The sequence below is a fragment of the Hylaeus anthracinus genome, unplaced genomic scaffold (assembly GCF_026225885.1).
Source record: "Hylaeus anthracinus isolate JK02 unplaced genomic scaffold, UHH_iyHylAnth1.0_haploid 0, whole genome shotgun sequence".
In the NCBI taxonomy this organism is placed as follows: Eukaryota; Metazoa; Arthropoda; class Insecta; order Hymenoptera; family Colletidae; genus Hylaeus; species Hylaeus anthracinus.
In genome coordinates this window covers 9113280-9249943 of record NW_026533254.1, presented here as the reverse complement: position 1 = coordinate 9249943, position 136664 = coordinate 9113280, and the positions used below count along the sequence as shown (strand labels likewise).

General features: G+C 37.2%; 19 protein-coding genes and 1 long non-coding RNA gene across 36 annotated transcripts in view; 12 read left to right on the top strand and 8 right to left on the bottom strand.

Annotated features, from left to right (window-relative positions):
- LOC128890019 (protein unc-80 homolog) overlaps positions 1-22412 on the bottom strand; it is a 25421-nt gene extending 3009 nt beyond the window's left edge. Inside the window, exons 1-47 of the mRNA XM_054148164.1 lie at positions 21710-22412; positions 21098-21146; positions 20384-20410; positions 19606-19626; positions 18842-18987; positions 18609-18756; positions 18109-18340; positions 17913-18001; positions 17726-17809; positions 17610-17660; positions 17376-17512; positions 17045-17302; positions 16798-16973; positions 16561-16721; positions 16332-16474; positions 14917-14946; positions 13820-13949; positions 13461-13652; positions 13246-13387; positions 12763-13137; positions 12057-12507; positions 11857-11980; positions 11571-11748; positions 11316-11460; positions 11119-11228; positions 10869-11059; positions 10539-10754; positions 10335-10470; positions 9972-10241; positions 9466-9720; positions 8805-9294; positions 8027-8651; positions 7762-7942; positions 7424-7602; positions 7108-7356; positions 6766-7039; positions 6301-6608; positions 5656-6081; positions 5287-5505; positions 4801-4946; positions 4417-4744; positions 3913-4233; positions 3524-3782; positions 3249-3458; positions 2782-3132; positions 2373-2654; positions 2168-2260 (exon numbers count right to left, since the gene is read on the bottom strand). Coding sequence (XP_054004139.1) covers positions 2168-2260; positions 2373-2654; positions 2782-3132; positions 3249-3458; positions 3524-3782; positions 3913-4233; positions 4417-4744; positions 4801-4946; positions 5287-5505; positions 5656-6081; positions 6301-6608; positions 6766-7039; positions 7108-7356; positions 7424-7602; positions 7762-7942; positions 8027-8651; positions 8805-9294; positions 9466-9720; positions 9972-10241; positions 10335-10470; positions 10539-10754; positions 10869-11059; positions 11119-11228; positions 11316-11460; positions 11571-11748; positions 11857-11980; positions 12057-12507; positions 12763-13137; positions 13246-13387; positions 13461-13652; positions 13820-13949; positions 14917-14946; positions 16332-16474; positions 16561-16721; positions 16798-16973; positions 17045-17302; positions 17376-17512; positions 17610-17660; positions 17726-17809; positions 17913-18001; positions 18109-18340; positions 18609-18756; positions 18842-18987; positions 19606-19626; positions 20384-20410; positions 21098-21146; positions 21710-21822 — 9721 coding nt within the window. The 5' untranslated portion in view covers positions 21823-22412. The remainder of the gene's footprint in view (positions 1-2167; positions 2261-2372; positions 2655-2781; positions 3133-3248; positions 3459-3523; positions 3783-3912; positions 4234-4416; positions 4745-4800; positions 4947-5286; positions 5506-5655; positions 6082-6300; positions 6609-6765; positions 7040-7107; positions 7357-7423; positions 7603-7761; positions 7943-8026; positions 8652-8804; positions 9295-9465; positions 9721-9971; positions 10242-10334; positions 10471-10538; positions 10755-10868; positions 11060-11118; positions 11229-11315; positions 11461-11570; positions 11749-11856; positions 11981-12056; positions 12508-12762; positions 13138-13245; positions 13388-13460; positions 13653-13819; positions 13950-14916; positions 14947-16331; positions 16475-16560; positions 16722-16797; positions 16974-17044; positions 17303-17375; positions 17513-17609; positions 17661-17725; positions 17810-17912; positions 18002-18108; positions 18341-18608; positions 18757-18841; positions 18988-19605; positions 19627-20383; positions 20411-21097; positions 21147-21709) is intronic.
- Positions 22413-23254: 842 nt separating this feature from the next.
- LOC128891805 (uncharacterized) lies at positions 23255-26128 on the bottom strand. Its single transcript, XM_054151626.1, has 2 exons — positions 25777-26128; positions 23255-25740 (listed from the first exon to the last, which is right to left on the bottom strand). The coding sequence occupies exons 1-2, from the start codon at positions 26126-26128 to the stop codon at positions 23255-23257; spliced, it is 2838 nt and encodes a 945-aa protein (XP_054007601.1).
- Positions 26129-26733: 605 nt separating this feature from the next.
- LOC128890046 (uncharacterized) lies at positions 26734-28456 on the top strand. Its single transcript, XM_054148211.1, has 3 exons — positions 26734-26830; positions 27013-27212; positions 27453-28456. The coding sequence occupies exons 1-3, from the start codon at positions 26737-26739 to the stop codon at positions 28083-28085; spliced, it is 927 nt and encodes a 308-aa protein (XP_054004186.1). The 5' UTR covers positions 26734-26736; the 3' UTR covers positions 28086-28456.
- Positions 28457-29281: 825 nt separating this feature from the next.
- LOC128890068 (myosin light chain alkali) lies at positions 29282-34904 on the top strand. Of its 3 annotated transcripts, XM_054148264.1 has the most exons (6): positions 29282-29345; positions 29601-29628; positions 31142-31450; positions 32006-32092; positions 33085-33152; positions 34026-34904. In XM_054148264.1, the coding sequence occupies exons 1-5, from the start codon at positions 29343-29345 to the stop codon at positions 33114-33116; spliced, it is 459 nt and encodes a 152-aa protein (XP_054004239.1). In that variant the 5' UTR covers positions 29282-29342; the 3' UTR covers positions 33117-33152; positions 34026-34904. The 3 variants fall into 3 exon arrangements, with proteins under 3 accessions (XP_054004239.1, XP_054004234.1, XP_054004248.1); XM_054148259.1 differs by lacking the exon at positions 33085-33152; XM_054148273.1 differs by lacking the exons at positions 33085-33152; positions 34026-34904 and adding an exon at positions 32946-32974.
- Positions 34905-60633: 25729 nt separating this feature from the next.
- Positions 60634-75279, top strand: LOC128890026 (microtubule-associated protein tau). Of its 2 annotated transcripts, XM_054148176.1 has the most exons (9): positions 60634-62003; positions 63818-66179; positions 66446-66492; positions 66665-66839; positions 67005-67213; positions 67683-67868; positions 69116-69160; positions 70011-70172; positions 71821-75279. In XM_054148176.1, the coding sequence occupies exons 1-9, from the start codon at positions 61941-61943 to the stop codon at positions 71899-71901; spliced, it is 3330 nt and encodes a 1109-aa protein (XP_054004151.1). In that variant the 5' UTR covers positions 60634-61940; the 3' UTR covers positions 71902-75279. The 2 variants fall into 2 exon arrangements, with proteins under 2 accessions (XP_054004151.1, XP_054004159.1); XM_054148184.1 differs by lacking the exon at positions 69116-69160 and having other exon boundaries at positions 60959-62003.
- A 154-nt stretch (positions 75280-75433) lies between these two features.
- On the top strand, positions 75434-77460 carry LOC128890058 (uncharacterized). Its single transcript, XM_054148247.1, has 2 exons — positions 75434-76180; positions 76650-77460. Exons 1-2 carry the CDS (start codon positions 76097-76099, stop codon positions 77142-77144), a joined length of 579 nt encoding a protein of 192 aa, XP_054004222.1. The 5' UTR covers positions 75434-76096; the 3' UTR covers positions 77145-77460.
- Positions 77461-77613: 153 nt separating this feature from the next.
- LOC128890049 (cyclin-dependent kinase 2-like) lies at positions 77614-80507 on the bottom strand. Of its 2 annotated transcripts, none has more exons than XM_054148226.1 (5): positions 80152-80507; positions 78745-78940; positions 78397-78669; positions 78073-78276; positions 77614-77998 (listed from the first exon to the last, which is right to left on the bottom strand). In XM_054148226.1, the coding sequence occupies exons 1-5, from the start codon at positions 80265-80267 to the stop codon at positions 77888-77890; spliced, it is 900 nt and encodes a 299-aa protein (XP_054004201.1). In that variant the 5' UTR covers positions 80268-80507; the 3' UTR covers positions 77614-77887. The 2 variants fall into 2 exon arrangements, with proteins under 2 accessions (XP_054004201.1, XP_054004210.1); XM_054148235.1 differs by lacking the exon at positions 80152-80507 and adding an exon at positions 79182-80086.
- A 1652-nt stretch (positions 80508-82159) lies between these two features.
- On the top strand, positions 82160-86622 carry LOC128889038 (DNA-directed RNA polymerase II subunit RPB2). Of its 2 annotated transcripts, XR_008460357.1 has the most exons (6): positions 82160-82327; positions 82427-85047; positions 85127-85469; positions 85539-85797; positions 85865-86234; positions 86277-86622. XR_008460357.1 is itself a non-coding variant. In XM_054146341.1 (5 exons), exons 1-5 carry the CDS (start codon positions 82309-82311, stop codon positions 86148-86150), a joined length of 3528 nt encoding a protein of 1175 aa, XP_054002316.1. In that variant the 5' UTR covers positions 82160-82308; the 3' UTR covers positions 86151-86622. The 2 variants fall into 2 exon arrangements, 1 of the variants encoding a protein (XP_054002316.1); XM_054146341.1 differs by having other exon boundaries at positions 85865-86622.
- A 2-nt stretch (positions 86623-86624) lies between these two features.
- LOC128889106 (E3 ubiquitin-protein ligase TM129) lies at positions 86625-88671 on the bottom strand. 3 transcript variants are annotated; one of them, XM_054146483.1, is made up of 7 exons: positions 88322-88671; positions 87975-88245; positions 87708-87897; positions 87278-87472; positions 87052-87200; positions 86888-86981; positions 86625-86744 (listed from the first exon to the last, which is right to left on the bottom strand). In XM_054146483.1, exons 1-7 carry the CDS (start codon positions 88521-88523, stop codon positions 86727-86729), a joined length of 1119 nt encoding a protein of 372 aa, XP_054002458.1. In that variant the 5' UTR covers positions 88524-88671; the 3' UTR covers positions 86625-86726. The 3 variants fall into 3 exon arrangements, with proteins under 3 accessions (XP_054002458.1, XP_054002467.1, XP_054002448.1); XM_054146492.1 differs by lacking the exon at positions 86625-86744 and having other exon boundaries at positions 86816-86981; positions 87708-87813; XM_054146473.1 differs by lacking the exon at positions 86625-86744 and having other exon boundaries at positions 86816-86981; positions 88322-88670.
- A 1288-nt stretch (positions 88672-89959) lies between these two features.
- Positions 89960-97263, top strand: LOC128889004 (adhesion G protein-coupled receptor A3). 5 transcript variants are annotated; one of them, XM_054146287.1, is made up of 14 exons: positions 89960-90144; positions 90440-90647; positions 90755-90898; positions 90971-91042; positions 91116-91187; positions 91302-91373; positions 91449-91532; positions 91624-91953; positions 92037-92173; positions 92235-93083; positions 93162-93408; positions 93470-93763; positions 93849-95014; positions 95123-97263. In XM_054146287.1, exons 2-14 carry the CDS (start codon positions 90460-90462, stop codon positions 96181-96183), a joined length of 4716 nt encoding a protein of 1571 aa, XP_054002262.1. In that variant the 5' UTR covers positions 89960-90144; positions 90440-90459; the 3' UTR covers positions 96184-97263. The 5 variants fall into 5 exon arrangements, with proteins under 5 accessions (XP_054002262.1, XP_054002272.1, XP_054002281.1 ...); XM_054146297.1 differs by having other exon boundaries at positions 93849-95238; positions 95330-95472; XM_054146306.1 differs by lacking the exon at positions 95123-97263 and having other exon boundaries at positions 93849-94638; positions 94718-94846.
- Positions 96248-99277, bottom strand: LOC128889094 (oxygen-dependent coproporphyrinogen-III oxidase). 3 transcript variants are annotated; one of them, XM_054146459.1, is made up of 3 exons: positions 99138-99277; positions 98895-98989; positions 96248-98685 (listed from the first exon to the last, which is right to left on the bottom strand). In XM_054146459.1, the coding sequence occupies exon 3, from the start codon at positions 98677-98679 to the stop codon at positions 97519-97521; it is 1161 nt and encodes a 386-aa protein (XP_054002434.1). In that variant the 5' UTR covers positions 98680-98685; positions 98895-98989; positions 99138-99277; the 3' UTR covers positions 96248-97518. The 3 variants fall into 3 exon arrangements, with proteins under 3 accessions (XP_054002434.1, XP_054002415.1, XP_054002425.1); XM_054146440.1 differs by having other exon boundaries at positions 99074-99165; XM_054146450.1 differs by lacking the exon at positions 98895-98989 and having other exon boundaries at positions 99138-99272.
- Positions 99278-99289: 12 nt separating this feature from the next.
- On the top strand, positions 99290-101500 carry LOC128889091 (serine--tRNA ligase, mitochondrial). The gene is made up of 5 exons (XM_054146426.1): positions 99290-99435; positions 99539-100269; positions 100394-100561; positions 100643-100965; positions 101151-101500. The coding sequence occupies exons 1-4, from the start codon at positions 99385-99387 to the stop codon at positions 100962-100964; spliced, it is 1272 nt and encodes a 423-aa protein (XP_054002401.1). The 5' UTR covers positions 99290-99384; the 3' UTR covers position 100965; positions 101151-101500.
- LOC128889085 (protein krasavietz) lies at positions 101178-104136 on the bottom strand. The gene is made up of 8 exons (XM_054146411.1): positions 103977-104136; positions 103334-103405; positions 102970-103250; positions 102583-102887; positions 102243-102486; positions 101955-102174; positions 101686-101863; positions 101178-101622 (listed from the first exon to the last, which is right to left on the bottom strand). The coding sequence occupies exons 2-8, from the start codon at positions 103392-103394 to the stop codon at positions 101613-101615; spliced, it is 1299 nt and encodes a 432-aa protein (XP_054002386.1). The 5' UTR covers positions 103395-103405; positions 103977-104136; the 3' UTR covers positions 101178-101612.
- Positions 104137-105519: 1383 nt separating this feature from the next.
- Positions 105520-110564, top strand: LOC128889026 (uncharacterized). Of its 2 annotated transcripts, none has more exons than XM_054146319.1 (8): positions 105520-105628; positions 105717-105870; positions 106126-106180; positions 106265-106536; positions 106680-106865; positions 106939-107071; positions 107150-107316; positions 107404-110564. In XM_054146319.1, exons 2-8 carry the CDS (start codon positions 105833-105835, stop codon positions 110234-110236), a joined length of 3684 nt encoding a protein of 1227 aa, XP_054002294.1. In that variant the 5' UTR covers positions 105520-105628; positions 105717-105832; the 3' UTR covers positions 110237-110564. The 2 variants fall into 2 exon arrangements, with proteins under 2 accessions (XP_054002294.1, XP_054002303.1); XM_054146328.1 differs by having other exon boundaries at positions 105614-105628; positions 105769-105870.
- LOC128889287 (uncharacterized) lies at positions 105877-107546 on the bottom strand. Its single transcript, XR_008460410.1, has 3 exons — positions 107230-107546; positions 106762-107024; positions 105877-106163 (listed from the first exon to the last, which is right to left on the bottom strand). It is a non-coding gene; the product is annotated as an uncharacterized LOC128889287 (long non-coding RNA).
- A 206-nt stretch (positions 110565-110770) lies between the features above and the next one.
- On the top strand, positions 110771-112788 carry LOC128889268 (oxysterol-binding protein-related protein 11). The gene is made up of 2 exons (XM_054146731.1): positions 110771-111104; positions 111398-112788. The coding sequence occupies exons 1-2, from the start codon at positions 110873-110875 to the stop codon at positions 111748-111750; spliced, it is 585 nt and encodes a 194-aa protein (XP_054002706.1). The 5' UTR covers positions 110771-110872; the 3' UTR covers positions 111751-112788.
- Positions 112789-112900: 112 nt separating this feature from the next.
- On the top strand, positions 112901-114998 carry LOC128889063 (uncharacterized). Of its 2 annotated transcripts, XM_054146390.1 has the most exons (5): positions 112901-113162; positions 113236-113446; positions 113567-114421; positions 114498-114743; positions 114829-114998. In XM_054146390.1, exons 1-4 carry the CDS (start codon positions 112906-112908, stop codon positions 114735-114737), a joined length of 1563 nt encoding a protein of 520 aa, XP_054002365.1. In that variant the 5' UTR covers positions 112901-112905; the 3' UTR covers positions 114738-114743; positions 114829-114998. The 2 variants fall into 2 exon arrangements, with proteins under 2 accessions (XP_054002365.1, XP_054002356.1); XM_054146381.1 differs by having other exon boundaries at positions 114498-114998.
- On the bottom strand, positions 114780-116556 carry LOC128889118 (cellular tumor antigen p53). Of its 2 annotated transcripts, XM_054146515.1 has the most exons (4): positions 116385-116556; positions 115927-116170; positions 115589-115826; positions 115323-115479 (listed from the first exon to the last, which is right to left on the bottom strand). In XM_054146515.1, the coding sequence occupies exons 1-4, from the start codon at positions 116465-116467 to the stop codon at positions 115463-115465; spliced, it is 582 nt and encodes a 193-aa protein (XP_054002490.1). In that variant the 5' UTR covers positions 116468-116556; the 3' UTR covers positions 115323-115462. The 2 variants fall into 2 exon arrangements, with proteins under 2 accessions (XP_054002481.1, XP_054002490.1); XM_054146506.1 differs by having other exon boundaries at positions 114780-115826.
- Positions 116557-116909: 353 nt separating this feature from the next.
- LOC128889054 (negative elongation factor A) lies at positions 116910-120052 on the top strand. Its single transcript, XM_054146369.1, has 6 exons — positions 116910-117146; positions 117729-118161; positions 118247-118660; positions 118732-118931; positions 119024-119123; positions 119199-120052. Exons 1-6 carry the CDS (start codon positions 116937-116939, stop codon positions 119429-119431), a joined length of 1590 nt encoding a protein of 529 aa, XP_054002344.1. The 5' UTR covers positions 116910-116936; the 3' UTR covers positions 119432-120052.
- Positions 120053-120219: 167 nt separating this feature from the next.
- On the top strand, positions 120220-121621 carry LOC128889235 (peroxiredoxin-like). The gene is made up of 3 exons (XM_054146691.1): positions 120220-120557; positions 120734-120957; positions 121031-121621. The coding sequence occupies exons 1-3, from the start codon at positions 120513-120515 to the stop codon at positions 121485-121487; spliced, it is 726 nt and encodes a 241-aa protein (XP_054002666.1). The 5' UTR covers positions 120220-120512; the 3' UTR covers positions 121488-121621.
- The last annotated feature ends 15043 nt before the right edge of the window (positions 121622-136664 follow it).

Here is a 136664-nt window from a genome sequence, read left to right as displayed (position 1 = left end):
GTCTAGAATGAAAGGAAAGACGAGAAATGAGACAGACCATGTGACGGCGTCATTGATATGTCGATATATCATTCACGGTAATTGCATTGAACGTTCATTAATCGTTCTGTGCAATTACAACCGATATAGCGTTTAATGCAAACAACATAATTATTATTTTACGATATTTTCATATCGTCAAATTCGAATTCACCGTGACATATAAAACACTTCACCAATATCAAATCTGAAATGATTGAAAGAATTAAATATGAATAGAACATAGCACAATGTACAAAGTTGTTCGTAACTCGTGACATAATCGAAAGATGACTCATTTTTCATGTAAACAGAAATCAACTTTCAAGTTTTATGTACCTTTTTTTAATTTTCAAATTATGCGCTTCATTTACCAACTTCAAATGTTCAAGAAACGAAGCTTCGGGTAAAAAAAAAATTGTATTCCACATTGTCCACTTATCTTTATACGAAGTTAATTCTTTATTCGGTTGTGCCGTGAATTATGCTCCACTCTGTATAAAATCGACAGGATTTCGACACATACACTGTGCAGTTCTTAATTAATGGGGGCATGGGCAGGGGGCCAGGGGGAAGGGTGGGGGGTGTAATAGTACGGGGTTGCTTCGATTATGGAAGTTTTGTGACAAAAAACATCTGAAAATTTAGGTGACCAAGGACCTCATCGAGAACCAAAACGGAAACACTGACACAATGCGAACATGAAAATTGTATAGAGTATATCTGAGGCACGCATGGGATGTATGCATGTTTTCATTGTTAAGTAAAGGTTACTCTGTTCGTCTGTATGAAAGAAATGAACTTTCGAGTACAGAAATTATCAGTGTGGTTAGGCACGTAATGGAAAAGCATTAAAAAGTCGAAGCAACTACGTGTGGTGTAGTATATATATATATATATATATACATGTATATATATCTACGTTAACGACGAACTGGATACCAGCTGTTGGACATTACCATTGTCTAAATACTGCTATATAAATTTATTACGATCGTGTACTACACGTGACGGGAAATATCACAACTATAATAGAATATAATAATCTAATAAAGATGCCGTGAAAATCAGATTCGTGTACTCTCTACAGCAGAGGTTCCCGATCTTCTTCGATAGCGTACCAGTCTGCGTTACTTCGCTCGCATTGTCGTGAGCTCGATTAGCACAGATGATTCGTGTATCATATTTAGGGAAACGCTGCTCTACGATAATTGTTAGAGTTAATTAGGTCCCAAAGCTAAACTTAAACAGCGGATGAAAGAAATGTTAATAATAAGTAGAAAAAAGCGATAAAATCGTTTTCTTTATCGGTGCTGGTATATTAAAATCTCTATGGCAGATTTGGGCGCCCAGGTAATTCTGGCGCATGACGACCATTAGTTCGCGTACTCGCCGCGCGCTGAATCAACTGTGATGCCCAGCCCTGCTGTATATTAATATAAATCGTGTAATATCATAAAAACGTGTGTAAGTGTGCAAAGGATCCGTCGAATCTCTGTTCACGGAAACAATAAGAAAACACCAGCAAGAAATGTGATCGAGAGGAACACTGAAAGGAGGGTAAAGTGTACAAAATATGACAAGAAGTTACGAGATACGGAGAAGCGTGACAAGGGAACACACCAGCAGGACGTTTATCATAGATTCGGTGAAGACTTTACTATTAGAATCCGCTTACCTCCGTTCCCTAGCTAGCAATGAAAGCAACGCAATGATCAATGTGTCAATATACGATCAAACAGAAAGGCCCGAACGATGGAACGTGGTGAACACAACATAAGCAGTGCGAACCGAGTTAACGCAACATCTAAGAACAATTTCGATTCGAGAAAAGAAAATATTTCCATCGGAATACTAATTTAGACGCTTGATCGCAAGCCTCGACGACGGCGGGATAGAAACGAAACTATAACGTCTTCGTTTTCACGCAACACGTTGCATATAAAGAAAAGAAAAAGAGGGTGACGCAAGAACATTGAAAATTTTGTCGCAGTGTCTTGTAGACAATGGCTCGATCCAACTGTGGTAAACGTCTCGCAATCGCTTAGAAAAGTAACGAAACATTTATGAGAGGCTTGCACTCGCACCGGTAATATGTACTTAAAGTTCGGGACCGTTTCTTAAAGGTTTCTCGAAAGTAATCGAATACCTGTGGGCGTTTGTTCCATGTGCGTCTCTGGAACACCGAGGTCACTGGACTCGCGAAGAGTAGAGGAACCCACGCTTGTACTCGAAACTGATCCTGAAATAACAGTAATAATAATATTATTGAATAATTAATAATGAATGAATACGACATAGGCTTGAAGGGTATTCTGTTTATGCATGAAATAATATTCCAATTAGGAACGTACCACGTGCTGTATGTATACCGTTTAGCGGCGCCGATGCTTGACTCGGTTGCATCGCCTTGACAGTGCCACTGGAATTTGACTGATGAGTCGAATGAGGGGCGGATTGAGGGGCTGTGGAATGCGAAATTGGAGTTTCCGCAGGTGTACGATTTATATGAGCTCTGGATCCAAGATCTCCGGTCAGAAGATCTATCAACAACGATGGTCTCTGCGTACGAGGCTGTCCTTCGTTCGCGGAATGCATGTCTGCGACACTTCTCTTTGGCTCTGGCTGCATTTCGTCTAAAGGTAACGATAAAAATATGTTGTGTCAGGGATGGGCAACTCGTAGACTTTTGGTCCTCCTCGTTTTATAATTAAAAACTTTTTGTATCTTTTTCGTGATGTAGAGAATACTGAATTTACTAACCGAATCTTCTGTCCTCAATTTCGTCCTTCAAGTCTTTCAGTTCGCGTATAAGATCGGTCAACAGAGTGCTGCGAGATTTCGGTATCGTTTTAGTGTCACCGTTAATTTTCGTACGTATGATACTCTGCATGTTTCTCTCGTGTTCCGAAATCGGTGCCTGGCCGATCTTGTGAACGATGAACGGAAGCATTTGAATGTACAAAGCGGTGCGATGAGTGACCACGAATTCTATAAAATTCCAAAGGTAAGTGGAAGCTTCGTTTCGTTTATTTAATAAACGCATTGTGCGTAGAATTTTTGTCCACTCGGTCTTCAATTCCGTTTCGAAGCATATCGTCATTATTTTCAAAGCTGCAAAATACCAGATAGTGATTAGAATTAGTAATACGGATGCTTCGAAGTAATTTTTACTACAGTTTTATTTATACAGTTCTTCGTTTGGTCGAATAAGTCATTTAATTGCTCACCCAAAAAAGCAACTTGGTACAACGTCAACGATGTTTTCGTTGAAGTCTTTGAATCTCTCGCTACAAATGTCAAACTACCAGTTCTCATGTCCGTTGTGGTTTTTAAGTTCTGAGTAGTTATTGGCACTGTCTTCGTACTCGGTGGCCACAGAGTAATCAGCACCGCGGTTAGAGCAAAGTTTATGTCCGATTGCCTTAGTTTCGTCACATCTGAAAATTATTATCGATTCGATTGAATATTACATGTTTTTCTAAGTATCACCAGTATGCTTTACCTTTCCTTCCAGTCCCTACACGCAGGAACAGCGGTATTAATAAGTTAAGGAGTATGTTCTCCGTTCGAGTTTGACTAGCAAACATAGCGTGACCGCCGCATACATTCTCAAGAGAATATCCTTCACTGAGCGATATCACGTGAAGAGCTATCAATCGAAGCACCGTCGAGCAGAAATGTTGCGGTGGTATTTTGCTCATTAAAGCCGCCGAGGAAGCTGAAGTCACATCTTCCGGCGGAGTATCTCCAATAATTAATGACTACGTACAAATTAATGCTTAGAATTCACACAAAAAAGAATCAGAGAAATTTAGAAAATTCAAATCGTTCACATTTATTAGGTTATTGCAACCTTCAGCATTACTGTATCCATGATAAATTAATCTATACCTGACAGGTGCTCAGCAATGTTTTCAAATATTGAAAGTGTGCAATGTAAGGGCATCTGGACAACGTTTCGTAAACTCCTTTCAAAAGATCACTAGCCGCGGTCCAATCAGTATTTCTTCTAATGGAGGCTTTCTTGTGTATCTTACTGAAGGTTTTATCGAGTCTTCTTAAAATAATTGTCAACGCGGGTCTCATATCGTCGTTTGACCATTCGGTTGAGGGTAAAATATCATTCATGTATCTTCTCAAACCACGACAACCCATTGTTGTCGCATCATACGGAGATATTTTCAACAGAGTGTGAGCAATATCTGCTAATCGCTAAAGATAATACGTAACATTTATAGGGCTACACACGCTTAACAATTGCAAAATTCGATCAAGATCAAAAAGCACTCGTAACTTAAAAAGGAAGTATTTTTTGAACGAGTGCGATAGCTTCTAAAATTTTAATAACGAGTTTCTAAATAATTCCACATATTAGGAAAAAAGATTTGTACTTACTATATGACATTTCGAATCCAATAGTTCGATCATTTTCCCATCCTGAGATTTTTTGTTCAATTCTATCAAACGAGCCGAGCATCGAGCTACAAAGTCCCCTACCATGTTTAATAAAGTGTCACGTGGTCGTCGAAACTCATTTTTGTGACATCTTTCAGTATCGTCGTTATCTCGTTCATAAAAAGTTCGCACTTTAGAGTGCTCTATATACTTAGTGGTGTGAGTTTCGTCCTCGAAATCAAAACCAGGCGAATACGGACCTTTCCCGTAATTTTTTTGACTGGATCCTTTGTGTTCCGGGCTCGATTTTTGTGGGCCATTATAATATCTGAGAAAAGTTATTATCAGAACTTATGATTGCATATAACAGAAAGTGAAACTTACTTTGTGAGCGCCTCTGAGTTGTTAACCAAAGTCTTCACTGCTATAGCTAATTGATTTATTATTTCTTTCTCAGTTCTTCCGTCCCTGTTGTAAGTGGGAGATTGAATTTGTTGAACGTAGCACGGTAGAATCGCTTCCAGTATAATCTGCAAAGATGAGAACATGAGCAGAAAAAATAGTTTGGAGATTTGAGACCCGACTAAGAACGAGAAGAAAATATTAGCGATTAATTTAAAACATTCCTTTACAAAATGTGTAGTGTCCGCGCCTCCCATACCCAACAATAAGGAGTCAAATAAGAACACGAAACGTAGGGTACGGGATTGGTCGCGTAGGTAAAGCGGTCGACTGTGGATCCGAGGATCGTAGGTTCGAATCCCCCCCCATGCCTTATTTTTCGGTTATACTACAAATGTTTATATCTCAAACGTATTTTGAGGTTCAATTGCAATTACTTTCAAATCTTATTATACAAAGCTGCCTTACCAACATTTGTTGTCCCCTGACAGAGTCAGGTGCGTAAGCTATCACCATTACGCACAATGCTATACAATCTAATACATTAACCATTTCGTTCTCATCGTGGTAACAGAAGTCGATAGCTTTCAATGGCTTTTCTTCTTTTACCAATTCGTCTATGTGTAAAGGGTCCGGCGATGGAGTCTCCAAACTTAACAACAAATTGAAAAGACACGTAGCAGGGACCTGGAGACAATGTACAATTATTTCTATTAAAATTTATGAAAACACACGCTAAAACTTTTCATGTCACTTGATATTTAACCGCATGATAAATGTTTTAAGTAATGTTCGATTACAATGATTAATGAAGCGATGTATTATTTAACATAATACCTTGTGCGCTTCTCCGTGAACACTCGCCTCATCCGTGTCCAATATGGTGGACACACTTCCGAACATCTGAAGGATAAATGGCTTCCGATTCATCAAGTAGAATTGTTTGACGGCGTATTCCACTGTAGTTGTCACTAATTTATTCGTTTGGTGAGTCGAGTATAATTGCAATAGCGTTGGCATAATTAGCAGGTAGCCGTTCGTCGAGAAAATATTTTTGAAATTGTGCGCTGCGTTAATATACGTGGCGACCACGTAACGTAAAATACAGGAGTCTTCACTGTGAATGATGATTGCGCCGTTCAAAACATTTAGGAAAAGGTGGATGTCCCCTGAATAAGCGAAGTTGCCTGCCATCGCCTCGAACATCCTCGCAATTAGTTTTACCCACATAAATTTGTGCATCACGTCCAGACCAAGGAGTTCCTAAATAGACAAATACGCATAATTATACAGTGAAAACAAAGATATTTCCATACCCATTTTTCTAGTGACAACTCTATGTACAGAAGTAATATGATCGTATTCCTTCATTGCTTCCTTCTAATTTACTTTTAGTTTTTAATTTACTTCGAACTAACTTTGCTCGATAAGATTACTGCTCTATGCATCGTATCTTTCATTTTTCATTCCACTGTTACTTACTCTGCCTATTTCACCACCTTTGTACAAATCCAAGTCGGCTTCCAGCGCTCTTCTTGGAAATGACGGTAGCTTCATTAGTTCTTCGTGGAGGAAGACTACCCTCTGCACCACCATGTCGACGTTTTTTAAAATCGCCCAGGTCAACAGGACCTTTCCAATTTCGACGAACTTGTGAACCAGTTCCTGGCGTTGCAGTGCATTGAACGCGTCTTCCGGTTTCATGTGAACTAATTCGATCTCAGAGAACTGAGACCTGCCTTTGAAGAAGTAGTAATCGCGAACGTACGACGACGGATTGCGGATTTGATCTGGAACGTGAAAGTGAAGTGTTATTGGTGAAATTTTATTAATTCTTTCCAGATATTTGGAAGACGGTGCAAGGGATTTGCGATACAATGATTTTGTAAAAAAAGAAAAACTTTGAGCAAAATTTAATCTGAAATAAATATGAGTTTAAATACAAACGTGTTTTGTAGTCAACGAGAAAGTATTCTCGATGTTTCGATTCTTCTATGCCAAAAAAGTCCAATGATTCTCGAAGTATCTGGCAAAACTGTGTGTCTTCCTGTACTGGAAACTGAGAAGGAATTCCTCCTGCATCCGGGTCTTGTGGCCCGTGTACTACGATTCTTTTTGCGGATGGCACGTTTGCAGTTAACAAAATTGAAGCATCACACTGCTCCTTTCTTAAAATTTGTTTCAAATCTTTGAACATTATCCCGTGCACACTGTGCACCACCTATGGAAATGAAAATTGCCGCGAATAACACACAACGAGTCACCTTAAATCGCCTTAAATTCACTTACCATCCATAAGATAGAAAGCGCTGTTCCAATTAGTTTTTGTCCTTCCTCGTGTGGAGAACGTACATAGAACATAACGTACCCGATTATATAATTGTACAAGGCAAACGCAGCCTGTTGGGGTAGCTTTGGCACAAAACGAATGAGGTGTCTTAAAATTTTAAACATCAACTCTTGCTTCTCTCTAGTTAGCCGTTCCAAAACGTAGCGAAGGAATAATGCACTGTCTTCCACAAGACAGTTCCAAATCACCTGATATAAAGGATAACGTTACTTGAATGCTTCCTTTCGTTAATTTAATCTTCAATTAATTTCTTACTTGGTAAGCTACTTCGTAAACGGCGCTTCCATCATCGGAGACAGCAGCATCGTCGAGCAAGTCAATAATTTGCACGATTGCGGAACATAAAGAAGAAGGAAACAAAGAAGGCGCGGATTGGCCGTGATGAGACGTGTTTCTTGGCATTGTTTCGCCTCCATCTTCGTCTCCAACGTTTCCTGTATGAAACGATATTATTTCTATTTTAATATATGCACGTATTCCTCGTGTTACGCTCCGTAGAATGACCAAAAACTATGCCTTGTCTCAATTTCGAAAAAAAAGAGACCCCTACTATAAAAGCTATCATTCCTAATCATCGAATCATCGAAGTCTACCTTCGTCGTGATCGTCTCCAACAGGGCTGGGTTCGTACGCAGCCTGTACGGTAATCGGTATAGTCGTGATCAAAAAATTTTCCCTCTCTTCTCGTTTCTTATCATCCTGCGCCTGTAAAGCCTTTTTTATGAGTTCAGTTTGCTGCTTCTTACGAGTTTTCGTTGCCGTCACCAGAGACCTCTAAGTAATAGTCATAATAAACTCTACGTAATCGTCGAACAATCTACGATACACTCACCAATGTAGGATTTCATTCAGACTTACATGATGCTCCTGATTGATAGTCACTTCTTCCACCTTCGTTTTCACCTGAGGCATCCAAGGCGGATCGACGACAGGCAACGATTCGATACCGATTTTTGGCGAGGGTAACGTGAACTCTATCCCAGGTGGCGGAACCTTGAAGGTGAGGTGAGCATTCTCTTCCATTCGTGGCCAAACTTGATACCGCAGTTTCCACAGAACTTGAAACCTCAGTATCGCATTTATTCGCACGCTGGTGCTGCTGTGTTGAAGACCGTGATGCATCAGTTCGCTCGCTTGATTAGGAGCTCGTACTGCAGCAACTATGAAGAGAGAGGCAGCCGAAGCTGCGACTTCTTGATTCGATTCTAGCAAGAGTTCCCAAGCGACAGGTAGAACGTCGATAAATAATTCCTCCGTCATCACTACAGCTCCTTTTACTAAAGTGACCAATGGTGCATGGAATATGTCTTTCACTTGAGTCTTGATGTACTTCAAAATCGCCGGACTCTCTTTCTCAGATTCCTCTCCAGCAGATTTTTTGGAGGACTCCTTTCCCTTCTCCGAATCTTGATCAGCTAAGTCCTTTGAGGAGTCTCGTTGCGTTAGGCGGCCAGACTGGGATCCGTCTATATTTTTGTCGATTCTGCGAAAAAGAATACACTAATTTACTTTCGAAAGACTGTGATTTGTACTGGGCATGGTTCTAAGTAGTTTTTTTAAACGGTCCTGGTTCTAATTTGCACATCTAGGACGTCTTTCCTTTTTAATCATTTTTAATAATTTATGTAAAAATTACTTGAATTTCTTTCCTACGCTGTCCTTCCTTCGCACAGGAGACACTTGGGTGCTGGTTTGCTCAGAGACTTTGCGGCCACGTTTGTCCTTCTTATTCGCTTCTTTCTTCTCGGCGTCGAAATCGAACATTCCTGCGCCGTTCAGAATCCCAAACTTTTCTCCATAAATTTTTCTTACGGACTTGATTAACCTGCTACTGGCTCGCATTTGACGTCTGTGGCAGTAGGGATGACAAAAGTTCTGATGGGAGCAGTAGATGTTGAACGAATTGGCGAACTGTACCAAGACCTTCATCCAAGGAAAATTTTTGTTGGTTTCGTCTGTTTCGTTACTGTCACTGGGACTCTCCGGCGGTTGATCGTCTATTAATATTCCAGGTGATTCTTCGCCGCTAATTTCACCTCCGTAACCAGGCTCAGAAGTGTCACTTCTGTCTGACAGTGAGCTTACTTTTCTCTTCGATTGAATGGAATCCGCTCGTCTCACTGTATCTAATTGTTAATCGTTAATCATATAAATTATACAATTATATTTAGAATGATAACTTTTAGCTAAGGTGTAGAAATAACTCTTGTTAAATTTTTAAACTAAAATCAGCTGTTAGTATTCTATTATATTATGAGTATCATTTTCTTCGAAAATGTATTTCCTTTGATACTTACAAGCCTCGCATTCAGTGTCCTTGCCTTCTTTGGTACCACGTCGAAGTTTTAAACTTCTTTTCTTGAATGAACCCGTTGCATTTTCCGCGGTACCACGGCGAAGAAGAAATGGCCGCCCTTGCGGTGGTTGTATGCGTTTGGCCTTCTCTTTTTCAGCGTTTTGGGATTCCTCCCCTTGAATTGTAACAGTTGATTTGCTACTACCTTCCGATTCGTTGTCAGGCTCGTAAAGAACAAAGCTAATTTTTCGTTCCGCTGAAAATTCGATCCAAAGTATTTCGATTAGGTACATTAAAATAAAATAACATTTATTCATTAATACATATGAATACGTGTTAAATCTTAGAGCCACAGCAATATATGTAAGTAGATTCTGTGTTAGCTGACGCTGCGCGCTGGCAGTAGTATAAGTCCTACGTGTCAGACATCTCTGACTCTCATTTAACTCGTACAGAAAGCCTCAAATACAATTCAAATGTTTTATTACTTTAAAAAATTATACTTACGTGCGACCTCGCGATCACCTACAATCGATTGAAGACTTTGAGCTGATGTTTGAGAATGGCCCATCGAGGAGAGTGCCATACTCCATCGTCGATTCGCTTCTCTACTGTACATTCTTTCCCAAGGGGGTGGGCGTTCTTTCGTTAAAAGTTTATTAAATTTTGGCAACGTTTGATAAGTCTCTCTTAAAAACGCTGTTACCTCCAATAGGAGAATACAGGCTGCGAGACGCAACGCAATGGGACACTGAGAACCATAACCGTTTATGCTAGCTGGAATACAATGGCTCTTTTAACTTCTAATGAAATGAATAAAAAATCAAGCACTGACAAAAATTTTCTATTTATTGTTACGTTGTAGCTTACCTTCATCCAGAAAATCTTCTTCTTCGTCTTCAATGATTAAATCTCTTTGCTTGCTTTCGTCAGAAACCATTGCTATCATTTGATCAACATTCTGCTTGTCTTCGTGCAATAATTCTTCTAATCGTGCGCCAATGGCCTGTCGAATATAAATTGTTGGTAAAGTTAATTTTAAGATAAAATATATATAAAATTTTAAATAATAACCTCTGCCCATTGATAAAACAACTTTCCAGCCGTGCGTTGCATCACGTGAATTCTGCTAAGCACAGTCGTCGTATTTCGACTGTTGATAGGCACCGACGGACGAAATATTGGAAAATTCGTTTTCATGCAGGTCGGCCACTGTCCTTTGTTACACATGTGAACGAAATGGGCACACTCTAACAGCAAACACGCTCGTGCGACCACTGGTGCATAGGGCTAGATAGGAGGAAACGTATACAGCAATATTATAAATTCTTAGAAAATTAATGACATCTGTAATAGGAGCTTATGGCATCGATTGAACATTGTATAGAAATAAACAATTTTTACAAGGTCTAGGATTGCAGCCATTAGATAGTGATCGGGTACCGAACCCGGTTGGCAAGTCTCCAGTAAGAATGAGAATCTCAGCATTCCATCGCGGACAGCGTTACGAGGCACCAGTCTTCTTTCTTTTAAGACCACGAATTCAGATTCCCTCGAAGCTTCGCCGAATTCCATGGAATTTCGTCTGCTGAAATCTAATATGAAGCAGATTAAGATATTATGAAACGACTTGTATAATTTATTATTCACTTACAACTTCCAGCCACCTCCTCTAGGCTTTCCTTTTTCTTACTCTTTCCAAAGCCAATTTTAATTAGTTGATCTTCCATTCGACGCTTTGCCTTCTGCAGGGTTATACCGACCCTTGTATAATAAATATTTATGATTATTACTGCGAATGAAATTCATAATTTTGAATAAAAAGTACCTTAAAACAACGATGAAGCTTACCCACGTCCTGACCTAGATGCGCTACGACAATAATAACCATAATGAAAACTGGATTGCCTAACGAAACTACCGTCCGTCGGTGATTCGCTGCTCTCATGACTGTCGGTAGAATCGGTTCTTCCATACTCCTTTCGAAACCAATTAACTGAAATTAGTTTAGAAAATATAGCCAAACATTCACATTTCTATTTTACATACCTACTCTTCCATTTCTTAGCCATTGTTAACATAATTATTAGTTGCCAGTAAACATACCTATGCCACCAATTTGAAATCGAGTAGACTTTCGAATTTTCCCAGAACCCAAGGACTCTATTCCCAAATTGCGTTCACTCTGCCTTGGCGTGAGTATGTGATGTTTCTTCCGTATGTTCCCTAACGGACTTTGGCTAATTTTTGCATTTTCTTCGCTTAGTTCTGTTTCAAGAAGACTCTGGAAACATACAAGAAAGCGGTCGACTGTGGATCCGACAGTCGTGGGTTCGAATCTCCGTGTCTTATTTTTCGTAGAGACTCTTACAGTATTTTTAATAATACGTACAGCGCAAGTGGAAGATGTGCTCCTTTTCTTGAAAAGGAATTTCCGCGTTCCTCTGTCATCCACAGTGTAACAAGTATCGCCTCCGATATCCGCGTGTTCCTCCAAATCTGATTGGTGTATATGCCTGAAAACATTAAAATTTTACCTGAGAAACTACCTTCTCCTACTTGCAGTAAATAATAACTTATGAATTTCTTTACCTGATAACGCGCGTCGTCTGAATGTTACTGTTACACCTTTTGTTAGGTCGATCGGCAGAGTCCAAGATTCCGCTCAAAATGACGCGACGGAAGACACCCCCGTGGACTTCCTTAACGTAAGCCATGAACTGCTGGAGGTCGCAGTACAAGCTTGTGTTTTCTTGAGGTTTTATCTCTTTGAGGGACTTGACGAAACGCGTCACGAGTGCCTTGAAGACACAGTTGAATATCTGTCCCTCTATACCACGCGAACTATGGCTACCCAGGCCATACATAGAGGCTGCAGTCGCGGAAGCGTTCGTGGTCATGTTCCCAGCAGCACCGGTTACATTCGAGCTGCCAAGTGTCCCTCCAGATACCATGGTGCTGCCCATCAAGTTGCCACCGTAGTTCGCCGGGTAGCCTCCCTGTGATCCGATTTCCGGCGATTTGCTCGATCCTCGTTTCTGATCTGTCGCGAAACAACCAAACAAAAGTTGTCGAACAATATAGTGACTGGAATTCAAGGGCAACGAAGCATCTGCGATGTAAATGTTACTCAACGTTTGGATGCAATCGGCAACTGCTGGTTTTTTTTTTTTTTTTAGAAAGCGCAATTCACATTCATAATCAGCCGCTGACCAAAGGTAGCATGTTAACAGAATTGAGTAGCTTTGAAGCGAACAAATACACACGTAGTCTTTTTCGTTTCCCTCGATTTACTCACTAAGTGGAGATAACAACGAACTTGGATCCAAGCAGAATCCAATGTATGCGTGAAAGAAATCCAGAATCTCTGGTATTGGTTGGTCCCGCACCATTGATCTCAGGAATCGCGAGAACTGCTTCGAGCTGGCGCGATGCAACTTGCCGAGGATCGTTTGCGATTGGGAACGACAAAAATCGGCCTGGGGCCCGCGTATCCCTTCTGAACAGCTGTGAGGGCAGCCTAGATGTCTCAACACTCTGATCACGCAATTCAGTAGGAGATTGTGCGACGAAGATTTAGTCTTTTCCGATGGATTCTGACGGTAGTCGTGCTCGTCGTCGGGGGCTTCTTTTTTCTTTCCAGTGTCTGTCTTCTCTACACCTGTCGCTGACTCTGAAAGAGTTAAATAAAAATTCAATACAATAATGACTTGCAGTCAGTCTCAAAAGTACTTATATCCTCTATGTAACTTGGGATTACTCTGCACTTTACATTATTTACCTGTTAAACTACCCGTCATTTCATCACGAAGACACTGCTTCATCACTCCCATATCCATCAGGAGTTCCACCAAATTCAAAATATTTTCGCACACCCGTAAGGTACAGCAGTTGGTATCTCGCAACGCAACTGAATGGACGGCCTGGTGATAATTCAAAATAACGAAAATGAGCCAATTAAAAAATTAAATATTACTCGAGGGAGTGTAAGCTCACCTTTAAAACTACTTGCAAGTCGATGTCACCTTCTTTGGTGATGTAGCAAGACGACCCAGGAGCTTCCGGTACTTCGTCGCTAGCATACGTGATGTTGGAGTCTGTTTGCGACCGTGTGAGACTTGGTTTTCTTTCAGAATCTAAACGATTACCGCGCATACTAATAACGTCTAATTGACTGTCGATCGAAGCCTGGAAGAAAAATTAAAAAAAAAAAATTATACGTGAAACTTCTAGTATCGAAGATATCTGAGGTGCTAATATGTGTACATTGTTATTAGCACATCGTATTCAATGGGTCAGGTTTTTCGAAAACAATGTTGTTATGTCTGCAGCCCTTATTAGAGTTGTTTTCCTACCTGTCGCTTCATGTAATCAGGGGATGGCGAAGGCGTGTGCTCCGTGACGGTGATGATAGGATTCGGGGCAGTGTACGATTGGCTATAGAATCGACTTTGCTTCCTCTCGATACGAGTATCGCCGACGTACCTGCGAGTTAGAATCGGTCAATAGCTCGGCGCGATGCAAAGTGTCGCGTGGACTCTCCCATGCCATTTTTCAATGTAAATCCTAGCTAAGCACTACTGTCTGATCACTAATGTTCCTTATCTACTTTGGTGCGTTTGGCATTCCACGTAACATGCTCGATGCGTCCCTCATTGTGTCTCACTACGTACAGTGTTCCAAACCTAGAGAATGGGAATTCTCTCAATAAACGTAAACGATATTCCGAGGATCACTTTACACTTCGATATATTACAAGTATCAGATTTAGGTACGACGGTCTTTCTAGGAACAAGTGGAAGGTCTTTTAAGAAATTTATTTCTTTACTGTGTGTGCGTGAATGTATGGCTATTGGAACAAAGTATAGCTATACTAATCGGGGAGTATTATGCAGAATGGGCCATGTGAGTGGAAATACTTAATTATCTCTGTTACTTAGTGATAATACTGATAAGAAAAACTCTATGGTCAGTTTACTACTGGGGTATCTTGACTTTTCATAATTACTTAGAAATTGATCATCAAATATGACTTAAGAGTCACGTGTTTCACTGATAATGTCCTATGGTATGCATAACAGTATTTTACTGTATTACTTCGTGTACTGTGCATATTTCCGAGAGAATATTAACTCGTGATATTACAAACTTCGTTCTTCGTGAAGGACTCTCGTGTCAGAAATTTTTACCTTTGCGGAAAATTACCCTCACGAAGCACAAGAAGTACGTTGCAACAGAGGTGATTGGTGGTCAGTTCCCTGATATAGTGAGAGGAAAAGCACAAAGAGTGACGTGTTTTACGTTGTTTCTTGCCAACGTGTCGTGGCGACTAGGGCGTGGTTGTGTGTTTTAAGGATAATTGTGCGCCCTACCGGAAGCAGGAAGCTCGTAAAAGAAGCGTGTAAACCGAGCTGCAGTACGGAACTTCCTCCGAGTGACGTTGATGACTTACCCTCCCGCGGTCAGCTCGTTAATCAAGCAGCTGAGCACGAGTTCAGGTGTGAAAAGGCGAACGAGAGATAGAAAAGACACACATAGAGAAACACATTACGCATAAATTTTAACGAAGGGCTTATCAAATTATGCAATGTTCCAAAAGTTATGTTGCTAACGAAAGTAAGCAAATTCTTTACAGAGAAAAAGATCAAAATTCTGTAAACGTTTTTTTCGTTAATTCAAGGAAGTCAATTCGGTCGCTTGGTCGGTTTCGGTTAAAGTTCAAAGTGACCGTCAGTGTTGGGTGAAAGTAGACGAATATTTCTCAAATATCTACAAGGTTTGAAACAGTAATATAAATTTTTAAAAATGCACTTACAATTTTCTAAAAGAAGCTCAGTTACTAGAAATTACAGAAAAAGATATTTGATAATATAATTTTTAAAAGAGAAGGTATAAGGAGAATTGAATAAGAATGATAAATTCGATGTACTGCTAATTCAATTTCATTAGATTACGCAATTTTGGCCGTCGTGCTGATATGATTAATTTTAGAAAATAATTAAAAAAAAGCAGATGTTACTTTTTTTTAGAAATATACCATGAAACAAATATTACAATAATAAAAGTGGCATTCATCTGTTCGTAAAAAGTTTATATTTAATATTCTTAACTATCATCTCAATGAAGATAATCAAATATTGATCTAACTCTCGTCAATACTTCACAACAAATGCCATTTTTATAGAAAGATATATGGATGTCGCTACCCAACACTGATTATAAACTACGTTTAAAAAGAAATGTTATCGGTCTAACGAAACGTTTGTTCGTTATCACATTCAGCTTAAGCATAACTACGTCCTTCTGTAAGAGGAATTATTTCAACTTTATTCCTTAAACCATTTACTATGCTACCAAAGATCTATGCGCGCGTACGTACACACGAATTCTCAACACTATTCTGGTTGTTAAAATGTCACAAACATCGTACACATAACAAGCTGAAGTGACGTTAACAATCGTAAATGAAAAAATAGAATACAGTGAATCCGGTTAAAGTCGCGCTAGCTCTGGTCTGGCCATGCCACTTAGAAGAGAAGGTAAGTGAACTTTGATTGCCATTTAATTAATGAGGCTCTGAGACGCAACTCAAAAGTTCATTAAGAAGGTCAAAAATCTTTGACCTTCGTTGAGACTGACTTCATGTCGGTACTTTCCAGAAATGGTGGAGATAACCACGCGACACTTAGAAAGAATTCACTGTATAACTATCGTAATGAATGAAGTATAACCAAGCTATGTGAGAAAACGCGTGTATGTAATTACGATGAATGAAAAAAAAAAATAATATCGAAGAGAGAAAAGTTCTATAAAGTAAGAAAATATCTCGATATATGTTTCGCTCTATCTAAAAACTACGGTGCGTACCTTAAACTTGGCATGCTCTTTCCTTTGATCAAATTCGTAGGGTGTTTCATGCGATCGACATCCTTCGCTTCAAAGATTTTCGACGTGGTCGAAGTTCGTCTCGATAAGTGATCGTCTCCAGTGTCGAGGCTTCTATGGCTGTCCTGAGAACGTAAGTTGTGTCCTGAATTATTCTCAATCGCGTATTAAAAAATATCTTTTTGACACAAGCAGACATCTAATGATTTACCTGTTCGAACAGCATTTTCGGATCATCTTGACCAATTTTCTCGAGTGCCTTTTCCGACTTCGATAATAATTTCGTCTCGACAAATGCCTTGAGATCAGCCATTTTCATTCTCTTCTTCTTCTCACTGCCTCGTCTTGTATGGTTTGTTTCGCTTTCGTTACCTACAAAGGTAATATGCAAAATGGAGAAGAAGTACTAACTTAGAAATTTCAAAGAAAAAAAAATATATACAACTACCACTTATCACAGAAACGTCTCTAATATCCGGCACTTCCATAAAATCCTTTGCCACGTCCTTCTTCTTACTTTCAGGACTTTGATAAATCGATACTTCGATCTTTGGTATGGGCAACGAGTTGCTGCGACGACGTGGCATCTGCTGCACTGATGTTTCTTCGTTGATCGTGCGTAATCTGTGAATAATTTATAACGAACATTAATAATATTATTGTAATTTTTGTACTTAGACCAAAGAAATAATCACCGGTGATATAAAAATTGTAGAGCCCAGTGAATGCCTTCCTCCTGCCACTGAAGAACGAAAAGGCACCTAAGAACAGCCACGTCCAGAAAGGTGGCAGCTCGGACGTCTGCTTCGATACCAGCATGGCCACTCAACAGCCCTGTAGGACCAGAATCACCTGGAGATAATTGTTGCGTCAACGAAGTTTTCGTTTTCGTCGAATCCTGCGCTTCCTTTTCCGTTTTCTGGCTTTTATCCGCTTTTTCCTTCTCCGCAGTTCTATCAAACGAATGACACTAAGTTGTATTAAAATCTTTATAATCAGGATAGTACGTAGGAGTACTCAACTGACCCTGTGCTTTGAGACTTCTCTTGGTACTGTCTACAAGTGTCAAGCCCTGAAATCGCTGTGACCTTTTCTATCGTCAGGGTAGATTTTGAGAAATCATTTGTTCGACCCATGGCTACGTGAAAGATGCTAGCTTCGCCCTACAAAGATAATTTAATTATACGTTTAAACGAACGTTATGTTCGCGAAGTCCCAATCTCTAACCATAACCGTATAAATCTTAGGAATATTGTTTACCCCATCGAGCGCCTTTTCTGATTCGCTGAGGGACGGTAACCTGAAGATAACCTAGTAGAAATATTCAATTAGTGTCTGAAATTCATTAGAAGCTGTATTAATTTGGAAATACTCACAACATGCTCGTCTTCAGCGCCGGAACTTTCTTCGGGGATGGTTTCAGGGAATACTGTGTCCTTTGGCGACGATACCCAAGAATTCTGGGAAGAAGATTAATCATGCCCACAGTTGTTAACCATTGTTGGTCATTCCACCAGACAAGAAATCATTTATGCAATTATCATGCAAGTATTATGTACCTACATCGTCATCCAGCTGTTTCGTGGAGAAAGGTTTGTCAGCACTCTGGTCTGAAAAAGCACTGGCTGATTGACTGGGTGGACTTTCGACATCTGAAAATTGTATAATAAATTTGTTTACTACGGGTAAAGTTTGAAGCAAAAAATATTTAACATTATCCTGTTACAAGAAAAGAAAGAAAGTTTAGATGAAAACTTACTTTCTCCTACAAAAACATCGTCAGACATTTGTTGCTGTTTGGAAGTCTTGAAGGATCGATTCCACAGAGCTTGAGGCTTGATCCGACAATGAGTGGTGAAACAAGGCGTATCTGGATGACGACATTCACACATAGCCGACCATATTTTCAAGCCGTTCTCCAAACGTAAATTGGTTTTGAAGTCGATGTCTTTCAAGTGGTTGCACAATGGCGCGAACAGGTAGACGAATAGCTGTCAAAAATTAATACATTATTAGCTATTTATAATCGCTAAATAAACCGTTCAGAACACAAATCGATTAACCCCATAAAACAAAAAGTTGAGAAATTCAATCAAAATGACCTCTGAAATTAATTATTTATTAAAAGTTATAAATATAAGAAGTTATGACTAAACCAAATGCTTTGACACTTAAACTTAAGATTTTTCAAAAAGTGGAGTTAATCGATTTGTCCAGTGAACGGCTCAAGTATCAGCGAAAGAAACAGAAACTACTTACGCTCATAGTGGGCACAGAAAATAAATAATAAAAAGGATTTCCAGGGTCGGTTTCAGATTCGGAGCATTCTTCGGCGGAGTCGAGTAGTATCCAATGAAGAATGTAAAGTAGCGTCGTTTCCATAGCTCCGAGTGTTTGAAAATCCTTCCTTAAAGATTAAGGGAAGCGATTCTCGCGCGAAAGAGAAAATAGACAAATTTCATAGAAAAGAGGTACAAAAGCGGGCAACTCACCTATTGTGCAGAAGATTGGCCGCGGCATGGAGAACGTAGGGAAGAGCGGTTTGGATCAAATGCCATCGTGGCACATTGCCCAGTATTACGCTCAAAGAGGGTGTCAAATCGTTGTGAAGATTCTGAACCAACACCTTCTCGAGCGACTGCGAGCAAAAGTGCCAAGGTTACTTAAACTGTTCGTCTTTTGTTAGAGTTAATTGTTTCAGCCTCGAGTTAATATGATAACGATTAAAGCATGAAATCTCTAAAGGAAAATTTTATTTCTTATACTATAAATTTTAGGTTAAAATATCATTTACTATACCGTTATTTTATTTATTGCATTACATTTGAGCGTTAAAAAATATTTTTCAACTATTTAAAATAATGACAACAATTTACATGTATCGTATAAATATACATGTACGCTTCTGAATAATTTGTTAAACTGAATATTCTATATTGATTCGTTAAAGAACTGTCCATTCACTCAGCTAAATTGTGGAGGTGGTCAGTTATGCACAAATTATCGTACACGTGACGTACGATATCAAGTAGGACATCTTTCAATAGGTCGTTCAATTGATTACTCGAGAAACTGACATAAGATCAACCAGCTAATTAGATCAATAGGTTTAATTAGATTATAACCAATTATTCCTCCCGATACATTTATACTGAATTGTTGCTGGTGCCATTAGTTACCGCACTCGCCGTACGCTGAAACAATCATGGTGTCTAGCCCCTGTAGAATGATATACTTGTATTGCTCGAATACTAACCGTGCAAGCTTCCTTCGTCTCCTGCGTATGCATTGAAATACAGTAAATTGAAATTAATATTTAGTAGTGTAAAGAATAGTAGAAGGAATATTTCGAAGTAGTAAGAAAGTTAGAAAAAGGAGTAAAAGAAGTACTTGCGACAATACTACGATGCAAAGCTATAGTCATAGTCATAGTCAGTTAATGCTGAAATTGTTTTACAATTTTCTAGAATATCAAAATTGCTTATGGTTACTATATACAGGATTACCTACTCAATGTAGCTCGTGAAAAGGAATACTTCACGAGGTACAAAACTCCTGTACAAAACTAGATGAAAGAACCATGAATATTACTTGTTACTAAAAACAATTATAATTAAACGATGTAAGAATTATTTGTAACGAATATGCTACATTAGAGCTCAAAGATAGATTATTATAAAACTTGCAGACAGATATAGAACGGAAGAGCAGATGCTAAAAGGGTTTCGTAGTTTTCTACATAGATTCACTGGTTTAGACAGTCAAAGTGGTTCAAAATAAAATCTTCTTTAAAATTTTATTCTGAGGAATGATCACAATTAATATTGCAAAGTTTCACTGTTACGAAGCAATTTGACTGCCTTGTGTCTTCATATTTGGTATCGATAACATGCAAAGCAGTAATAGGTAATATTTTCTGTAAATGGCAAGCTGTTTCTAGAATTTTTATTAGAATAATCAGGAAGTGAATGTACAATTGTGCAAGTAGGGTTGCAAGCACCAGGGCAAGCAGACATCAGGCTTAGCGAACTTACATGATGGCCTGGGGCGTGTTGACAGAACTGCAGGTGACACGTGGAGGCAGCAGCGTACAGGAGGTCACTTTGTTAGTGCAGGTCGGGTAGGTATTGGAAAACGAAGGACTGATAGGATATGGTTGATAAGGATCTTTGCAATACATGAAATCCCAAGAAATCGAATTCTATGTTTCACATTTCACTTTTGAATGTATTCGCCATGTTTCGATCTTTAAACTATATCTTTAGATTCCATGAGTGACTTCTAATAAGATTTCTAATAAAAAGGACAACAAACTTGTCACGGACAACCACGAAAGCAAATAGACCGGACAGGAGGATACATGATCCGCCCATTTCTTAATGGAGCAGGAAGTATGCCTATAATTTGGTAGGTTTTCGATCAAGTTACTGACACAACATGGTACCGGGGTCACCATTGTATCGTGAGGAAAATAATACCTTGAAATAAGTGAATATAAAAAAAGTAAAATAATATAATTGCTTCAGAAAGTTGTATCTTAATTTTAATTTGCATTTTCCAAATCGGACGAGGAAGCGTTAATATCAAATTACTTATGAGCGTCAGTGTCTCAGATTTTCACACTATGACACTAATCTTTCGTATCCCGTACACATTCACACACACACACACACACATACACATGTCCATCTTTTGCTTTTTCTCCCAACTCAAGGAATATTCGTGAAACTCTAAGTGTCAATTTTTACCGTGCATGATGCCTCGTGTAGCCTTCCCAATTTCGCACGAATGAATGGTCTGCGAACACAAATTTCATCATTATGTAAAGTCAGACTGAATTGATTAAGTAAATTGTGAAATGTCATGGGCAAAGATCAATAGGATGAAATTTACGATATTATCGTCTAAAATATTTCCTCTACGTTTAGTTTAGTTTTCCTGGTCTAATATACTTCTAAAATGACTTTAATCATCTACGAATCAAGGCCAGCTTTGTTTCTTTCACCTTGTCAGTTTCAATCAGTATAGTATTCGATTGTAATATTGTCGAAATAATCGGAATGAAGTGCATTAACGAAGAAAACGTTGAAATGATTTTAAAACGTGGAGACTGCAACCGAAATGCTGCACAAGCAAGATTATTTTGAAATATAAGAATCAACCACCCGTTTTGAAATTATTGGAAGTAGATTCGAAAAATGGGAAGATACCATCGAAAACTCGAGTTCAAAACAAAACGAATATTGCTTGAAAATCGTTTACGCATCATCATCGTTGACCTTGAATCGCCTTCAATTGTAGATCAATCAATTTCACTAACAGCTAAAGAGTCAGATGCCTCATTCCGAGGAATATTGTACCTCAATTGTCGCCAAAGGAACATCTGAACCGGAATGGGCAAAGCATGCTCCTGGAGGTTCCCGTCAACGGACCGTCGTTTATCCATGTTCTTGGCGTAATCGTCTAAAACCATTTTCAACGCTCACACCATCCGCTCGAAGCTCGAATTATAGGAATGAGAAATAAACGGGAGAATCCTACCATACGATCGACGGAAAAACGATTTATTGTTTAGAACGTCGCCACGTGTTTCACCTGCCAGTGAAAAATGTACTTCCCTTCAGGTCCCAGCGACATCAGCCGGTTTTTCCGCGTTGCGATGAGCACACATCGACGGCCTGACCCTGACACCCGATAAATCAATTTCCCCTCAATGTTGTAACAGGATGTCTCCGATTCGATCGGAAATGGAACGTTCGCTCCGTACCAAAACACCCATATCCCCGCTCGGCCAGCTCGATTATTTAGATACAATGCTAAGGGTTTGCAGTCAACGATACTGATTCCCCTCGAACGAAGCTGTTCACGCACTGTCGGGGTTCCTTGGGAAATTCGAGGCACGCATATTTCGATAGGATCTGCAGCGTCGCCACGGATGCAACGAGAAGCAGCACCGTGCAAGGACAGGATCACGTGCCACTCGGCCTAGTGACACAGTTGCATCGTTCTCGTTGGGGATGAACACGCCGGAATGGTGGATGCACCACCGCTGTAGGATCGTGAGTAACTGAAAGACACGGCGGACGTAACGCTGTTGGAAAGGATGGGAATGCGCGCGCTACTCTCGGAAAATCCAATGCGCCGGTCGTTCCATCGATCAGCCCCAGGAATCTGCTCGCTGGACCACCCCCACCTTGCCAGGAGAGACCCACCCTTCCAACGGCACGTCCCTACCAACCCACTTTGCCGACGAGCCCACCCTGATTCCGCGAAATGCACCCAAACACGATGAACCGATGTTACAGGCCATTGTGCGAAACAATGCTTCTGGTAATTCACGCGATCATTGGTGGGGGAAATAAAATGCAGCCGGGGGTGGATAATTCAAGCATCCATGGGTCGAAGGCCTTTGTAAATGGAAGCTTGTAGTTACCTCCTTTTGTACAGGTTTAGTGATACGAATAGTGAGCAGATTTTAGCGCAAAGTTGCGCAATATATAGTCAGTCCCATAAATATTCGTACCTTCTATGTTTATTGAAGAAATTTGTCTAAATTAAATGATAGACGTCATTTTTCCAAATAAATTTTTCGTTATAAATATATATATATATACATATCTAAAGTTTATTCGTGTACGTACTTATAATGAAACATTGATTTGGAAGCATCAAAACTATCATTTAATTTAGACTTTCTTCGATACACATAGAAGGTATGAATACTTATGGGACTGTTTGTATACTTGACTTGCACGATTTCATTATTCTCGCAATGGAAGTTATTCAAACAAGTGTATCAAAATCAATAACATTACCTTTTCCCGTCAATAACAGCTACTATGGTAAGGTAACGAGGAAGAAAATAAAATTTACCTACTGAAAAAATGGATCCCACCAACGACTGTCTACTCAGCACACTCGGAGACCACTTCAGTATTACAAACGTCATCATTTCGAACTCTAATAACTTGGCTGGCTCTCTTCAGGTTGTCAAGCTGGCCTTTCTCGGTGGAAACCAGCTGGCTATCGAGAAAGCCCTCGACGTCCCTGAGCGTCATGTCCATCTCGAACACGATCTCGTCGCTGCGCGTTCTTCCCTCGCTCTTTGTTCCGTCGCGGGGAACGGAACTGATCTCTATACACACCTCCGTGACGCCGTCGCCCTTATCGGTTATCCTTTTCGCTTCTCTGTTAATAGCGTTGCAAATATCCCGCCACAGATCTCTCTGACTCTCGTGCAAGTTCTCCACAAAACGCTGGAAAGTCTCCCAGTCCATTCCTTCGGTGTTCTCGAGAATTCGACGATAAAGCGATAACGTGTTCGCTGTTTTCTCGCACCTACTATCCATTATAGTTTTGAAGGAACTCTCGTTGTAATTGATTCTTCTGGTGATATTTCTGAAAGAATCGTTCGAATTATTGCTGGACATGTTCGACAGCTTGGCGCTCGAGTCGTTAGACTTGACGGACTTCGTCGATTTCATCGACGTCAAAGATTTAAAAAGCTGTTTCATCCTAAACTTCTTCCATCTGACGCTTTCAAGTTTCTTGGAAATCTTTGACTTCGTCCCATCGTCGAGGAACTTCTGGTTCGTAAGCTTCGAATTCTCGCTAGGGACATTCGACGTAGTCTGTCCAATTGGAAAAATAAATTTCTCCTGATTCTCTTGACGCCGCGTTTTGTAAGAATTCTCGTTTCGCAAATTACGTTGCTCGTTGAACATCTGCCTAGAGTGTATGGACTTTTCGTCCGACTTGGATGGTCGAGACTCAACGTTTAACCCAAACATGAGATGCTTCGATGCATCTGATCTTTTACGTATCTCCTCGTGAACACTGCTTTCTTTATTCATTCTTTGCGGGGGATTCACCCATTCGCGTATCAGATTCTCTGCAGAGGAGGAACTGAAGGCTGTGGTGTCGCTTTGGCCAGACCGCGCCATGGAGCTCGACGCTTTGGTTAAATTCTCCAGCGAGTCGTTCTCCATTAAACACGAGATGCTTCCAAGTTTTCCACTGTTTTTCGATCCTGTTTTGTATTCGATCCATCGCCAACGCTCTGCGTAATTTTTGGGTAGAGTTTCTCGACCTTCGTGTTTATCCTTGTTGGTCTCTTCTCGTTTGTGCATCCTGTACGGTGACTCTAATTGCGGATTGTAATCTCGACTAGCGTGCAGAGCGAAGGTGTCCATATCGTTGGAGTATTTAGATTGCACCCAAGCTCTATCGTCAAATTGCGAAACGAATTCCTTTTTCTTCGCCTCTGACGGTTCGACGCAGCCGCGTGCCAAATATGCCATTCTATCAATGATCGAAGCCGTGTTAACAGGGCTCGATGATTGATTTTGTTTGATCCCAATTTTTTGCATTGCGTCTAGACATATGTTCGTTCTAGAGTCGTTCAGCCCTGACTTTGATTTTACGTACGAGATGTCGTTTATCACTTTTTCGTCGAATTCGTCGCCACTTTGGCGACTGGTTCGTGGCATTTTATGCTCTTTTTGTTTGTTGGACGACTGAGATGAATTCTTCGTCTGTTCTTGATCGAAGGCTCTCGCACGCAAGATACTGCTTGGAAAATCGACAGTACTACAATTGGAATTAGTTTTCAGTCGTCCAGTCGTTCCAGAGTTCGATTTTCTTTTATCATTTTTTTTTATTTCCAATTGTTCTTCCTCTGAACGGGATAGCTTTGTAATTTGCGAGACGTCGACGCGGTCCTGTGATTCCATTTTAGACGATTTTGCGCTGTCAAGTGCTCGAGTTTTATCTCCTTTCGCATTTCTTTCGCTAGCTGTGCTTTGCATAGTGGGTATTTTTTCTTGCGTTTCGTCACCATTTTCACGCTCGGCAATCATAATCTCAACTTGCTGAAGAATATTTGAACGTGGCTGGTCCCTCTGTTTAAAAGTTAAACTCCCTTCTCTCGAGCTACGGTCTTTGTTGATATTTTTGTGTCGTTTAGAAATAGGACTGAAATTTCTTTGCGTATCGAAACATTTTCTAATTTCTTCCGTTTCTCGTTTCTTTCTGAGACTATTCCTTTCAAATTCTCTGTACATTTTTGCGTCATTGTTCGATATTGCTTGCGTGTTCAGAAAGTAAGAAGTTCTGGGCGGTGATTGTCGCTGCTCGATGGAAACGTTTCTAGACTTCGAGCAACTGATCACTCCACAGTATTTACAGATTTTCATCGATGGATCGCTCGAGAGAATCTGTTCCAATTCTTTGCTGTTGTAGCGACCTATCAAAGCCTGTAATTTAATTAAAGTTTCCTGAAATCGATACGCGAACAGCCAAGCGTTTTCAGAGGACGATCGTTGAAGTAATTCAATAATTTTGTAAACTGCTCCTAATTCAACTAAAGGACCTCGCTCAATGTCCTTGCTAACTAGATTGACGAGAGAGTCGTCCGAATAATTGAAACATTTTTCATCAGTTTTTTCAAACACTTTCCTAATCGATTTTTCCATATCAGAATTGTACGCGTAGTATCTCAAAAGCAGATCGATATCGAATGGTTGATTCACGCTTCGAAGTGAATCTATTTTTTGCTTCGAAGATGGAAAGCACTCGTTTTTAATATTCGATTTCAAGGTTTCAGAATTTTCAATGCTCCTTCGAATGCCATTTCTAACGCGCGAATTGGAATCCTTAAAGCTGTCGCATTCGTGAATAGTACTTAAGGTGTTTGCAGAACGCGCACATTCAATGTCAGAAGTGGGCATTTTTGCAGGGGAATCGATAATTGTCACTTCGACGTACTTGTTTTCATTCATTTTTTGAATATTTTTTCTATTAAACTCTCGAAGTGATTTGAAAAAATATTCTCTTCATAGACTCCATTCTAAATGATTTTTGTTACAATTTAGACTGTAATTATATTTCATTAAACATGTTTGGTAAACGTGGTTTTAATAAATAACCTGTTCAGATGTGAGAGCTCTTTTTTATAACCTGAATATATCAAATATGCGCAGGTTATGTTCGTTGATTGAATACCAGAATTTGATATTCAACTATGTCACAGAATTATTCAGAATTGCACTGCAATGTTTTCAATTAAATTCCACGAAGTATGGAGATAACCCATTTCAAGCAACGTGTTAACGAACCGTCTCTGACAATGTCTCCGACTCTGACGAAAAATCAACATTATTTTAAAAATTCACTTTAGAGTATCAATTATTCGGTGTAAATATTTTACTGGATCCATGTTTGAGTACACTTATAATTTTTTCGTGATAGAAATTGATCGATGATAATAACAAACATGTGTATGCAAGTACGTGACAAATGTCAAGTCTCCGCGTATTTGCCATGCACGTATAAAATATGACAATCGCTTTATGCATACTGACAGCTGCGATTTCACGTTCTTGCCGAGATGAGAATGCCTCAAATAATGGTCGAGGCATTCGCAAAAGGTCTGATTGATAAGATCATGCTGGAAGCTTTCGACACCATGGATCCCAACGACGGTAAATTATTATTATTTTAAATAAACGATGTACACAATTTTTCAAGTATTTAGAAAGTATGCTTTGAGGATTCGTAGAATGCTAACATATGCTTTTAATGTAAGGTCGGTGTGTTTAACACGAGGGTGACTTGTACATTTATTGCCAAAGATATTAATTTTCAATAATTGCAATCAATAAAGAACCGCTGTCAAAGAAATTACGAATGCTGGGTGATAGAGAAGAACCAGCCGATACCCAATCGCAGTCGACGCATGCATCGTTACAAATTCAAGACTCTGAAACCACGGAACTCATAGAGAAGATGGTATGCGGATTGCGTAACTTGCAAATTGGCGATTCAACTTGCGTGCCGTCGCTCTTGTCTAACCTAGAAAAACAGGTAAATCATGAAAAATCATGTTACCTATTTGCAATAAAGAGGAAGTGATAATCGAAATAAATAATAATGTAAAGTAAGTCACAATATCTAAGCTCATAGACCATGTGTGATTTAAGTCACAGAAAAAAAGGATCTTCACCCAGAAATAAACACAATAAAGTTAGAATAAAAATTAGGCGTAACAAAATTCATAAAATCACATCCCAAAGACTAATTCTAGATATTTAACACGTCGAACAGGTGAAGCACGTCGTGTGCACCATCGACAGCGTTTCGACAGCAGAAGCACCCAAGGCAGCAGAGATGACCGTCACTCAGGGTCAAGGCGACGTGCACCAGATAATACATAACGCGGTTATCGAGACGCCAACGGATCCGTCGTATGCTCGCAAGGAAAAGGAGATCCACGACTCGAACGAGATAACCAGAGTGTCGGTCAGCCTGCTCCATCGAATGATAGAGGAACTGGAAACGAAAGGGGACGAAGCCATCGACTTGGATCAAAACGAGTCCGACTCTGTTCGCCAAGAAGGGATCGCAGCTTGGGAGGAAACGGAGGAGCAGTTCATAAGAACCATCGAGAGCGTCGACGAGGAGGGTAACGTTGCTTTCCCATCCGAAAGTAGCTCTAACGATAATGACCACGACGAGCAATTATCAACTTTGTGCCTCGTACACGACAACTGCCTGGAGGAAGTAGTCGTCGAAGAAATAACGTCCTCGCCGCTTCCTGGCCTCTCCTCGTCGGAAATCGAACTCGACGAACGCAACAGCTTCTGCTCTGTCATGAACTCGCAACATCGGAAGAAGAAAGGAATGTTCCATAGAATACGAAAAATGTGGCGAAGAGCTTTCGGCTGCCGAAGGAATTGACGCAACGTCGAATCGTGGTTCCTGTCATCCTTCGACGGGGTTCAGGGACGCATGAGGACTCATCGAGAACGCAGCGTTTCAATGACCAGATGCAGACCTACATTTCGAGAAAGAAATGTCTCGTTAGCCCGCGACAACACGATGAAAATAACTTAGGCAGCTTAGTCATCGGCGGGTCACGGATAAAACGCGCAGCTCGCGTACGCCAAGTCCTCAGGAAGTTATACGAGACATGAAATAGATTCCCCGCGTTCCCGGAGACACCATGCTCCTAAACTAGCAGCCCACATCGGCAAACAATTGTATCTGAAAAATTCCATATAATACAATAACTTTTCTGAGTTGTGCGAACGTCTCTAGTCTCTCGAACGGCGATGTTGCTTAACACATAGACTGATGCTTTTTGATACGCCTCGGGGGGGGGGGGGGCCGGCAATAACTATGCTTTATATAAAATAACATAACTCTGAAAGAAGAATTTTAGAAAATTGTTTTCGTACTACGTAGATACGTAGTTCTAAGTATTTCTAGATAGCCTTCAGGAGGGGTTAAAGTAAGTGATCGAGAAAGAATCAGCGCGAAGTGAGAGACGAGGAAGAGTAATCGTAGCGTGTTTTGTATAGATATAATTTATTATTTAAAACTAAGTAAGGAGCTTTTATTTTTTTTTTTTTTTTTTTTATTATATTTTCTCATTAATTATGATTTTATGATTCGATAGTACTCGTGAATTACTTTAACTTGTTTCGATTTAATGAATCGCTAGTCGTATATATCCTGCAAAATAGATATGACGTAGCATTCGCTTCCAAAGAAATTTATAAAAATTGCAGAATTTTTCAACTTTCACAGAAGATTGACCCTTTAAGGTAGACACGGGAGTAGGGCGAATATCGAAGACATAACAGGCTATAACCGACGTCGAAGGCCGCTTGAAGTATATTTTCGTTTAACGCGTTCAGCCGACGATGCAGATCTGGCAGCCCCGGCATACGAACGCTATCGTTGGAAGCCATTTATCGTAGTAGGAAGCGCAGCTTAACCCGCGATTACCCCTCGAACTGTTTTTGGACCGCGACGTTGCCGATACCCATTTCCTCCGAGCTAAACCTTTCGAGCTGGACCTCCTTGTAATTCTCGTGTGTCGTGACCGAAGCGCCATCTGCAGAAATAAAATGAATAAATTTGGTAACACCCGGTAGCACTTCTGGTTCACGCTTCGTTCCGTTAACACCTAGTCGCACTAGATAGACCACAATGGTAAGTTCGCCACTTTCTTCTCGAATCCTCTATTCCTTTCATTTATTAATATAATTTCATCGTTGCTTTGTTCTTTTTTTATTATTATTGTTTCAAAGTCCTCGGCTCTATCTTGTCTTAAATTTAAATTCCGCGCATTTCTCGAATTAAATACTACATGGTAAATTCAAACTGGAATTTCGAATTTTTAATGGCCGAATTGGCGAGAAATTTTTAACTTACAAAAAATTGATGAAAAATTGTTTTCCTTTACAGGCAGATCTCAGCGCCAAGGATGTCGAAAGTGAGTAAAATATACGGCAAATATCTGACTTGTGCGTACGTGTTTGATCTTGCTTGTGCGACGGAAGTAGGAAATAAAGAACGAGTTAAAAAAAAAATAAACGCCAGTTTTGAGACGATAGTGAAGTATCGTGTGGATCCTGCGAACGATTGTACGCGATAGGAATGATCGATAGTGGAAATTATCCGTGAAGAGTTAAATGTCGCGAGGGTAGTAGCTTAAAGATGGAAGGAAAATGTGAGACCGACGCGTCCCCAGTAAGAAAGTAAAATATCATCGTAGATTAAATTAAATCGTGTGACACTTTCTGTGCGACGACTTAGACGACCTTTCCTAAAAATGAATTTTGTTCAGAATTCGCTAAGTATCCAAGGACAAACACGAAACGTTGAGTACATCAACGTTCCTGTAGTTACGAATTCTATTAAAACGAATCTTGTTCGAAACGCATTGAATATGGTCAATGGACGATAGGAAACATTGATACCTAGACTCAATTTTATTTAGAACGCGTTTAAGGAGTATCGATAAGCGACACAAAATGTTGAATACACTCAATGTTCCTCTACTTCTGACTTTCAGTAAAATCTTATTTGAAATGCATTGAATCTATAGTTACAAGGGACATTCAGTACATCGACATTTCTCTGGTTGTAACTTCCATTAAACCAAATTTAATTTGAAACGCATTGTATATACATCAATAGACATCAAACATTTAATTCTCAGCATTCCTCTAACTGTAACTTCTGTTAAAATGAATTTTGTTTATAAATGTATTAAATGCATACCGGTAGACGTCACGAAACCTTGAATACCTCAACGTTTCTTAAATTGTCACTTCCATTTATTATCGTTGTCAAACTTTCGCCTGTATGAAACACAATCTTCGCGTGTCACGTGACAAACGTATTACGCAATTGCCAGTAACCGGTAAAGCAATGAGGTGTAATCGCCCCGAATGGTTAGCACCATTTCAAAAATAGTTGGTACTCTGTTCTTATATGGCTCGGCGGGGGTAATCTGACCCACTACTTCCACCGGCGAGTTCTTGAATCGGTTGCTGGGTGGGAGCCGCTGCGCCTTAAAATAGAACAATATTTTTGAACCAGGTACGCACGAAGAGCCACGCTTCAGCTGATATCAACCTAGATTTCACGTTTAACATTCTTCGTTTAAAACGACCGTGGAATTCTATGATAATTCGCTTAGTTTCTCGCGATTTCTCAACATCGGAAATTCGTGTAACGTCTTCAAAATAAACGACGAAGAAAATGGTGGCGCCTGATAGATGATATACAACTTCTTATAGCTTAGACGTTACTTAGCACGATCTACACATAAACGACCATCTCTAAATTTATATTATTGGTTTACTAAATCTTGCTGATTCCTGAAATTCGTCTTAATGTTCTGGCTAGTGCACAATAACGACAAAATTATACTTTTTCATTTACGATGCCGATGACCCCATAATAAACTTCAACGTTTTCTTTCCTTTTTTGCTAAATAGAGGCAGAATTCGCCTTTTCCATTTACGATGCCGACGGTTCCAACCAGATCGACGCCGTCGACCTTGGAAACGTCCTTCGAGCCCTCAACCTGAACCCCACGAATGCCACCATAGAGAAACTTGGAGGAACGAAGAAGAAGGGCGAAAAGCTGATGAAACTCGACGAATTCTTACCAATTTATTCCCAGTGCAAAAAGGACAAGGAACAGGGATGCTACGAGGACTTCATCGAGTGTTTGAAACTGTACGACAAACAGGAAAATGGAATGATGCTGGGAGCTGAACTGTCGCACACACTACTTGCGCTGGGTATTAACGTTTTTCATATTTTTATATACAGTTTAGATATACGTGGTCGTTTCAGATTTTTCAAATATCTTTTTTATCGTGACCTGAAAAACATTATCACACCGGGAAACAGCAAACCTCGCTGGTGTAATATAAATTGTCGCGGAGAAGTTTGTATTCTTGACATTGACGTTTGTGAACTTTCAATTCAAGCATAAATGTCGATCGATTTACTGCTCACATTCAAATGTGTTACAATTATAATGAAATACTGACATGGTATAATGTAGACAAATTATTATAAATGTAACACATCTAAAGATGACCAGTAAAGTGCCTCAAAACGTTCATCTTTGAATCGAGAGTCTTCGAACGTGAATAAACAAATTTTATTTACCTAAAAATAAAATTTGCTTCGTCCATTTTCTCTCCCAGCTCAACGCACTTTCGTTTCTATAATCGAACACTTCCTAGAGCTGGCAATGACCCGTACGCGAAATTTAAAATGGCGTAGCGCGAGTAGATGAAGCTAAGTTTAGAAACAATGGCCAACGATCGTTGTACGTGTCCTGATAGGTGAGAAGCTTGCCGAGAACGAAGTGGAACAGGTGCTGAGGGAATGCATGGACCCTGAAGACGAGGATGGCTTCATCCCCTACGCCCGTAAGTATCGTTTCGTGTCCAGGGAGGAGGTACACGCGTCTCGGGATATTCACGAAGACGGAAAGAGTGTTAGATGAGTTGCACCAGCGAGTCACATTAACGTAGAGCATCGTTAGGCCGAAGAGAAGCAGTTTAAAGAGCCGTAGGAAATGCGTTATGCAAGTTTTGGCAGTAGACGTGATTAATTTTGCAAGTAGAAAATCTAAAGCAGCACTCCGCCACCCTACCAACGTTCTGATGTTTCCTAGTTCACAGTACTGGTAGCGTAAATCCTTAGAAAATTTTATACAGCTGCTCTGAATATCTATTCGTATCAAGTTTTAACAATACGTGATTAATTATGCAGTAGAAAATCTAAAACAGCACACCACCACTCTCCAACGACCCTTTGTGTTTCCTCGTTCAAAGTACCGATAGTGTAAACCCTTGAGTAATTTTGTACAATTTCCTAAATTCAAAATATCCAACCCTGTCAAGTTTTGACAATAAATGTGACTCATGTGTCAATAGAAAATGTAAAAAAAGAGTCCTCCATTTTGCCACCATCCCTTATGTTTCTTAGTGCATACTTCTAGTAATGTAAATCCTCGGAGAAACATCCAATCATTTCAAGTTTTATCAGTAAGCGTGACTAATGTAGCAATAGAAAATCTAAAACAACAATCTTCCACCCTCCCAACATCCCCATCGTTCCTAGTGCACAGTACTGGTAGCATAACCTTTGGAGAATTTTATAGAGCTGCTCGATATATTCAGCCATGTCAAGTTTTGGCAGTAGACGTGATTGATTTTGCCGTAGAAAATTTAAAGTAACAGTCCCGCATCCCCTCCAACCATCCCCAATGTTTCCTAGGTCTGGTAGCGTAAGCCCTTGGAGAATTTGACACAGCAGCCCGAACCCGAAACGCCCAGCCGTGTCACGAAAGCGAATAAATCATTCGGGCCCCAGTTTCCCCGTCATTTGATGTCTCCACATATTTTGTGTTCCACAGCATTCTTGAAGAAGATGATGGTGCTATTGTAAGCAAACCGGATGAGAGTGTCACGAAGGTCGTGCTTCGTAAGTACATCCTGTAGAATACGTCTCCATGTGTCGTTTGCCATTGTTTTTCCCTTCTTCTTGTTCTCTTGTTGTTTTTCTGTCATACTTTTGTCTGCAAACTAATACCATTTGACCGCCTTCTCCCCGCCACGCACATCTTGCAAAATATAGGACGCAACGAATCAACCTCCCAGGGATGCTGAAATCGATAACCCGCTTCTCGTACAAACGCTTAAAGATATTCGTGCACGAGGTCCGTGACTCAGGGGTGTCGTGATGCTGACTTCGCGAAACAGTCACGCTCGACACCTTTTGAGATTCTGTATCGATCACGAGGATTCGGTTGAAGAACCCTTTTCGTGATATCGATTCCAGATAACGCGTAGTAAATATTTAGAGACGATTTTACCATAACGAAGTCTAAACTTCATGTCTTAATCTTTGTAATTTAACTACCATTCTGTAACGTAGAAGAAAGATTTGATTTATTTTTTTCTCTTAACTTTTTCCTAATTTTAGACAGATACTTTTGAAGAGGAAAATTGATACACCAAAGGTAAAAGATCTATAAGAAGGGTCGCGTCACGAATTTTTATGATTCAAAACAAAATTTTGATTTGTCGAGCTTTCAAGCTTTCTCGAAACTGAGATCGTATTACATGGTTTCCCGTGATCGTATACAATGTCTTGATATTGCAAATGAAACTTTCTTAATGCTTATCATGTTCGACATTGCTTATATCTGTGTATTTGGCGCAAAGCTCGACTGCCACAGCGTTCCACAGAAACCGCGGTTCTACGACTGTAAGCAATTTTTGACGTTGCTCACTGTCAGTCGACTTGCGCCGCTGTTACGTCGAATGAAATTAATATGAACCGTTTTGTTTTTAGCGTTCCTTCGTAGACTGTGCGATAGAGCAGCAGCAGATGATTGAAGTGACAACGCGATCGCCGTAATGTCGGCATACATCCGTCGGCAAACTCCACGTCAACGAGGGACACGTCTGTTCGTTATATTCATCATACCATTCATCCCCTGTTAAAAATCATCGAGCGCGCCTAATCACAGCACATTTTTCATATCGACGCGTGAAACAATGAAACACATTCTGAAACAACATCGTCGTTACCATGCCTTTCGACAGAGAAATATAAAATTGTCAATTCTGAAGACCAACAAAATTGCCGCGAATGTAAGGACAATGTAAGGGCTGCTCGCAGGATCCATAGAATCATAGACCTTCGATCAGACTCGATCAGCCTTGCATTGTCGTTAATATAATTTGAACGAGGACGATGTATAATATTTTATGAATATCGTAATATATAAATGTATGTATTAACATTGTACAGAACCGAATGAAAAGATCAATGTTATTTTACTTCTTACTGTTAATTTAATAAACTATACCCCTCGTGTAACGAGGAGTGCCAAAAAAGTCTCACGTTTTCAACAATTTTCCGATGGAATTCGAGGGATAGATAACTTGTAAATTTTACGTCACGTTTTGTGTTGTTTCAAATTTTGTTAAACAATATTTAGAAAGTAATTAGCAGTTTTAGTTTTGTCTGAATTGTGAATTTATTGTATCTTTGAATTTTAAACTCAAACTATTGCATTCTACTAAAGATAGGAGTTTAATAGATTATTTATGGCAGAATTTTGTATGTTATGTTGTTTTATATTAACGCGAATTCAACCGTACACCGAATATAATTTCTCAAATGATATTTCCAGAGTAGACAATAAAATTATATGTTTCAGGTGTATTCGAGAGTGTATGAAATAGCACCCTGCTTTAGGAAAAAAAAAAAACTGCATTTGCCGATACGAACGAACTGAGATGGCACTTCTTGTAGATGCCACCAGAGAGCCTTTCATATCCTATCCTACTTATGCAAAATTTTCATCAGTACCATATGATCCTGCCTTGATTCCAAATGCAATGGGAAATTTATCCGCAGTATGAACATTTTATAATATAAAAAAAAAATCTTTCCCAAGGAAATACTTCTGCTTTTCTGAAATACTTGTTTTTTATCTTCTTTTCAATGAACAACAATGAATTCTGAGAAGGGGAGGAAGTACCCATTCGGTAAGGTAGAGTACACTGTCAACATTACAGAACACTCTGCTCATAAGATTCCGTAATGTAGAGCACACAATCGGTAACATATCTTTATTCAAATGTGTAAAATAAATTATTATTTATTTGCATTCGAATGAATTTTCATCCAATAATATCAAGAACTATATTCATAATTCCTGTATAAAATTCAATTTACTCGTTATCGTTATGTAAACTATTTAAGCAGGCCTCCGTTAAAATAATAATCCGAATAAACCTTAACATCAAACTCTGCTATAGGTGACAGCAACAACTCGACAAAAATAATGCCCAACAAGCGCGGCGGGAGAAAAATCCTACCAACCACAGAAACCTGCACTGAAAAACCTTACATAGAAGCCCCCAAGGGAGGGCAACCAATAGACGCGAACGCACACCGCTCGGAGCGCGGAGGGTTAAATGATCGACGGGGGTTGCGGTCCGTCTGGAAAAAAAAAGGGTGAACGCGCGATGCGCGGATCGCTATCTCCCTGTCTGCGGTGCGGCTACGAGTCCCCGTGTTTACCTGAGAAACGCACGAATGGCAAGAGGTTCGTAAACGCTCGGTGATTTCCGATGCCGAGGCGTGGGGCCTTCGGGTGATCCCGGAAAGCCGGCGGTCGAGTCAGTCAGTTCAAACGCGTCGCAAGTGTCGCGCACATCGTCTTCCGGCTCGATCGCACCGCGTACTCGAGGAAATCGTTTTCTCTCGACATCGTTACGATTCCGATCTCAGGCTGTGACGTTTAATCGCGACGTGCCGCGACGTGTGAACGACGACTGCGTGAAAAACCGGTCGCAGCGAGGAAACCCGACCATCCTCGCCTGTAACGAGAGTGACACGCAGAGTCGTCTAGTCGAAAATGACGGATGTGCAAATGAATCCAAGCAAGGACGTCGCTGACAGCAGATTCCTGAGGAACGACCACGACGACTTGCAGCGAACAGGTTGGTGTTTTCTTAACCGCGCGATTCGCGACGCGAGACTATTTTCGTTTAAACGAGCTTGAACCGCGCAGCTCGTCGCCGGAATACGCGCCTCGCCATCTTGGCCAGCAAGGTGTCAGATATTCGCGTCGTTTTCCACGATCTCTGAAATACGTTGCGTTATTTCCACGTCGAATTCTATGTAGGTACTTGGATAGTTGATGGAAATGATCGCGAATGGGTAGTTAGCGATTTCTTACGCTTCGCGATGGGTGTTTACTCTCGAGTGGAAACAGGCGTGCGAGGGTGTGTGTTTAGTAAGTTTTAAACGGCGGTTTTTAGCTCTGTGATTTATGGATCTATTTGGACAGATTTTATTTTACTTCCTCGATGGTATAGATAACGGAGATTAAGGTAGCTTGTATGACTCCTGGAAGGGTACCTACGAATTGATTATTATTCCTGTCGTTAGGGCGATGAGACGGAGTCTGGGGTGAATAAATTAAAAAGGAATTTCAATTTTCACATAGCTATTGTATTAATAAAAGAGAGTACTCGTCTACGTCGAGTTAACATTATGAAGACTTTTCCTTTTTATAGTTTCGTTAATGTATGTAGCTTATGATCTTTTTATATAATTACGTATTAGAGTATTTAGTTATGATTTTTAGTTTATCTCCTGATAAATATCCGTCTCTTACGGTAAATAAACTGAAACTGAACCTCGATGTTCATACAGTATTTGTACAAACAGTAGAATCATTGACGCGCAGGGTATTGACCTGACTTAGGTAAACACTTTCGGGGATGATTCTACGAATCAAGATGAGAAGCAATCATGAATTATGAAATAGTGTTCCAGGTTTTGTGTCTAAATTATTAATTGATTAATATCTCCTAAAACTAAGATTTTATTAAATTTTGCCTTTATTATATGAGATAGAGAATAAATATATTCGACTTATTTACACACAATTTAATTCTTTTTAAGATTTATTTAAAACATTTCGAAAAATCTTTACATCTCGCGGGTATACATCGTATACATAAAAAGAGAAAGATAACCATCAGTAAACCGTAAAATACATTTCTCCGTTAAAAGACACATTTTTCAAATTTTCCTAAAGTTAACAAATTTTTTACTATAATTTTCATCAATTAATAACTAAAGTACAACGCTTGTGGAGCAATTTCGCCCTCTATAGACCTTGCCAGGGATAGGTCAACGCCCTGTACAATTTAGGAGCTAAGAAGAGAATTTAAACTAATTTTGTATCTGTCAAACGATATGAGCAAATAGTCATGACGTAAATGAATAAAATTTAATAATCAGAGACTCTACGCATTTATTACACGTCACTTATAGGATAGTGCGAAATTGGCTACACCGGATGACTCGTTGACTTGTCAGTATCGCAATCAGTCACTCTTTTTTGCGAAATGACATACTACTATCGTTCAGTCATGTTATAATTGATCGAGTGCGGTAGCGTGCATGGCTGGGAAGATTCACTGTTAATTATTTCTGCCTGTCCGAATGTTAGGTGTGTCCGCAGACTTCTATCTATAAATAATGATTGATATAAATTTAAAGATAAATGTATAGTAAATAACACTCGAGAGTTAATTGATGCACATATTTCGGGTTTCAAAGATGAATTACATGTCGAATTTCTGATCGAAAGAAGCTAATTATTCTCGCTGTCAATTGTATCTGCAATAATAATCGGGCAATTAGGAACTGATCCAACACATACACACGCTGTTTCACACCGAACACTGTACATACAATAGCCTCGGTGTCCGGGGGTATTAGACTCTGGACGATGAGAAAACCTGCGTACAATATTGAATGGTAAGACTGGGAAGTCTTTTAGATGGTGATTAATTCGATGCAAGGCGCTGTCGGATACTCGTGTATAATTAATTTTACACCTCATCTGGTTCTGGATTTCCTTAAATACTGCCAACCACGGCTTACCATACATTCATAATTAAATTCTTTTTTACTCGACAAAGGCATACTTTCTCAATTTTCAAATGTGAAAATATCACTTGTCAGAACTGAACATTGTTATCCTTCACCTTAAATTTTTATTTGCGCGAATGAAAGTCACGATAGCGTAATTGTCAGTCATTTGCAAGGTCGTTTAGCATGTTACAGAATATTTATAGAATACTCGCGTAAATTTCTTGCTACTAACTCGTTAACTAGTTCGCAAACTTTAATTTGGCATACTACCGTTCCTGTAAGCGAGGCATGCTGCCGTCAATTTCCTTGCCAGCCAAACGGGATCGGAAAATCGACTGAAAAATCGACCGTATCGCATACCGGTTAGGAAATTGTCGGGCGTCCAGGAGTTAACAATGTTTTGTGGGCGTGTAATTGCAAAATTGACCGAGCTCACTTCGACGACGTGCTCAAGACCTTAATCGAATGACCCGCACCCTCACCCTGGTCCTCAAATGGTAAACGGTGAACGAACCAACATCCCCAATTTGTTCGTCACTTTTGGAAAATTTTACAAAGGATCCCATTATCTTAATTTTCGTCTAGTCTCAGCACCTGCCAAAGCGATTATTCGAAAATTAAAGTACTTGATTATCGAACAGAGTATCATAATAATTCATCTAAAGAGTTTTCCAACAGGAACCTCGAGATTTCATTTATCAATAAAACACAAACGGTATCGAATATTTTCGATTTTTTTATTTTAAATGAAAGCACAGTAATTACAATCAAATTGTAAAAGGTGATGTTTAAGTGTCCATCGCGACTGTCAAGTTTACCTTGTTGTTGAAAATCAAAATCCTATATTCTTTTTTGGAAAACTTTTTAGTTCCAAACATTTTCTGTGAATGAATCTCTGCAAGCATCCTCGGTTAAATGAATGATTTGTTGAAGTTAATGACGCCACTAATATGCGAATACCTAACGTTACGTGAGTGCTTATCGTTACACGAGTAAGAGGCCAAGGTCCTTCTCGTTACCTACGTTCCGCTTTAAGCCCTGTCGTACCTCGTGATTATTAGAACGATTTGCATCACGCTCTCGCACTGGTCGACTGTTTATGCAACTAAACTATGCCTATCAACGCCAGTTAACTCCACTTCAGTCAATGTATTCCCAAAAATTTTATTCCTTTGCACACTTCCGTTCGTAACGTACTGGCTATTTGTTCGACCAGCTTGGAGAACGCAAATTTATACAGGGATACTACTTTCTGAACGAATCTTCTTCATTTACTCTGTTATATTTGGAAATCATGAAAATGGAATGTTCTAAATATTTGTTTACAAAAGCATAATGAACTTATAAAGTGTTTGTCAGGAAACACGAAATATTTAGTATGATGATTTGTTCTGAATACATCTCCTTTAGTGATAAATTATATAGTTTTTATTTTGGTTGTATTTTGCAGACAAACAGCAAAGCGACACCAAAAGAGATGAATCTTTCCTGCATTCACCTTAGATTACTCGAGAAGTTTTTTAAGATCCATATTACTCCTACGACCAGTTCTGTCCTGTTCAAAGTATTTCTACATATCCGATACCATCTATTACTATGCAGTCTGACAAGTGGACTTTTTCCCCATGTACAACGTTTAGCAAGGTAACCGTGTGGGCAAACACACGACTCCACACTTTAGTAATCCCGATCTACGAGTCGTTAAATAACATTGAAACATCATACGCCGCGAGAAGCTTAGGTTTCGTATACAAACTGTGCTGTCAAGTCTTTAACGAACGAAACCCGAAGAAGTTGTTTTTAAGATGAGCTGATTTTAACGGGAGAATCTAATCATCCCACTTTCTGTGAGTCAAATATTGCATACTCATTCGTAATAATTTTGCCACCGTATGATTAGGGAACAAGGTCCTCCGATAGTAATGATCCTCAATGTCATCGCAGTTCCTGCTTCTTGCATTGTCAAGACACTTGAAATGCTATTATCAATTTCATTAGAACGTATCATGAATGTTTTTATTTTTTCTTATACATTTAAGTTTTATAAAAATTGAGCCGAGTTTCAACGAACAGGAAGCATGCTGTGCTTAGGTCGAGCGAAACGTGGTTAACACACAAGTTTCTTGTATAGAATTAAAAGCAACCTTCCACAACACTATTTCCTATTGTTAACCCGTAACTGGTACACCTGAGTCCTGGGAACAGAAGAGAAACTATTTTCTCTGCTGCAGAGAACTAGGTTATAGTAGCGAGCTGGCCTATCTGGTATTCTCTTAACTCTTAATTGGTTCTGAGCCTGTGATGTTATTGTTCGGATAGTTCATTCAGCTCTCCTGTGATAGAGTTCAGATCTCATGGACCTAGGTGCATCGTTAAAGTGACTCTTTCTAATATCAAGACTTTCGAGTTTTGCACTATTTCGAGCTATTTTATTCTTAAGTATATTCTTCATATAAACGTCTCTGGCCATTTCTTTTTTCTTAATGCGTATTCTTTGTCTAATGCATATCCTGCCTACTCTTTCTTTTCTATTCTGCCTTCTAAGTCGATAGTTTCATTTTTGAACTCCATCAACCCAATCTACAAAGTTAGCTCTATGAAAACGCGTTTTCATATCGTCCCCTATACTTCAGTTCTACAGAGAGTCTAGGTATACATATTATAAAAGCTTATCAGCAAAATGCTATTGAAAATGTTGGACTAAGCGATATCCGCTTGCTCGGCATAGAATATCGCCCCAAGCTCTCGATAAAACGCAACCCCAGCCGCAACTTCGTGAAATTTCGCGCCCGCGATTAATCCCATTTAGTTCGTTAGCCAGGGCGAATTACGCCCGTGTCTACCCCTCTGAATTTATCGAAAGTCGATAGACGATTCAAGGAAGCGGAAGTTCACCGACCGACGAGTTCTTTGAATCTAACGACGGCGAACACGCGGAAAAATGAGAGAAACACTCGACCCCGTCTTGTTCGAGACGCACCTACACAGCATCCGTGATTATCTGCCCACTTCCAAAGCTTTAGAGGGGCTTCCTTCCTTTCGAGGGGTCGTATAGGTTAAAGGGAGGCCGAGGCGAACTGTAATGAGGCACGCTCTGATGATTCGAGTGCATATTAAATTCGTTGCTTTCCTTTGTCGCGAGTTTCTTAGATGTTCGGGGTTCGGGGTTCGGGATGTTACAGACCAGCAATTTTGAAAAGTTTGCGCATTTTCCTTTGGCTCTTGGGGTCCCGGAAATGGGTGTCTAAGAGATTTTTACGACATTTGTGAAAGTAACGGAGCTTCAAGCGTTTTAACGTGCGAATATCAAGAAATGAAAATTGCGTGACTTTTCATAAATTGTTTCAAGCAAAATCGTAGGGTGGAGATAATATGGTTGCGTAGAAGTAAACTGGTTTTTAACATTTACGTGAAACGTAGAATTATGAGACGATGAGATCATTATAAATCAAAATATTAAGTAGGATTCTGTTACAAATTGTTTCTTAAAAACGTCAATTATTGCAGTGTACTTTCTATTTCGAAGATCACTTTCAGCGACGCGTAGCAAGCGAGACAGTATTATGTAACCCGCGCCAAATAAACATTTATCGGTGATCGTATCGTGCCAATTAACATCTTTAGAAGGCAATGCGGCGAAGGAAAAGCATCGCATTCCTCTCAGACATGTTTTCCTAGCGCGTACAGCGTCTCGTGCACAGTTTCTGTATTATGAATGAACCTGGCATGTACCGCTTTACGGTAACTGTAATCTAGTGCCTCCCAAAATTGACAATATCGCTACAAGTGGGCACTGGGACGATTGCGAGATAGAGTAGTAGTCTCAGGTATAATTGGAGAACAGGGACAGTCTCAAGTGTAATTGGAGAACAGTGGTAGCTTTGTATAAAATTTGGGGTACAGTAGTAACCTCAGGTGCAATTAAAGAACAGTAGCGGTAGCACCAGGTATAATTAACACATTCGCAACCGGCAGCCTGATTTTCCAAATTAAATTCTAAAAAATGTCAATGTACTTATTATTTGAACAATTTTGACAGTTGACGTCCATTTTTGTAACTTTTGTTTAAAAGAACATTATGCAGTGGTAACATACACATAGCCAGATATTAAAAAGAAACCAATTGCAAGTGTACAATTCGATTTAAAAGTCCGGTATAAAATTTGAAACTTTTGGGACAAAAGTTAAAGTTGAAATTGAGCAGAGTTTCAAGAAACAGAAAGGCGAAACAAGTTTGGGAACCTCTGTACTCGTCGATACCTGTTACTTTCGACCAAACATCTCGCAACACTCGTCTCCGAATCGAGCGTGAAACACGCGCTAAATTCAACTCGTGTGTCATGCAACAGGCTTAATCTGCATAATTCATAGATGCGGGCAGGCACCGTTTTCCTTAAAGGAAACGTCGAATGGCATCTTTGGTATGAATTTGTCGTGTTCGAGCCCGTTTTGCGACGGCGATCCCTCGTCGATTTGTTCCTGGTTTCCATTAGTGGTTAAGCTAGACAACTCGAATCCGTAACCGATCGGACACTGATCGAAAGTACTTGTACACGAATGCTCGTGCATCCGATATGTAGTTTCTACCTGCCCAACAACCGCATACCGATAACGCCTCTATCTTAGAATACCGGCAATTACGTCAGCTTTAAAAGTGTATCGTGCGAAGCAATCAACTAACGTCTTACTTGACAGACAACTGGTCGCGAATAACCGACTGTTTTTAATGTCAAAGGAAGATAGAAGAAATGCGTATAAATAGGTACTTAGAGTTGAGGTAATTTTATTTGAAGTGGAAGTTAGAGAGCAGTGTTTGGAATAACAGTTTGTTTAGCTAGTGAAACATCAAGCTAATTGAAGGAATTTGTATTACTGACGTAAAGTTGAAGATTTGTTTGATTGCGAGCAGGATATAATTCTTGCTGTTTTTGTCCAATCGAGGTATGTATTAGACTTTTTATCCTATTCAGTGTTAGAGTCTCCCAGACGGCATTGAACCAACTTCATGTATGATAATCAGTGATGTCATCGCTTAGGAATGACCTCGAGTAATTAAGAATTACCCGACGATTGAACTTTTCATAGGGCAAGTTAATATAAGCATAAAGTTAGCATTTCGTATCAGCATTATTCATAAAAATACATGAATTTTGTTATAGTATCGTCGATGTCATTCCTCTTTTCAGACTCGAATACACATTACTGAAATACAATCATGTCAACATACTTCATTATATAATTCTCAGATATAATAATGAGTAATTAGAAAAGAAAATAATTGCAACGTCACGATATCTCAAATTCTCCGCTTCATCGATTGTACCATCTTTATTTACGACCATCATATTTATAGAGATTGCATAACTCTATTGCAACTGCAGCCGCTGCCTGATAATTAGGTGAACGGGTGTATGCGTAATTAGTGAAACTCACGACAGCGTACGTCGCGTGGGGATAATTACCATTTCCGGTGTAAACGGGAAATACACGCGAGACCGTCGTTTAATTCAGCGAATACGTTCGTCGTGATGTAGTAGAACGTAATGGCGTTTAAGAATTAGGAAAGTCCCATAAGACCATCTTTCGAAAAGTGTTACAAGAGGTGGTGTAAAAGGGACTTGAGAACTGAATTTTTTAATCAAACGCAAATGATATGGATTGTATAAAACATTTTGCACTAACAGAATCCTTAATACAAAAAAAAAACGCCCCCTCTTCGGAAAAACAAAAGAAACGTTAGAGGAACCGGTTGTCGGATGTATTTTTTCACTCAGCAGAAACGTCACGTTGGTAGAAACGCACGCTTACGGTGTTTCGCGTAAACCAGGAAGGGCTGCACATATTCGCACAAAGGCCAAGCAAAGGGCGAGGGGATGAGGTGAAGAGGAGGGAGACATGCAGAAGAGAGGGTTTGCCACGAGCACTAGCCGGGAGAATCGATAATAAAACGACGCGTCGTCGCACAGCATCCATGCTCCACGAGGGTGTGAGCGGTTTTTTCTTAAACGCTTCCCGGAATTCCACGAAAGCAAACAGCCCATCAATTTATACGTCTCAAAGTATACCTGTCCGGATCGTTGCAAATTCTCGTGTATGTTTACTAAAGTATCTAAAGAAAATTTAAATCAAGTGAAAATCTGAAACCCATCAAATTAAAATTAATTACACGTTAATTAAATATTTAATTATCTTCATTTTATTGTGCATTATTTTGACATTCACTGTTTGATAATATTGAAAAATGTTGAATGAGAAATTGATAAATATTTTTTTACTTTTTGGTATATCCTGCGCCTTGCACTTTTACATTTGTAAAACCGCTGTGATAAATCATATCTCAAGAAATTTTTCTTTTCAAACACCTACCCCTTAATTTAAAATTTAGAAACATCAGTTGCGTATGATTAACCATGAGATATATAATAAATATTATTTAAGAACCTTGGGTATTGCGAAATATTAAATATTAATGTAATCTTATCAATCGAGATTAGTGTTTTTCAAGTTTTCATTCTTATCTCAGAAAAATTACGTTCCGTCACTAGTGATCATTGCTGATTATAAATATTATTGTCAACAATCTCCAACAGTAAATTGAATACTACTCCGATGATGTACGATTAAAATAAACGTATTACGAGTAAAATGTAATGAACGAGCAGAACGTTGAGCTCCCGAAAGGAACAAAAACAGAGTAAAAGGCAATAATAAGCACCAGGTAACGAGTGGCGCAGCTGCTGATACGAACAATGGAGAGAATGCACCAATTTGCATATGGTTTCGAAGCCTAAAGGAGGCATAAACAAGCAATCGGTACAAAGCATAAGCGTCGAGAGTTTGAAAAATGGCAGTGCAAGAAATTACGTATAATGGGATTGAAAAAGAGTCACCGGAGCGTATTTAATTGCACGTGAAATTGACGAATCGTTTCATGATTATTAATATCTACGCAAACATTTACATCGACAACCCACGGTAATGAATACTTTGACGAATTTCGATCGGACTATGATCAGACATTGTTTTCCATTCGAAGACTATAGAAGCTTGTTTTTCTAGTTATGTTTGTACTTCTTATAGGATTTTCTAGTTCATCCCATGCATGTTGGGTGGGATTTGGGTCGGCTAATTGTGCTGACTACGGTAAAACTCGTACATTTCTAGTACGTAACCAGTCTTTCGCCATTTCTGCGGTCTGTTTTGGGTCATTGTCATGTTGGAATATCCGATTAGACTCAATTGTTCTTCTTGTTATGTGACAACATCGACTTTTTCGATATAGAGAAAAGTCTGCTTTCTTACTACAACTAATGACATTACGGTGTATCGTCAGAGTTAGAAAAATATATTATCTTAAAATGATACTTATCAACAATCTAAGATTAGTAATTGAAGAAGTACATACACTTCTATAACACACTGTACGATCAAGATTTTAGCACAATCTTTTCAAAAGATTTTATAGCCAAGAAGTGAATTGAATTATTATACAAACCAATAACAAAACATTACGACATTCAGCATCTTGATATCGTAGCCCATCCTTTTCTCGTTGTCTCTTGCTGCACGGCACACCCTTGTCAACTGTCATTATTAGTTTGAATGTCGAGGCGTAACCGATTACCAGCGTAGGATCGTCAATGCGCCGTATCGTCTTGCTGGTAATTTTGTGGCGCACGCCTAATGGATCAGATCTCCGTTTGAGACGTATAATTGTTTGTCGTTTGGCGACAAAAAGTGGTTACATCATTCGGAACGTCGAAAAAAGGAACGAATGACAGTCCTCGATCGACGAAATTAGATCTTTAATTGATTGCGCGTCGTTTTAGTTGAAGCTGTCAGCTTTTTCATCGTTTCGTCCAATTTAGTTTGCCAGTTGAAATTTATGAATGTTTGAGGCGATTTAGAAACGTAAATTTAAAACGTCACAACGATACAGTTTCTTTTACTTTTGTTTCCTTTTGCATTTGAAAGTACAAATTATGTATAATCAGTATTCGAATGCTGATGTGACTAATGTGTTAAGAGAACTCCCTGCAGGCAGTGCCATTTTTAAGAAGCCCTGTTAGACTCTAACGTGCCATTTTTACCTCGCATGCATACGTAACGAACAAAATATTTTCTTACCCTTAAGACACACATAAACATATTCTAAAAGGGTAAGTCAAAACATCCATTCGTTGTCTCTGAATTAATTTCCAAAGAAACCTACACGTATAAGATATCGAAGCAGTATGACTGATCCAGTTCCTTTAACACAAAAATACTACTATGTGGAACAGTTAACGTTCGATCGTGTTGATATTCAGCTGGGAAACGGAATCCAGGAGACATCGAGTCTTTGGAATTTAGGTTACCTGCGTAATTAGCGAAGATAACTTTTAAGTGTCGCGTGAATCGACTAACGCGAGGCATCTAAATGTGGACAATCGGAGAGAGGAGGACGAAGCTTGACTAGAAGGAGGGAACGAGAAAGAAAACGCAAAAGCGTCATGCGCATCCGCGTTTAGCGTGGGCGTATTTGCACGTAAGATCGTCAAATTCAACCACTTTGAACAAGTATCGGTCTACGGTCCACGCTCCAAAAATAGCGACGTGTCACCTTTACCTTTTCTTCCAATTCTCCTAGATACCACATACAATCCGCCACAAAATAGTAGGACATCCCTGACAATTTTTAAACTCATGTGAAAGATTTTGTATATAGGTGTGTAAACACTGACACGTAGTATAAGCTCCGAAAAGCAGTATGAACATTTCTTCGTGTATTATTGAAAAAAAGGATACAACACATAGGAAAATTTCAGGGGTATCTCATCATCGTTATGAATCAATAATATTTTTCATAAAAAAGTATATCAAATCTGGAACGTAACGTAAACAGTGATCATTTCTTCGTCCATTGCTGAAGAAGAGATACTGCTTACTCGCATATGTACAAAATCATTCCATGCATCATTAAATACTAAAATTTCAGGGTTGTCCTATGATACTGTCGCGGAGTATACATGCTGGTACCACGTTCTCTTTCACAGCCACGCTAATCGTCGTCGAAACAAGGTTGCCTTCGATTTACAGCGACAGGTTTGGACGTAAAATGGGAGCCCCGCACCGTTACGTGTGCGAATGTTGTCACGTAAATGAGATCGAATCTCTGTTAGCGTTCTATATTAGGAAAGCACGAAATCGGACGAATTGCGAATGGAGGGAATACATTGAACGAGTCCTCTTAAGTAGGCATGCGTGGACGAGGTCAGGGAGGAAAGTTGACGTAATCTTGATGCACCTAACGGCTTAAGGAGTAACGTTGAAGGCTTTCGCCTGTTTGCTATAGTCTCTTAGAATTTGCGAGAGGCCCAGGGCATTTACTCTTTCACGGACTGCCGCCGAGCTCTGCCAGCTCCCAGAAAGAAATTCTCGTGACATGCCGTTTATTATGGCGATTCTTTATGCCAGTTTTTAATCATAATGACGAGCAGTACTGTTCTTGGTTGGACCCGAAGGAGAAAAAAACCAAGAGAAAATATTCCTAACACTACTGGAAATTTGGGGGCTTCAAGTACTTGTCCTCGATGAATTGAACGACGATAAGAGAACTAAACATTACGATCATCATGCATACATATCGGTCATGTACTAAACTTACGAAAAAAGAAACGTAACTTTTTTATAAAAAATGGTCTTATACGAGTTTTGTAGCAAACCACTAATTTTCTGACATTGATTTCCATTCAGTCGACCCTCGTTCTGGCGTGCATACTATTATTTAACGACATATTGTCTTCTTTGATGAGTCAATTGATCGCCTTTTTGGAAGGCGTTCATCTGCGACGAATCGCGAATTCCTACGATTACATAAACTCTTTCGACACGTGCTCGTCAGCTCGTGCGCTCATTTGCGATACACGTGCAATTGTCTCACGCGTTGTCAAACGGATAGAACCAACGTCCATACTCGAATTGATGGAACAACGAGACGATTATAAAATTGCCGCGCGCTATAACGTTCAAAAATATCTCGGTCGACGAAATCGTCGCATCGAGATATTCTTGAACGTGTCTTTTCGTGTTTCATTGTGGTTTAAGGAAATATAGTACGACGAATAATGTATTTGCGCGTGATATTAACGCGTAACCTATTCAGGATACTTGGCACGTACGTGGACGTTTGCTTTTTAAGTCATATTCAATTTTTGAAGCGAAGAAACCACTAAAATGCCAGGGAAATATTCACGGTTAAAGTTTTTAGCGGTGTTACATAGTCGAAAGATTAATGGATGTCGTGGGTCAATATCTGTTTGAGTATTCGTTTGCTTTGTAAGTGCTAAGTTTCTTTTTTTGACCAGTTAACGAAACCTTGTAGTCTATAATTGTAACATTATCGATTGTTGCATGTATGGTGCCAGTGTCTTTGCAGTGGTAAAAGACTATAAATGAGTGAAAATATCATTAATCATAGAAACATGATTAAATATATCCCATTCGACGAAGATTAATAATTGTTTTACGGAAATAAGTTTCTAGATAAGTGTTTCTTTTAAATTTTCTGAAATATCACAGACCTCACTTTGAGAAATTCTGGACTAGACTATCAATTCTCGGCGAATATCGATTCTAGAGCATCCGGTTCACGGCTCGATTTCAAGGGGACTTTGCGAGGCTTCCATCATTGTGGATTAGTAATCTTCGACTAGACGCACGACTACCAGGGGCAGTATACTTTGTCAAAAGAAAAAAATTACTTTCCCTTTTTATTCATCGCAGTCTAGCTCATTATTCCTCCCCTCCCGCTCATAGTTCTGGCATCATCCCAATGATTATTACTCTGAAAATTTTTTTAACATATTACGATGATCTCGAGAAACTCTCAGAACACTGAGCTTTCAAATAAGTGCAGAAGGATATTAACCTACGATCGGTACGTTGATAGTTTAACTCAGTCGGTATATCTCATCTCACTGAAGAGATACATTTGCCTGTATTTTTAAACAATCAAACAAATAACAGTAGCTTTTGCCAAAAAAGATGTTTTGCTGCAAAGCAGTTAGACACTTTATCACAAACGAGTTGAAGAGTGTCATAAACGTTTGTCTCACAAAAAGACTGGGAAAGTACTTACCTCGTGAAAAATCAATGGCTTTGTCGCGCACTCTACGTTTGCGAACGGTGACTTTAGGAATTGTATCCAGCTCAACAACCTAAGTCGGTAAAACCTAAAAGGTCGGTAACCTAAAAAAGTTCTTCCACCTTAAGTTCCACCTTAGGTTCTAAACAACCTAAAACCATCTAGCATGTAGATTCTTTTTAAATGCTGAATAAGAATTGAATATTGTATCATAAATTGTATCATTAACAATTCGTAAACCTGAAATTCTTAATCCTATTCAAATAATTATTTTTAAAGATAATTTGTAATTTCCTACCTAATAATGAATAATGAAATTTTTGAGAAGATCCACAAGTCTAAAAAAAAATCTTCAATCGATTGCTTCTGAAACAATGTGGTTTCTTAAGTTTAGTTTTAGTTTCTCCCGCTGTTAGTGTTGTAATCTTGTTCCACTTTCAATCGATAAAGCATTCTACTGAAACATAACTTTCAGAGTAACAGCGTAGGAGTAAAATTTCGAAAATAAAGAATTAGTATTATCGTCTCTGAAAACAGTGCCCACTGGTTGCGATTTGCGAACGCTAAAATTTTATTAGTTTAAGTAGATCGTGTTTGGCAAAAATTGTGTTCGTGGAAAATCCCAATGTGTCACTGGGTCAGCACATGTGTATATAGGGTGTCCTATGATTCTTTGGATAAACTGAGACGGTATACTGTCATAGAAATTTTTTTGTATTCATAAACGTATAAGTGGTTCATTAAAACTTTTACTTTATTTTTCTGTATCGGCAGCCTATTTTAAACATGTTTATAATTACAATTTTCTTTGCATTTCACACTTTCACGGTTTAGTTAGAAAATTCTGAGACACCCCGTACACCCTTTAACAACCGAATGACTAAGCTATTTCGTGGTATTTACGATGTTGCGCGAAATATACAATTTCTCGCTACATTTCGCCTTCCATCGATTTTTCTCACCAACATTAATATCAATTTAAATTTCATATAATACGTGACCACGAATTCAAAGTTTCCAGCACAGTTACAAGTTAAATTTTTCGCAAAATATTTTAAAGGAGTCAATCTAAACATTTATATACACGATAAAACAGTACATTTAATTTCTAAAAAAATTGGATTCGTTTTTTTTATAAAACTGAGCCCTTACTTGCGGCCTCTGTCTCTCGTTTAGTGCTCAATTTATAAAGAACAAACACGCATTTAATAATGACTATTTTTCTTTGATTTCAGGTATGGGGAGCAAAGATTTCGTTGTCGAACCGAGGCAAACACCGTGCACAGTTGAAGCAAAATCTCCGACGGGCTAGACATTTCTGGTAAACAATGACTCGAACAAAGCTTCCGTGAGCAAACAATGTTAAAATTACATTTATTGATCCTCTTTTTGCCGTATGCTCCACGAGGAGATGCGGCGACTACGAGACGCGACTGAACACATTAATTTCTCTGTTGATAATATCGCCGTACCACAGGGGGGATGCCAACTAAAATGAATGGAACCACTGTTTTTGACGGACAAGAAATTCGGTAGAATCAGTATACCGCTAATGGCACGTGAACGACGATGATCCGCGAAAAAGTATAGTAACATGGGTGGCAATAGTGTTGGAAAAATAAGATTTAACGAAACATTATACTTTAGACATAATACACATGCACTTATCCTTCTATTTACGTAATGCTTTACACGAGTTTGTCTTTATACAATTTTTAAAATGATAGATTTCCATTAATGGAAAATGTTAAAAATAAAAATTTATCTGGACTGTCATTAATGCTATGAATTTATCGACAGTGTTATTAAACCTAAAAATTTCGTGTAAATCGAGGGGTAGGTGTATAGAGGGTGGTCTACATAAATTCTTGCAATTCGATGTTTTGGAGACTATTTCGTCGATTTTAATGATCGAGGTCTTGAATTTTATGGATCGGGGAGCCTTGAAACTGGAATGGAGGTTAGCCCTCCAAATTATGTTGCGCGGGTGGAACGAGGGTTAACTTAAGAATTTCGAATGGAAACCTTTGTGAAAAATGATATTTTTGAATTCTCTGGAAGAAAGGGTCTCATTTAAAAATAGGGCAATCATTTTCAAGATAAACCTACGAATCGATAGCGTCACATTTAGTTCACACGTATTCAAAACGAAGAAAATAAAAAACAACAATTGACTTTTCCAAACTGTTAGGCCAGACCGACCCCTTAATCAATAAACACATTACGGCAGTCGCGTTGGCAGTTATGTCCCGTAAAAATGTCCTGATGTTTATCAAGAAGCAGATAACTTTTTATTAAGTTACTACTTAGTGTCACGTTAGAGATTCCAAGATAATATCCTACTACTTGATTCATTACGTTATTTAGAATTCGTTTCTTTGTGCCGTTTTCGCGAAACTATGAACTTTCTAACTTTTAATGAAAAGTGTAGGAATTACAAAACCGGTGTGTAACGTATTTCGAAGTTTAGTTAATTAAAATATCAACAAGACTGTTAAAAGAGAAGAATCAGTTTTATAAATACGTTTTAGTGAGACAACTAATTTTAAAAAAAATTGTAATAATGCTCTCGATTAAATTGCATATTAATAAATTTTCCTCTTTCGTTTTTCTTCATTTACAACTTGTACGTCGGTCGATTTTCCAGTTGACAACGTAACCGAGGATCACAGGTCGTAAACAAGGAACATTTCCTCCGTGAAAACGCCCCTGTTCGTGCGTTTAAAACGTTCATGTTGATACGCATTAAAGGCGAACGGGAAATTTTACACGCTGCCACGAATGAATTCCAAGTTTGTAGGGTATAGAGCTACGTGGAATGCCAGCCACATCACCTTAATAACAGAGGAATTGAAGTGGCTGGCCAGAAAAAGGTGCGCCACACTATCCGGTCTAGTAGGCATTCTATTGGAGCTTTTCGTGCTCGCAGTATGAATGTGTATTTGCTCGTAACGAGCGCGAAAAGGCACGGTAATTGGAATGAAGGGGACTGATACGTTTAACCACATTTTCTTCACCTCCTGGGGTCGTGAACTGATACTATTCACGACGAGAAAAAAAATACGTATAAGATCAAATTATCCTCACAATGAATATTAAGGATTTTTATTCTCTATTATTCAATTTTTCACCTGCTTTAAAGGGTTACGCCAGTACACATAAAAAGTACATGAAATTGAATTTTACTTTATTTTGCCTTCATTTTAATTTATTCATTTAACTCTTTGGTCTACAGCCACGAGTCTGACTCGTGGTACTTCGTTTGGACTTCCCACCTTTCTGTTTACTATGATCCGAGCAATCGGAAGATAACGTCCAGGTCGAGGGGTTAAATTAGGGAATTTAAGCAAAAACAAATGATTTCTATTAGAATCCTCCCCTCGCGGAAACATTTCTCCAACTCAAGCTTTCCACTTTCCTTCTCCCCCACATCTCATAATCGAACCACAACCGACACATTCCTGTCCTCCTTATGAAAGTGTTATATGATGCATTTCGTACACAGCAGCTCTTGTACGAGGCTGACGAACGATTCTCAGTGTGAACGACTCGTCGAATCCTGAGGCACGTCCAAAAGCATGCGCGCGACCCTTTCCACTGTCTCTCCATATGAAAACTGTATGAAAGAAAAGCTGTAGTCGCGTGCGAAAAAAAAGAGGGCTATCGGTACATTATTCATCGATAGATTGTTTCGTAAAGGGTGGAGAAAGTCGCATGTATGCGGCCTGGGTTATCGAATGAGTTGGGTTAGGTTGTCTCGTCGGGTGGTTGGGCGTGGAGGCGCAGGAGCAGAGCATGCCAGGACAAACGGACGGACGTACCTTACCGAGGAAGGACTTCTAGGTCTTTGTACAGGCTAGTTTCTCGCGGGACACTGATTGACGGACAACGTTCAGCTCGTGTTCGAAAGTTGTCATCGAGGACTCGCAGGACTCGTTGTCAGGTAAGGGACACCGTCTTCCAAGCCAGCATCCGTGTTCGATCCTAGAATCCTGCAAGTCCACAGGACCATAGAAGTTCTCCTGGAACGTCGATACCGCGAGAAAAACGAAAACGCTCGCCGAAACGGTGCATCTCTGGGAATTGATTCGACGATCAATAAATAATCAACGGCGGAATAGAAGTTATTGTCGCTTGGTATTGCGCGACGTCAATTTCACCGGGGGGCTTCGTGTCGCGGAAGAGTCTAGATTCCCTGACCTGTATTTTCTGTCAGATAAGCGAGAAAGTTTCCATTTCTTTTCACGTTGTGTCTCGTTGCTCTTATACGCGAAATTTGACTTTTAAAGAGATCTTTCGAGAGCTTTCGCGTTTCACTAAGTTTAATATATCCCATTTTTGGTTGGATGATGAGACGTTGTGTCATGCTGCGTAGAAAACTTTGGGAAAGTGTGAACGTCTTCGATGCAGAGATGATGTTAAATAGTAAAGGGTTCTTCAAAAGAAGCTTTAAAATTTTATTTTAAAATGTACCGCAAATGATCTGTCATACATCCAACGTTCATACCGATTTTAAGAAATGTAAAAGATAATGACGTTTAAGTCTCCATCAAGTTTGTTATTGAAAAATAAATTTCTAAAGCTTCTTTTGTAAAGAAAAACCTTTCTATTGTTACATTTAGACAGTAACGAGACCTTTTTGATCGGGAATTTTGGTAAATAGAAATTGAGAGAGGATTCGTGACAGAGAACATCGTGGTAACTATTGACCGAATAAACTATTGCATCGCCAAGTAGAACTGCTTATGCAAGTTGTAGTATAATATCAAAATCAATTATTCGTTGTTAAATAGTTTCAATGTTCGATTTACCAGCACGGTCACTGGCCACAGTAATTAATATAGACTTTCCTGAATGTACAATATAGTTGTGCAACGTAAGTTGCACACTTCAAAGTGCACTCTTCACCCTGCTTGTTTATCACGATAGTTGTTTCAACAATTGTTGTTTTAGTTTAATATATGTACTGAAAAAATGTATTGTTCTTCTAAAAAAGAACTTACCATTTATCAAAGTAAATCATTCACTTCAGACATCCAATTGTTACCTAATTTTCACCTTCTTTAGGTTCCAAATTATCATACAAGTAGAATAAAATATTTATGTACAGATGCACTCTTTATTGTCTTAAATAACGATTATCTTACATTGATCAGTGGAACGCGTAATAAAAAAATATAAAAGACAAAATATTGGTATAGTGTAATATTTTCGAAGCAACAGAGTCTACCATACAAAGTTGTGCATCCTTAAGGGTGGGAAAAAATCGTGCAAGCTTCTCTGATCCTCCACCGTTACGAATTCGTTCGATTGTGACACAATATCGCCAAATAATTTGTGAAGAGCCGTGTCTATGTTTAAGGGCAGAATTTGAAACGTCGATCAACATTGATTATTATCGACTGTGCCAACCATCCTAGTGGCACGGAAATCGCATTTAATTTAGCCCTCCTTACGTGACTTTCAAAATTCGCGTATAATTTCGTGGTGGACTCTCCAAATCATCCATCGATCAATAGCAACACACATTTTTCAAGTCGAAATATTTGATCAAATAGTAAAAAAAGGATCATAAGTTTCATCCAGTATATACATTTAATTTCTACGTGTGCCAAATTTCGATTAAATTAATCCACTGGTGTCAGTTTTTCTTAAGGTTGTGGATCGTAGTTTGAAAGAAAAACGGCGTTGATGTGAAACACCGTGACACGCGACGGTTTTGTTCGTGCATGGAACTGTACACACTCTAGTAAAGATCGTCACTGTAATTGAGTGATTAGTTTAAACATGTCACACCCTTCGCTAAATGAGAACAGGAATAACAAAAAGCAAACCGAGTCACCTTTCCGTGACAACTTTAAACAAGCCCCCTACAGCACATATCTATTTCTAGAACTTCCCTATTTTAAAGTTTAATCCAATAATTTAGAAACATTTCAAATGCGTTTTCTGACAAAGCTGCGATTCTCACACAAAATAATATTTTATATTACCTGTATTGTTTTTTACAAGAAACGACATACATTTTTCCGAGTCTCGTGGCTTTTAAAACGTCGAATGAAACATTGAATTGCCTTCCAACCGAAATGATAGACATTGCTACCGGTATTACCGCTGCAAACGTATGAATTCTATCAAGAAGAAATCTCATTGGCGTAGCACTCACGATGGTGGTAAATAGGTTAATATCCAGGAAGCGTTGATGCGTACCTGATAGCTAAGCCCACGTGACAGTTGCACACCGTCACTGCAGGTGATTCGAAGATGCTGCTGGAAGATAAAGCGTTGCCTGTTCATACGCTGCCACCCCTGTCGTTATCAGCCGTTGCCCCCAATCTGTCTTTCCGTTTTGTCCGCAACAAAATCGTAAATATCCGAGTTGCACGTAAGGAAGTACTGGAAACTAGGCGATTCAAAATATCGTTGTCAGTGGTACCGCGATCACGAACCAGGGATAGATAGTAGGTTCGTATATCAGTTGCTTTATGGTCGATAACTAAAATCGTCTAAATAAGACGGAGGAATTTTATTGGGAATATTTAGATACGTTATTCGTAAGCTCTTACATGTCTGCAAGAAGATGAATCTCCACGAGTAAGCGTGAAAAAAAAATAATGTCACTCAGGATGACGCTAAACGCTGAAAACGATTTTGGATAAGTTGTGTATTTTAAAAAACGGTAAATAAGAGAGTAGAACGAATGAAGCGACACGTTCTGTTGGTACATCAATAACGGCGCTGTCAGATATTCAAAGTGATATCAGGTAAAAAAATTGATGAACTCTCGCAAAAAAAGCTCGTACTCCTCGGTGAATTTCCATTAAAATCATTTCTATCTCACTATACGCTGATCTTAATGTGATTCTTGTCAATTAGAAAATTTTGTGTTAGTAAAATGTTACATTGAAAAATACACACAAAAAAATGTATATTACTCCATTTAAAGAAAATGAAGTATTCAGGATTCTATCAGAAAAGAAAATTGACAAACATAAATATAACACAAATATTAGAAGGATACATAATTTGTCTGAACAAGAGGTTCCTGCAGAGTGCATTGGCCCAGAGACCTCACTCTCTCTCGAACAACCAATACACGCGTATATCACTGTTATATTAATATTAATGGCAAACGTTCCTATTGTCATAGGTATCGATACTTTGTTGCTCCTCCAGTATGTTAGACGTACATTGCCAACTTAATTGAATATTTTATAGCATATTTGATGGATAGGTAGACTGATACAATAGACTGTATCTAGTATCCACTGAACATTAAAATAAGGAAAAAATTCTCTCGTCATCCTTAACACGTATAGAGACGTATCCTAAAGACGTATAGATTGAGTATAGTATATGAAAGAAGCAAGGTGACTTTCCGGAGACCCTCTCAGATTTTCCCTATTGTCCAGGTGTCTGTTGGTTGCATTCATGCAAGGAAAAATCGTTTTTTAGAAGTTATTTGCCCTCGTAGATAATATCGCTTTGTCTTTCTGGAATGTAATTTTTTTGCATAAGAAAGCTTCGTAGGTGTAGCTCTGAAATTATGATTTATGGCCGTATCGTCTTGACTCCCTACCGCGTTTACGAGCGCCAGTATGTTTGTTCCAGCGAGTATACGTCATCCGCAAATTGCCCTTCAACGACCGGAGGAGTCATTCGATTTCGTGTCACGAGCTTTCGCTCATTGTACTGAAATCGTATATTCCTTTCTTCCAATATAAGTCTCACTTATATTATTTTACGTTCGTTGATATTCGTGAGATTTACAGATTTGTTTAGGGAATTTAGGAATTGGTCCAGAATAAAGTCTCAAAAATATTAGGTGTACCAAAAAGTAATGTCATTTCCTTTGCATTAAATTCAGACAAATACATTCTTAATAAATTTCTATTTTTAATCGATTATGTAATTATCTTTCCGGTTCACCTAACATATAAATACAAGCAAAAAAATTCTTAAATGCATATTGAATTTTATAGTGGTGACTTTGTATGCCTCCTTTAATATTATGCGCCGAACCATGACTAAACGCTTTATCGCGTTATTTTCATTCGTTGACCTGAATGCAATTCCTTAGAATTATGTTTGTCACATGCAAACGTTCGCGTCGGTTGCATGCTGTTAAAAATGATCAAAAATACCGTGCACGCGCGTGAACCGTTGTAATCGTTACGTCGACTCGTTCTATCACCTGTGTCACGTGATCCAATTTTTTGTACGTTTCCTAGTTTTCGCGAAATGAATGACTCGTGTTTACAACAATAAAAGAAGGAGGGGTGAGCAGCATAGAGGAATTATAACATAAATATAACCACTGAATTTGTAATCAAATTAGTTAAGAATCAATTTTTCGTGTCTGAAAATTTAGTCTGTTTCAAGCAAAATAATTCGTTCTTGAAAAGATTGAAGTTTGAAGTACTCTTTATAGAATTTCTACGACAGTTCCCCGCATTCTTAGAAGGAAAAAAGACTCTCCTTAGAAGCGTATTAGGTCAGACGTTATAGTCAGACGTCCACATTCTACTTACAAGTAGTGACATATACTTAATCCCAGACTACTCTTTCTTTTTTCCTGTAAGAGTCAGCTGCGCCAGAACGATGTACATAATTAGAGACACCAGGTGTACTCATTTAAACACTATAATAATTAATTTAGAAAATAAAAATTTCGAGTTTAACTTCTTGCATAATATGTGAAAATATGAAAAATGAAATAATATATGAAAGATCTTCAAGCGATTTACATCTAACTGGGATTCAAATTTATGATTCAAGATTTTCAGTTCTCATGAAACATGTATATACATGGAATATATCTAACAACTTTTATTACTACTCGGTCACGTTCAGCTGTGCTTCCGCTTACCTATTTGTGTGCGTCAGTTGCGATCTCGTTTCCTCAAACCCAGATTAAATCTAAAATTCTGACTACGGTGTTCATTTCAGTTTAAAAGTGACTCATAACTAAAGTTATACGAAGTCCTACTGTATACAAAATATTCAACTCATATACAATACATTTACCTTTATTTTAAATATCGTAATAAACAAACTAACCATTGAAATCGTGAATAAATATTCACAATTTCATTTCCAGATTATATAAAACAGCAACAGTTTACACTTTTCGAGGGTTACGATCCGTATCTAACTGTAATTAATTAAACGGTCTTCACGCAAAAGAATTCAAATCCACTAATGGTCCTCGTGACACTCGTCACGAAGGTGTCACAACCTTTTACGACACGTGTACTCATTGAAAAGTTAACTTAACCGTATTACACGATGTGAATCCACGTGCATATAAACGCCAGAGTCGAACACGCTCACCGGGTCGGATCAATAACTTCAGGAATGGGCACTTGCCGAGACGTACAGAACACGCTGTGTTCGCGACCTGTTTCTGACTCTCTCTGGAAAATGAGAACGGAAGTCTTTGACGTGCTTGTGGTCACCGCTTGAAAGTCTTCCCCGATCATCTTTCGGGAATAGAGCGACAATAATACAAAAGTACATATCTTTCTGCTCGATTTACACGATTGGATTCGTTGCAGTAATTTAAACTTTGTTGATTGGTTGGTTAGGAGCTTATCGTAAAGTTTTGGTCACGTAAACGACAGTTTCGATCACGATCCACAATTCTTTTTAGGTTACAAATAGAAACATACCGGTTAAATATAAAATATTTAATATAGAACTAAGAAAATAGGTTTGGTGGATCATTCTGATGGATCGAACAAAAAGAATACAAACTAATTTATTTATCTCTAGCGTTCGAATAATTATGTTTATATTCTACATGTCTTTATTAATTATTGAACACATTACATAAAATAACGTAATATATTAACGCAATAAACCTAAAGAATACTCTCACCATAAGTGAATACATTGAACATTAAATTAATTACTGGCTATTTTACTCTGCCTATCAACTGTATAACCTACCGTTCTTCTTACTTATCAGGTTTTTCTTGTTAATTATACCATCTGATAACTAGTTCGGATCTGTTAAAACAGATAACACCACAGCGTAATAAATGCTTTCAAATAGCACCGTAAGTAGAAACAGCGAGTAATGGACAGACACGCCAGACAAGTCGTACTGAATACCGCGCGTACCTTGAGTTTTCAAAAATACAAAAGTATGGTAGATGATTCTATAAAATTCTAAAGAATATTTATTCAAAATTGTAATGGTTGGATCTGTATTACACTACATAAGATTATTTAAAAACCAAATGTACATGTAAATATGTACCAGTGATTATTTCTAAAGGTGTTAACAATTCTTATCAATCAATTTATAATTAAATCTCAAAACTCTATTACTCTAATAAAATAAAAATTGTCGAGGAAATATCCTGTTAGCTATTCAATCCTTTTTCTCATTTGTACACAAATGATAGGAAACTGCGATTGATAGGAATCTACTGCAAACGAGTGCACGAATGTTTCCTTGGTTGAAAGGGTGCAAAGGCAACAAAGTAATTGCAATCCAGTTAAACGATTCGTTTTCGAAGCGAACAGTTATTTCTGACAATCAGATATCTTAATCACCGTGCATTGAACGCAGTTCACACGAAATTCTCGTATAACTATAGTTTCGCATCGTGATAGGTTCGTATTAGGCCAGAAGAGGGTTGGAAAGGGACTGCCGACAATACTTTGAATTAGTTTCATGAATGTGTTTAAGAAAGAATAACCGAGATACATGCTATAGATGGTAAAATGTCTGGAGGTCACCGCAAGGTTATTTTGAATAATCGTGAATAATCTTATCGTTCGTTCAAGCCACAAGACATTGAGACGCGTGTCTTGCGTTTTTTTAGTTTTATTGCGTTAAATTTGTTTACAATCAGCCGATGTCGTGACTGGTCGATTAAAGATATCGCACAGACCCACTTATCAGTCGTGAAATTAACCGTAATTGTTGAAAAAAATTATACCAAGTTTTTAATCACGGTTGATTCTGACGAAATACAAGCACGAAGAAGTATGGTCATTTATATAAAATCCACGTTTTTGTAAAAAATTAATAACCCTAGAATTTGAAAAATATTGAAAAATTTGAAAAAGATGCTTCAGACTTTGAATGTACCTAGTTTCTAACGGGGTTGTTCGAATTTCAAAATTAAACTCTTGGTATTAAATACATACATATATACTTGCGTGTAAACGTATTACGTGCACTGGAGTAAAGTGTCCAAAGAAATTAAACGTTTCTGTGGGTGAAGTATCGCGGGAAAGCATTCGAATACCGTAATCGTTGTATCAAGGGTGCGTTACTTCTTTGCACCCTTATTAATCTCCTGCACGAAGCCGCCATGGTTTGCGTGATAACCACGCGAATATATTTACCAAGGTTAACCATCGCTACCGCTCTCCACAGAAATATGATCCCTTCAGAGTTCTACAATTTCGTTCGTTGCGTGCGTTCCTTCATGTAACTTCAACCCCTCCGACCGTACAACTTTTTTACTATCTTCACCATTTTCTTTTCGCTGTTCCTGGGTAAACACTTTTCACACCTGAAACATTTAATTATGTTTTATGGTCAGACAGGGTACACTGGGTTATTTGTAACAATAAACGGAACTTGATCAGAGCTGGGTGGAATTTAAGGATAAAGTTTATTATTGTGAATAATGGATGCTATGCAGTTCGATTGAATATTTTGAGCAAAAAGTTTTGGCAAATAAATGATTTAAATATAAAATTTTAGGAAATAAAATATTTTTATTTTGATAACTGTTATTACTTGGAATCATAGGTGATCAGTCGGAAAATTAGGTTCATTTGTATCGCGGCATGTTTGGATCAATCATAGTAGCTGAATCACGAGAGAATGTACACCGTAAATAAAGTGATGCTGATTCTAATGCTACAATCACGTTAACACATCCTGTATTCTCAAGTATAGAAGATTATTGTTATTGCACGCACCGTAAGTACCTATCAGAACAGGTAGTAGAGTAAAAACCATCTACATATTATATTCTTCTAAGTAAACGACTTATCAACATTTTTATTTGAGAAAAAATAACATTTTATTCAGGTCACAACATTTTATTTGAGCTTCATTCAAATGAAACTTTATTTAAATACAGATAAAAGTTTGATGTTAATGACTTTATTTATGACTCATGAGTAAAATCTACATAAAAATTTATTTATTATTCACGAATGTATCCAACTCCGGCCACAATGATTACCGTTACAATTGTTACAAAAATAACATTTCATTGATTGTGGCGCTTATTTTTTAAACAAAGATAATAGAAACAACCGTGTAAAAGATAACTTTAACTAAAACATTAGAAGAGGGAAATTATTAAAATAATTTACAAAATAGGTATAACCGTAATTATTGCCATCATTCAAGTAGTTTCACAATAATGACATCATTAAGTGTGCTTCTTCGAGCGTCTTTTGCATTCAAGTACGACGATGACTCACGCAATCAAGAGTAGTGTCTTTTCATTTGGTGCAGTTCATTGATCACAACGTAGACCCGTTGGTTATTCACTCGGCACTGGCGTAGAATTGTATGATCTCTCTCATAGAATGACCGTCGTTGATACGTAACAGGTTTATGGAGAAATATTTAGTCAGGGGTGAGGAGATCCTCAAATCGACCTAAACGCTACTCGATCGCGAACAAACCCAAAATGGATTCGCAAAAAACTGCAAACGACGCGGCCGAATCTGGTTCGGACCGTGGAGGAAGTATGGTAAGCTGAAATTCCATTAAGTTGTTGCAAAATGAAACGACCGAATTCTAAATGAAACTCTCATTGATAATAATGAATGTTGTCTGACAGTATTTTTAGCCACCACGTTATAAAAAAACTTGATATATTTGTGAAATCGGCAACTTCATATGCAACAACCTTAATTGATATTAAATACCCTCAGATATCATGGAAGCTCTTTTCATGCTAACCAAAAAAAAAAACATATCCTACATTTATTTCTTCCTATTCCTTGTTATCCATTCTATTCACTTACGTTTCTTAAACAATCTCATCTGACACTCTTCACCCTCTCATTTTTGACCCTCAAAAAATGCATGACTCACGCCAGGAACTCATTCATCCCAACTCAGTCATAAACATTCAGAAAGAAAAATTACATCAATTTATCTACCTCGAAAACATCCTCAAAATACGTTGACACTAACTTACGAATAGTAGTCTGATGACAAAGAAGAGTAAAGGTATATATTCTTGTTCAAGTACGTATACTTAGATCGAAAAACGTCGCGTCAGTGCTCTGGTAGGGTCAAGTAAGCCCCATTGTTTCTTCACTCCTCGATAGGTACGTTGCTCTGGCTCAGAAAACCCCGACAGTGTATCGACAAGTACACAGTGAGTTACTTGTAAGGTATGCAAAAGCACGCGCGCTATTCTTTTACTAATTACAAAGCAATGTTCGTCGACTAGGGTCTGTCAGGCTATTCTACCCGCCAGACTACTCTAGGGTTAAATGTTTTTGCAGATAACTCTCACAAACGAAAAGTAATTATATTTTAACCTATTCACTGTCAGGCAAATTTAGAGCGTTTTGCCCTGATTGCCAAGATATACAATTAGTATGAAGGATTGTAGTTGATTTCATTCTAGAAATAAAAGGATTGAGAATATAAAACTTCGTAAAACTACCAAATTTGTGTAATGCAATGAATACATTTTGTTCTTGACACTATCTCGAAACCCCAATTATTATGGTGTACCCGTGCAGACTATTTTAACAAACTCCTCGAACGTTTTCACTGATGGTTTCCGTGGAGGAACGAGCCGAAACAGTCGTGGGCCCCGAAGAGAAGCTACTGCTGCAGGTCACGCCAACCTAAAATGACGCGAAATCGCGTTGGATGTTGACGGTATGCTACAATATAATCATTCGTGGCATGATCCCATAACGAGTGAAAAGTCGATCGGTGGCAGGTACGGCAAATATGGATCCTCGACACATCGCCGTATTCTATTATCGAATGATCGATGGGCTCAGGGCCAATATCAATCACCCAAATTTCACATGCACAGTCAAACTTCGAAATCGTCTCGCCTTCGCTTTGTTCTGATCGATTCTTTAAACGCGGCACAACCAGTTACAAACCGATAAGCGACGTCGGGGAGGTCGTGGATGAAATTAACAAACTTTTGTGTTTATCTTTGTCCGAGGGAATTAGTCGAACAGGTGCGAAGCAAAGTCTTCGAGAATTAAGTCCGTGAAGTTGAAAATTAGTCCTGACTTTTCTTTTTAGATAGTGGTTGTATGTGGCTGGAAGATTAAGAAATTATTTTTTTAGTTTTGTATGAATGGATATTAAAAATGGCCTAGGGCGTTTTTAAGAAGTCTCGTTGGTTTGGCGGTGATCTGATCTTTAAAAACGAAGATAGGTCTAATTTTGGCCTGAACTTGCGAAAAAAGAAATTCTTTTACAGAATGAGATATTAATATTTCCATATCAATTCCATTAATTCCAATATCGATTCATTCCGATTCGCGCGGAAGCGAGTTTTCACAAATTGTTATTCCATAGGTGAAATCGAGCGCAGCGTTACCATCTGGCTTTCGGGCGAGACCGCAAGGTCCACCTGGATCACCGAGACAGCCCCTAAATAATGGTCCTGTAGGGCAGTCGCAACCTGGTGGACAGACACAGCAAATTCGATTCGACGGTCGCCCTCCTTTCGGCCCACCTAATTCGGGACAATTCGCGCAGCACAGACCTTACGGGCCTCCGAGACCTCCGGTGAACTCCTTTCCCCAGAGACCGCCTCCTCAAAATCAAAATCCCCCAATTATACTGAATCCACGTTTCGCTCCGTCGCCAACCAACAGGCCAGGCCCACAGCAACGTCTCAGACTGACGAATCCTGGAAGTTACCAAGCGCAACAGTCACAGAGAGGCTCGCAACCTCAACAAACCGCGCAACAACCTCAACAACCGGTATTCCATCCTCAGAACCCACAGCAGCAGGCAGGAAGGTCAGTTCTTGCTCAGCAGCAAGAAATCGCGCAACGACACCTACAACGACATGAATCGTTGTTGAACATACCTCAGCAAAGTCCGTCGGCTCAGAAGGAAGACAAAAAACCCACGCTTCCGCGCATAGTAATCGAAAGAATGGCAGATGTCGACGATGCCAAGAAGCTAAAACAATTGGAGAATTCAGCCGCCAAGGAGATGCGTGACAACACAGAAAACGACGACGACGATGACGTGGTGATGGACGGGAACCGATCACCCAGGGTCGACACTCCTAAACGAGAAGAGTTGATCATGTCGAAATCCCCCAATATAGGTAACATGATCCAGCCCCCGAAGAGACCAGAATCCGCCACGATAAACGGAAAAATGGACCCTAAGTCGGATGAAATGGAGAAAGAAAAATTAAATGACAAGAACAACGCTGCAAATCAGAAATTCGAAAAATCTGAAAGAGAGGTTCCAGAGTCTGTTAAAAATTCAGGCTCCGCGGGAGCAGACAGCAGGCTGTCCTCGGCGAAACAAGTGGAAAAGGCAGACGATAAATCAGAATCGGTGAAAACTGTTGACAAAGAGAAAAGCGTTTCACCAGTTCCTGCCAATATGCAAGACAAATTGAATAGATCGGACGCCTCCCACGAGTCTATTCTGCCCACGAAGACGTCCTCGAGTGAACAGACCCTGAAGACGCCGACGAAAACGCAGCCGGAAGAGGGTCAAAAGCTATCTCCGTTGTCTAGAAGTCCAGACAAGTCACGAGCGAGCACACCATCGGAAACGATTCAGAATCAAGTAGAACAGGAGCAGAAAACCCCATCGAAGTCTGTGGAGAGCTCGCGCGCGAGTACTCCGGCGAAGAAGAATGAAAATAACAGCGATCAGGAGCTGAAGACGCCATCGAAGACACCTGATAAATCTCGCGCGAGTACACCAGCGGATCCAAAGGATCGAGCAGACCCTAATCAAAGTAAAAGTGATCAGGAGTTAAAGGTGCCATCGAAATCTCCGGACAAATCGCGTTCGAGTACGCCTGTCGAGCCCAAGATCAGTCAAAGTGGAGAAGACCTGAAAGCGCAGGACTCATCTTCGGATAAGTCTCGCGTCAGCACACCGATGGAAATTAATCAGACCAAGGATGAACGGGAATCTAAAGAGGCTACCTTGGCGACTAGCGCGACTATGAATGTACCAGCAGAGGCAAGTGATAGTCGAAAGGAGCAAAAATCAGCGACGGATGTGAAGTCTAAAGTGGAACAGGAACCAAAGACTAAAGAATCGCTTCAAGCTTCTGAAGAATTGTGCGAGAAAACGCCTACAAGAAAGGAGTCGAGCGATTCTTCCAAGTGTCCTTCTCCTGCAGTTGGCCGTCCTTCGACTGGAGAATCGACTAAACGGCTCGGGGATTCAGTCACAACAAAAGTACCTGAGAAAAATCTTTCAGAGAAGTTGCCGCAGGATACACTGGCTGAGGACTCTCCTGAAACGAAGGTAGATAGACGTCCTACAAGTTCACCTAGGCCTGTAGAGACCGCGAATGATTCATCCAAGTCTTCAGTGCCTCAAGAGAAAGTATCGATGGCAGAGTCCATGTTGTCTCCTGCCCAATCCTCGGATGAAAGTGTGAAAGGGTTCGATAATGGCCAGAGGAGATCGTTATCGCCAAAATCACCAGCGCTGTCCAGCCCTCAAACGCCTGTTTCTCCGAAGTCACCTGCCAATAGCGAGAAATCAGTTAACAAGGAGGAGAAGAAGACCACTTTCGTCGAAGATCCGACTAATCAGACGAAAGACGATGGCAAAAAGACGCCTGATTTAAAAATTCCATCCAAACCGACTACGCCTAACGTTCACGGGCCACGTACACCTGCTGAGTTGGATAAGAAATCAGAGAAGAAGCTTACAGCAACTTCAGGTTCTTATTCATACTTATGAGAGATCTAGGGGGTGGTTGATGAATCAAAGAGTATTTAAAAGGAAAGGAAAGCACCAAAAGTTCGTATTTGAGTGTTTTGATATTGTTTGCTTCAACTTTGTGACTTGACGTTGTTGTATTTATGGAGGCAATATTTTGGGGAAGTTACAAAGATTTTGCTTGAAAAATGCACGGTGAAACGCCTCTTTGATATTTATTTTAATATTAAATTAATACTTGTAATACATTTAGTTTTATTTTCACAGGAATTCAAAATGGCAATGGAATGGACGAATCGGTGCAGTCCAATGTGGTAAATATCTTGTTTATCGTTATCTTTGAACCTTTATTCAAAACCTACTCGAAAATGGACAATGAGTACGGAACTCACCAAAGATCTTGCAAGAAACATACCCTGAGTACAATTGGCACATTTTACGACATGGCTCTGACAACCTAATAACACAACGCAATAATTCTCACAGATATCAGCCACAAATGGAGTTGACGATTCGCCAACGAAAAAGTCATCCTCCAAATCAAAAGAACTAGATAAAAATTCAACAGCTGGATCACCAGTCAAGTCGCCGAGTAAATCAATCAAGTCTCTGCCACGAACACCGGAAACTCCTTCATCGACAGGTGTCCAAGATAAGAAAAGTAAGCGTCATGAAATTTACATTTAGCTTAATAATACTTCATAGGAAAGCATTTTGCTATTTTAACAAACGATTATACGCCTTATAATAATGTTAAGGAACAAATACTACAGAATGCCAGATTCTATTCAAGATATATACTTATAATTTTTATTAAACCATACAGAAGTACCAATGAACAAAGTTCAAGTGGGCGCAGCGCCCTCTCCAAATCTAAAAACGGTCCGATCGAAAATCGGCTCGCTGGATAATGCCAGTTACAAACCAGGCGGTGGAAAAGTGAAAATTGAAAATAGGAAGCTCGACTTCAGCAAAGCGCAGCCGAAGATCGCTGCGAAAAATGAGAAATACACGCCCAGCGGTGGCGATAAGAAGGTTAATTCTTTATTTTGTTCAATCGAATCGCTTTAAATTTTTTCATCTCTCAATTTCGGTTTCACTTTGTATGAGAAGAAAGAATCTGCAGACCAGTATCATTTTTTTAATACTCAAGTATCAGAATATAATTATTCTATAGTTTTACAACTGAAATGTGCAAACACATTAGTTTGTCTAACACAGAAATTTCGTATAAAAAGTTTGAAAAATAATTATGAACTCAAAGAACTTCGTTTATACTAAAATGTTACGAATACCCAAATATGTACCTGACGTATTCAAAATAACAAGTAGTCTCAGCCCTACTGGTCAGCCGTGTGTCTGACTCTTTCTCCTCCATACTACTGACACTACTTCGCTTCGGAAATGCTGATTCTTTTTCTTCACAGCCATCAGTATTCTTAAACATAATAATTCTGGAATAATTGGAACACTAGCCTCACATTTTCCTGGAAATTTAACGCAGATCTCTCAAGTTAAGCTTCAATGGAACGCAAAACCAAAAGTTGGATCATTGGAGAACGCGACGTACAAGCCTGGTGGCGGTGACAAGAAAATAGAGACCATGAAGCTTGACTTTAAGGATAAAGCGAAACCAAAAGTCGGCTCCAAAGACAACGCCAAGCATACTCCTGGCGGCGGTAGCGTTAAAGTAAGGCTTTTATTTCTTATACCTCCGAAGATACGTTTTCTTAGAAGTACTAAATATTCTTAGAACTATAGGTAACCCAGAGTAACCCTTTATCTCCGTTTGGCATTTAGTTCGAAGATTTTACAAATTAAGTACCAATGCAGACAAAGCTTTCTTTTCGTAATTTACCATTTTCATAAAAATAGTTCAGTTTTTCTATTTAGAATTACTCCGTACATTTGTACACACAATTTATCAAACGACACGTCATCAACTCATTCGCACTATTTGATTTCAATTACATTCAAAAGTTTTCTACGATCAACAAGTTAGATTAGAATAGACAAAAAATAATCAATTACAACTGCAGGATAAAAATGATCTCTTCGTTAAACATAGACTCGTTCCATAGACTCGTTTTAAAGAAGATATTTGAAATCAGATTTACTTGCGTTTGCGTTTCCGTCATCTTCATGGCTGGATATTGGAAAAAGCGATTACACCACAAAAATAAATAAAACAGCATACATAAGTGTACTTTACAGAATTTTGAATTATTCGATGTAAAGTTATCCACTATTTTTTTCGCTTGAAATTCCCTAAACTTGTCTGTTTGTTGTTTATGGTAACAAATCATTTTACTAATTAAATGCTTGTTTTTTTCGTTGTTAAACGTATATCATTGTAATAACATAGTGCTCGCTTCGTTCATGCGCCACGAGAATGTTCGGAAGTTTGATAAAGTAGAAAGTGAATTATTCCAACATATATTGCGTTGTTGCATGTAGAATGTTAACATAGATTCTACGTCGTGAATTTTTATTAATTCAATGATCCGTATCGAAAAGTTTGCAGAAAATAAAAATTCCAGCATCAAGAGAAATGATTACTTCACTTTGCCGATTTTTTAAATCGAGACAAAATGTTTCTTGTTGCACATTCGTTATTTAATTAATATTGTGATTCATGCTACTAATACATCTTAATAACGATATTATTTTATTTAATAAAACCCATTAAAGGTATACAAGCCAATTCTGCTTTCAAAGTTCACGATTTCATATCATTGCAGAGTATTTGTTTCGCTTAAAACAATGACTCAATGTACTCAAAACGCTTCGTGTTTCTCGACGTTCATTTCTCTTAATGCGGGAGGACATTGTGTTTATAATTAAGCATCTCTTTCAAATGGATGAAAGGTTGACTTCCGTATGCATGTGTCGTGACCCATCATTATTAACAAGTCATTATTGTTTGTTGGTGTTCAGTCATCGGCAACGCCACCTAAGACGCCACAGGATACGAGCAATAACGTAAGTATGTCAAGCAATATCATGTAACATTGACGTAATTTTCCTCCTCCGAGATGTATTTGGTCACTCAACGTCACCTGGTACCGAATCTGACATAAATTATTCTATTACAAAGGGAGTAACTCACAACTAAGGCTAAATGCTAATAATACTGTGCTAGTTTAAACTAACATCTGAACATTGAAAAAATTCGCCAAGTTTAAATGCTCCTCGTTTCACGTTGATTTGCGCGAAAAATTTCTTTATTATCGTCACGAATACAAAATATAAAGGGTTTCGTGGTGGACACTGAAACATCATCCTTCACATTTAATTATAATCGTTAACGGTCACATTCAAAATAATAATTCGAATATATTTTACACTATTTGTGTTTTATTAAAACAAAATTCTAAAGCCCCTTTTCAGAAACCTTTTATATTTTCATTCTGACTGATTGCAAATAAACACCGCTTAAGTAAGTAAATTCAGTTAGGAGAAAGTACAGCATGCTTCTGCATGTTTCGAAATTAGTGTACATATTCTTTTCAAATAGTCAGTTCTTTATTTTGTATGCTAAAATCAAATTTAGTTTAGGAAGCACGTAAAAGTCGTTGGATGAGAATGGAAATTTTGTATTTGTACACATTTGTACACATGTGAAAATTTGTACACATGCGTACATTGACAGAAATACATTTATTATTGCGTTCAAGGTAAATTATTGATTTACTAAAATTGTTGTGTCGGTGAATTTTTTTTTATATATGTAGGCGATTGTAAATTTTAGTTACAAGTATTATTCTGTGCGCCCAATGAAGTTTACGCGATAAACGATAGAATTTAATGGATCTTTCGGTGATACTTTCAGATCCAGACGCAGAAGATCGATATCAAAGCTGAGAGCAAAATTGGATCCTTGGATAACGTGAAGCATAAGCCAGGCGGCGGTGATAAAAAGATTTTCAACGATAAGGATTACCTTCGACAGACTGGTTCAAATGTAGAAAGCCTCAGTGGCAGTGGATCACAGGTATGGTTTGCTGAAAATAATCTCGAGAATGAAATAATTATCTCACGTTAACGCAAAACATCGACATCTGTAAGTTCTTTAGTGTTTACATGGTATATCGAAAGGGCATCGAATTAATTAGTTAAATTGCACTCACTTTCTCGAGATTCTTTGTCATACTTAGATTTATATTTGTACTGTTTTCCACCGAATACGCTTAAAAACACGCATTGCATGCTTCTTTGCAATGTTGTAACCTTCTTCTTTAATGCAGAGAATAAACAATAAAATTGCGTCCACTCTTTTACTTGTCGAGTTTTATTTTACATTTTTAAGTGAGTCTGAATCAAGAAAGTATGCAATAATAATAATAATTTCCACGTAACACTTGTGTTTCATAAAAGTTATTTCGAAGCAAAATTTCCAAACTACTTTTCAATGGAATCTCTACTCTACTTAAACCAGGTAGTACTTCGTTACGATCATTTTAAAAGAAAACAACAATAAAAGTGTATAATTAAACATGTAAGCTAACACGGTTTACAGATTTAGCTATTAAAACCAAATACCACAGTTGCTTAACCCTTTGAAGCACATTCTGAATTGCTTTTATACTTTCTTACACAATTTTTTTCGTAAGAATTAATTATGCTTGAAAGGCTTCCAATGTAAAAAGTATATTAAAAGAACAGAATATAGCCGGACAAATTAATCTCTTTTAAGGAGGTCGGGATAATAGACGTTCGAGGGAATGTACATTATGTTTAATTTTGTACAAAAGAACGCTACTTATAATTCTAAGAAATTGAAGCACACATAGGTCGCTTATACGCTTTTACAGTTAGATGTAGTTTAAATAGTAAACTAAGTTAGTTGAACTCAACAGTGAAAATGTGGGAATTGTCAGAAAGAACATCTCCTGGATTTCAAAATATATGAAATTCATAGTGTAGCTACGTCATGGAACCCTATAAAAATATATTTAGCAAGTGAAAATACTATCGTATGTTGTTCGTCAACGAAAATAGAGAGACAAAAATTTTACTTATAAATTTGTTTAATATATTCTCGTAACTCATTTCAGCATGAAAATGATTTAAAAAATTATGCAAGAAAAATGATCGATACTGTACAAGTACAAATGAAAATTGTTGTCTCATTCCCACTAGTTTGCGACCATTCCGTGAATATTCCTTGTCAGTACTATCGCCATTGCAGTGATATTGAGTACAGAGATGTGTAAATAAGTGTGTACGTAGCTCTGAACAAATACAGTGAATCGTGCTTAAGCGTCGCTCGGTCTGTACCAAGTTCCACGAAGTGGGGATGAGAACGCGACACTTAGGCCAAACGCACACGGATGCAACCGATTTGAAATTAGTGTTGAAAACCGTTTGCGCTCTTTGTTTTACCTACTCCACTATCTTTGTTTTACCTAGATCCACGGTCGCATGCATCTACGTAGTTTCAGAGTGGTTTGAAACTGATAAGTTGCGGCCGTGTGCGATTGGCCTTACGCAGCAGACTCCCAGCAACGCTTACGCGCGACTTGCTGTACGTTGTGCTACACAAACGTCAAAAGCTTTCATGCTTCAAAGGGTTAACGTGACCCAGACTAGTAACGGCCTTGCGGGCCACCTTAATCCTGATACGTGTGTTATGCCCGCAGAGCCCTGTGCCCCCCGGCACGATGAACGCCGACAAGAACGATCTACCCACTTCGGACGAAAACCTCAATCAAGAATGCTAGATCACGAAAACTCGACCGCTAGACCCGCTTTTCGTGTCATTTGCGTCTAATTAATCACCCATATTTTTCTACCCCGATGGTTGGATCGAAGGGCACCGTTGACCCGTTTCAATCGGGTCGAAAACGATATGCGTACGAGGATGACCTAACGATTAAATGGAAATTCAACCGTAACGCTACCGGGAACGAACCTAAATCAATTGATTGCGCGCATATCGATCGGTTCAATTTGATATAGTTATATCGTTTTATAACAAAAACGCAACTGCAAGAATTTTTCCGTGCCATAAGAACGAGCCCTATCCGTGCAAAGTTGTGATTACCGATCGAAAAGGAAACACAGCGACAGGCAGAGAGATGCCTTTCTTCCTCCTACGTGTGCGCCCTTCCGATCATTAACGTGCAACATCCACGTTACGCGTTTAGCGCGGTATGGCAACCATCCGCTATACGACGAAAGTTACTCTTTTCCGTTCGAATCTCACACGCATTTATCCGCAGAGTACTCGTTACGGCATCGTTGATACAAAAGTGTTTCGTTTCGAGCACGTGTCGTGCCGGTTGGTCGAAGAGGACGAACCAAACGTACGGAGGAAGACGTTGGAGCTGGCGGAACGTTTATTAAGAGAGTATTGTTGGAACGAAAGGGGACAGTTCGCGATACTTTTTCAGATTGAAGAAATGGTGACTTTACATACAAAGAAACGATATACTGATCATCCTCATTGTCTATCAATCGCGGAGAAACTATTACGCTCACGATAACAGTCCACCAACTATATACTACGATTTCGCAAGTTTTTATAAAGGCATCGTTTTGTGGATTACCCATTAGAGTAACGAGAGATGAATATTTATAGAAATACGACGAAACTTTCTTTAACTGGATTTTGAAATGGCCAACTCAGACCGACGACAAACGCGATACTATTGGTATCCCACCGGCGCGCGTTTAACATTCGAATCTGTCCGATGGCATTTTTCCGATCTGAAAAGGAAATGCGATAACGTGATACGCTTAGGTTATAAAAAGTAAATTCTCGTTTCTCGTGATTACCCAGGAACAGAGTTGGGCGTTGTTCGACGTGAATTTGAAATATATCGTATACATTCTCTCTCGAGTAAGGTTCGAGTACAAGTTGCGAATAGAATGAAGTTATTCGAAAATAATGAATGAGCTTTCATTCGAATAAAGTGACGAATGGAAGTAGGGCGGATCGATACGCAACAGTCGGCTTTGCGAAAATACGTGATGTGCATTTATTCGAGGCCATTTCGAGTAACGAATAACGCTACAGATTCATTCGAGATCGACGAATAAAATCGTTATTTATCAAAATTTGCCCAGCTCTGCTTGATAACGGTGAAATCCCAGCAAGAAAGATATAAACACGTATGCAGCGTACAAATCGCATAGTAACGGATTCAATGTTCTAATCTGATTAGTGATGTGACTAATAGCCCGAGGGTAGGTGTATTTTTGTCAAACCTACGAGATGTAACGGAACTTTTAGGCTACTTCTGAAATACCAATAGATGCCAACAAAGCTTCGACGCGTTGTAATAAAAGAAAAAAAAAAAGGAGAACAATACGATGCCAATTAAAAAGTGTAATTTTCAAAGTAGCAGAAACTGATATACACCTACTTAACAAAATTGTCTCAAACTAAGCACGAGTCCGGCTTCTCTACTGTGCATTCATGAACGCGTTTGTTGTACGCATAACATATAAATGTAACTACGATATTTATATTCCTGAACGAACGAAGGGCAAAAATAAACATAAACAAAAAAATGCTGTAGCAGGACACGAGTTACGTATAGTATAATAATTATAACGATTCATTATCCGAATAAAGTATATGAGATACATGTAAAAAGTATATGATATAAATGACTGGTTAAAGCAAAATAAAAGACAATTTAAAAAAGTAATCGTAGATAAGTGGTGAATTATGGGGATCACGTTGTAACGGTAGAGAATCATGCAACATTTAAACACTGTGAATGGTATTCGATAGTCGATGGTAGAAGTTTACCTAAACTCGCCTACTTCCGGGTTAAAGCATTATATGTCATATTTATAGTAGTTAAAGAATAGACGAGACATGTAATATAGTGTTGCACAAATTTTTCAACTGTGAAGATTTCACTCTAATCAATTTAAACATTTTCTGACTTCTCGGTAACGCGAATGAGCGTGCAAATAACGGATGCAAATATGGATTAAGCATTTGAAACGAGGACGCCTTTATTCTAGCAGAAAATGATACATGAAGGAACAGAATTGTCAACGATAACGTAACGATAACAATTGTACATTCGAGATGATGTTTCTAATAAAATCATTTTTTTATCTCACAGCGCGTTTTTACAGTGAAAATGAAGTTTTTGTGTACACTCTGTACATGATACAACGTGCTTGAATAATTTTCACATTCCTCGTTGTTCATCGTGCCTGTTGTCGAGTCGCGTTCGAATCCATCAATGATATTTTCCCGGGTAAAATTGATACGTTGCATGTTAAAATGAGCTTAGAATCGACTAGACTGGTGTCACTCGAGTACATAAACGAGAATGTTTTTAAAAATCAATCGTTATACGATGTCGAGCGTCGATTTGTACCGAAAGCATCGAGTTGCGAGGGACTCGTCGTTGTCGAGTGAATTGATTTCGTCTACGTAGATCAGTAGAGATCCTATTTTAACTCGAAAGACAAGGGAGAAAGCTATTAGAATCGCAGCGTGCAATCATAAATCAACTCACCGAGCGAGGAAAGTAAATCGTGCGATTGCATTAAATACATTTCTGATTGTATTTAAATGATAGACTACGAGAAATTCGTAATCGTTATTGTAGATACGTAAACTATCTTCATTTGTTGCACACTTCGGAATGAACGGTGAGACATTATCAATGGTTTACGATAAGATGGGAAGTATGAGAAAGGAATGGATGGTGATAATTAAATAATTGAAATTATGTAAACGAATCGGTGAAATCATGGCTGTATCACTTCTAAAGAATTCATACACCTTAAACTAGGAAAGTATGTAACACGCGTTATAGTTTATTGCTTCCATACCGATTATTATACACTTCGATTCGATTAACTTTCTGGCATTCGATGAAAAATTAAATGATATCAAATCATCGCAATTGTCACGAGTAATCAGTTCGTACGAATGCTATTGTGTAACAAAAATCCTATGCACCTGTCGAGAACGACAGAGGAGCTATTATAATGTTCTTTCTTTCTCAATTTGCGCTTTGGTTATTTTTATTGAACTTAACCGTTCCCCCATTTGCGGTGCCCCCGTTCAGTTTTAGTTACTAAAGAATTTGGAAAAAATTAAATATACACAATGTTTACAAAAATGTGGAACATTTTTTCGTGAACAATCCCTCGCATCGTTTAAACAAATTCAACGACCTACCATATTCATTGTAATATAAAGCCTCTCGGTAGATTCAATGCAACCCATCAGTCGATCTGCAATTACGGTTGCCACTTATCAGGGGCATCTTCATCATGCCCCATGAGACATTTGAACACTACACGTTAAAAGAAACACCCTGTATGTTTCATCCAGAATAATATTGTATTTGTTTAAAGAAATTTATGAATTTATCATATGAAGACATGTTTTAGAAGTATTACGTTAGAATTTTTATTATCGGTAGATTCAATGCAACCTGCCAGTCGATCTGCAGCTACGGTTGCTACTCATCAGGGGCAACTTTGCCTGCCCCTGATAAATGGCAACCGGGCTTACAGTCTGACAGGCGGGTTGCATTAAATATATTGACGACATTAAATTCAAATTTAAAGCTATCTATTATAATAAATGGTCTCGTATGGCAGTTTTACAGAATGACAAGCAAAAACCTTTCAAAATCTTTGTACGACGATACAGAGTACATTACACGAGATGTATAAATATTGTTTAAAAACTGCTATTTCGATTATCACTACTCTATCGCACAATTTTGTTACAGTAATTTTCGTTTAATCAATAGTAAGTAGTATTTATGGCACACAAGGCGTAATTTGTGAGCACAAAACATTAACATTAGATTTAGTGCCAAAGCTATCGCTAAAATTTTGAAGAGAAACTCGATCGTTCTTAACTTTTTCTCTCCTGAAACATTAAACGTAAATTAATAAATTTAGCTCAGTTGCGTCGATTAATACATGCACAGAGTGTACGTCACCTTCACATATCACGCGCGGTGGACACAGAAGCATCGCTATTACTCACCGCATCTGCAAATCAAGGTCAGTTTGCACAAACTTCGCAATCTTCGAAAAAAATTTGGCAACATCTAACTTAGAACCAGACATTATCAAGTTTATGCGATGAATACTAATATCTTACTTGTATTTGTAACAAAACACAAATCGTCTGTTTTTTGAAACACATATGAGACGTTTATTTTGAAAGTGAAATAAGTATACAAAATTACGTTAGTGGTAACTAAAATTCCTAAATATCTCGGTTTAAAAACAAAGTAACTATGCCACGATTCAAAATAAACGACTGATATATAAAGACCAACATTAAAAAAGTACAAAAAATATTCTATTATTTAAGAACTTATATCCCTCGATTAATTCGGATAATCGAGGTTCTACCGTACTTAACAAGTTTGAAACGATCGAGGTAAATAAACATAATATACGTGAACGTGACTAAGTGAAAGAAGTATTTGAAATGTTTCACTCTAACCGTGTCGATACTTTTCAGGTCAATGACAGCGAAGAGGTGAAGCGTTTGTCTCCAGAGCAGACGAAAGAAGATCTGCCACAACCACCCCCAACCACGCCAACGAAAACGCAAAAGCTACCATCACCGTCCTCCGTGGTGACTCCTAAAGCGGTCAGAAATAGTTTCGCCAGATCTTCCGAAACTGTAAGATCCAGAAAGAACTCGTCGACCCACGAAACCGCGGAGGTAGAAAGCGAAATGAAAAAGAGTCCAAATTTGGAGCACAGTAAAAACATAACAAACAATAAGACCGGAAGACCACCTTCTGGCGCGCATCCTCCGAACAATTTGCGATTAAAGAGCCCAGATTCTCCTCGCATGTCTGGAAAGGCATCTCCGACAAAATTACGGCTTCCAAAACTAGCACCCTCCCCCACGCCGCAGGAAACTATCCCAAATCCCGACACCTCTCCAAAAGTCAGTTTGCCGAAATTAATAGAACCTTCTATGCAATCGACCCGCGTCGCGCATTAAACGAATTTTTCGTGTTATCAAAAGCTACGTTCCTATCCAAATATAATTACAGTATAATATCAATGATTTAAAGTTCGTCAATTTCCCCACTTAACAGTTCCGTGGAATTTATAAAATACTCTGTAAAAAGTCGGTTTCAAATAGAACACATTTAATTATTTTTTAAGTTATGCCTTATAACGCATAAAACAACAAACTATGTTTTCGTGTATCGATAGTACTTTTTGCACATAAATTCACAAAATAGAGAAGTTTCTAAAGTAATATACTTATAATAGAAATATATATAAATCACCTTTGATGTACATAGCAAAATATATCTTCATTTCATTATACATTTAAAATGTGTCAGAGTTAAAAATAGTTTTAATCCCTTGCCAGGAAACGACAGAAGCGGTGCTTACGCCGAGTAAAAGATTGTTCTGTAAAACCCATAAATTTTATTTTATTACAATAAAACTTCGTACACTTATAAAAGACAATATTTTTTATTTCTTATAATATTATGCTTTATAATCTTTGATATCGTGGTATTCAACGATTGTTCGTCGTGCAGAGTGAACAAAAAACTGACGTGCGAACAGGGTACAGCCCGACTAATAAACAGAACGGTAAAAAGTACTTTGCCAGGCATAAATAAAATACTAGGAAAATACTAAATTTAAAATTATATTATTGGCAGTTTTGTGCTGTTATGAAAGAGAATTATGAAATATAGTAAATTAGAAGACAGTATATCTAGATTAATTTTTCTTTGGCAGTGGTGGTGGAACTAATGTAACTCCGTTGAAATAAGGATGACTTAATCCTTTCTTTGCTGTTATTCTCTGGTTGGGATCATAAGTCAACAGTTTCTATTGAAACAAACAAAAATTAAGATTATTATAAGTGATAATGAATTGAGTACATATTAAAACACGATCCTCACCAGAAGCAAATCTTTGGCATCAGAATTGAAGGAAGGCACAACTTCATCTAAGGATCGTGGTTCCCACCTGGGAAACATTGATGTATAATCTGTTAGCTGTGACACTCCTGGCCACGTGCTTTCATCAGGTGTACCCAATGTACGAAATATCCTGAAAAGCTGATCTATTTCCGAATCACCCGGAAATAACGCTCTCCTAGTTGCCTATGAAAATAATGTTTCTATATTTTAAAGTTAAAATTATACCAGGTAAACGAGTTTTCAATATTAACAATTCATGTTTTATACAAAAGAAATATTTCATTGATATTAGGGTTATGGTACCATCTCGGCAAATATACAACCAAGGCTCCAAACATCCACAGCATTGGAGTATAATTTGGTTCCTAATAGTATTTCAGGTGCTCTGTACCAAAGGGTTACTATTTCATGTGTGTACATCCGAACAGGAACACCAAATGTTCTAGCTAATCCAAAATCTGCCAATTTTATATGACCCTCCTGATCTATCAACAGATTCTGTGGTTTTAGATCTCTATGTAAAATACAATTAAGGTGGCAGAAGGAAATTGCTTTCAACAATTGATATAGGTAACTCTGTAAAAATAAGAGAATTGTCTTTGAACAATGCGTGTATCTACTTAAAATTTTGACTACTTTTAACAGCAATACCTTCACAAGAGCCTGATCTAATCCTCCTCTAACAGTATCTAATAATTTTTTCAAATCTTGTTGTAAAAATTCAAAGACAAGATAGAGATGTTTGTCACCATCTACCACATCGAACAGCTGAACAATATTTGGATGTGCAAGTTCCCTTAATAATGATATTTCCCGAATAGCAGTAGATGGAACTCCTTCGCTTTCCCTGATGCAAATTAATGTTATTTTATTACATACATGTATTGGTATGTGATGACAGAAGTATTTATAAAATAAATAAATTATATTATATATATGTGATAATATAAACCTTATGATTCCATGCTTTATAAAGGTAAAAACAAAGATAATCAAATTAATATTTGGATCCAAATGATAGGAACATCTGACTGACTCTGTAATTAGTGTAGGATTTCACATTACATTTAATAAAAAAAAGTACATACTCCTGCAGAACAAATCTATAGAAGAAAATCCCCAATGATAGCATTTGTAGATGTGATGAATTAATTAAAAGATATAAAATTAAAAACCAGGCGAGCATGACACAATGGGACAAGCTGAATAATGTGGTGCTACGAAAATTTAGTGTAACGTGGCCCCTGCAGATTCAGCTGACCCCACTGTGCAAATTAGCAGATGTGTTAGCAATGCATATAAGCAAAAGTTCAGCCAATATGGTAATTTAATTGATAAATTATCCTTGACAGTTATTTATATGGTGAAAGAAGAAAATAATTACAGAAAGGCACTAATAATCCTTTCAAGGTGAATAGATTATTGAGTTAGAATAATGTAATACCTTGGATACCTAAGAAACATATAACATATACCCTAACTATAATTTTTGTAATTCTCTATTATTCAATTCGTTAACCATCTTTAAATATATGTATGTATATGAAATTTGAATTATCTGTGATACTAAGAAAGGAAAAAATATTTTTTTTGTTAGTAGAATGAAAAAGTTCCAAAAGCAAAAATTAATAGAAAGTAATTACACCTAGAAAATAGATATATGTGCAGTACCATGCACTCTTCAATCACTAAAATTGACTATAAAAATTAATTAAGAATTACATTAGTACACATATAACAGTTGAAAATGTCTGCCAATCTTATATTATTTTTTTATATTTATATGCACAAATGTACAAGAGACACAACATTAATACAGATATTACGATTTGCTTTGTTAAAGATATTAAAAACACAGATCTCGTATGGTTAATATACTTCTAAAAGCATTGAAGTCTCGTTAATTAAATTCTAATAACCAGAGATTCTTATTAAAAATATCGTACGCTTATTATGTAGTTAATATAATAGAATATGCTCACGAACAATTCACTACCCGGCATAGGTATGCATCACGGGTAAATAGATTTTATAAATAAATATTTACAAACGACGTACGTCTCGAGACGAATTTTCTTAAGTGCCACCAGCTTTCCAGTCAGCTTATCTTTCGCCTTGTAAACCACCCCATAGGTCCCTTCCCCTATTTTTTCGATTTTAACGAAGTTGTCCATAACCTCAACGCCACCTTCGACGTTGTCGCTGTTATTTTGACACTCCGTCTTAGCTGCCAGTTTTTTATCACCGTTCCGATATTATTTGATATAGTATGTTTTTGTAACATTTACAAACAGTATCGACGTATACTAAACAATATTTTACGTGTCGTTTGGCCGAAAATCTTTGTTTATCAACACCGAAAAACTACTTGACATGCGTGCTCTCCGTAGCAGCCATTTTTGTTAACACTTCGGCAAGGGCCCGAAAACCGGGACTTTCGCTAAGAACAGATGACATTTTTGTAATTTGAATTCGATATAATTGTGTCATTTTCTTTTAATAATTCCAATAATTAATATATGTGCTAAAGAAAAGTAATTTTAGCATTCTTTTGAGAGAGGTTTATCGACCTTTTTCGGCAGACGGCCCTCGAAGTACCCGGCTGAGGATTCATTTTCATTTTAAAGAAATAATACGGCTTTCAACCCTATAAAAATTAAAATATACAATATGATAACGCAATGACAAATTTTACTTTGAAAATACTGCAAAAAGTTCATTAATTCCGTAATATAAGAATACAATTAATTTGATGTCATTATTTATTCTTCAACTTCTATTTTTTCTGTTTGTAAACATGACCAGATCGTGACCAGTTTTTCTATAAGCTTTAATATTCTATTTCATTTGATCTTGATTTGATTTAAACAATTCCTATCAATATAATTTAAGGTATAACAAATTCTTTATTCAATAAATAATTTTACATAATATAAATGCGAAAATTTTAAACACGAATAAAGGGAATACGTAATATTCGTGTAAATAAATTTCATGTGAATCAGTCCAGTCCAGAATCTAATAATCGTTCGAGTCGTGGATAAAATTATTATTTGCTAACTATTACGACAAATTAACGCAATTCCCATTTTTTAATTTCGCGTTTTAACTCCTATTTAAACGAGTATGTTTTCTTGCAGGCTAATGAACAAGCCAGACTACATTTTCTCGTATATGGTTTTCATCATTACTCCTGTACAATATTTTCTGTATGTTTCTAACATACTGCGATAATTAGAGTAATCAATATTCTCCAAAAAATTGCCTCAAGGATCACAATATATTAGAAGTATATACCGAGAATATTGCACAAGAGGATATGCAACCTGTCCTGCACAACAGACTTGACCAGACCGAACTAATGGGTGCATCAAGAAAGGCAATCGCTCACTAAGCCGCTCTGTGAGCGGGTAAGATTAAACATTTTTTCGCAAACATAGCGACCGCTCCCTAATAGCAGTCAATCACTGAACTATACTCATACTGGTTTTAATACTAGTGGCGTCATCGGTGGGAAAACTCCCAAGTTTGTAGTGAAAATAGTTTCCACCGGTTCTGTAAGATGGCGCCAAGTATACACATTATGTTTCGGGATAATGGCTACGAACTTGGAATGAGGTCTTTAGATTTTTATTAACAGGAACAACACCAACCGATATCATCCGACAGCAGAAGTAACAATAACAATTGAATTATACAAAAAGAACATCTAGGTTGTAGGTAACGCCAATCAGTCGCAATCAGCCATTACTGTCGGTAAAGTGGAGCGGGAATTGTAGCATGGCGCTACAATTGATCAATTATTCGTTATTTTTCATAAATGCATAATTAATGCAATTCATTACTTTATCACACTACAATATATTATTTTAATATATTTTTAAACATTTATCCACTTTTACATATATAAATGCAGCAATAATTATCGACACCTTTAGTTAGTGACGCCATATAGCATCATGGTTGAAAACTATTTCGTTACTTTGCCGTTTTGGCATCAAAGGCAATGACCTAAAAAACGCTGTACTTTCGCCTCTTTAGAAGTATTTTATATTCTATGGTTCCATGATCAAGCCTCCAAACAGTCCAAAGAGTTTCGTTGAATTTGGTCGGCTTTTATTTGTATAAACTAATAGACTTGTAAGAAAGATTATTACGTATTATTTTTGCAGTGGAACGTTATACACTTGCTCACAAATCTTGTATTAATAAAACATGTATGCTCTTGAAGATGGTAAGAAATTTGCAAAATTATTGTAATATAACCTCATAGTATTGTTATTTCAATGTATTTTTAAAATATTAATTTATGAATGACCACATTTTTATATAGATCAATACGATGACGAAGATGCAGAGGAAATTTCATCAAAGCTTTGGCAAGAGGCATGTTGGATTGTCATTAATGCTTATTTTGATGAGAAAGGCCTTGTACGACAACAACTTGACAGTTTTGATGAATTCATTGAAATGTCTGTTCAACGAATCGTCGAAGATTCACCACAGATTGATCTACAAGCAGAGGCACAACACACATCAGGAGAAATAGAAAATCCTGTTAGACATTTGTTGAAGTTTGAACAGATTTATTTGTCGAAACCCACTCATTGGGAAAAGGATGGAGCTCCGTCACCTATGATGCCAAATGAGGCCAGACTTAGAAATTTGACGTATTCTGCACCATTATATGTGGATATAACTAAAACAATTGTAAAAGATGGAGAGGACCCTATTGAAACACAACATCAAAAAACATTTATTGGAAAGATTCCAATTATGTTAAGATCAAAATATTGTTTACTTGCTGGTTTATCAGATCGTGACTTAACAGAGTTAAATGAATGTCCACTAGATCCTGGTGGTTACTTTATTATTAATGGATCAGAAAAAGTACTAATAGCACAAGAAAAAATGGCAACAAATACAGTTTACGTGTTCAGTATGAAAGATGGCAAATATGCATATAAATCAGAAATTAGATCTTGTTTGGAACATAGTTCACGTCCCACGTCTACATTATGGATTAATATGATGGCAAAGAGTGGAGCTAGTATTAAAAAATCTGCCATAGGCCAACGAATTATTGCAATCATTCCATACATTAAACAAGAAATTCCTATTATGATTGTTTTTCGAGCACTTGGATTTGTAGCTGATCGTGACATATTAGAACACATCATATATGACTTTGATGATCCTGAAATGATGGAAATGGTAAAACCTTCTTTGGATGAAGCATTCGTTATACAAGAACAAAATGTTGCATTAAATTTTATTGGTACTAGAGGTGCAAGACCTGGAGTAACCAAAGAAAAACGTATTAAGTATGCTAGAGAAATTTTACAAAAAGAAATGCTTCCACACGTAGGCATTAGTGATTTTTGTGAAACTAAGAAAGCTTACTTTCTGGGTTATATGGTACATAGATTATTATCAGCATCTCTTGGTAGGAGAGAATTGGATGATCGTGATCATTATGGTAATAAAAGATTAGATTTAGCTGGTCCATTATTGGCATTCTTATTCAGAGGATTGTTTAAAAACCTCATGAAAGAAGTGAGGTTATATGCACAGAAATTCATAGACAGAGGAAAAGACTTTAACCTTGAACTTGCTATCAAAACCAAAATTATTACTGATGGCTTGAGGTATTCACTTGCTACAGGTAACTGGGGAGATCAAAAGAAGGCTCATCAAGCTAGAGCTGGTGTGTCACAAGTATTGAATAGATTAACATTCGCATCAACACTTTCACATTTAAGAAGAGTAAACTCTCCAATTGGTAGAGATGGTAAACTAGCCAAACCACGTCAGTTACATAACACGTTATGGGGTATGTTGTGCCCTGCAGAAACCCCTGAAGGTGCTGCTGTAGGTTTAGTAAAAAATTTAGCATTAATGGCTTACATCAGTGTTGGATCTCAACCATCTCCAATTCTTGAATTCTTGGAGGAGTGGTCTATGGAAAACTTAGAAGAAATTGCACCAAGTGCAATAGCTGATGCAACAAAAATATTTGTAAATGGCTGCTGGGTTGGTATCCACAGAGATCCAGATCAATTAATGGCTACATTACGTAAATTACGACGTCAGATGGATATTATCGTATCAGAAGTATCTATGATCAGAGATATCAGAGATCGTGAAATCAGAATATATACAGATGCAGGCAGAATTAGTAGGCCTTTATTAATTGTTGAAGGACAGAATTTGTTGCTGAAAAAAAGGCATATTGATATGTTGAAAGAAAGAGATTACAATAATGATGGCTGGCAGGAATTAGTTGGAAGTGGAGTAGTTGAATACATTGATACTTTAGAAGAAGAGACTGTAATGATTGCTATGTCACCTGAAGATTTAAGACAAGAAAAAGAATATGCTTATTGTACAACATATACACATTGTGAAATTCATCCAGCAATGATCTTAGGAGTCTGTGCCTCAATTATTCCATTTCCTGATCACAATCAGAGTCCAAGAAATACGTATCAAAGTGCTATGGGTAAACAAGCTATGGGAGTATACATAACAAATTTCCATGTAAGAATGGATACCTTAGCACATGTATTATATTATCCTCACAAACCTTTAGTTACAACAAGATCTATGGAATATCTTAGATTCCGTGAATTACCAGCTGGAATCAATAGTATAGTTGCTATATTATGTTACACTGGTTACAATCAAGAAGACAGTGTTATTTTAAATGCAAGTGCTGTTGAAAGAGGTTTCTTTAGATCTGTATTTTATAGATCTTATAAAGATTCAGAATCCAAAAGAATTGGTGATCAAGAAGAACAGTTTGAGAAACCCACCAGACAAAGTTGTCAAGGAATGCGTAATGCTATCTATGATAAATTGGATGATGATGGAATTATTGCTCCCGGAATTCGTGTATCTGGAGATGATGTAGTTATAGGTAAAACTATTACCCTGCCAGAGACAGACGATGAGGTATGTGTCATACAATTGTTATATTAAATGAACTTTGTTTATCAGCTAACATGTTCCACTCTTTTAACAATGTTTACAGTTGGATAGTACAATAAAACGTTTTACAAAGCGAGATGCATCCACATTTTTACGTAATAGTGAAACAGGTATAGTGGATCAAGTAATGCTGACTTTAAATAGTGAAGGATATAAATTTTGCAAAATAAGAGTGCGTAGCGTTCGCATTCCACAAATTGGCGATAAATTTGCTTCACGACATGGACAAAAGGGTACTTGTGGAATTCAGTACAGGCAAGAGGATATGCCATTTTCATGTGAAGGTCTTACACCAGATATAATAATTAACCCTCACGCTATTCCATCGCGTATGACTATTGGCCATTTAATCGAATGTATACAGGGAAAAGTATCAGCTAATAAAGGTAATGTAACAATTACTTTAAAAATCATTAAACCACGCAATAAGTAAATTTCAATGTATTTCTTAATAGGCGAAATTGGTGATGCTACTCCATTCAATGACGCTGTAAATGTACAGAAGATCTCTACGCTCCTACAAGAATATGGATATCAACTGAGAGGAAACGAGGTCATGTATAATGGACACACTGGCCGTAAAATCAATGCCCAAGTCTTTTTAGGTCCAACTTATTATCAACGTTTGAAACATATGGTGGATGACAAAATTCACAGTAGGGCTCGCGGACCTGTACAGATTTTAGTTCGGCAGCCTATGGAAGGAAGAGCAAGGTAAATTACATTATTTGTATTAGTTACTGTAACATGTACATTCACGTATAAATATTTGAATTCTTAGAGATGGAGGTTTACGATTTGGTGAAATGGAGCGTGACTGTCAGATTTCTCATGGAGCAGCACAATTTCTAAGGGAACGTTTATTCGAAGTTTCAGACCCATATCGAATACACATATGTAATTTCTGTGGTTTAATTGCAATAGCAACTTTAAGAAATAATACATTCGAATGTAAAGGGTGTAAAAACAAAACACAAATCTCTCAAGTCAGATTACCATATGCTGCAAAATTACTTTTCCAAGAACTTATGGCTATGAATATCGCACCTCGATTAATGGTAGCTTAAATATTGGTATGTTTACAATTTTTTTTTAGTGTTTTTATTAATTCTTTGCAAAATAAAGTCGAAAGTATAAACAAAAATTGCACCGTACGAGGCATTATTTTTGAGAAAAGTGAATTTAGAGTTGAGTTTTGACTATTTTTCGGATTCACATTATCATCATGTACATATTACATTTTTGTAGTATATCCCAATTATTAATTAACATTACGTGAGCAAAAGAAATTGGTGACTATGATGTCAAAATCTTTTGCTATTTGACGTGACAGATAACATTAATTGCGTCTGAAACGCGTGTTTAAATTTTAAGCTATTTTTAATAAGTATTGCATATTTTATATCGATAGTTGTTAATTCATATCTTGTATACTTCATCTTAAAATTGTATAATAATTTATCTCTCTATTGTTTATTGTAACATGATACTTAAAATAAAAATATAAATAAAAAAGATTTATATCTTGAACAAGAAAAATGTTTCTTTATAAATTACGAGAATATTTATTACATGATAATAAATTGCATAAAAAATTATGGTAGTCCAAAACTAATGAGATTTCATAGTAGATGCAAAGTTTATCAAAGTGTATAACATACCTAAATAATGGATAAAAAAACATTACTTTTCTTAATTACACCATACTGGGATAAGTATATTATTTAGAAAGAACATTTCAAAACTTTAATTTTATATTAATCTATAACTATTGTATTTCACTAGATTGTTTTATAAGACATACGTCTAAAATACAAAACCGTGCTCTGCATACAGGGCAAGTACATTTAGAAGACAACCATGTTTCTGGTGCATTTTCATCTTGTCTTGATGCAAACCTGTAACAATATGTATCTTATTAAAATATTAATATAACACATAACGAATTATTAAGTATTAAATATTAACCATTTTGCCATGCAATCTATGCACCACATTGGACGACAATAACACGTCATACAATCTTCAGGACCACTATTTCCTATACCACTACTGCACAGTTTATACAATTTTACATTTGATGGTGCTTGCATACATCCAATACATTGATTTAATTCCTTAAAATATTTATATATGATTAGTAGTTTAAGAAATAAAATAGAATATTAGATTAATATAATATATAATAACTTACTTCTGCAGTCTCATATAATGGATTTTTTTCAACTTGTTCCTTAAAATTATCAATGAACCTATCAAGTAAGGTTTTATGAAAAGTAATGTCTTGTAATATAGTGATAGGACGTGAAACTTTATCTTGTAAATTTTTGAAATCTAAGGCATTTAGTCTTATGTCAAAAGATTGTGCTCCAATTCGTGTAGGCTTTACCTAAATGAATAATATATTTGCAATTAATAAAAAGTAATAATTCATGAAATAAAATAGTCCTGTCCATGATTGGCATTTAGAATAATATAATCAATGCAACTACTATTTATTTTGAATAATACAACATTCAAAGATCATGAGATTAAAATTTTAGGTGTTAAACTATTTTAAAAAAATAATTTGTTTTCTAATATTGTTCTTGAACAAGAACTAGTTTAAAATGTATAAAGTATACCTCAATATTAATAAACTGAACTTCTCCCCTTGTCACAGGTGACATATCATGAGTGTCACTTTTGTTAACTACCAAAGCTGTGTCACTCTGGTGTGCAACAAATATTCTATAAGGCATAACTTTAATTATCCAATTATCTGTTGCTATTATAAATGTTATGCTATTTGTGGTAATTATAATTTTGTCTATTCTAAAACAAAATTTCAAATCTTTATTCTCCTTTAAAACATGAATATCTTATGTAATATCATAAAATTGATACGTAACCTTCGATATTCTACATTGATATCAGAAGCTATTGCAGTCCATGATACAGTATTATTATTATTATTATTATTATTATTATTACAATAAAGTGCAAGATTTTGGACTATAGGATGTTTACTCCAATTATTCATAGACCATATGAGGATTTTGTATAAGGTATAGAGTGGCAAGAGTATAGTACAAGTAAGAATCATTAACCATAAATTGTTATGGCCTAATAATAATCTTATAGCATCTACATGTCCAAATACAATTAAACCAAGAGCATAACCTGAATAAAAAGAAAACTTAATTTAGTACTCCAAAATTAGGATGTTTGACATATGAAGAATATTTACTATATTTACCAAGGGGAAGTATAGAATGTACATATAATGTAATTATACTTCTTTTTATATGATATTGTATAAAAAATTCGTTTTCACTGCCTAACCAACTTGAAAATATGTCTTTTATGGTTAGTCCAGCTGAAACGAATTCCGTAGGTGGATATATAATACATCCTGACATTAAAATGTAAGACAAAGAATAAAAGAAAAATGCGGACATGTTCTAAAGAATATACTTCCAATTGCGTATTTTCACTTTTTACCTCACCGTTTAAAAATCTTTTACATAACTATATTTGACAATTGTTGTTTAAATTCTTTGTTTTGTCAACGCCATTTAAGGTGGTTCTTTCCCAACTGTACTAGACAAAACAAAACTCAAATACAGAGATTATTAATTATTAGATTATTAATTTTCTATAATAAAATTCTTAAATTATTATTTTCTTATGTTTTTTTTTTTTTAAAAAACGTAGTAATCGATACGATTACAGTTGCAATTAGTTTTTCAAGTATTATTTTATCCAACGTAGTAGCTGTGAAATCGAGCACGCGGCAACTTCGAGATGACAACCACAGACAACCCGGTTAGTATTGGTAGTCACATAATAGGGCATCTCTGCGCCTACGAGATGGCAACCGAACCGACAAACAGGCTAGTATAGGTTACCGCGTAACAGGGGCACATCTGCGCCTACAATGCAGCAACCGGGCCTATAAACTAGCTAGGATCGGTTGCCATCTAACAGGGGCATACTCCGACCCTACTTGGTGACGATTAACTTTTCGTTCACTTTTCGCTCCAAAGAACAAGGTTTTGTATAACTATTTATTATTTTAAGAAAAATAACTGGTCACCTGTGATTACTTACTTCTTGTTTAGAATCTTGAAACACCCGCTCTTTTTCAAAATACCGTGCACCAGCCATATTTATATGCAACGTTGCCACGTTCTCGAGACAGAAGTCTGCATTAAAAGATATCGTAATTGACTTTTTTTTCTAACGCATATTGCTCTGGTACTAAACGGGCAAGTTTGCCGAAATTAAAATATGTTACTCTACACTTATTAATTTACTTTGCATTCATTTTTGGTTTTGATCTGTATTGTACAAATTGTTTTACAGTCAAAAGTATCATAGAAAATTTCCTTTTTTCCGTTGGCTGCCATAAACCTCTTGTCAAATGCGACGAAAAATCACAAAATTCAAGTGATCATATCTAGCAAATTAAACGGTAAATTGAACTCAAATTTCACACAGGTGTGTATTAAGATGTAAATTTAAGTTTTCAAAGTTATGAGACGATTTGAACTCTTATCATTTTTGACCGAATCACCTTACATAAAGCAATGGTTAGGTCTGAAATTATGACGAATATCCATGAAAGTTGTTGTCAAAGTAAACTTCAACATTTGTAGAAAATCCTCGATATTTCAATTATGATACAATTTTTAATTGTTTATCATATATGTCGATCATAAAAGTGTTCGCATCGCAATAATTTTTTCCGGAATACAACAAACCACAATCCTGGAATACTATACAATACGTGAAAATCAGCCTATAATTGCATCTATATTTTGGATACTGATATATATGTGTGTATGCGCGTGTGTATATACATGGATATTTATGTGTGCATATGTGCATGTATATAGTTGATAGCAGCGATAGTTTATGACAGTTCGTAGAGCTCGCTATACTTGTTCTTTCAATATTTTTATATCTTTGTAATTATTTCCAATGATTATTTACAAACAGTAACATGAAGAACTAACATATACAATTTTACATTGAATTAATATGATAAGTACAATTATTTTCGTGGTCGAGAATATTGTAAGTATTTCTCAATTATAATTTGTTCGTTTATGACTATTAAGATTGTTTTCTGACATATTTTTCTTCTTACTATGTAAATTTATTTGTTATGAATGAGAGTTGTACATTTGATAATGCCAAAATTTTCATGAATTGTTTCCTCCGTATAAACAATAGAAAGAACCTATAGTAATTACATTCATATTTTGTTTCCTTTACTTTCATCAAAAGTACTTGGTTATATAAACGATTAAGTATAATTAATAAAATATGTATAATATTTTCTGTACTAATTGATGATTATATTATCTAGGTAAGCGTCTTCCTTTGCTAATGATGAAGGCTGCCCTCATATTCTTAGTTTTAACTCAAGCTAGAGGAAAAACAATTCAAACATGTCCACAATATTGCACATGTAAACTTGGTGCACAAGCAGAGTGGTTACGAGTTAAATGTGGCAATGAATTGCAAGATATTAGAAGTATCAATATTGATATTGTCAGTGTAGAATTAGTACAATTGTGAGTGTTCTATAACTTTTTTAATTAAAAAACATTTATTTCTACATTGTATTGTATTATATAAAATATAATATAATTTCTATATCGTCCTTAATAATGTGTTGCAGGGATTTAAGTAGAAATAAGATTTATACCATTGAAGCCAATATATTTAAAAATTTGACAAATCTCAAACGTTTGGATTTATCACAGAATAATATAACATCTATTGGCGAAGGTTGCTTTAATGGTCTTGGAAATTTAGAAAGACTGTGAGAATACTAATTTATTCTAGTTAACATTATATTATAGAGAACACTAATCTTATATGTATATAATTTTAGGGATTTAAGTAAAAATCAAATTTCAAACATAGATGCTTATGCATTTCGAAAATTGTCAAATTTAAAAAGACTGTAAGTTTTTGAATCATGTATTACTACATATTATTCATGCTTACTTTTATCTTATAATTGTTTGTTTGATTAGCGATTTATCAGGAAACAACATAAGTATTGTGATACCATCATTATTTCATGATTTACTGGCATTAGAGCGCTTGTAAGTGAGTTTTTAATTTCTTTGCTTTGCATTTAACAATTGCAAAAGTTTTCATACAAATAAAATTAGATATACAAATTTTCAGCTTATCATTAATTTATAAATATATTTTAGGAAATTAAATGAAAATAGACTAACAACTTTAAGGGAAGGTACCTTCTCTGGCCTCAAATCTATAAAACAATTGTAAGTATGGTGAACAATATATAATATAAACTTATGTAAAGAAACAAATTTATCAAATTTGAAATTGTATTTTAGAGATCTGTCTACTAATCCATGGAAATGTGATTGTGAATTATATTGGTTCAGCGATTGGATTCATAAGAGCTCTATTAAATTAATGTAATATATCGGTTATTTAAATTTCAAATTTTTTATTTATATATTTAGACATTGTTAAGTGTACGACAATTTGTTTGTTTCAATGTTTCAGCCCAGCACCAAAATGTGCATCACCTGTAAATATGAAAGGTGAATTTATGAAAAAATTAAAATATTCGGAAAACATTCAATGCCAATGGTTACCTCCTACAATTGAACTTCGACCTGTTCATAATCAAGTAGTTTTTGCTGGAGATTCGTTAACTTTAAAATGCAGAGCGCCTAGTATTACAGAAGATAGAAATGCAAAATTGAGTTGGTTGTGGTATCCTAATACTACTACTGAAGTTATGGATTTAAATATATTTACAGATCCACAAAAAAGTTTATCCAATATTAAAATTGATAATAGATACCTTGCAGACAGTGGGATTGTAGATAGGTATGTTTATATTTAATTCAACTTAGAGTAATTAAATATTTTCTAGAGTCATTAATGAATAGTAATATCATAATTTTTTGCAGCTCACTTAGTATTGTTCCAGTCAAGGAGGAGCATAATGGACAATGGAATTGTTTATTGCTTTCTATAAATGGCAATAGATCTAAAGCAATCAGTGTAATTGTTATCTCTGATCAAACTCGTTATTGTCCATTAGCAGGTAAGATATATTGTAAGTTTTGAATTTCTATGTAATTTTATAATTAATAAATGTGTTACAGTAACTAAAAACAATAAAGGCATTTATACATGGCCAAGAACTGTGGTAGGATGGAGAGCAGAATTACCTTGTGAAGGCAACCATTTATCTGGTTTAATGCAAATGCCTTCAAAAGCCTCCTACCAGTGTAATATCACAGGCTATTGGGAAAATTTAAACACAGAGTTATGCCCTTACATATCACACACGACCAAAAGCTTAGAACAATTTTCTAAGGTTAATCTTTCACTTGCAAAGATTACTTTATTAGAAACTGCGAAAAAATTAAAAAATTTCACAGTACATGGCATAAAAGTAACTGATCCTGTTGAAGTAAATTTTATAACAAAAACTATAGAAAATTATTTAAACTTTTTAGTCGAAGAAAAGGAACTTGGTGCTATATTAATTGATGTTATCAGTTCAGTCATTAATTTACCAAAAAACATCTTAAAAAGGGCTGAAATTTCTTTTAAATCTTGTACGCGACTAATAAAAGCCGTGGAAAAAATTGTAGAATTTACTCCATCAATACAATCTTACAAAAAAAATATGGCTCTAGAAGAGTTCAGAGTTAAACGGAATAGTTTCACTGGTTTAATATGTACATGGTATTCGAATGCTGCTTTTATTGGCGATTCAGAATCAAAATTTCTACAATGTACGACAAATAACAGAACTACTCCCGTTAATATAAAAGACAAAATAATTGAAGCCTCGATACATTTACCTACATCTTTATTAGAATACTCACAAGAAGCCATTGTTCATCAACTAATGATTTCCGTGTACAGCAATAATAAATTGTTTCCTAAAATTCTTAACACTGATACTATGGATATTACATCGTGTGTTATTGGAAGCAAATTATGTATGTATTAATAAATAATGTAAAGAACATTTATTAAAAATGAAAGGAAGCAATATATAATTCGAAGTTTATTTTCAGTTGGAGTAGCAGTGCAAAATTTAACTGAACCAGTATACGTCATGTTACGAGCACCTTTATATTACTATGCCGGAAAGAAACTATTGCCAGTGGTTTGGGATGAAACATTGAATAAATCTGGTGGATGGACGAGTAATGGATGTTATTTAAGAAATGTATTGAACAATTTAATAGTATTTCATTGTAATCGTTTAGGATATTATGGGCTTTTACAAGATACTTCTTACCTTGATCAAGATGGTAATAGGTATGTATTTAACAAATTTTTGATATATTCTCTTCAAATTTTATCATTCTTTTTCTTTTAGTATGACCGGAGCAAAATTTAAATACTCAAATCCAGCAATATATATTGGAAGTATCGTAACAATAACGTGTCTAATTATTACATGTGTAACATATATTATTTGTTACGCATCAATTACTATGCCTAAGAAAGCAAAACATTGTGTTATTAATACCTGGTTTGCCATGGCATTATTGTCATTTTCTTATAGCATTGGTATTCACCAGACAGAAAATATTCAAATTTGTCAAGGTGTTGGTCTAACACTTCATTACTTGTCTTTATGTTCCTTATTATGGATGGCAGTATCTGCTAGGTAATAATCTTTTACATTTTTCAAAAACAATTTTATCCAAATTATGTAATGCAATATAACTATTACAAATTTAATTTATTTACAGTAATATGTATAAAAAGTTTTCAAAGTCAGACCTTGAAGATATTCCAGATAATGAACTACAAGATCAACCAATACCAAAACCATTATTAGGTCTTTATTTGGTTGGCTGGGGTATAGCTATGATAATCTGTGGTATATCTGGAGCGATAAATCTACGAGAGTATGCAGGATATTCATATTGCTTCCTCACGTCTGGTCCTGCTCTTGCTGCTCTGTTTCTTCCAGCTGGAATCCTAATCGTATATCTGATTATTTTTCATTTGCTCATTAAGTGTGCAATTCAGAATGTTGATGTAAATACTCAGTTATCTGAAGGCACGCAAGCTACAGAAAATATGGATTTAGAATTATTGGAACCAAGTACGAATCTATCTGCGAACAGAAATAGTATACACAGCGCACAACTTTCTTCCGATATTGTGGATTCAGAACATTCTCAAATAACACAGTTAAAAGGTCAGATTATTATGTTAATTCTATATCTAATATCGTGGATTGCTGCAGCGGCAGCGATTACAAAACCATTAAGCGCATATATTTCTTTTGATGAGATTGTATTTGCTACTTTATATTCTCTTTTTTCAAGTTCTCTTGGTGTTTTTGTACTTTTCTTTTATGGAATAGTACGAAATGATGTTAGGTCACAGTGGTTGAAAATGCGTTGCTGGCTTCAAAAGCGAAAGAATCGATGTTGTAGAACGAGGAGCATTTCTGACGCAAATCCCGTAATTCCAACACATCCTTTAGTACAACATTTGGTACCTCCATTGTCTAATTCCCAAGCTACACAAGTAACATCCGATTCGAATTCCGTTGGGTCATCAAGATGTACTAATAGATCGCAAACTTGTAATGCTTTAAAATTTACAGATATTATGAGCAACCAAGAGGCTTTACCTGTTGGTAGAAAAATGGCAAACGTAAATTTAGTTGTTTTACATCGACAACAATATAGATCTAACAATTCTGTTACAACATATACTGAACCAACTTGTGTCGAAATGTTTTACAATCCTCATCAAAGTGGAGTTGCTAGAAAATTTTTTAGAAAACAACGTCGCCATACGAAAAATAATAATCTCGGTCCTAGAAAACAAGGCGACGGTGGTGCAACCAGCGATGCTGGAAGTTGCATTTCAGTACCGCGACCTGCTGCAAAATTAGAAAGTAATATAGACCAAACTATCTTAAGTACTAGTGCGAAAGTAAATAATACAAATATTCACGTCGAACTGAATCCCATAAACGATGTTAAAAATGTTAACATTCTCTCAGATAGCGGTGGTAGTGTATCGGAAGAAAGAAGTGTTCCAATGCGTTTTGTTATTGGCCATGAAAGTCTTCTTCGAAATGTGAGAAAAATTAACAACAATTGCAGGTTGCAAGACCCTGTAAGTGTTAGTACAGTATTACATTCTCCAAGAAACAGTTCTTGTCAAAAACTAGAAGTAATAAATACAACTTCCCACGATTCGGATATAGATATAAAAACTGACGAAGAAAAACACTTGCGAAATGTTTCACAGCAATGTAGTTTAGAATATAGTTCTGAAGTAGAATCTACTACCCAGATGACTAGTGAGAAAAGTGATCATAATTTACCGGAAATTTATGAAACTGCTGAAACAGTTGTGGAAGAAAAATTTGTAAGAAAAAGATGTCAAAGTATCAATGAGTCCCATGAAGCAGCAGAACGACTCTGTAAAACAAATTTAAAATGGTTGTCTCATTCGAATAGTATGTACTGTCTTCCAATAGACACTGTGAAATCGTTAAAAAATAATTATCATAGTTCACTCAATGACATTTCGTCTCTTATTAGTTCAAAGAATTGCAAATATTTAAAACCATCATTTACAAATTTACAAAGTATTACAAGCTCAAATTTGTACGATCAAATTTCTCTTTCTCAAAAATCACTTAGCCAGTCTGAATTATCATTTTCTGAAGTAAATAGTTTTACTAGTGATAATACGCATAATTTAGAAGAATCAACGAGGGAACATGTTAATTCTTCAATGAATATTGAATGTATGTCTAATGTGTGTACTAATGAGTACAATTTTTGTTTTACTGCAGAAGTGACTTTACCTAGTTTAAATTGTACAAATGTTTCGCAAGATTCTAAAGAAAAGACTACCAACTCTTTGACTGATATTAGATCGCTTATGTCAAGTCCTTGCAATATTGTAAAAAGTTTTGACTCTGCCAATGAAGTAGAAAGTGTAAACAAAAATACAAACTTAGATAATTTACAACATATTGAAGTCGGTAAAATATACTTGAAAAATCCAAATATTTATCTACAAGTAGCTAAAAAAGAAACAAGTGTTTAATTTGATTGATTTACTTGCATTAAATGACGTATTTATTTTAATAAAGACATTTCATTCGGAAAAAGAAACATAATTTCTGCATATGTTTACATTTGTATCTAGGAAACTATCATCTACATTATTCTATCAAATTACTGTTTTTACAGAGTATAGTTCCTACAATGATAAAAATAATTCTTTTTTTACAAAAATCTATTTTCCCCTAACCTTTCTATTTTTTGCTGAATGCCAAATATTTGTTTAGCTAGAAATGTAAGACATTTGTGTCACAAACTTATCAAAGTATTTATTTATTCAAGAAAGAATGTACATAGTTAATACAAACGAATTTTATACTTTTGCAATTACACTTTGTACATCAAACTAGTTTCTCATTTCATCCTAATGTTTACACAGAGGATAAGACATTTAGCATTTATGTAATCATAATTTATGTTGACACATTCATTAATATTTGTTATTTTCATATATCTATTTCTTGAATTGAAGTTATCATATATATCTAATACAATTTCATTATTATTTTATATCGATCTTTTTGTACTAATAGTATATACAATTTATATTAAAATATAATATTTTTACATAACTTTAGCCAGCTTTTTGCAACTTTTAAAATGTGTTCTTCTAAGACTGAATGTTTTGCTAAGTAAACTGAGATTATATCAAATTTTTAATACAATGACATTGTGTGTTATATATCCTTACATACATAAAAATCGTCTCATTTAATCGTGTACTTCGTAAATATTATACATTGTAAATAGTTTTCGATTTTATTTTTAATATAAATAAATTTATGTATATTAAACAGTATTTGTAAAGATCAGTAACTGATATAGTAAAGTTATTTTATATAATACTTAAAATAACATTAAGAAATTGTATACGCGTATGCACCTGCTCATACACATTCGTAAAATATGAATATTACTTTTATAGAAAGTATATCAATATGAAACGTAGTTTTCATTTATAAAATAGTTTATAGTTTATGGTAGTATTTAATTCTTTAAATACTTAGTGTACAAATGTATTCATTTTATGTATTCAAAAATATATTTAAATGTATTAAAAGTACAGCTGTATTTTATACAATTTTAGATTACTATTACATTTTTACCGTTTATTTCATTTCTTTATTTGTACCCGTGCTTGTATACAGCATAAGAATGGAAATTGATTCACTGATCAAACAGAAGATATAATAAATCATAAACATTTAAGTTTATATTATTCATTTAATGGTAATTCTAATAATAAAACCGGTAATATTCTTTATATACAAGATATTTTAACATGATTTCTACTGTATGTAGAATATTAATGTTTTCATCAATTATCCAACCAATTCTTAGGATTTTTTAATATAGCAATAAGTTTTGCTTCTTTTGATCCCGGTTCTGGTTCATGCATGTATTGCCAATTTGCAGTTAATGGTAGAGACATTAATATACTTTCATATCGTGCACCAGGAGTATATAAACCAAATTTTGTACCACGATCATATATTAAATTAAATTCCACATATCTTCCTCTACGTAATAACTGCCATTGTCTTTCAGCATATCCATATGCATCATTCATATGCTTTTCAACTAATGGAATGTAAGAAGGAATAACAGCTTCTGCACAAGATTTTATAAATTCAAATCCTTCATTCTGGTTTGGCATATCAAGATCATCAAAGAAAATACCACCAACACCTCTACGTTCTCCTCTATGTGTAATTAAAAAATAATCATCACACCATTTTTTATATTTTGGATAGTAAGATGGATCATGTTTATCACATGCGGCTTTTAGAGTACTGTGAAAATGTTTTACATCATCTTCATTTAAATAATAAGGTGTCAGATCAGTACCACCTCCAAACCACCACTGAATTGAACCATCATGATTTTCAATTTCAAAGTAGCGATAATTAAAATGTATTGTTGGAACCATGGGATTACGTGGGTGAATTACAGCACTTACACCAGCTGCAAAGAATGGTGTAGGTTTTTTGTCATCCATTACTTTTCCACGTGCTCTCATTTGCTGCACTGCACTTGGTGGTAATGTACCAGTAACAACAGATACATTTACACCAGCTTTTTCAAAAACATTTCCATCTTGTAAAACACAAGTAATTCCTCCACCACCTTCCTTTCTGGTCCATCGATCAATCTTGAAATGATAATTTGGATCTTCTAATGACTCTAAAGCTCTACAAAAATCTGCTTGAGTTTTCATTACTAACAATTCTACTTTTTTCCTCATATTATCATTTTTCTGTAATTCCTTAACATTTGTAATAGGTTCTGCCATGAATTTTTTTATGTCTATTTCATTTTGTGCTGCAAAAACTGTAATTCCAGAAACACTATAAGCCATAACTGCTGTGAAAACGCCAGCACCAATATATTTAAAATTTCTAATCCTATTTTGGACTTTATAATGATTACAAAGAAAACGTAGAGAAGTCCAATTTCTAAATAATGTTCGGGCAACCATGATTACCTGCAATTCATATTACTTATAAATATAAATCTCAGTACATTACTTATGATAACGAAACATCGAATTTTATTTATTTTTACTTTTAGTTTTATGATAATGACTAGCAAATATTTATAAGGTTAATTTCGAATTTCAATTTAAAATTTGTAACAACCAATCTTTTAAAATTAATTACTAATACTATGATTTAAAAAATGAACGATACTTGCCGTTTTCTTATTTCAAAGAAATCTATGTATAAATATTACAACTATATATTATAATACTTTTTGGTTATACAAATCGTAAACAACTTCATTCATATCTGAAATAGGAAAGTTCATGAAAAGTATATTATACAACACGTGACATTTCTAAATGTATAAAATTTCGATATTTAGTTAATTACCAAGAAAGTACATTTATTATTCCTATGAATTGCTGAGACAGCTGTACAAAAGTATTATACTTACCACATATACATAACCAATTGTATATGCCTTCCTCAAACCAATCGCACAATAACGAAAAATAATATAATTATACACGTCGTAAATGTCATCCTTTTTCTCATTTTAAAAGGAATTAAATGTTTACAATAGGTAAACAATATATCAAAAACGAAATATACGTATTAGGTTAATTAAACGTCAATCGGTATTTTATATATATATATATATAAATACATGTATTTATAATTAATATTTTTCCTTCTCTAAAATGTGGTTTAATAAAGCATCCAATCAGTTTCTCAGATGTCAACGAATTTTGGTATGTTATAAATTTTCTTTTACAAAATTCATCTTGGTTTTTCATTGAATGTAATTTCTTTGTTAGATTTAATTAATATTCTACTATGCATACTTTATTGCAGTTCAGAAAACGATCTACACAAAGTTATGTAGATCCACTACAGGAAATTCCAGAACCTGAATATAATATAAACTTTGTATGTAATCCATCAAATCGTGATACCATTTTTAATAATATATTGGCAAGGAAAGGTGTTGGAGATATTGATAAAGTTCTTGAGTTGTCAGGAAAACCGGAACTAAAGGAATCTTTTTTACAAGAATTAAGCAAAATTCCAAATCAAACAGATCCAGCAATATTATCTTATGGGGATAAACCACATTTAATAAAGGAATATGGACAAAAACCCGAATTTGATTTTGAACCAGAAGAATTTAAGAAATTAGTTACAAAATTAAAATTATTTAGATCACAAAATTTAGGTCCCATAATAGGACAAAGAGGATATATACTTGTAGGAGACTTGGCAGAATTAGAAGAAGCATTAGTTTGTTACACACTTAATAAATTAATAAAATATGGCTTCAAATTTGTTTCAGTACCTGATATTATTCCTACTAAAATTATAGAGAGGTGTGGATTAATATCAGATAATAAACGAACTCTAACATATAATTTAGATTCTTCTTATGGAGATAATTATAGTTTGTCTGGAACAGCAGAAATGTCATTAGCGTATAAAGTAATGAATAATACATTTTGCATTGAAGATTTGCCATTAAAACTAGCTGCTGTAAGCAGATGTTTTAGAGCAGAAACATCTCGTATCATGGAAGAAAGAGGAATATATAGGTACTATTTCATTATATATATTTAATATTGATATTAATGTTGTATATTTGACAACCATTATAATTTAAGAATTGCTCACATTAAGATTTGAGCGTTTTATTTTAATTGTTTTATTCATTATAAGGGTTCATCAATTTACAAAAGTTGAAATGTTTGTGTGTTCTGAGCAAGAAAAATCCAAAGAACAATTTCAAGAGCTTCTGACAATTCAAGAAGATTTATTTTCTTCTTTAAATTTACATTTTCAAGTGATTGACATGCCATCACATGATTTAGGATCTCCAGCATATAGGTATGTAATAGATAGTTAATTATATATATATTTGACGAAATTTTAATCTGTTAAAAACTATTACAAATTTTATGTATTTAGGAAAGTTGATATGGAAGGTTGGATGCCTGGAAAGAAATTCTATGGAGAATTATCTAGTTGTAGTAACTGTACAGATTATCAGTCACGACGACTTAACATAAAATATAAAGCGAAGAACGGAGAATTCTTACATGTTCATACTTTAAATGGAACCGGATGTGCGGTTCCCCGAATGTTAATAGCTCTTTGCGAAACATATCAAACAAAACATGGTCATATTAGAGTTCCTGAAATTTTAGTACCTTACATGAGAGGGAAAACGTTAATTAAAACACAACCAGTTGCCGACATGAGAACGTACAAATACAAGTTTAAACATTAATGTATTGTATATATCTTGTTCTAAAATATATATAAAACTTCTACAAATATCTAGAGTATTTAAAGTATAATTGATTTTTTTTAAGTACGAGAGTATCTAATATATAACGTTAGAAAATTTTAACTTATTTTTCAAATTACAAAGTTAACATATTTTTTATTATAAAAATTGTCAATTTCATTGCAGGAAATTAGGATTTACCAAAACTTCAAATATAAAACACCACCTGACAATATATTTTCTATAAACTAGTACAATATTGTTATACAAAGAAAGAGGGTCTGAAAATTATACATACACAGGGATAAAAATCTATTCTTCGATAACTTTTTTTTGTTATTCTGTATATATTTTGTAGCGGTGTTATAAAAATGTAACACAAAATATTTCTTCTTAAAGTAATACAATTTAAAGACATTGCAAATTTACAATTTATCTCCCACACTAATCAGATGTTAGTATAATGTCGTTTCCTGTCTATGAACAATTAAAAAGTTTTATGTACTTGTTTCGTTATACTATGCCTCGCAATAATACGAATTTTAGTTTTCAAAATTCCTATTTGTCAGTATAATCCAATTGCAATTTACGTCAGATTCATTTTCGAAATTTCGAATAAAGTTCAAATAGGTTACTTTCTGATGATGGTTATATTATTCTGGAATGAAAGAAAAAATTTTACAGTTAAAAGAAAAAAATCCAACACGTTAAAATAACATACTTTTGTTGTTTCTCCTCTTCATCTTCTCCATCTTCCTCTTCTCCAGATTCAGATTCTTCTTCGGCTATTTGCAACCATTCTACGAACTTTTTCATTTGATGCAAAAAAAGCAGTTTTCCTTTAACCGAATGGCCCTCCTTATACCACTTTAAAATCACTTCTTCTGATATTACATCGGCTGAAATAAATAAAATATATTGTTAAAAATGAGGAATAAAAAAGAAATATTACGAAATCTTATGCATGTTGTGTAGTCCAATAGAACGTACTTTTATAAAATAGTAAAACAATTTTTTGGAAGACTTTCATAAAGTTCATATTTTCATAACAGAATTCCTGGACCTTGAGAATTAGTGCAAGCTCAGATCTGGCAGTGACTGTAAAAGCATCAAATAGTGGAGTATACACTTTTAAATGTTTCAGTGCTTGATCAGCTACCAATTCTTCCTTTTTATTCCATTCAGCTTGACCCATTACGACTCCCCAAATCTGCAAAAATTGTTGATGTTTTTCTTTAGAGTAAGCCAAAATAATAATACTAATAAAACTATAATTACCAGGCCAATAACTTCATGTTCCGGAATGCCACATCTCTGTGCCATTTCTTTGAGATCAAATATAATATCTTTCATAGGGCGATTTTCAGCTAAATCATCCAAGAGCAATTGCTGTAAGTCTCGCTTTGCTTCTTGGCTTGCTTGAGCTTTGTGCAACTTCACAATATCCGCAAGACCGACAGCTTCAAATACAGATTGAAAATACTCCTCTGTTCGTCTATTAGGTGGAACAAATTCCATCAACCTGTTAATTATCAGACAAGAAAATAATAAATATAAGACAAAATTTAACTGTGTATGTAATAATTAATTGTTGATAACTTGTAAAATGTTTCTGTACCTTCTTTCAATATTGCCTTTTTTCAATGCAGTCATTAAACTAGATAAACCTTTTTCCTCTCTCCAGGTAACAAAAACCTCTAGTAAAAAGTCTAGTGCTAAGTTATCCTTGACAAGATGTTCATTAAATAAAACTGAAAGGACAGAGGGTGGTACAGAACCATTTGAAATCCATAGAGCTGTCATTCTAGCCAATTTTATTCTTTCTTTAGGAGTAAACCCCTTCATAAAAACCAGTACTTTTTTCATTTCATCCTCAAACATTTTTTCCAAATATTTATAACGTCGCATAAGTTTGATGAAAACCTAAAAATAAATTTACATGTGGGATAGTATGATGAAAAATTAATAAATTTTCTCTAAATGTATATTAAATATGATCTATCACTTGTTCAAAGTTGCGCATTGATTCCATATCCTCTGGTTGTTCAAAGACACAAGCGGTAGTTTTAACTGGTTTATCACCATCTTGAGCAATAGAACCACCTGGGACTAAAAGACCCCCAGCTATTAAGATGTCAAATAGGTCTTCTCCATATCGGCGGTAATCTAATTTAGAACCAGCTGCATCTAAGTATTTTGAAATTGCATCTAGGTCGTTATCAGCCTTTTCCAAACCATGTATGATTGCATCTCGAAATCCCGTTGGATCATACTTTTCTCTTTCATCTAATTTTTAATTTAATTTTATTAAATTAGAAAATACAATTTTCCATAAAAATTACTTTAAAAACATCTTTCTCAAAACGTACCTCTTTTTCTGGTCTTTATGCGTTGACCCGATAATATTGGTTTTTCTATTTTTTGACTCATACAATACCCTTCTGAAATCGTAGGAAGCTTAATAAATATACTGAAGATGTGTTTTTAATTGTTATGGCTTAAAGAAACTTCAATTTCAGACTGTGAATTTATAAGGTACTTATAAATTATAATACTCTCATGTAAATAATTGCATAAATTATTGATAATTCCTTCTGTCATGTATATAAAATTAATTAAATATAGCTTTACTTCAAAGTATTTTTATTCGAAAGTAAGAATTGAAAAGCGTTAGAAAGTCGAACGAGACTACCAACGCGACCACAATGCGCGTAACATTTAACTTCAAAGCTGTCGTTGGCAGATCCCTGACAAATGGCGACTTTTGTTAAATACATCGTCGTATATCACAATTTATGGCCGTTAAATATTTTGTTAGAAGGATCATTATTATAAATCTATGTGAAAAATTCGAATTTTAACTAATTTATTATTTCTAAGGTTAAGGTCACGCAATGAGACCACGATGGCTGAAATCTATAAAAATGTTAAGACTTCTCGAAACGAATGGATTATCCCAGAAGCGTGAAAATATTATTCAAGAATTAAAGCAGTATGTATTTCTTAACTTACATAAATGCACGTAGAACTGTAGAACTACCCTTTTCAGGTGTACAAGGGTAATACGAAATATCTCAAAAAAGATTTTGAGTACTCGAGATCAGAGAATCCAAAGAGAATCAATCTAAGGAGAAGTCACGATTGGTCACAATTGACAGGGAATAGATAGGATACTCGAACTTGTGTTTCATAACGTGTTTTTAACGCCACCTAAATGATTGAAGGTGAAAGAGGGCGCTAAAAGCAGCGTATGTGGCGGTGACAACCCTCTTCGTGAACTACAATCACCAGAGGGCTAAAAACACATAGTAACTATGACAACACATCCGCGTGAATTTCTATTTAGTTCGAAGTTGTTATTTAATTATGTTTAGGCGGAACGCGCTCAAAGTACAGATTTACTTAATTTAACTTGAAACTAATAGTAATATAAAGATTTACTTTGGAGATGACATAGAAGTGTGATGGCTATAGTCTCTTCAACCTGTACAACATCGTGATTGTGAATCCAATCTATGGTCTGTTCTATGGGCGATAGATGGATCTCATGGAGACTACCATTTTTGGAATGGCACGGCCTGCGTAAAATGGTGCAAAATACGAAAGTACTAGCTAGAGTTAGTAACTACATCACTGATGAACAATGAGTTAGTTAGTTGTTTATTTTCTTTAGACACATAACTTACAAGTTTTGGTGTATGTCTGAAGATGGCGTTTGAGGTACTACTTTCCCCCCTCTTGCCCAACGAAAATGTAGTCATTTGACGGGTGCACACCTCTCTCCTCATCTTTTAATATGTATGTATAATACAAAAATAATAATACAGAGTGTCCCAAAAATGTTGTAACACCTTGAAAGAGGTGGTTCAGGAGGTGATTTGAAACAACTTTTTCCTTAGCGTAAATGTTGTCCGAGATTTCGTTAAGGAGATATTAACGGAAAACACTGACCAATCAGAGCGCGCGGATACCGTTGGAGCGGCCGCGGTAGCAAAGGCTATGTGCTAAGCGGCCGCGTTCAATGTCCTTCGATGCACGTCGAGTCGCTTGTTCGCGTACAAGCGCGGCCGCTTAGCACATAGCCTTTGCTACCGCGGCCGCTCCAACGGTATCCGCGCGCTCTGATTGGTCAGTGTTTTCCGTTATTATCTTCTTAACGAAATCTCGGACAACATTTACGCTAAGGAAAAAGTTGTTTCAAATCACCTCCTGAACCACCTCTTTCAAAGTGTTACAACCTTTTTGAGACATCCTGTATTTCCTTAGTTATAACGCAGGTACATGTTTTGTTTCGGTTTTACTTTCCTAGGTACTATATCCTTATAATCTATTTTTGCTGATGAACAATGACTTCGTTACACATTTGGAAAATTCGAGTACATCTATAGTTATATAGTTCTGAACATTAATTATATATTATTAATATGTTACGAATTTGTATAAAAGTAGTTAGTTTGTTGCAAGAAAACGGGTGTTCGATCCTGCGAATCTGTTTTTACCTTCTATCCCTAATATGTAAAAGTAGGATATCGATATAGGATGACGCCATCTAGCATCAAAAGTGGTAACTGGGACAAACTCTTCTCAGGTCTTCTAGTCACTTCTAATTTTCCAGACACAATCAGACACATTCAAATAATTCAAATGCCGGTAGTGTCCTAATGGTAACTGAGTTGAAGATTTTTATTACTGCATTTTTAAACTTTCTTAAATACAATATATATTTCTAATTATTTTTCATTCAATTGATAGACGTTTTGCGTTCGAGGAAGAAATAAATATATCTATATACAAACTTTCGTAGGTAATTCTTTGTTCTGACTAGTACTGATGGTCACAAAAGTAGAGCTTAGGGGCCCTGGTAAACGATGGCACATAATAAATCTAATGGTTTATTAACAAACAGGTGAGAGTTAGACATTCATAGTGATTATTATTTTAAAACTGGTCGCACGATCTTAGATTTCAATTGTTTGTCGTTTCAGTACGCCTCGTATTATTAATTAGCGGTTACAGTACGTGACGTGTGTATATTTTTTTTTTGAGGCAATTTGCACGTGTTGTTAACGATTTCTTTCCTCTTTATTTTTTGTATAAAGTAAAGCGTATATATTTTTCTTGCCATTTTTTTATTCATGTATACATTTTTTATTTATTGTAGTTCTAGCAAAGAATTCGCACTGTATGTGAATAATTTACCTGTTGAATTAAGTGAGGTATGTATATCAAAAAATGATTAATTGTGGTATTAAATATAAAAATGTAGTAGTATTTCATAAATGAATAAATTAATGTTTAAGATTGGATTTAAACAAATTTTTAATCACTATGGAAAAATCATTGGACATCTTTACCGCCCAAATACTACTTGGGCTTATATTACGTATGGAAAGTATAATGAAGCTGAAGCTGCAATTAAAGATTTGAACAATGTACCGCCATTGCATTTGAAAATATCATTTGCCCATGAAAAAGGATCAAATAAAATGGAATTTGTAAAACCACCTGTTTCTCAGGATGTAGTGCAACAAGAGAGTTGTACTGTTCAAGATAAACATTTAAATAAATCTTCGTAAGTAGATATTTACATACCATTTTTTAATAGCATTATCGAGTTAAATAAATGTAAAATGAAATTTCTAGTTAATTTAAAATGTAAATGATAATTATATTTTTCTATGTATGAATTGACAAACTATGTGCAATTACATATAGCATTCAAACAAAAGAACAAGGCAGACCCTCAGATATGTTTAAAAAACTAGAATCAAAAACAGGATTTCCAACATGCACTTACACACCAGATGATGATTTATTATATTCATATCCTTCTGATTCATACACGTACAATCCATATGAAAAAGCAGATCCATTTGATAGTACACACGCATTATGGACAAGGTACTGTTTGATAATTTATACCAAATGTGTGCATATTTCATGTACAAGCATTTTTTTCTCTTAAATATGTTAGAGGACAATTAATGATTACACCAGATTGCAAACGACATGTCTCGCTCGGGCGAGGGTACACAATGTATGAAATCCCAGACCCAAGTCCTGAAATTCAAAAGCAAATCTGTAAGGTGCATGAACTGCGTACAACTGTATGTACAAATATTGTTAAATACTTTTAATACAATTTTGAAGTATTTGTGGCTATGTACTGTAATTTGATTTAATAGGGCTTGTACGAATATGATAAAGACATGTTAGAAAATTCTATTGGAAAATGTGAAACATGTGGAAATATAACGAAATTTACCTGCGAAAAATGTCATACTTTCTATTGCAGTAGAAAGTGTCAAAAAGATAATTGGCCACAACATAAATACGTATGTCAACCCATTCCGTAAGTATTTTTCATATATTATGCTATTGTTACAAATATTGAGTCCTGCATGTCTTAAAGTTCTTTGCTTTTGTTTTTTATTTTCAGAGCACTAGTATCGACCATCAATTCTACACATCTATCACAACCAAATACTGAAGGATATATACCTATTAGAAGTAAGGGTATTATTCAAACACCTCTCCGCAGACCAAGAAAATCTGTAGATTCTGCAACATCACTAAATAAAAGTTTAAATACAGTCTCGAAAGACCAAGATACAACTGATGTACAAGTAACAATTTGTAATGATAGCTCGCAAAATAGTGAGTCAAAATGCTTTAAAACTACTGATCAATTTGACACATATCAGAAAAACAAAGCAAAAGAAAAAGTGCCGTTTCCTATGTACAATGAAACTAATTTTCAATCTAAGGGAACTGGTATGACAAATATGTCAAACTTCAAACATAAACATATTATTCATGGAAAAAATTCCTCATTTGAAAAGTCACAAGAATCTCTTACATGCTCCGATAAAGTGGCAGATGATAAAAAATCAGACAGTATTAAAAATTCTACGAAAAAACAACAATATGTAAGTGCTGAAGATGTAATGAAGATAGAGGAAGATATAGCTTTCTCAAAACATGCATTTTTATCAAAATCAGGATTTACAGAAGTACGAATAATTGTGAATATGGGTCGTGAATGTTGGATTCAAAATGTAGAAAATGACGAAAAGCTTAGGGAACTAATGAGTACTTTACAATCTGAAGCAGATAAAGCGGAGAAAGTAGTACCAGTACTCGGAAATATGTATGCTGTTAAATATGAAGATTTATGGCACAGAGGTTTAATTAAACAAGTAAAACCTTTAATAATTCATTACGTGGATTACGGTAATGATGACTTCGATAAAACAAATGATGTACGTAAACTTGGACAGTTCCAAAATATTCCACGATTTGCTGCTACAGCTCGTTTATCTGAAAAAGCAAGTCAAAAATACAAACACCTCACATATGGGGATATAATATTTGTAAAAACGATATCCGTTGATTCGAATAACGTAATTAATGTTGAAGTTCAGGGTGAGAATGATGCGCCGATACTAGAAGTAGATCGAGTACCGATGCCACAAGTAGATCAAGCGCCGATACCACAAGTAGATCGAGCGCCAATATCACAAGTAGATCGAGCGCCAATATCACAAGTAGATCGAACACCTACAACACCAGTATCAGACTTAAAATATTCAGTAAACATAATGCCTATAGGAGAAAGAGGAGTTTTAGAAATTCATGCAGAATTAAGTAACAATACTTATAGTGTTACGTTACTATCGAATAATACAATGTCCGAATTTGAGGAACTTTTGAATGAATTGCCTGTAATGTGTGAACAAAGAGCAACAAATTCCGGTTACAAACCTGAAATAGGAAAGCTAATATGCGGCCAAAGGCTCGATGGTGATTGGCTCAGAGGATATGTTTTATCACTTGAATCTCCTTTAAAAATGGTTGTAATAGATGAAGCAAGAATGATGGAAATTAATAAGGTTGTGCCATGTCCTGATAACTTTTTGAAAATTTGTACTTTTGGCGCTAAGTGTAAAATAATTAATGCTGAAAATAAGTTTGATGCTTCTGGACAGTTCGAGTTTAAAGTGGTAACACGAAATGGAGAAAATGAAATTGAAATAGAAATTTATAGAAATAACGAGGAAAAATTGAAAGCTATTGTAACGCCTTGGACACCAATGCCTGAACAAAAAGGAATACAGTATGCTCAATTGAAAAACGACTCCGAGGTTTGCCTGACTGCTTACTGCAATCATGCTTTTCTGTTTGCTCGGTCATTAGTTACTGAAGAAGTGGAACGTTATAATCGTATTATGCAGAACGTAGCAAAATGTGCCCAAACAGCTCCATCATTGAAAGAACCACCAGTTGTTGGACAAATGGTAATAGCTCAGTATATAGATGATAATTATTACCGAGCTATTGTGACTGCAGTGGCAGATGATAAAGTTACGATTTCATATATTGATTTTGGAAATAGAGAAGTTACTAATATGAAGAAACTTAAAATTCTAAACGACAATTTAAAACAGCTTCAATCTTGTACAAGTAAAATAATTTTGAAAGATGTTCCTCAGGATAAACCTATGACGAATGAAATAAGTGATTATCTCAGTAATTTAGTAGGAAGAGAAGTTCCTTTGATATGCACTTTTACTGGTATACCGTCCAAAGATGGTGTTTATCTTAAATCACACGATGGAGACAATATTAATAAGACCATATCTGAACTGCTTATACCAACTTGGAAAAGATCTGATGAGAAAGATCTAACATGCTATACGTTGAACGATATAGCTGTTGCTAGCTTGGGAAAAGTTGGCGATGTCGTTAATGTTGCTGTTGCACACGTTCTTGAAGCTGGTTACAAATATACAATGTATCCATTAGATTATGACTTAATTACTCATATCTCGGATATAATGCCTAAATCGATGGCTAAATATTGTGAATCAAACGATCACTATATTCCCCGTGAGAACGAATTGTGCCTCGCACTTTTCAACGGTGAATGGTGTCGTGCTACTTGCTATCGTCGTAGTGAAACTGCTTCGACGAGCACTGTTTTCTTTATTGATCATGGATGTATTGAGAGCATTAGTCATAAAGACATACGATTAATGCCGAAAGATTTTATGACCCCTAGTGCCCTTATCAGTGTCTGCGACATTGTTAATTTAGCGCCGCTCGATAGCCAAGGAAAATATTCTTCTAAAATTGAAAAAAGGATTTCAGAATTAATCGATCTTAATATTCCTATCGAAATAAAGATTGTTAAGTGTGATGAAAATGCTGGACTATACGACATAGAGTTGCCATCGATTCGAAAGAAACTTGTTGAAGAGGGTCTATTGTAGTTATAATGAAGTATTAATGTTATGAAACTAGGAACTAGGTTTTGTTTAAAAAGAAAAGAAAAATCGATATTTTAAAAAACGTGTTTTTTATACTTTGAAAAATATGATATTGTAAGTCTGAAATTATTTTCTGGAAGCAACTGAGACTAGTTCATTTTCTTTTTTAAATATCGTTTTACTATGTATTTCTATTCAATTATGTTTCGTTTTATGTCTATGGACGCTAGTTGCTTATAACATAATTGAGATACTAAAGAAATAATGTTAATATAATGTTTAAATCTTATATCTACATACTACAGATAATAAATAAGATATACGAATCGTAAAACACCTTAGTGTTATTAATAGTTTATTAAATCATATAATTATTGATAACTCCGACACTTCATGAATTTTATAACCGTACATATACATGTATGTTTTACATAACTTTCATTTAAATTTAGTGAACGGATCATTCAGCCAACCGTATCACTTGAAGTTTGATTATTTACCTTAATTTCTAACCTAACTTACGACGCTGTGACTAACCTGTCTTGATGTGTCAATTCAGTTGACAGATTGCTATAAGTAACCATAAGCAACTGTTCGATTTAAATACTGTGAGGCTTACATACAATAGGGATAGAAACTATGAACGTTCAAATAAGGCACCCTTACGAGGGTTTATTGCATAAGTATACTAATGCCATGAAAGGCTGGCAATATCGTTGGTTTATCCTTAGCCCTGAAACTGGTGAACTGCATTATTTTCTTAGCGAATCTGAGAAAAATCAACGACCAAGATGTTCGATATATTTAGCGGGTGCAGTAATCGCGCCAAGCGATGAAGATTCTAATACATTCACTGTTAACTCTGCCACAGGTACTTAAATGTATTAAGTTGTACAGTATACTATTGTTTACAAACGTATATAATACAGAAAGTCCTCAACTTACGCGGTTAATTTGTTTCGAAGCTTTTAATGTAAATTAAATTTTATATACATAAAAAGAAAAATTGAAGACAATCAAATTTTATCTAACATATGAATGTATACATAAATACAAATATGTACAAGAAGATAGATGGGTATGCAAGAATCCATGTAACTTGAGGATTCACTGCATAGTAACCATTAACACAATATTTTTAATACTGTTCATTCACTATTGCAGGTGATATGATTAAATTGAGAGCTACACATGCCCGTGCTCGCCAAGAATGGGTGGATAAACTACGAGCAGTTACAGAAATGTATACCAGAGCAATTGCCAGCAGCCACCCTCCTCTACCTCCAAGGGAACATTCTTCTAACTCCAACAGAACTCCTGTCGACAAGTTGGAAGTTTTAGATGCTTTTGCTAATTGTCAAGAACAATTGAGGAAAGTAGAAAAGCAGAATCTTGCATTAGCCCAAACTATTGAAAACTCGAGCTTAAACTTGGACCCAGATTTGTTAGTTCTTAAAGCTACAGCTCATACCACACTGCACACATTAAATCAATGCCTTAATATATTATATCAATAATTTTCATTAGAAGTATCATTGTCATTGATAAAAGATTTGCAGAAATGCTTTTATCAATCATTACCTAAACGTATCAAATGCATTTCAATTATTTCCTATGGAATATATTTTAAACTTCTTACTGACAATCCAACTGTATGTTCTTCCAAGTCAGTGATACAGGAGAGTTTGCCTTCTTACTAAATATTAGATAGAAATAAATAATGTGATGTTCGTAGGATTCTTGAATGTAATACTCCCATTCATTCTTTTAAATGTAAAGATTTTTCTAAATCATTACATTTAAAGTATGTAATGCAGTGCTTTCCAAATTAGGGAATACAGATGAAAATTTTGAATAGAAAGAAATGTGGATACCATCTTTTTCCTATTAGGATATTGATTATTGCAGCTTATTAATTGTAGGACTATAATTTTCATGTATTATTTTAAATATACCACTTATCTTATTTAAAAAATGTTTCAATTTCTAAATTTTAGTTTATTTCTTCTTCAAGAAATTTGTTTACAATCCATGAGAATGGCTTTAAAAAAGTTTGGAAACCACTGATGCAAATTGTGAATTTATGACTATACATAAATTTAATATCTTTGAATTAAAGTAGGATTGAACAAACACTTGCTATTATTATATGTAAACCTGTAATAAAAAAAAATAAGACACTTGGTCATTTTTGCTGAAGCAAAAATCAATTATTACAACATGAGCCTTACAGTAACAAATATGTTTATATTGTTAAGTGAAAAAACCAGTCTTTCCGATTGAATTGTCGTTTTTAAGGAAGAAAAACCAAAGCGGCGGTTTCATCTCTGAATAAGTGTCAAGGACACGCCATTAGGTGAAGGTGAACAAGCAGGAAACTTTTACTTTGCTTAAACAGTAGATTCGATCAGTATGATCATCGCGTGGTCCACGTAACGATCACAGTTACGCACTCATGTAATAGAAAAATTTAAGTTAACGTTTTTATGATCGAAATCATGGTTATTAATAAAAAGAGCGAAATGGCTTAAAAATTATTCTATTTTACTTTTAAAGACGTTACTCTCTGCTTTAAGTTAACGTCAAATGTATCTCTTATGATTATTCGAAATATTGGTTGAAAATAGATAAAACGAAATCTAAAAATTAAGAAAAATCTCGGAAAGAAAACAATGTCTATTACACCTAGTCCAGAACTGTTAACTGAAGCTGCTGGCGTCAAGATCTTCATGACGCCTTTGGCAGAAGAAGAATGTTCATCATGTGAGAGTTTAATCTCTGGAAAAATTTGTGTAATGTTGGAAAATGTAAATGACATTAAATCGCACGGCAAATCTTTCGGGTTTCATCTTACAAAATCTAAATGGGATCCTTATCCTTGGGTAAGCTATGTTGAAATTGGAAGTCTTGCCGATACAGCTGGCCTCAGGTAACATTAAATCAAATCTTAAACTATGTGTTATGTAAACTGATAATAAATACAATGAATCATTACATTCCAGAGCTGGTGATTGTTTAATGACCATCAATGGGAAGGATTTGATAGGATTGAAAATACAAGAAATTGCAACATTGATACACTACCATCAGGAATATAATATTAAATTATTTATTTGGAGATGTAGTAATGAAGAATCAAAAGAAGAAGGGATAGCTGTTAAAGGGCCACTGCCAGATGTAGCTATTAAGCTTGCTAATGCAGTGTCTGGAGTTGTGTGTAGTTTAATCTCTCTAAACGGATTTTTTTGTAAAAATTATTTAGTAGATCATTTTCATATTTTACAGATACATTACCACGATACTCTATAGAATTTATTCATTATGTTTATTTAGGTTCGAACTTTAGAATGTCCAGTTTGTTTGGAAAGTTCGACGCCCCCAGTCTCTCAATGTGTTCACGGTCACATCATTTGCGTTGGATGCAGACCAAGGACATCTCGTTGTCCAGTCTGCAGAGTCAGGCTGGGTCAGGGACGGTGCTTGCTCGCAGACAAACTGCATAAAATATTCCGGGAAGTTTTTGATATCAAAGAGAATTCCTCTAAAAGTACAGAATGTCAAACGTGGAATCTTCGAGATCGACTTTTCGGCAAACGCAAAAAGAAACACGTACCATCGGTAACGCCAAAAAGTAACGGTCCAATTCTGAGAGCACGTCAGTTATTATTGAATAAATTGTTTTTCGGTGGGGTGGAGAAAGCTGCCTCAGCAGATAATCTAACAGTGATTACCAATGGAACGTCAAGCGTAAATGAAACGTCGATAAATGGTACAAATATTAATAACTTAAGTTTTGACGAGCGTTTAAGTTTGCATGATCGAGCAAAATCTGCAAGTACTGGAGAATTATCGAAGGAAAGGATGAAAAATGTTATCGATGATCGTTTGCAAATTGGCACAAGTAAAATAATGTCAAGCACTACTAGTCTGTCTAGTATACCTCCTACACCTGTTTGGGGAGGTTCGATGGATTCTGTATCTTGTATACAAATAACGTGTCCACTTTCGAAGCAAAGTGATTGTAAAGACATTATTACATCCGATACATTAATGGAACATTTGAGTGGGTTTCACGAAGTACCACAAGTTCATTTTTATTCTGTTCATGTGCAAATTCCGTTACCGCTTCCTTTTGGCTCCGAAGCTGCTTATATATTACATTCCAGTGGAGACCTTTTCTTCTTTCAGGTATATTTCATGAACTTAATACAAAATTCTTCAATTTGTTATTATAAATATTGTATTACAAATTATGAATGTACAGTGTGATGAAGAAACTGTTTGGATCGCTTGTGCCACAGGAGGAAAAAATTCATGGGAATGGAGTTTACATGGTCAAGGCGAAAACGGCACTGAAATAAAGATACGAAAAAGCGTTGCGAGTCTTGAAAATCCAATGATTTTATCATCGCAACACATTGCACCCTTGCCGAATTCTCTGTTATTACACACTCTGAATATTCAATTATTAGAATGCCGTTCGCATGAACAGTTAGGGTTGTAATAAAGAGTAGATACATTTGAATGATTTAGTAATTTTAGCAACTGTAGAAAAAATAACAAAATTGTTTATTTATTACTTATTATAATTACAGGATAACAAGTACATCGTATTTTATTACAAATATCGATATAGAAGTATCACAAAGTTAAGACCTGACACCTAAGTATATAATATACCATGCATTATAAAATGCATACAATATGTATGAATGTATATGTTCTGATGTTAAAATTAACACCAAATAAAATTTAATTGTTGATACATGCATTATTAACTTTGTAAGATATACAAATAGATAACAGTAGAACATTTGCTGTTTATACCCAAGGCACATAAGATGTATGAATGGCAACATTTGTAAAATTAAGGAGTTTTACGTAATATGTCATCCATGTATGGTTTAAAAAATTCATATTGCCCAGTTCGCGAAGCTTGACCAGCCATTATATCGTATGCATATTTTAATACCGATAAATAATTTTCTTTTCCAACTATATTTAACTGAACATTAAATACGTGGGTATCACAGGAAGGCATCATCTTTTTTCCAACTGGTATACACAGTTTTCTTTTCTTTGTTTCCGGTTGTGGCTCGCCCACTTCTGCCTCTTCCTTTTTCTTATCTCGTTTTGGGCAGCTACAAATCCTAACTAGAAGTCTACGACGACCCAAGACTCTTCTATTGCTATCTTCCATGGTGAAAATTAATTCCGTAGGTCTACGATTCATACCAGATGGACAACTGTTTTTACATAAAAACTTAAAATTCATTAGCACATATTGCGTTCCAGCCTGAGGAGTGCGGAGGGGAGTCAATATAGATAAGTGCTCGTTTCTTTCTTCATACATACTCGAATTATCTAAGCAACGAACGACGTGTTTAATTTTTATCGGATCTATATCTCGATTGCTTGAACTATTCAATGCCATATGGTTATGGCACCTTCGAACTGGGTCACTTGCGTATTGGTCCAAGCTGAATACCATGGTAGTACGCAAGAAAAAACCATCATCAGGTGGGTCCCATTTAAATCTTAGTGGTAGTGTTTCCTCCATATTAATAAATACCTTTCTCAGTAACTGGGAATACTGTACGAAACAACAAAGACCAAATTACATTAAGCAGTTATAAATTTGTTTACAAATTATTATCCAATATAATGAACCATTCATCTAATGAAACACTTACAACCCAATGTTTACTAGAATCCTGATTAGCTAAACTGTACTGAAAATTATAACACCCTGGAAATTCCTCTCTTACAGGAGTGGATGTTTCAGGTTCTTGGTAATCAAGATATTCTTCTTGGTGTTCATTTTTCAATTCGTTTCCTTCTAAGTATTTTTGCGATAATTTAATATTAAATTTCTCCTCTATTTCAATGTCCTCATCCATTACGCTTTCTGCCAACAACGGCAACGTATTCCTCCCTCTGTATTAAACGATAAAAAAAAACACATTGCAAGTACATTTACGTTTCTAACTTATTAAAAAATTCAATTTACTTTATATTGAACTGTTATTTCGATTCCATTGCGCTTATTCGCAGACGAGTATTTCAAGTCTTTTGTGATGTCATTTTACGCATTCAATAGAAAAAAATTAAAATGCCGATGCGAATAAAAATGTAGTAAATTAGCTCTTACATTTCTTTCTCCAATTCGTGGAACGCTTCTTCGTCAAGAAGCGCAGACTCTTGCGAGTCTGAAAATCCGTTTGTATTCGTCATGCCTTATTTATTTGTCAGTTTATTTTATAATAAACCGACAATAAACTCAAACCACGTTGCGGTAAAAAGACGCCATTCGATTCGCGGGAAAATCCTTTGTTCGAATTATGGTTGATTTTCATTTTATGCTACATAAGTTTAAAATTGATTTCAAATTACTTTCTTTCCGAAATAACGTATTTTCTCCAATAGGAATATACATAATGTATTTAGTATTATGTAATTAAAACGAATAAATTGTTTTTGTAGTTTTTTAAGAATAATGTACAACAGTAGTGAGAGCCCTTAGTCTAAACGTTGATTTACATTTCGAATTTTGTTGAAGATTCCTATTTTTCGTCATTTTGCGAAAGTTGCATCTCTGCAATTTACGTATTTCGTGGACGTGTGTCACGTTATTTTATGGCGGGAATAACATGTGGCGCGCCACGGCAATGTACGTCAAACGTAAGAAACAAACGATTCCAATATGGCGAATGTGAGGGACAGTGATACGTCGTTGTGGCTTCATAACAAGCTCGGAACGTCAAACGATAGCTGGACTGGAAGCTCGATTTGTTCACAACTGAACGCAGAAGTATTACGGAACATCAAAGATTGTTTTCCAGACCTCCAGACGCAAGTTAAACTCAAATTACTTCTCTCATTTTTCCACATACCGAGGCGGAATGTCGAAGAGGTAAGCACAGTATGTCCTTTACGGACATCTAAACAAACGTCTTTTTAAATATAGAAACATTGAAACATTTAACGGCGAATGTAATATGCTAGATATTTCATCATATATCGTATATCCAGACACGAATCATAGATCTACCGCTTACTTAACTTTATTTAGGTGTTAAATGTTTTTGGAACGTTTAGTAAATAATCGTGCTCTATATATGACCAATATTTTTCACAGAATTAACCCATTGACTGTGGAGTCAGTGTATGAATTTCACACCCCATGGCGAAATTTTGTAAATTTATTAATTTTAACCTACTTCGCTTCCTAGAACACCGTGTTTATACTTTAGACCAATTTTAATGTTACATTTTGATCGAATGTTTTAAAGACTACTTAGACATGTGAGTAGTTAGTTTTGATGTATAAGAAGAGTAGGCAAACTTGAAAATAAAATAATTTTACAAATGAGTCATCCACAGGCAATGGTTACTTGTTTCAATTTATTAGTTTCAATCATCGATGTTTTTACAAAGATTTAATTCAATTATTTGGGGATATATAAATACTATAACTTGTATTGCAAATGTATAGTGGCGTGTTGAGTTGGAAGAAATCATTGAGGTGGCATCATTGGATAGCGAGCTGTGGGTATCAATGTTATCCGAAGCGATGAAGACATTTCCTTCCACGGGTTCTTTGAATACAGACATCACAGATTTAGACGAGCATCGACCTATTTTTGGAGAGTTAGTGAATGATCTTCGAAAACTTTTAAAAAAACAAAATGATCCGGCTATGCTTCCATTAGAATGTCACTACCTTAATAAGACTGCGCTTATTTCGGTGGTCGGTCAACAACCCACGCCGGTTAAGCATTTTACCTTAAAGAGAAAACCAAAAAGTGCTGCACTGAGATCAGAGCTGCTTCAAAAGAGTACAGATGCGGCGAGTAATTTGAAAAAAAGTACTGCTCCCACAGTGCCTGTGAGAAGTAGAGGAATGCCAAGAAAAATGACTGACACGAGTAAGTTTCCATACATAATTGTGATTAATACCATGTTAAAGAGATGTCAGAAAAATCAGAAGATAACACTTTTTATGATTTCCAGCACCTCTAAAAGGAATTCCTAGTAGGGTTCCAACAAGTGGTTTTCGATCTCCATCGCTTACGAGTTCTTCGATGTCTAATAGAACGCCCCTTAGTAGTAGAATCCGTAAAGATGGCGGAATTAAATTATTAGATATTAACGAGCAACCGCTCGGATATGCTCAAGCAAAGAAACGAAAGAGAATGATGGAACTGGAAGAGCAGCAAAAGAAAGTTGCGGAAGCTCAAGCAGCTGCTGCAGCTGCAGCATCAACGGCGACAACTACCACGGAAACATCAACAACGCCAGAATATGCTCAGGGACTGGCTTCGATTAATCCACCAGCTACTCCAATTACCCCTGTGGCAGCTGTACAATCTTATGCAACACCTACGACTCCGAGCGGAGTATCAGCCGTGACTACACCACAAACCCGTGCGTTTTTATACATGGTACTACTGGAGTGTGTTCAGTGCAGAAAGAAGAATGTATTTTTAATCTTACAGCCGCAACACCAAGTACACCTACAACTCCAACTGCTGCAGTACTACCGGTTGCAACACCTACGGTCATTACACCGGTGGAAACTACACCTGTCGGAGTGCAAACAGTCAGACCAGCTCAAACCATCACACAGATTCGTATACAAACTACCGCACAACCTGCTAACGCAGCTGCGAATACAAGAAAGGGATTATCTCTCACGGTACGCATGAGGACAATCTTCGTTAGAAAAAATAAACAATTCTTTCTCATAAACGGAATCGTAAAATGATTAATGGTGTTTTGTGCTTTCAGCGAGAACAAATGTTAGAAGCACAAGAAATGTTTAGAACAGCTAATAAAGTAACTCGGCCAGAAAAAGCTCTCATTTTAGGTTTCATGGCTGGCTCTAGGGGTATGTATCAAATTCCGATATTATCTAATGCAAACATATTTTTCTTCTTCATGTTTTATTTTTTTGCGTATTCAGATAATCCTTGCCCGAAGTTGGGTAATATAGTCACGGTGATGCTCTCGGAAAATATCGAAGAAGTAACCCAGCCAGATGGAACAACTGTGCCGATGTTGGTTGAGACCCATTTTCAAATGAATTACACAAATGGCGAATGGAAACGGATGAAAAAGAACAGACGAATCGTTACAGAGGAATCTACGTCTGCTACGACACCTGCTCCCAGTGCGACTGCTACAGCTTCCAATTAAGAGAAAACGCTAAATTGTCGTCGAATCGGGAATTTATTGGTCAAATATTCTGTTCTTGGTTGGATGACTCTTTCAAATTTTGTCTTTATAGACAACAAGAGAGTCGAGTGCACGATACACAATATGCCCTGTTTGTCCTATATGGTACGAGCAAAATTGTGTATCACTTTTCAGTAGTAATGCTTTAAAGTATGTACACGTTCAAAGTTACAACATGAAAAACGTTTGTGTTAACCGATAATACGTATAAGAATCAAGGAAAAGTTAGAAGCGGTTGTGACGGACTCGATATTTCTTTTTGTTTGAAGTAATTGTCTAACATCACATATAACAGGTTTCAATTACTACGGAAGCATCAATCCTTGTCTCTAATGGTGTGTCTGGTTTCACCAACGATAAACATATTTTCAAATCGGTTGTCACTCAATTAGAAAGACAAATGCTACTTATGAATAGATAGTGTGATACCTTCCATTACATGGATAACCAGACACTTAATTTAAATGCAATGATTATCGTTCGTAATTTGAATTTATATATGAATATATAAATATATGTTCTCCACTCTAATAAGAACGAACATAAAACTTATAATACTGTTATTTGAATAAAATATGAATATATTGATTAATTTTTGATTTAATTGAATAACCAAATTTAGGGATACGCGTGGTTTATCGATCGATCTTGATTCGATGTGTACGTAATTTCGATATCAAGGTTGTTTGAATGTTGTTCTGACCTGTGTTGCCCTCTATATAGCATTTTATACAAGTACATATAAAGCACTTTCACAAGAGAATAGCTGCAATATTTAAAAACAAATTTCTATCATTAAATAATTATAAACAGAGTTTTAACCAGTTTAAAGAATTCAATGATAGCCTTCGATGTCCTTCATTAAAATGCATCGTTTGTACGAAAAGTGAGTTATATAACCTCTTCAAAATCCGGCTATAAGACATTTCCATCTGGCATTTACTGTTGAGTGAAGTGTTTTTTTACTTTATCGAGATTTAAAGTCTGGTTTCTTTATACACATATTTCTGCGCTGGTCTAGTCAGTAATTCGTACGTCGACAATGTTTCGAGTGTTAATGTCTTTGCGTTCTCAGGCTTGCAAAGCGGTAAGTTACTTAACCTAACGAAAATAATAATAATTTACTTGAAATATTTAGGCATGTGAAACGAGAAGGCACAAGATTTTCTGAGAATTATGATATTTACGTAACGTTTACAGATTGATGAACGTTATATAAAAATGAAACATGTACAAATAATTGTACGTATGTTTAATTTTCAGGCCTTTGTAACAATACCAAGTTTGGTGAAAACTAAGAATCCAACATTGGTAGAAAATGCACGTAGCATTTGTATTAGTTCAAAGCTTTTCTGCTGTCGACCTGTGGTTCAGAAACCTGCTCCTGATTTCTCTGGAACCGCAGTAGTCGATGGGGACTTCAAAGAAATAAAACTAAGCGACTACAAAGGGAAATATGTTGTTCTTTTTTTTTATCCTCTAGATTTGTAAGTTTTCAATTGTTGACAGTCACAGATGTACTAAGTTTTCATGAAACTAACTTTAGATTGTTATTTGTAGCACATTTGTATGTCCCACTGAATTGATAGCATTCAGTGAAAAGATTTCAGAGTTTAAAGCTTTGAATACACAAGTGATTGGAGTTTCAACAGATTCCCATTTCAGTCACTTGGCATGGGTCAACACGCCAAGAAAACAGGGTGGCTTGGGTGGCAATTTGGGCTATCCTCTCCTTAGTGACTTTAAAAAAGAAATATCAAATAAATATAATGTCCTTCTTGAAGATGGAATTGCTTTGCGAGGACTTTTTATCATAGACAAAGAAGGAATTCTCAGACAACTTAGTATTAACGATTTGCCAGTGGGTAGAAGCGTGGATGAAACTTTGAGGCTTATCAAGGCTTTCCAGTTCGTTGAAAAACACGGAGAAGTCTGTCCTGCCAATTGGCAGCCAGAGTCCAAGACCATCAAACCGACTCCAAAGGATAGCAAGCAGTACTTCGAAACAGTGAATTAAGCATCGAATGTAAAATTTTATACAAAGTACAGTGTATTATAATATAAGTAAAATGCTAATATAAATCCCTCGATAATAATTGTAGAAAATACTTGATTATTTGCGAATAAATAATTTCTGGTAATCCCAAGTAATATATTCACATATAAACATGTGGTACGAATTTCTTTTCTTCCTGAATAATTAAATAATAGAAAATACAAGACCATGGATTTTCACAGCGAAATTTTCCTCATCTAATTTCATTTTCATTTCTTCAGCAGTATTTACGATATTGCAATATCCCACAAGTAGCCGTTCATTTTAATTATGGCATTGAATGAAGTTCCCTCTTTTCCAATAATATGTAGACGTAAATAAACGTATGCACATGTCTATAATTGTGTTCCTGGCAAGGCAGAATTTCTCTTAACAAGGTTGATGACATAGTCGCTCGCTTCAATCAGGCGGAAAAGGGTACAAGGGCTCGCGATGCTCGAATAGAAAGTAAGAGGGGAAGAAGAAGGTGCGTGAACGCTCGTATATACGCGTGTGATGTAGAGGATTCAAGGGTGGAATCCGTGGAACCACGATACAAAAGGAGGAGCCAGCAATCTTATGCTGGTTAATTTGATTCTTTGTGGTGATGGAAGTAATAGCGACGGGTCAAATCCTTGCAAGTCCGTTTAGGATTATCCTCTCTTTTCCACGTTTCCGTTACAAAAGTACTTCCACTCGAATTCGCGTACGAAGAAGGAGGGTGTCGTTGAATCTATCGTTAATCGAGCGTTAATAAAGTAAAAATTGTTTATAGATTGAGTCTTAGTTTTGTGTGAGTCTTAGTACGCGAGTTGTACGATAAAGATTTAAAACAAGAATTTTGCAATGTATTTTAAAATTAGTGGAAGAAGGTAGCATTAGTTTCTCGAGAATATATTAAAAATAATTCATGATTTTATGGCCACTATATAAGATATGTTTATACAAATTATTCTCAACTATTGCCTATTTTCAGACCGAAGAAAACAATTAGTTTTTCAAGTATTATTTTATTCAACATAGTCGTGCGTGCAACCGAGTACGCGGCAACTCTGAGATAACAACCGAACTCATAAATAGGTCAGTACGGGTTGCCGCATACTGGTGGCATCCCTGCGACTACGAGATGGCAATGGGAACCGATAAACCGGCTAGTGTAAGTTGCCACATAGCAGGAGAATTTATGCGCCTACGTGATGGCAACCCAACTGACAAGCCAATTAGCGATGGTTGTTATATAGCAGGGGCACCTCTGCGCCAACGAGTAGGCAACCGGACCGACAAGCCAGTTGGTGTAGGTTGTCGCATAGCAGGGGCACCTCTGCGCCTACGAGTAGGCAACCGGACCGACAAGCCAGCTGGTGTAGGTTGTCGCATACCAGGGGCACCTCTGCGCCTACAAAATGGCAACAGAGTAGCCATAGAGTAGAACAAGCGGGCTAGTAGTGGTTGCTGCATACCAGGGGTACCTCTGCGACAACGATCTAGCAAAATGGCTAACTTGGGTTGATATCTAACAGGGGCATACTCGCGCCTACTTAATGAATAAACTTGCGGTAGTAATCGAGTATGAAGAATTACTGAAAATGTTCGAAAATAGTGACGAAGAAAATGTGTTCTCTTTTGTAAGATGTAAGATATAAACTTCAAGTTGTCAATGTTATGAGACGATCTGAACTGTTATCGTTTTTGACCAAATCTCATTAAGATCGAAAGCCACAAATTGGGATGTAGTTTCGGGGAAAAAGGACTGGGCGTCGACGAGAAGGCTGATATCCGAATTCGTGATAAATTTATAGGAGCTTATTATTTCGCGAAGAAGATGCCGGTGACGCCCTAAAATGGAAGGGATATAAAGTAACCCGAGAAAAGAGGGTCGGAGTTTGTCGGGCGGCGCAAGGTAGACTGGAAGCGGGGAAAAACTGAAAAGCGACGCCTGAGATAAACGGCTCATCCTCTCTCACCCTATAAAATCCAATCCTGTCCTTTGCGACCCGAAATCTCAAGATTAAACATATTCGAGCCAGCAGACGCTGTCCCATGTCTCTGAGGCTTTGCGAATTCAACTCCAGACGTGGACGGTGAATATCGTTTGCATCAGTGACTCTTCGCCTAGCGTCTGGATAATTAACAGATCCCTAAGCAGATTCACTGAAAACTTTCTTTTGTAGCCTTAATCTTAGTGACTTTAGTTCTTTTTCGTTAAATGTAAAAAAAGAAACGCCAGTTAGTTTGTAGGTTCGGTTGCCAACTATTAGATACAGGGACCCCCCTGATAGGCGGCAACCGGAGCTACAAATCTGTCAGCGGATTGCGTTAGATCTACTGAGAATAAAAATTCCAATTTAAGGTTCTATATCTTGTATGATAGATACGATGAATTTTCTAAATAAATGCTATCTCCTTATGTATGAATATATATAGGGTGTTTTGTTCACACAAGGAAGATGCCTCTGATAGGTGACAACCGGATCTACCTCAATTTTATTCAAGTTTTATACTTTCGATTCGACTCTTTGTTTATTATTGTATTAGGACAAAGGTAAGACCCGATTGACCATTTCGACTTAAGCAACATAGCAATCGCATAAGGACAAAAGATGTAACAATGATTCACAAGAGTATAAAAACAGGATACCGGCACCTGAAGACAAGACAGGTCCTATACATACAGGGGCAATTTTTCTAGGCGCGACTAATGGGACTGCGAATTGGTAAGTTGATATTTAAAATTGTTGTGGGTGTAACACGCTCAGGTGTTTGACAGCTCTTAAATGACTTGATAAAGTTGAGCTTTTACTCCTTGTTCCACCGAAATTGTATTAGGTGGTCCCGAAAGTTTCTTTCGCGAGTTTGCACTCAATTATTTTATGTGGTCGTGTTTATATAAATAGACAATCTAATTTCATAGTTATTCATGTTGTAACAGTAATGGAGCAAAATGAATCGTGCACAATTAAGTAATATAACATAAAACAAACTATTGTGCATGTATTTCTTATTAATAAAAAACGAAAGAAACTTTTAGGACAACCTAATATTTTGTATTTTCCCCTTTGGTATTTTCATTCTGCGAGTTGGATTTTAATAATCTGCTCTAGCAGCGGAGTCGATTGTTAAGGTCGGTTGAGCGTTAGTTAGGTACAACAAGAGGAGCAATTAGATCGAGAAGCCATACGCAGAGCCCCAGCGATCGCGGAGGCGGAACAAACCTGCGGCGATAGACTAGGAAGTCGATTAGAACAGGAAAATCCCTCCTCCCAGCGACGACATAATCCACGCTCACTCTTAATCGGACGAACGTTGCGACGAATTGGCGAGCGTCGAAAGGAGAATCGATAACCATCAAGGGGGAGAAAAAGAGAAAAAGGAGCGCAACTCGATTCGCAAACTTTCCAAGAAGGGATGAAACGCGAATCAATGGAAAAATCTATCTCGCCATTGTGGCCGCGGTTTAATCCGTAAGCTCCTTTCCGGCGTGCCCGCGATTTCAGCCGTTTATTCAACAGTTGCCAGATCCCGTTTTCATACTTCCTTCCTGAGGAAGCAAAACGTGGCGATCAGAGAGTCGGGAACGTGTCGCAACGATGATGCGCGCGAATGCGAAGTTCTTGACGGTAGAGCGTGAAAGAAGTAGAGAATTAGTGAGAGAAGCAGAGGAATAGTTTAACAAGTTTAATGAGAGATAAAAGATAAGAGCTGCAGGGATGTGAAGCATGTTGGGATTGGAAGCTTGACGAATATTACAACTATTAGGCGAGAAGATCACCTCCGAGAGGGGCATTCAGTTAAATAATTTTACTCGTGGCAGATGTACAGAAGTAGTTTGGATAGAGTTATCTCAATATAGTGCACTTCATAGGGCTGCATTTCATCTTTTTTCATTTCATCATTTTATATGATTCTACTGGTTTTATCACAGAGCATCCGATGCTGGATGCACAAAAGTAGGTTGAATAGATTCATTGAAAGTGTAATTCTTATGGGTACATTCGGTTTAAACGATTCTACTCGTCGCTACATACCTCCATAGTTGCAGTCGCTCTCACCACCGTTATCTTCAATACTCGAGGTTTCGCCGTCTTCCACGTCGCCGATAGTACCGATCGGGGATCGCTTAACGTCATTAGCCTCTCTCCATCTTCTCTCCCCTGCCCCCGAAGGAGAAGAAGGAAAAGGCAGAGCTCGAGCTCGTCGGTTATTGTCAGACCGGCGATCGAAGCGAGCGAGCGCGTCAAAGAGGATCCTTCTATCGTTTCTCGTGAAATAGAACTCGCGTCGTTTGAGCCTCTTTGGCCCCTCGATCCCCTTTACCTCTCCTCCTCCTCCTCCTCCTCCTCCTTCTCCGCCCCTCGGAGCCATCCGCCGTCTTTTTTCCCTCGCGGAGCCGTCTAATAACCTCTCCAGCTGGCGACTGCTCGCGAAAAGGAACATTTTCTTAAAGGAGCATTCAGAGCGCGGCTTGATAGGTGGATATTACGGTCGCTGAATGAGGGGCGATGGGAGGTGGGGGTGGGTTACCCTTGGCGGTTCGACGCTGACGGGGAGGGGTTGGAAAGAGAAACGAGGAGGCGAAACGCGGTACGGCCACGAAAACGAGGAGACACAGTCGGCGGGGTTCGGCTGGGTGGGGTGGCGACCGAAACGGGGGCCTGGAGGGGAATCCATCCATCCATATCCATCCCGGGGTGGCTACCAGGGCTTTGATTACTTGTTTTAATCTTCCGACTGCCGACTGGGCGAGCATCTGTCACTCAAAATCCGTAATTGCGCGCGGTACCCGCTTCCCCCTCCCCCCCCCCCCGCCCCTGCGCCCAAGTTCCTCGTCATCGCTCCGGTTGTCGCCGGCTAGAGGTACCCTCGGGATTCTTGCTTTGAGCGTCGCCATTACTTTCTTATTGCTCGTTTAGCACTTTCACGCTGGGGGCTTTCCGGTTACCGGATACGAGAGCGCCATTCGTGGCCAATCAGGTAATCGGATTACCCTGGCGAAATTTCTGTCCGACTCCTGGACCGATGAACACGCTTCCGGTGAACGCGTCGCTGCTGCACTCTAGGAATCGCGATGCACGCGAGGGAGGTTCATTTGGACGAGTGGTTCTTGAGTGAGACTCAATCGGTGAGTAAGAGTGGAATCGAAGTGTAGCAACGTTTAACCGTGATTCTTCTGAGAATCAATTACCCGTTGTAGTAATAGATGCTTAAGTGATACTTGAAGGGAGATCCTTTAGAGTGCAGGCCAGGGTGCTTCGAAACGCTCGTTTAGGGGACTGCTCAGAACCATGACTCTTGGTATACATGGGCCCAGACAGCGTTTAGACTTCGTTCCTGGGCTCTTGATTATCCGATACTTGATAGAGCTTCCAAGTGAATCTCTCGAATCCCAAATGAACAACCATATTTATAAGAATTCACGGACGGTCGTAAAGTGGCCCAGAGACCACGCTCTCTACTTTGGAGGACATCGTTATAGGTACCGTTACTGACGACAAAGTTAAGTTAAAATCGATGTCCATGTCCCTGAAAAAAAAGCGTTGATCACGGAAGGGAAGACAACAGCGATGGAGGACTTCGATCGGGAACACGATTCGAGATGAGTCCGCGCGTGTTTAGCGGTCAGCAAAGGGAGAGAAAAAAGCCCAGCCGGTATTAAATGAACGAACCCCCGGTCCCCCCAGCGTTCCTGGTGTAGCTGGCTCTTCGACAAGGCACCGACCACCCAGCCCTATCCACTTACCGCACGAATGGACGAGGTGGTCATCAGATCGATGAAAAGAGATTCGCGACACGCCACCGCGCGCGCTGCACCGACGCTAAAACTGCACCCCCAACCACCCCCCTCCTCCGGCATCTAGACGTTGTTTGTGCGTCTACAACGAAGCCAATCGACCCCCCTCTGGTTCCCCTGGACGTTGGAGCACGAAACTCGTAGCGTGATCTAATTGTGCCCACTCAAACCGTATCAAAACAATGCGACGCACGAGCTCGCGCGTTGCATTTAGCTAAATGTGTCTTTTGTGACGGCCATTGCCCCTCCGCGCCGCGAATTAGACGACAAAGCACGACGTTGTTTACGTTCCACCGTGCATTGTGCCGCTGGTTAACGGTCCTCGTCAAAGCCCACTTAATGGCACCTCTAATTACAAATGTCTCCGGAACAATGAGGTCTCCCGCGGAATCCGACGAACGGAATTGTATGGAAACGCATGCTCCGCGGGCGAGGGTCCCTCGTGCTTCCGAAATGCCATGCTGATAACTTGGCGGAGGACTTTTCCAATTTGTTATTCGTAGAATTGTAGGGATAGGATGGGTGACTAAGGAACGGACACCTCTTATTAGGTCTTGCGGCACTCAATTCAACAAGGCTGGAGGGGAATTTGGAAACAAAGCTAGAGGTTGATACATCTAGATGGGAGAAGCAAATAAGGCTTATATAATTTCTTTGCAAAGTGGATGTTTATGATTGCATCTAGGGGGACCTTTACGTGTTCGTTACGCAAGCTGTCGAACCAAGTAATGCTATGTTGATGACATGAGATTGATTTTAGTTTGTTTAATATCGCCACGTCGCTCATACATGGGTGACAGAGCTTTTCACTAAGAAACTTCGACAATTCATTTTAACACGTTGACTGCCAAACGAATATTCTTGAAAATTTCTGCTGAGATTAAATATTATTTATAACGTGTAGTCAACGTGTTAAATGTTCCACGAAACGTACTGAAAGTACGTCAAAGTCCAAAGTCGTCAAGCGTTAGTCGTAGAAGCTTCGTGGCTAGATTAACATTCAAATTCTAATCTTACACTCCTGCAGTCCCGCACCCCTGCAACTAACCCCCTAAAATTAACCAAAACGTTCAGGGACGAGCTGTATGGGACTCGAGGACGAGGAGAAACCACTCTCCAGCGCTAAATTTCGTATCTTTGTCGAAACGCGACGTAATCGTTCCTTCGTCGAATTTAATCCGACCGATTCAGCTCCCTGCAGCCAGGGGGTGCAATCTCCGCGGGCCATGAATGCCCCGAGCTAGAAAAGAAGAAGCACCGCGTGCAGGCAAGCGTTTCGTTGGGATTTCTGCTCCTCTCTCTAATTGTCGGAGTCATTCGGTTCCTTTCAAAACGGAACAGATGCACCGACCTGTGTTCGAGAGACTGCCAAGGGAGGGAGGGGCCGATGGTGGCTGTCTCTTGGGGTTATTTTCAGTCGATTATCCGTCAGAGCGTGGGGTCAGCTTCGCCCCGCAGGACCAACAGAGTAGACGAGACGAGTCTATTAGTGGGGCCTAGAAACGGAGGGCACGACTTAATTTTCGTCTTTGGGTCGCCTCGACGCGCGCGCGGGGCACCACGACCCCCTCCAACCCCTCTTAGAAGCTCTTGTTCGCTGCGAGGGCGCAGTCAGATTGTTTCGACGACGCTTTTCGTCATCGGTCGCGCGAACCTGACAAATTAACGCTGGGGCACGCGGTCCTTTGTGCTCCGCAAAAGCGCATCGAATGCTTTTTGTTTTCTTCGAGGTGGCAACCCTCGCGTGAATTTTGATTCAATGTTCGAGAAAGAATTTTATATTTATTTGTTCCCGTGGAGTATTATTACGGATGAATCAGAATATGCCTAAGCGTAGCTAGAATGTTAGGAACATGATAAGCGAACTGTCTGGCCGATTAAGGGAATATTGTCCGGAGCAAAGCGAGTAGACTCGGCTTCGTACGGATCGTGCAAAGGTGGAGCAGTTGTATCTTATCTCGCGTTTAATCAACATCGTTGACCCCAACTGCGACGCTCCTAAGCTTCAGTAATTACTTAGATGGACGTGTCCAAACCTTTGACACGACCACCCCTCGTCAGCGGGAAATAAAATGCGCCCATGCGTGTTGTTCGATGCCTGCGATAGAAAGAAGTTTAAGACCCGTTTGATTCTATGAGTAATTAATACCGGAGATGGTGATTAATCGTCGAATTTTCCTCCGCTTCAATGTATTTGTCGATACAAACAAGTATCAGATATTCGTAGCATTCGAGTAACCTGAACATTTCATTTTTACTCGTAGCATTCGAGTAACCCGAACATTTCACTTTTACTCGTAGCATTTCAGTATTCAAGTATTAGAAATTTATTCGTTGCATTTGGAATCCATTCGTAGCATTCGAATACCAACAAAGCATTCAAACATCAACCGTATCCTACTGAAATAAAAAATGGACCAATACTATTCATATACTGAAATAATTAAGGTTTATTCGTAGCTCTCGAATACTTGCAAATTATTCGAACGTTGAATAGATCCCCGCGTCTCTCGTAAAAATTACTTGATCATTATGTCGAAGGTTGGATTCAATGGTCGCTGATTTCGTTGCTCGATTCTCCCGTGAAGTCGTCGTCGCTGATACAGAGGACGAATGGTAATTGCGATTGCCGCGAGTCGAGCAATTAGCCCGCGATTGGCGCATCGGGACGCGACTGTGAAAGGGAATAATACGGAACGGGAACGTGTATGATTAATATTGTACGAGCTATCGAAGTTTCCGTTACACTCTGGTACACAGGCAAATTAAAATATGTATCTCTTAACTCGCTCCCGTTATCCGGGATAGCAACTGTTCCCGAGATCACTGGTAAATTCCACCGAAATGAGTGGAAGTATGAATTTTCCAATTCGAAAACGAATTCGAATTTTTGTTATTAATGTTCGTTCTACTATCATTCGTGAAATAAAATTTGTCCAGAGTAAAAAAAGAGTAAATTGTTTCTCTTTTTATTTGTCCTCGAGTGTTCTTCTCAGCTATAGGAAAGGCCATTCAAGAAGATGACCACTCTGTGTATGTTGATCATTATTTATGCACCTCTGCATTCTCTTCTCGACGTACAACTTTACGATTACAGTAAATACACAAAGGCTCGCAAAGTGACTCGATACGTGACCTAAAATATAAATTAATCAACCATAAAATACATAAAGTATTTCACGAAGTCCTAAAGATTCTCTTTAGTATTATTCACTGTTTCAAAACCAGGACGTTCCGATAATGGGGACGTCAATATTTCCAAACCGATGGTTAATTGCTATCATTATCTTATCGACGTATTCACGCCTCGGAGTGTAGCGATTGTGAGTCGTGGCGATTAATTGACAATTTCCCGAGCAGTGGCTGCTGATCGAAGAGCAGACTTGACGGCTAAGTACTTAGATGGGGGCACCTGTCTATTAGCCCTCGCTATCCTCGGTATCGGAGTTGTTGATCCTTTTCTGGACCCCGGGCGAGTGCTTCGTTAATTAATCTGGCAGCAACGAGACTCGTCGGCTCAAAGGCACCCTTTTTCGCCCCGGTTCATCCATCCATTTACTTGCTGCGTGCGATCTCTGTCCGCCGCGTTTCAGGATGAACGCGGGAGACAACGACGGACCAGATAATTATAGTTATACAGGCTATTCCTCTGCTAACAGCCCACCCCTTAATTTCTTCCCCATTTTAACACTTCGTCGACTGCGCGTTACTCGATGATTTAAGGGAATATCTTGTGCCAGGCGCGAAAAAGCTAAGGGCTTTGTATAATTTTATAAATGTTACTTAACGAATCGAGATTGAGCAATTCGAGCCCAAGTGGAAGGGACACGTGGTCCCTCAGCTTGGTCACGTTTGTTCGCAAAATTATAGCGAGTGGTGAAAATCGCGAAACGACGGGAGGGGGAGAAAGCTCGGCGACAAGCGAGGCTCGAAATAATTGAAATCCAGGTCATATCTAGGCGCAGAATCGCGAGTACACCAGAAACATATTGCACGATCTGAGAATAAAAATCCGCGCGATTCGCCGCGCGATCCTCCGCGGTTTAATTACCGCCGCCGCGAGTGCTTTCATCGTGGAATAAAAATGAAAAGAGACGCCACGGCGGACACGAATATATACGAGTACGCGTTTCCAACGCGTAAAAACAGAATGATGGGAGAGTCTGGTACAATCCAGGAACGAAAAGAGAAAAAATAAACAAATACATCCGCGTTCTTCGTGATGTAATTAGCGTCGGTTGATCACCGCGTCGCGAACGCTGCCTCGTTAAAATTGTTGCTTGTACGTTCTTCCATGTACAGGAATTGATCTTCGATATCTTTTAGCGATACGCGTAAGGGTATTTGGACAGATATTTGGACAGAGGACTATACTCTAATAAAAGAGGCCCGATATGTTTTAGATTCAGATTTTAGATCTTCAGAACTTCAGACTTCCAGGTTTTCAAACTTCCAGGCATTCAGAATTCCAGACTTTCAGACTTCCGGACTTTCAGACTTCCAGCCTTTTGGACTTGCAGAGTTTCAGACTTTCGGACTCGTAAATACCTAGATTTGCAATTCGTGACGAAACTACCCGTTCGCGTTCACCTGGATTTAATTAACGTCGCGATGCGGATGGGTGATCAAGCATCCCGAGTATCGGTGCAGCGATATTCAACGGAATCGAGCGAAGCCGCAAAAATGCCGATTGAAATTTCGTCCAAAGGGTTAATTAGCGCCGCTTTCCCCGCATTAGACCCATCCCGGACGGGCGTATTGTGAATTGTAATACGATCACGACGCATTGTGCGCGCTCGACATATGCGACCGACCCGTCTGACGCATCGCGGCGCGCTGCGGAGCGTGTACGCGAAGCGAAAACCGGTGAACGAGGAGCGATGTACTTTTGGGAGGAAGGAATAGAAGAGCGTGCCGCTTGTTATTTCGAACAATGCCTCCACTTCACGGCAAAGCGCGGGGGAAATTGCGGAGCCGAGAGAGAGGAAATCGCGGAATTGCGAAAAAATTTTTTTAAAAACGCAATTCCCGGACTGTCGGCAAGGCGTAGGACAAAGAGTATTGCTGTCGAGACGAAAGGGGGCGGGGGAGGGGATAATACGCAATGCCACGGAACAAATAAAAATACATATCTCATCGTGTGGATAGTCATTCCTTTGTTCTCGATTATTTCGTAAAAATTTTAATTTTTTCGAGAATTCTTCGGCATTTGTTTGTTTCGACTAGACAGTGCCGCATTCGTAACGATTTCTCTAATGTAAAAATTTCGACAGAATTTACAAACTGAATGGTTTTGTTTGTATGAACGATAATCGTTCATTTAATTGTTTCATTTAACAATTTCGTTTGACTCTTAGAAAATGATTAAAGCTACATTTCCACACATGTACATACGTTATTAGATTCATTTGGTTACGTTGAGAAGAAGAAACAAAAAAACATTGTTTTTTTTTATCTGCTTTATGTCGCATGGACTACAGTGTCATCAACGTCAAATATTGACTGTTTTGGTAGAGATTGGTTTTGTATTACATGTTTGTGCATACATCAATGACTTTGAGGAAGTTTGTTGTATTTCTGGTGCCATTTCGATTACGATTTTCTGAAGAAACGCGTTGTTTTACCGACTGTAACTTCCACAATTTGAACGAAGATAAACAGTAGCACTTTTCAAATCCCGTAGGATGGTTTATACAGTATTCGATACAAAAGTTCACGTTCGCGTCTTCTCCTACGTTACTTCCAAAGAACTGTCAGACGATATACCGTGTTTCTCAAAATTTGTCTCGATTTGCAAACGCATTAACAGCGCCGTCTCTGGAATCGAGCGATTTGCATATATCCGGGGCACGGATGGTCGGGTCGAAAGTCGAATCCCGCAAGAAGATTGACGCGCCCGCGAGGCTGGAGATAAAAGGAAGAAAGGAAAAAAGGCGGCGAAGGGGGGCTTATACCGCGCTGCCAGATCAAATTGCTTTTTACAGCGGACGGTCGCGAGATATCGAACGTGTGCTCGCGCACAAGAAAATTCTGCTGTGTACACGTCGTTCGATGTACATGGGTGCGTACAGTGCCTGGCATAAGTATTGGCACTGAGCAATTTTCGGAGCAAACCTAATCTTGCGCGTGCAAACATTTCTTACAAACATTCGAATTTCATCACAATTTAATTTTATCGCCTGTACTCCGAGTTGGAATGATGTCTTGTCGTAGCAAACAAATTCATTGAAATATATAAAGGTTCGGATGGTTGAACAATCTACTAGGAATGTTGAAAAAATGTATTTTGATATTGATATTAGAATCTCTAAAAGGAAATGCGCGAAGGGGCGAATGGAGTTTTTTAGTTGAAAAGGTACTTTCTTTATCGTAGATTATTAATTATTAATATAGTCTATTTTCTCTCATTCATTTCTACGTGGAATACAATTTTCCCAAAAGTAAAAGGAGAGTGAAGTATTCCTTGGCTGGGTTCGATTAGAACAAGTCGTGCAAGAAGATGGCCACTTCGAAGATCTGTGACGTCGATATTGCAACCCCCAAAACCGACTTATAGAGGCACCTACAAGATTTATTATATGTACATATTATCGAAGCCCTATCCCTGAGAACAAGTAATTTTCTCGTCTACTCACAACCACTATTAAACATTTTAATTCACCTACCCACTCGAATATGTGACGATAAAGTCCCATGGAAAAAATCGAGCGCTCCCAAATGAAATTTCCCCATGTCTACTAGTCTCATTCGAAGAATCGCTCTGTGGCAATACTTATGCTGGGCACTGTATGCACACGCTCGAACGTGGAACGTCGGAGGCGCATGATGCGTGTGGGGCGCGGCGCACAGGCATAAAAGAGCAAGCGAAAAAGGGAGCCTCTTTTTAATCTAGCGACGATTCGCAACCCCCGGCTCCTTTTATAGTTACGCGCTTAGTGCTTATACCCATTGACTCTCTCCTCTCCTGCTCCCGCTCTCTCTCTGTGCGCCCCGGGTTCTCTTTGTCGTCGTGTCGGAGCCGGTCGCTTCTGTGACCGAGGGACCCCGGACCAGTCCTCCGCCCTCTCTCGGACCTTTCTCAGTGTTCTGATCCGTCGGGACGAACGACGATCGTACTACTTCGTCCGTTGGACTGCACCGCCTCCACTTGCTTCGCGTTTTTCAACGAGAGTTCTCTTCTTTTTCTTTTTTTTTTTTCGTGACAGAGAGGGGTCGCGACATTTTCGCGAACCGTTGTGCTCGGTGCACGCACGATTTGCCGGATCTTCGAGGGTTAAACGAGACATTGAAGTGCTTCTTCGTTGCTGAGATTGTTGCTCGTTTATTTGTACACGATAATATTTAAAAGAAGGGACACCGGAGAATGTGAGATTCGTGAGATGGTTGGTGGGGAGGAGTTCAAATTTGCCACTTCCCGAATTTTGTGCAAGATTTCTTATTAAGATCTGACTCTCAGATTGTCTGATTTTTGGATATTCAAACAGTCCAGACACCTAGATGTCCAAGATATCAGATTTTTAGACTTCAAATACTGACTTAATACTTTCAGGCCTCACATTTATCTTCCAATGGTCTCTCAAATCACCGAATTAATTAATATACGACTTAACTTTTCCTAGGATACTACCAGACAGGTGTCTATCTATGTTTAAACTTTTTTCAATTACTTTGACAAGGAAGTGACCGGTAACATTACGAACAAGTCTTCCCAGTTAACATCCTCATAAAATGAGATACCACAAATTTCCCGTTCTAGAAAATACTCGACTTATTAGCTCACCTTTCGGAGGCCTCCGACCATACACCTTTCCCCTTTTCCAAATTCCATTACGATAAACCTTCCTATTTTCTCGCCCCTTTGGAGCCCTCAACCCCACACTCGTCAGCTAAGATTTACCTTACAATCACCCTCTAACACAACATGGCTCGACGATCAACCCCTCGAGTCCAACTTCCTATCGCACCTCTCCCCAGAAATATCTTCTACGACTAACGAAAGCTTCTGATCGCGAGGATCGCGGTCAGGGTGTGGCCGCGAGCACCTCCCCCTCCCCGTGGATCGTCGCGATAGATTTTCCAAAAAATTATTCCATTACAGTAATTGTCCAGCTCCTGTGGACGCAGGTAATAACAGGTCACGAAAGGATCGCGTTCGCGATAATGGCGGCTATAAATTGGCCCGTGTTCGCGGAGAGGCGTCATCTGGGCTCCGCAGCCCCGGTTTTTTCTCTTTTCCACCTTTCCGTTGTCCAGCTGTCGCGAGAAGTCGTCGCGCTTTATCAGCTTGGTAATTAACTCGATTAGGACGATGAAGCTTCAAACAAATGAGCTGCACGGAACGGCAATTAACTCGGCGAGCAGTGAGTTCTGGGTAAAGATGGAAATTATCGTAGAACCGTGGATATTCGAGCACTTGGATAATCAGACATTCAGACTTGTACGCTTTCAGACATTCAGATTATCAAACCTTCAGATCTTCAGATTCCAGGCTTTTTAGATTTTGAGAACTCTAGATTACCAGGCGATCAGACTTTCGGAATTTCAGATTACTAGACTTTCAGACATTGAGACATTCAGATATTCCGGGATTTCAGATTTTGAGAACTCTAGATTACCAGGCGATCAGACTTTCGGAATTTCAGATAACTAGGCTTTCAGGCTTTCAGATATTCAGATTTTCAAACGTTCGGATCTTCGGATTCCAGGCTTTCAGATTTTGAGAAATCTAGACTACCAGGCGATCAGACTTTCAGAATTTCGAATCACCAGGTTGTCAGACATTCAGAATTCAGATTCTTCAGTATCTATATTTTTAGACTTTATCGAAACAAAGTGACCTCGGACACTACATGCATCAGTTTGAATTCATCACGTGGATATCAATCAATATTACGAGAATTCTCCAGCGTCCACGTGCTTCGAGACAACAAAGTATCAAAAAACGAGGGATGTACACGCGAATACCAAGTACCGCACGATTCATTCCTTCGTCCTCGTTTATTGCGTTCTGCGTTGGCCTGTTGTATCCGCCCTGCGTTTCCGTCGCGCAGCTGTCGCGAAGTCGTCGCGCTTTATCAGCCTGGTAATTAACTCGATTAGACGGACGATGAAGCTTTAAAACAAATGAGCTGGCCGCCGCGGTACAGCAATTAAGGCAACGGTATCGATTCTGTTTCATCGCGAATCACACGAATTACGCGCCACTTGCGTGAACCCCGTCGCTGCCACGAGTGTGTGTTTAAGGGTCACGCGATTTCCTCGGCGAGATCGAGGATCTCGTTTAATTTACTAACGACCACAAGGACCCCCTTTTGTGTCCACGTCGCGCGCCGAACCATTAGGAATTACTGATTTTTTTTCAATTCGAGCTG

Bases quoted from the DNA above. Each gene is read 5' to 3' on its own strand.
- LOC128890026 (XM_054148176.1), top strand. From the start codon at position 61,941: ATGGATTCGCAAAAAACTGCAAACGACGCGGCCGAATCTGGTTCGGAC. The intron at 66,840-67,004 runs GTAAGCGTCATG...TAAACCATACAG, and splicing joins AGGTGTCCAAGATAAGAAAA to AAGTACCAATGAACAAAGTT. The intron at 67,214-67,682 runs GTTAATTCTTTA...AATTTAACGCAG, and splicing joins CCAGCGGTGGCGATAAGAAG to ATCTCTCAAGTTAAGCTTCA.
- LOC128889118 (XM_054146506.1), bottom strand. From the start codon at position 116,467: ATGACGAATACAAACGGATTTTCAGACTCGCAAGAGTCTGCGCTTCTT. The intron at 116,171-116,384 runs GTAAGAGCTAAT...CGTTTAATACAG, and splicing joins CACGAATTGGAGAAAGAAAT to AGGGAGGAATACGTTGCCGT. The intron at 115,827-115,926 runs GTAAGTGTTTCA...TGTTTCGTACAG, and splicing joins ATTCTAGTAAACATTGGGTT to TATTCCCAGTTACTGAGAAA.
- LOC128890058 (XM_054148247.1), top strand. From the start codon at position 76,097: ATGCACAGAGTGTACGTCACCTTCACATATCACGCGCGGTGGACACAG. The intron at 76,181-76,649 runs GTCAGTTTGCAC...GATACTTTTCAG, and splicing joins CACCGCATCTGCAAATCAAG to GTCAATGACAGCGAAGAGGT.
- LOC128889063 (XM_054146390.1), top strand. From the start codon at position 112,906: ATGTCTATTACACCTAGTCCAGAACTGTTAACTGAAGCTGCTGGCGTC. The intron at 113,163-113,235 runs GTAACATTAAAT...ATTACATTCCAG, and splicing joins GCCGATACAGCTGGCCTCAG to AGCTGGTGATTGTTTAATGA. The intron at 113,447-113,566 runs GTGTGTAGTTTA...ATGTTTATTTAG, and splicing joins CTAATGCAGTGTCTGGAGTT to GTTCGAACTTTAGAATGTCC.
- LOC128889235 (XM_054146691.1), top strand. From the start codon at position 120,513: ATGTTTCGAGTGTTAATGTCTTTGCGTTCTCAGGCTTGCAAAGCG. The intron at 120,558-120,733 runs GTAAGTTACTTA...TTTAATTTTCAG, and splicing joins GTTCTCAGGCTTGCAAAGCG to GCCTTTGTAACAATACCAAG. The intron at 120,958-121,030 runs GTAAGTTTTCAA...TGTTATTTGTAG, and splicing joins TTTTTTTATCCTCTAGATTT to CACATTTGTATGTCCCACTG.
- LOC128889004 (XM_054146268.1), top strand. From the start codon at position 90,460: ATGATGAAGGCTGCCCTCATATTCTTAGTTTTAACTCAAGCTAGAGGA. The intron at 91,374-91,448 runs GTAAGTATGGTG...ATTGTATTTTAG, and splicing joins CTCAAATCTATAAAACAATT to AGATCTGTCTACTAATCCAT. The intron at 93,764-93,848 runs GTAATAATCTTT...ATTTATTTACAG, and splicing joins TGGATGGCAGTATCTGCTAG to TAATATGTATAAAAAGTTTT.
- LOC128889268 (XM_054146731.1), top strand. From the start codon at position 110,873: ATGAACGTTCAAATAAGGCACCCTTACGAGGGTTTATTGCATAAGTAT. The intron at 111,105-111,397 runs GTACTTAAATGT...TCACTATTGCAG, and splicing joins CACTGTTAACTCTGCCACAG to GTGATATGATTAAATTGAGA.
- LOC128890068 (XM_054148259.1), top strand. The intron at 29,629-31,141 runs GTGAGTAAAATA...TTTGCTAAATAG, and splicing joins CAGCGCCAAGGATGTCGAAA to AGGCAGAATTCGCCTTTTCC. The intron at 32,093-34,025 runs GTAAGTATCGTT...TTTTGTTTTTAG, and splicing joins TGGCTTCATCCCCTACGCCC to CGTTCCTTCGTAGACTGTGC.
- LOC128891805 (XM_054151626.1), bottom strand. From the start codon at position 26,128: ATGAATGAAAACAAGTACGTCGAAGTGACAATTATCGATTCCCCTGCA. The intron at 25,741-25,776 runs GTTTCAATTATT...TCGTCAATCTAG, and splicing joins TGAAAAAACTGATGAAAAAT to TTAGCAAGGACATTGAGCGA.
- LOC128889106 (XM_054146473.1), bottom strand. From the start codon at position 88,523: ATGTCCGCATTTTTCTTTTATTCTTTGTCTTACATTTTAATGTCAGGA. The intron at 87,898-87,974 runs GTTACGTATCAA...ATTTTGTTTTAG, and splicing joins ATCAATGTAGAATATCGAAG to AATAGACAAAATTATAATTA. The intron at 86,982-87,051 runs GTTAATATTTAA...ATATTGTTACAG, and splicing joins ATAGATTGCATGGCAAAATG to GTTTGCATCAAGACAAGATG.
- LOC128889038 (XM_054146341.1), top strand. The intron at 85,470-85,538 runs GTAATGTAACAA...ATTTCTTAATAG, and splicing joins AAAAGTATCAGCTAATAAAG to GCGAAATTGGTGATGCTACT. The intron at 85,798-85,864 runs GTAAATTACATT...TTGAATTCTTAG, and splicing joins CCTATGGAAGGAAGAGCAAG to AGATGGAGGTTTACGATTTG.
- LOC128890049 (XM_054148226.1), bottom strand. From the start codon at position 80,267: ATGGACAACTTCGTTAAAATCGAAAAAATAGGGGAAGGGACCTATGGG. The intron at 78,670-78,744 runs GTATTGCTGTTA...TTATTTTTACAG, and splicing joins TAGATCAGGCTCTTGTGAAG to AGTTACCTATATCAATTGTT. The intron at 77,999-78,072 runs GTGAGGATCGTG...TTGTTTCAATAG, and splicing joins ATGCCAAAGATTTGCTTCTG to AAACTGTTGACTTATGATCC.
- LOC128889094 (XM_054146459.1), bottom strand. From the start codon at position 98,679: ATGGTTGCCCGAACATTATTTAGAAATTGGACTTCTCTACGTTTTCTT.
- LOC128889085 (XM_054146411.1), bottom strand. From the start codon at position 103,394: ATGAGTCAAAAAATAGAAAAACCAATATTATCGGGTCAACGCATAAAG. The intron at 103,251-103,333 runs GTACGTTTTGAG...ATTAAAAATTAG, and splicing joins CATAAAGACCAGAAAAAGAG to ATGAAAGAGAAAAGTATGAT. The intron at 102,487-102,582 runs GTACAGAAACAT...GATAATTAACAG, and splicing joins AAAGGCAATATTGAAAGAAG to GTTGATGGAATTTGTTCCAC.
- LOC128889026 (XM_054146319.1), top strand. From the start codon at position 105,833: ATGGCACATAATAAATCTAATGGTTTATTAACAAACAG. The intron at 105,871-106,125 runs GTGAGAGTTAGA...TATTTATTGTAG, and splicing joins AATGGTTTATTAACAAACAG to TTCTAGCAAAGAATTCGCAC. The intron at 107,317-107,403 runs GTAAGTATTTTT...TTTTATTTTCAG, and splicing joins TACGTATGTCAACCCATTCC to AGCACTAGTATCGACCATCA.
- LOC128889091 (XM_054146426.1), top strand. From the start codon at position 99,385: ATGTGGTTTAATAAAGCATCCAATCAGTTTCTCAGATGTCAACGAATT. The intron at 99,436-99,538 runs GTATGTTATAAA...ACTTTATTGCAG, and splicing joins TCAGATGTCAACGAATTTTG to TTCAGAAAACGATCTACACA. The intron at 100,270-100,393 runs GTACTATTTCAT...ATTCATTATAAG, and splicing joins GAAGAAAGAGGAATATATAG to GGTTCATCAATTTACAAAAG.
- LOC128889054 (XM_054146369.1), top strand. From the start codon at position 116,937: ATGGCGAATGTGAGGGACAGTGATACGTCGTTGTGGCTTCATAACAAG. The intron at 118,162-118,246 runs GTAAGTTTCCAT...TATGATTTCCAG, and splicing joins AAGAAAAATGACTGACACGA to CACCTCTAAAAGGAATTCCT. The intron at 118,932-119,023 runs GTACGCATGAGG...TTGTGCTTTCAG, and splicing joins GAAAGGGATTATCTCTCACG to CGAGAACAAATGTTAGAAGC.
- LOC128890046 (XM_054148211.1), top strand. From the start codon at position 26,737: ATGAGAATGCCTCAAATAATGGTCGAGGCATTCGCAAAAGGTCTGATT. The intron at 26,831-27,012 runs GTAAATTATTAT...CAATCAATAAAG, and splicing joins CACCATGGATCCCAACGACG to AACCGCTGTCAAAGAAATTA. The intron at 27,213-27,452 runs GTAAATCATGAA...CACGTCGAACAG, and splicing joins TGTCTAACCTAGAAAAACAG to GTGAAGCACGTCGTGTGCAC.